The sequence below is a fragment of the Emydura macquarii genome, unplaced genomic scaffold (assembly GCF_026122565.2).
Source record: "Emydura macquarii macquarii isolate MOO-44397 ecotype Brisbane River unplaced genomic scaffold, CSIRO-AGI_Emac_v2 contig_1790, whole genome shotgun sequence".
In the NCBI taxonomy this organism is placed as follows: domain Eukaryota; kingdom Metazoa; phylum Chordata; order Testudines; family Chelidae; genus Emydura; species Emydura macquarii.
In genome coordinates this window covers 1,224,113-1,368,291 of record NW_027131927.1, presented here as the reverse complement: position 1 = coordinate 1,368,291, position 144,179 = coordinate 1,224,113, and positions in this window count along the sequence as shown.

Sequence of the window (144,179 nt, the reverse complement as noted above, 5' to 3'; positions counted from 1 at the left end):
AGTGGCGGTAGCGCTGTCCACACCAGTGCTTTGGTTGGTGAAACTTATATTGGTCAGGGGTGTGGTTTTTTCACATCCTGGACTGACAAAATTTTTGCTGACAAAAGCACTAGTGTAGACAAAGCCTAAGGTACAGGGAGATTAATTGACCACTCCCCGTTCACACCGCAGTTCAGTGGTAGAACAAGGAACAAAGCACAGATCTCCTGACTCCCAGATCACCACCAGTAGCACTTATGCTGGCAAAACTTTTGTTGCTCAGGGGTGTGAAAAGAACACTCCCTTGAGCGACATAAGTTTTGCTGGCATAAGCGCTTGTGTGGACAACGCTATGTTGGTGGGAGATACTCTCCCGCTGACATAGCTACCACTGCTCCTTTAGGTGGTTTTATTATGTCGGCAGGAGAGCTCTCTCCCATCCACATGATATGACTACACAAGTGCTTATGCCGGCAAAACTGATGTAGCCAGGGGGGTGTTTTTTCACACCCCTGAGCGACAAAAGTTTTGCTGGCATAAGTGCCAGTGTAAACAAGGCCTTTTTCACTAGACCGCATTGCCTCCACCCAGATAGCTTGTTTTTGTAGGGTGACTTGCAAGCCCTGGACCGCTTTATCTATTGTAAGTTTTCTCAGGGACACTAATGGCTATGCACGCTGGTTTGCTATTATAGGATTTCTGAAGAGGAACCGGACTGTGCCCCAGTTTGTTAGTGCGTTGGGTCAGGCACTTAGTTATTGAAGAACTGCTCTTGACTGCAGGCATTGATTGAAGATAATTGCAAGGGGCCTTGTAAAGAAAACAGTAGGTCAGATTTGAGCCTTCCAACCTTGATAGCCTCCCTTTAAACTTGGAAACATAATTGCTCTCAGAACAATATAGAATGATAACAGCAGACTACAAACAAAAATAATGTTAATATTTTATCTGGCTATCAATTATGCATAAAGAAAAAAAAACACTTCAAAGATGGGACCTTAGTAACAGAAAACTAGAAGCAGTTACATCAAAAGGAGGAAATGCGGAAATATTTTCCTGTTCAGCATAAGACATTTTAGATTAGTCCTTATCGTTATAAACCTGAGCCTAACATCAGAGAGAGAGAGAGAGGTTTTCATCATCCCATGCCTATGCGAAGTTTGCTGAACTTGGGATAATATCCCAGTGTATTTCTGTAACGTCTCCAGTGTTAATCACTATTTGAAATGAACACACATCGTGTTCTATTATTAGATCATGCATTTTAATATTCTGTAAGTACAGGTTTGAACAAGGCTTATAGAGGAGAGTACAGGGATTCACATGCCATGCATTTACCACGGCCCCCTGCAGAATTGGGAGTGTGGGCAATGGGCAGGAAAGGAACTCAGGAGAGGAAGGGAACCCACAGAGCAGAAAGCGCTGGAGGCACTGAGCAGCCAGTAGCTGAACCAATCTAGCAGAGGGCCTGAGGGCGAACTGTCCTTCTGTACAGAGCTCTAGCTTCTCTGGGAATCAAATTAAGGTTCACCCTTTCTCACAGTGCAAGGACCACACAGGGGATTTTTCTGGATTCTGAGGTTTAATGTTTTCTCTGCTGCTCCATCTTTTTCTTCCTCCTTTGTTTTACTATGTTATGGCAAGAGTCACCATGGCCTAGTTACACATAATCTTCCAAGTTCTTTTTCTTAGCATGCAAGCAAATGTTTAGTCTTGTGAAGACATGCACAAGCAGCGTGCTGTTTGGTTTTGGTTATGCAAGGTTCGGTGTAGAGGCAGTGGTCATTGGTGAGGAAGCTATGCTAGTGGTAGGAGAGTTTGCTCTCAGCTTAAAGCCAATTCTTGAAGCAGAGTTGCTACCTTGGAACCAGGTGTTGGCATGAGGCTGAGGTTCCTGAAAAAAGGAATTGCTCTGCAGGCTCTTTGTCCACTTCTGTTCTAGGACTGGTGTATATGTGTAAATAAAACAAGTCACACTTAGAATATATGAAGACTCTGCGTCATTGATTTTTCCTCCACGGCAAGCAGGTTTGCAAGGCCCCCGATATTTGCTAACGCTTGGCAGAGAGGCAACATTATTGTTTAATTTTATAGCTTGCAAGAATCTTCTTCTGGGTCACATGGTCTTAAACTTTTCCTGGTCACTTCCCACCCGGTTAAATTAAAGGGGAGGGGGAAAAAACTTATTTAAAACTGTGTTCTGAAAGAAAAAACCCACAACAAAACCAGGATGTAAATATGAAAGTAACCGTCAATGACTAATACCCAGCTGTCTTATTGCATCATTAATGTGTTATCAGTAATGAAGCAGCATCTACATCTTCTTCTGTAACTACCTGATATATACTAGTTCTCCCCAGGATGGGTAGCCCTCTTATAAGAATGTTTTCCCCCTGGTATGTCTATCTGACTCTTTACATTTGGCAGAACCAAGCAGCTATAGCCCTAAAGTAGCTGTTTTGAAAACCAGCTGCTGTTGGCTCCATCACCAACAAATGATGGATGTCAGACTGACACACCTGGAGGCCTAGAGTCACTTGTCTGCAACGTATCTGAAAAGCAGCCACTTTTGTTGGTACTAGATTATACTGAATTAATATTCAGGGCACAGGTGCCATACAGGTAATGCAGTCTTCCCTCAGACAGTTCTGGCTTGGAGTGGTCCCCACCCATCAGAGGTTTAAATAAGGGCTGTCAACCTCAGCAGCCTTGTCCCGCTGCTGACATTGCCGAGGCGGGTGCCAGTCTAGTTGTGGGTTTTGGAAATTTCATTAATTTCTGCAACTACTAAGAAAGGTGCTTTAGGCGCCTTTCTTATAACTCAAGTACCCTCCGGGCAACAAGCCAGGCAAGTTAACTAAATGCTCGCCCCAATCCAATGATTCGCCACAGTTTTCAAAAGCCTGGGAGCAAAAATTAGCTCTGCAGTGTGGATACTTGTTCAGTAGGTCACTCACTGAGACCCCTCCATGCACTTTACTTGTATAGGCCACCAAAGAACCAGCAAGTGGTCATGACTTTCCACGTCTACATGCCACGGTCTGATTTCACTTGCAGGCTAGAGGAAAAAGGCTGCAAAAGGCCCCTTACAAGTCACCCGATCTCTCCAAACACCTTTGAAAAGACTATTCGCGGTGCATTATCCAGGCACTATATACCTCTGGGCAATTTAAACTGCCGAGGAAGATGGCCCAGTGGTTAGGGTGGGAGATCCAGGTTTAATTCCTTGCTCCACCACAGAACTGCTGTGTTGCCTTAGGTAAGTCACTAAGGCCATGTCTGCTCTACCACTTATGCAGGCAAAACTCATGTCACTCAGGGGTATGAAAAAAAGTGGCAATGTGCACTGCGCTAAGTTGGTGGGAGAGCTTCTCCCATTGACATAGCTACTGCCACTTGTTGAGGTGGTTTTATTATGTCCACGGGAGAGCTCTCCCCTGTTGGCATAGAGCAGCCACACAAGTGGTCTTACAGCAGCGCAGCTGCATCGGTACAGATGTGCTGCTCCAAGCTCGCTAGTGTACACGTGGCCTTAATCTCTCTGAGCCTCAAATCTGGTACAGATGGGGATAATAGCACTTGACAATGAATAAATCCATTAAAGACTAGGAGGCACTCAGGTACTGGAAGCTACATAATGATCTAAAATAACTTCACGGAGCCTTTCAGATACTCTAAATTTTGAGCATAAAAAAAATCTCTCTTTGCTTTTCAGGGCATTTAAATACAAGCTTTGATGGGACAAGTCTCATCAGACATCCACAGCAATGTTTTATTCAAACTCTTAAGTGTAGCTTTGCTGCCAGAAATATATCCTAGGTTTTCTTACTGATGAAAATCAAATTCAAGAGCGAGATGGAACAGCAATCACTCTCCAGTTTTATAGAAACAGGTTAAAAAAAATCCCATTGCCTTTAAACTAGTGCAAAAATTCTGATAAAAATCTTTATATCTGCAGGAAAATAAATTCCTACTTAAGCGCCTGGCAAATCAATTTGGAGGATCCCTTTGCTGCAGGCATTGCAATACAGAAAATCACTGGTCTAATTCAGCTCAAGAGGAAGTTTGGGATAAGTCAAGTGGAAGGTAGCAAAGCTCAGATTTCTGCAGTTGTTAAGAGGGTGGTTACATCAGCTGATTTTAATTATCCTGGGGAAAATCAAATTAGCTCATAATAAATGGGACCATATGGTCTTTCCCTGTCCTGTAAATATTCTTAATTAAATCCTATTAAAGTTTATCAACAATAAGCATGACTCTTACTGGGTGTAAGTTTTACTGCACTTTTGCAAATTGACACAAACTCATGTTTCCTCATATAAAGTCAAGGCAGAAGGGCAGAGTCTCATGTACACTTTATGCTTCTCTTGTAATGTAAAATGGCCTGAAATTGATAACATATTGCACCCACTTTAAGGCCCCTCTGCACAGCTAGCATGGTCCCGTTAGCCTCGCCTTAATATTTTATTATTATTTAGTCTCAGTTCAGATGACCTTGGCAACTACAAACTTTCCCAAATTGCTTTACAAATTTATGACCCCGGTATACAGTACAAACTCTGCACAGAAACCAGTCTATCATTGAACTGCAGCCACTGCTGGAGTAAACTATGCCCTCGAGGCAATCTCTCTACCAAGCGGTGGTCCATATGGAAAAGTTTGGGAACCCATAGGTTAAGGTATAAAGAACAAAGCCTCTCTGACCTCATGCCAGAAAAGAGTCTTTGAACAAGAAGTTTTAGAATGAGGCAGGTCTTTATCCATATTTGCTACTTGGCTCAGTGTAGGATGTAGGCATTCCTGAACCTCTATAAGCCGAAAGTGATTACAACTGTTGGTTTGCTTGTACGCTGATGCCTTACTTACTCATTCTGCAGAATGCCGCTGATTACCTGCCGGCTTCAGATTTGCAATTGACTGTAGGGTTTAAGTCTTGTTAATGTTCTGGTCTTAATTCAGTTGTTTGTAAATCTTCTTCCTCGAAATAAAATGGAAGCAAAGGAGCTCTTTTTTAATACATAATGTAATTTTTTCTTTTTATTGCCTGTTACTGCTTCTTGCGCGCATAATAGATAGTGCTAAGGATGGCTTTTATGATGTAAACAGAGATTAAAATTGTTCAGGACCCCATTTCTGCTCATTGTTTCGTGCAGGAGTCTAAACTACATCATATTCCAACAACACCACATAATAAGCAAGGGAAAACTCAAAGTGAAATATCTCCAAGGTAAAACAGTTATGGGTAAAACAAACAGGAGAGTGTTAATAAAAAAAAAGACTACTAGGTTTTCATCTGTCATTCAAAGGGCTTTTGATCTGTGGTAAACAATTTGTCTGATAAATAAGGCCCTAGCACTCACTGGCCTGTACGGTGTGAAGGTTTCTTGGCCGAGGTTAAAGGAGGGGTCTCTCTCTGAATAAACGTTGCCCTTCGCCCAAATATTTGCTGTTTGAAAGAATGAATTGTGTCCAACCTTGCTTTCGAGCGAGAACTGAAATATATTCCTTTGCTTGCTCTTTTATTCTTGCTTTCATAGTGAGGTGCCACCTTTATTTATTACTATTGATTGGATTTCCATGGCAAAAGCTTAGCAGTAACCTGAGTCCAATCTCCAAGAAGGCTCAGCTCAGTGTCAGTAAGAGTAGAAGAGGGCTTGCTGTTCCAGCAGTGACTGTGGGCCTCCGAACTGTGAAATAGATGAATAGGGTTTGAAGCAATGGCCCCTGCTGCTACAGGGTGCTAGTCCAGCGAGAGCACCAAGGTGACAGGTCACAGCCGAGAATGCAGCATGGACGGAGATAAGGAGGAGTGAGGAGCACAGCGTGAATTGGGAGGGGAGTGTAACAAGAAGCTCACTGTCACTGTAGTTCGTCTTCATGTCAGAGCTCTTCTTGATTGGCCGCTGACCCAAGGGACCCATTTTGAGGTGAGAGCACTGGCTAGTGGTTAAAGCAGAGAACTGGGAATCAGGACTGCTGGGTTCAAGTCCACGCTCTGCCGTAGAGTCTCTTTTTGATCTTGCACAACTCTCTGTGCTTTCTGTGTAATTAACCTGTGCAAAGAGCATTAAGATCCTTAATTGAAAGGCGCTATATCAGCAGGGCCTGTATGTTCTCCACGGCAATGTTGTAGCAGTCTGGAAATGCCGTGGCAGAGCGATTCAGTGAATAACACAATCAGGACTTCAGCCCCTGCAGTAGTTATTTTGAGATTAAGCTCAGAGCATTTTACACGGCTCCCACATTTTCAACAGGACCCTATCTTTTGCACTAACAATGTGTAACTGGAGCAGATGTTTTGGGATGAACTCTCAAGATTTTTGGCATCTGGTTCAGAGACAGCTGGTGCTTTTCCAACCTGGGGAGGTATGAGAGGAACACTGGGATCAGCGCATTAAGCTGGGAACTTCTACTAAACATTAAACTGTCATCTGTAGCATCCAGCGTTAACAGCTCTTTGAGAGGCAGGGGACGGTTTTCTTAGAGCTGTGGTTCTAGGCTTTAGGTCAACTCAGGGGAGACACGGCCGCATCAGCTGTCTTTGCTCATGTTTTCAAGGTTTTCTTCTGTCACAGATCCAGATGGGCTCCCAGCAGGCTGCCCTGATGTTCCCAAGGTGGTTTAAGCTTCCCTGCCTCTCAGCAGGCTGTAACACTGTTTTCTCCCTTGGCCTCTCTGGAACGTTTCCTGGTCACAGACTTTCAGTCCCTTACTGGAAATGGGGCCTTGCAGCCCTCCTGCCCTAGTCCCCCAGGACCAGAGCTGACCTCAAGATACCCCAATAGCTCAATCACCACCCCCTCCCGGAACTCCACCGTAGGTCTGAGTCTTCTGGGTTGCAGTTTAACTCTCTGAGGCGGTTTGTGGTAGGTGTAGCATCTCTCATTTGCTCTCTCTCTCTCTCTCTCACACACACACACACTTTGCACAGGAATCTACAGCACTGTTGCTCTTTACTTACTCCCTTGAGACACACACAGATCTATACAAAAATAAGAAACCCTACAATTATTTCCCTTCTCTCTAGCTCACACTTCCAAGGGGAGCCCTTGAAAAACCATCTGACCTCAGGAAGCAGGATTCCCCCATCTCATCAGGCTCCTGCAGCAGCTTCCCTCATCTTGAACCAATGGAACTGGCCAAAGACACACACACACCTGCCCAAGGAAAGCCCCTACTGTCCTTTCTATAACTTTGCAGTCTCTTCTGTGAGGTGACTCCCCCCTGACAAACCAGTTCTCCAGGTAGAAGCCAGTCTAAAAGTCCATTTTTCTTTCAGTGGAGGACTGCCTAGATTTAATGGGCCTCTATTGTCAGCCCTACACCACTAACCCATTGAAATTTCAGTTGAACATGGCAGTAAAAAGGCAATAGAGAAGGTAAAGAACCCCACATCCAAAATGGAGTCTACAGTCTGACACAGATATATATAAAGAGCCTCCAATATCAAACAGAATTCATAAACTGTACAGATTCCTCAAATCATCACAGCCATAAGGGCTGTAAAAAACATTAAAATGAAATTTAAGATTCAAGAGCATAATTCTGGAGCAGTTGGTAGATGCCAAGGTTATAGAATACACACGGTTCCATGGAAGTATTATTTTTAGAGCAGGTCAACAATTTTCTGTAGAAATGCATTTGGTGGGGAAAAAGGTTTCGGAAACAACCGAAAAGTTCACAGAAAAATGTCCAGTCTTGTAAAAAATGTTAATGTTTTTGTCAAAAAAAAAAAAAAAGAAAAAGAAAAAGAAAACCAAAAATTGTAAGCAGAGCCATTTTTTTTTTTGAACTTGAAAAGATCAAAAATAAACTTGTAGCTGAAAAAACGTTTTGATTTCAAAACAAAAACAAAAAAAGTGGTTTTCAGTTGTTGGGGAAATTTTAAAAAAAAACCCTGAAAACCTGAAAAATTTCAAAGAAAAATTGTGACCTCAAAAAGTGTTTCCACCAAAGATTTTGCATGAATATTTTCCCCTCCAAGCAGCGGTAACTTTTATTATCATTTGTGACAACGCTCTGTATATTTTAAAGCTCCGTCAGCACCAGGTAACAACTGGGCATTGGCTCTAATATCACAGATAAATTACTGTCGATTGTGTGACTATGTTCTGATGCAGATGGAATCTTGGTGCCTGTCTGGAAGATTTCCCTATTTCCATTTGGCATGAATATTCATGGAATAGCTGATTTTGGCTGATGGAAAACATCAGCACTTATAATTACTTCAGAAACTTTGCATATGATGAAAAATTAATTAAATTTGCTACAAGTTCATTTATTTGATGTTTTCACATTTAAAAAAATGCTTTGATAAGAAAAATATTCTTTAAATTCATGTCATGTGGGGAAATGTCATAATTATTCACAGCTACTGTGCATTGTTCAATCTGTGCTCGCAACAAAATTGCGTTTTGAGTTTCCTATGAATGATTGAAGTTAAATCATAGCTCTTCTGAGCTGCTTGGTAGCACGTATATGGCTGGCTCCAATCCTCCCCTTCAGATTGGTCCTGAGGATGCCATCAAGGAGAAACTTGCATCATTTTCTCTCATTCTGAAATGCAATGGTTTAATTTCACCATGTTGCAAAAAGTGCTTAGAAACGGTGCCAGTTCAGAGGTGCTTATGGGATACCCCCAGGGACACATGGGATTTTCCCACAGGTTTATGTGAGTTTGATCATTCCTTCTACGTATCGCCTGAGCACCTGCAAAGTAGCCCACTAAACGTTTCAAAATCACCTAGACTGCGCTGCTGCTTGGACACTGATACCCAAGATGCTGATCAGAGTGCTGATGTAGCTATGGGGCAGAGCTTGATTATGCATGCCTAGTGTATACATGCACTGAATCAAGTGTGCAACGAAAGATGCACCACAGCTGATCTGACCACCACAGCTGATCTGACCACAAACGATGCAAATGCCTCACCTCCCTCCAACTGCTCTTGTCTCTGCCAGCCACACCACTTGCAATACTAAACACTGCTCATCTCTCTTACTGCAGTGGTACCTTTGTGCGAGTGGCTCTTCATTTAGCAAATGGGATTCTGATTCCAAAAAGGAACTTGGATCTCTCTCTCACTCATACACATGCACACATTACAGGCCAGACAAGCCTGGAGCATTACACATAAAGAGAGCCCAGTTCTCCACTTATCAGCTCACCTCTCTCCTGAGCCACTCTGCCAAGGGACAGACAGGGAAGGCACCTAAACCCTGTAACAGTATGTTTACTTGCAGTCCATTATCCAGCCACTAGAATTCCAAGAAAGGTGGGTACTGTTGCAAACAAGGATGACAAAGCTGGAACTCAAGTTGGGTGGAAGGTTTGTTTGGGACTATTGTATTACAGATGTTTTGCTTACTAAATACTTCCTGTTTGAGACAGACTGTGATTCCACATATCAAAGCAAGCTGGGAGCCCTATACATACATTTGGAATTTGCTCCCCTTCTCCATAATAGCCCAGGTTTGTAAACCTTCTTGCATGCTGTCGGCCCCATCCTTTCTCCCTGGTTTATAGGAAGCGGGTAGCAGGTGGGGTGAGATCTGATAGGCTAAGAGCAGGACTGTGCTGGGGAGATTAGTTTTCTGTTATATCTTTGCTGTTAACAAGGTACTAGGTTCTGGGAGTAATTGAAGGGCATCTGTTTAGTTAAGTGTACATTGTGTATTTCTAAAGAGCCTGTCAAGAGTACACAGAGTCTGGTTTGTGTGCTTTTCTTTTTAGTTGTAATATACATTTAAGTAAATAAAATAAATTCTCCTCCTGATGCCTTTAGTCCAGTGAAGTCCTCCTCACGTATATTCAATATTAGTGGAGATCAGTTCATGTGTTAGCAAGGAGTGGCCAGAGAATACAGGACTCCTGCTTTGGGCCTTTCTGCCCCCTGCTTATCAGAGCATACTTTTAAAATGCATATTTAAATCACAAGACAAGTGCTTCAAGGTGGCAGCGACGTGACTACATGGGAATCCAGGCAGGAACAATTGATCCTTCTGATATAACTCCTGCTTCTTTGACTCATGCACCTCTCCAGGGTGGGATGATGGGTTTACCATGTGCACACGCTTGACAGGGGTTAATGAGGAGAAAAAGCAAGCAATCTATTCATTTCTTTGGAGCGTTAGCTTGTGTTTTTGCAAGTAAAATCAGAGGAAAAGTCAGCATCACTATTTCATGAGGAAGAGCCTCGAGCTTTTAAACGTTGACAGCACGAGTTTAGAAATAAAATTAAAAATTTATTTCTCAAAAGCCATTATTGAGGGGGGAAAAACAAAGATAAATGGTTCTGAGTCCTTTCTGCTTGTGAATATAGGAAGAAGCTGGGTTTTTTTTTTAAATGTTGTATTGCCAATTTGCAGTGTTTTTGGAAGTTTTACAAAAGCATCAGTGAGTCCAAGTTCCAAATATCAATGATGTGACAGAAAAGTGACAACCTTTATTAAACAAAGAAATTGCATTTGAGGACGCTCTACCTATCCTGACTACCGTATCTCCCCATGTATAAGATGCTCCCCTGTATAAGACGCACCTTAATTTTGGGGCCCGAAATTTGAAAAAAAATGTATTACGGTAAAAAAATCTAAAACCACTGTATAAGACGCACCCAGTTTTTAGACCCCAAATTTTTTGAAAAATGGTGCATCTTATACATGGGGAAATACGGTAAATACTGGCATGAACTTAAGGGCTAACATGGGCGCTCGTACATGTTATTGTATAATCACAGGTTTAAGGCTAGAAGCGATCATTAGGATCATCTGGTAGTTACTTCTATGTCACCTTCTCTCCCTCTGCTGCCACCACCTGGGACAGGACTGAGTCTCTCTTGCATCTGAGGATCACCAGGATGTCAGAAGAGCCTCCCTAGGCTTTTAACAGCCAGTGAAACGTCAAGCCATCTCTCAAGACCACGAACACACTAGAAAACCCAGCAGACAAAATGGCATGTGAACACAAGGAGCAGTGTCAGCCGGACAGATGCCATAGCAGGGAAGAATAATTCCTTGTGCTGCTGGAACTAATGGGTTAATGGTAAGGCCTGTGCTGTGCATGGCAAACGAGATGATTATAATCGTCCTTTTTGGCCCTTAAAATAAAATTTTAAAAATCTATGGGATAGATTTTCAGCTGGTGTCAAGTTAACAAAGCCCTGCTAAAGCCAATACACCTTCATGGAATTGCAGCAGGTGAGAAACTGGCCCTCCATTGGTGAGGGGAGATGTGGGCAGGTAGGGGACCATCAGAAAACTGAAGAGGTAATAATTAATCATTGCTGGAACCTCATGAACCCGGATGGTGCACGGAATAGCTGATCTCGGCATTCATGTATTTGTAGGGGAACCTTCCCGCAGCTGTTAATGGAGGGACAGATCAGAATCCCAGGGTTGCCGCCCGGCAGCAGTCCTTCCGTTCTTCTGCACCGTAAGCAGTTCAAATCCATCTCTTGCCTAATTACAACTCTCCTGCTGCCGTGCTTTTGAATCGGAGTCAGATTTGACATTAAAGCATCCAATTTCCACAGCTTTTACATCACCAAAGACAGTGAACACATCCTGAAAGCTATCCTGCCAGGGAAAAGCTAAACGCTTGACAAGCTGCAGCGTTCGGTCCCCAGAGCTCATACTCCCTCTCCTCTTGAGTACTTCGCTACAGCTTCAGGCCTCTTGTATTTGATGCCATGTTGGCGTTTCGGCTCAGGAACTACCCCGCCCCTCTTTCCCCCTTGCTTCCCCCAGCACTGGAACTAGCAGAGAGGAGATGACTGACAGCTGCTGTGATTAGCTATGCCAGCAAAGCACCTCATTAAAACTAGGAAAATGATGCTAATGAGCGTCTCTCTTTCTTCCACCAGATGTACCATCAGGCAGGAGCTTACTGATATCCGTCTGCATTACAGCCCCACGCTGATAGGCCGTGCACCCATTGGCAAGCCTCTTGATGTTCACAAAGTCACACAGAACACCCCATTAGAAATGGTCATTGGTACAGCAGATGGGGGGGAACAACTGTCCGTCTATACAGAGCCAAATGTTTGACATAAAAGTCATGGTGCATAAACCTCGCCAAGGACTAGAGCCTGATCCTGCAGACACAACCACAAGCAAGTCTCATGAAGCCGCATGAGAGGAAGGATCGTCTTGTGGTTAAGGCATTGGGCTGTGACTCAGGAGATTGGAGTTCTATTGGGCAAATCACTAAATCTCTCTGGGCCAAGGTCCCCACCATGCAACAAGCAGATAATAATCCTTACTTGGGCTGATTTGTTTTTTAAATTGTAAGGGGAAGGGACTGTCTCCTGCTCCCTGTTTGTACAACTCTCAGCACAAGAGGGTTGTGTAATCTTGGTTGGGTAGCCATAATGTTAACTATTATGGGCCAAGACGGATGGAGCTAATTAATTAGAGCTGAGCAAATAATTGATTTTTCAGTTCAGTGGCCAAACTGAAAAGTTTGAAAAAAATTCAGTTCATTTCAAACCGAAACGGAATTTATTTGGCTTTTTCGTGGTGAAATTAACTCCCCCAAAAAAGTGTCATTCAGGTGGAATGAAACATTTAAAATATGACACTTCAAAACAAAATATCAAAATGGCTTCTTTCAACATTTCCGAAACGAACCGTTTTGACATTTCCAACATTTTTCTTTTCGGCTGAACTATTTGCCAAATGTGACCTGAATTTGTGAACAGTTTCGGCCCCCCCCCCCATGAATTTTTTAAGTGAATTTACTATTTGCCCCCCAAAAAATTGCCCAGTTTTACCAATAATACTGTGTTTTGCTTCCCCTTTGCTAAGGACCGAAGAGCATTTTTGTGCACTGTACTCTAAATACCAGATGCAATCTTCTTCCGTATGGCTTGGGTAAGTAGTAACGATTACAGATTGATGTCTAGATTTGATAGCCAGCACATAGCTGCAGCAGTGAGCTGGTGAATGTCCCTCAGGCCCCCGGCGAAAGAACGAAGGAGACACTCAGATATGACGCACTCCATCTTTTGTGACTGGTGACCACAGTCACATACAGGTATTTGCCTCATTTTCCATTTAAAGAGGGTTTGTCCACCTCTCTCATGAGATGTCCTGATGTGATTCAATCTGCACCAGTCTTTCTGACATAAATCAAAACCCAGTTCCTCGGCAGGGTCAACGACGAGCTGTTTGTTTTGAGTGGTCCATGGAGCCTCAGTGTCAAAGTTGAGTGTAAGGGTCTTGATGCGGTTCCATAGAGGGTTGCGGGATTTTAATATTGTCTTTGGTGGATTCTGCAGGTCTTTGTGCAACGGGATCCTCGTGTTTGCATTGACATGGTTAAGAAAGTGAGATGTCTGGGCAGCTCTTTTAATCTGTGGAGGCTGGATGTACAATAGGACTGGGAGCCAGTCAACTGGGGTTGATTTGAGCGTCCCTGACACTATGTGCATGGCGTTATTGAGTTGAGTATCAACCAGATGCAATGACTGGGTGCCTCTACCCCCTCCTTGGAATCAACAGGAGCTGAGGAGAGGAGCAAATTCATCCCAGGGGAGAGGCACCCGTATACTTTTGCAAGGAAGCAGCTTTAGAATCCCCTAGTAATGCCACAACAGGGCCTATATTCTTATTTAATATCACACATTGGGCCCATGGTTTTTATTACTTGGGATTTAAATCCAATAAATAGGTAGTTACAATATTCAAGGTGGTAATATTCAGATAATACATATGGGGAAGTGTTCCCATTACCACTTTTAATTCTAGCAATAAATCCACTGCTGCCTATTCCCTTTGGATGGACACATCAGTGTGTGCTGCCATGGAGCATAAAGCAAGCTGTCCCCATATTTAATTAATGCTGGTTTGGTATAAATATATCTTATTAACTTACATAATAAACCGGCAATAGTTGCATTATTAATGGGAAATTGCCTCTTAAGAATGCCTTTTTTTAAAAAAATAAGCAGCAGAATTTATTTAGGCCTTCAGCTCCCATTGGAATTAAATTGCTTTATGCAAACAAAGAGGCTTTGCCTTCGAGTTAGGTGCTCTGGCCACATTAGTGCAGCTTGCTGAGTGAGCGTTTTTAGGCTGCTGCGCGTGAGAACGCAGACTCCTTCTTTGCAAACACTATCTGTCTCCTGCTAATAACCGACTCGTCTTTAATTTAGGACATTTTTAATGAACCTATTCGCATCCAAATGTCCAGATCACAAAGAATGCCGTTCGCTGAATTTGGGGTGGAGCTTGAAGGTGCAATGAGAAAAAATCCTCTACTTAGCATGCAGTATATACTCTGTAAAGGCGGAGGGAAAGGCCTTTCTATATTGTGATCTAGTTACTTTTGAAGGTTTAGGCCACTATCCTGTTCTTACTGAAATAAACTCGGTGCCAAAACAAAGATGGGGATCTGGGCTGTAGGTGGCCACCTCTCTGTCCCATTTCACAGCTGTAGGTTAAGTGCCCAACACCTGAAATAAAATAAATTGAACTAAGAGAACCTGGTTTTAGGCTGTGCCTACACTATATCAGCATAGCTATGTCAGCATAACCCCATGGACGGTTTTTCCCCGTCCATGTAGGAACACCATCTCCCCATTCAAAGTTAACTACATCGAAAGAAGCATTCTTCCATATGCATAGCTGCATCTACACAGTAGGTTTTGTTGGCATAGCTATCTTAGTCAGAGATGTGGTTTATTTCACACCCCTGATTGGCCTAACTTTTAAGTGTAGACCAAGCCTTAGTTTCTCTTTAAGGATTTATACGTTCCTTTCCCTTACAAACATTAATACATTTATCACCACACTGCCACATGAAGTAGGAAGGTATTGTTATCCCCCTTTTACAGATCGATAACTGAGGCCCTGAGAGATTCAGTGACATGGCCAAGGTCAAAGATAAAGTCAGTATCAGATAGAGAAATAAAAGCAAATCTCCTGCATGCCTTAGCCACCGGACCAGCCTTCCTTCCTCCTCTCTCACTGCAACTTCCAAAGAATTTCAGCGGAGTGTCTTGCAGGTGACCCTGCAGAAATGAGATTTGAAGAGAGACATGATTTTCCTCTTGGTTTCAAATGAAGAAATCCCCCAGAAGTCTGGCTTGTGACGAGGTGGGCTTACCCTGCACTGAAAGAGTTAAGTCGACTCGATGGGCGGCAGAAGTCCCGCCCCCCAGACTCTGCTGAGCATGCTCCAACTGCTGTCCTAGCATAAAAAGGAGCAGCCCAGCTTATTCTGGGCTGACCACCAAGGAGGGAGGAGGCGTGCAGGAGGCTCTGAGCCAGGCCCTGACGGTAGGAACCAGGAACCCGGGAGACCTCACCAGAGATCAGCCACCCTTTGTCAGCTGCCCGGCGCCAGACGCCCAAGGAGACGCCTTCGCCAGGAGGCCCACAACACGGGAGAGGTGGGTGGCGGCTATGCAGAAGGGGAAACTCGGACGACCCGGAGGCCCGAGGGATGACCCTCATCGATGACTGGGTCGGAAGTAGCCCAGGGGGCTTGCATGGTGTAAAAGAGGGTGGAGAGAGGCACCGGTCAGCGTGTTTTGAGAGGATGCCCGGTGACAGGCTACCCTGACACCAATAGGGCCCTGGGCTGGGGCTCAGAGGAGCAGGGAGGGCCTGAGCCCCCCATCCCAGGTGCCACCCCCTAAAGGGGGCACCCCACTACCCGAACAGACTGCCAGAGCATACTGCCCTGACCCCGGGCGCCTACTGCCTCTGGCTGCTAGGCCTTGCTGCCCTGATCCACGGGTGACCATAGACCCTGGCCACTAGGCCGGGCTGCCCTGACCTGAGGGCACCTACTGATCCTGGCTGCTAGATCAAGCTGCCCTGACCAGAGGGCGACTATTAACGCTGGCCACTAGGCTGCACTGCCTGTCGCTGGAGGCAGCTGATAGGCCTCGGATCTGCTGGACTCTGGGCTGAGGGGATCCAGTCTGGTAGACTGCACCCACCGGGGTGCCCCATCCCCCTCATTACCCCCTTGAACTTCCCCACCAGTGGTGACTGGGAGGGCTTACCCTGAGACATGGCTGTTTATGCAAAGCTTATTCCATCCCCACAAGCCTCCATGTTCTGGGAGGCTTTCTGTAGGGTTTGTTTTGAGGTTTCCAAGGTTAGCATTGTTTTTTTTTCATGCTATCACAGGTGCTTTTTCCTGCTGGCACCAAGGCTGAGTCTCCTCAAGGTTTTCATGCAAGGTTTCTGAATTTCGCCATAGATTCCACGGGGAAAAAATAGATATTAAAGCACTCTTTAATTTAGTGGAGAAAGGCGGGACAAGAAGTTGAAGTGAGACAAATTTGATTAGAAATGAGGCACAATTCTTTAAGCGTGTGGACGATTAACCATTGGAACAAACTACCAAGGGAAATAGTGGATTCTCCATCTCTTGATGTCATCAGATAAACGCTTGATAACTTTCTGGATGATATAATTAAGCCAAAACTCAAGTTATACTTTAGAGAGAGGCAAGGTGGGAGAGAGAATATTTTTTTGGGGGCCAACTTCTGTTGGTGAAAAAGACAAGCTTTCAAGCCGAGCTCTGTGTCAGCTTGAAAGTTTGTCTCTTTCATCAACAGAAGTTGGTCCAATAAAAGATATTACCTCATTCATGTTGTCTCTCTAATATCCTTGGACCAACATGGCTACAACAACACTGCAAACGAGTTATACTTTAGTTAAAAACAAGTTATTGGTCTCAATACAAGGGTAACTGGATGAAATTTAATGGCCTGTGCCATACAGGAAGCCAGACTAGAGACAGTCTGATGGGATCCCTTCTGTCCTTAAACTCTATGAATTCATTTCTGTTTGGGGTTGCAAATCTGAGCAGCTCTTATCCAACCTGCTTTACCCTTATGCGTAGTCCCAATCACTATCCAAACAGATGTGTTTGCAAAAGGGTTTTTATAGGGTTAATCACACCAATCAATCAAACAGGCAGGCTCTAGCAATTACCCTTGAATTCCTCAAGAATGCTAGTCATGAGTCCATTTCAGTTATTCAGGCGCCTCTTGAGTGCCTGCCACCTCCGAAATTTAGAATCAGGAGCTATGACTTATTTCAGATCGTATTCCGTGCTGTCCCTGGAAATCAAGTGTTTACTTTGTACGAAAACATTCCTTTATTACATAGTGTAAATAACCTTTTCTATTTGCAATGAGTGTTGCCAAAAAATAGTCTGTTTAAGGAAAGGATGTCATTGTAAATTCGCTCCCACCCTTGACATCTCTAAAGTGCTCTGAGCCTCGGTAGTCTCTTGCCATCCAGGCAGCCTGTTTTTATTGTAGATTTCAACCCTGCTATTTCTACTTTATGAAGTTTCCAGAAAGTTGAAGAGAATATAAAACAAAAACCACTGTCTTAGCCTGTCCCAGGATTGGCACTTCTGAGCAGCTAATTCCTTGCACCAGTTTCCAACTCGAGTCATAAAATGACTGTGAAATTACTTCTCCAAAATATAACATTGTCAGACTGAGTCCAGGTGAACTTTCTCTTTGTACTGATTAAAAAACATAAGTCTTTTGAGACTGTGCTATAGATACATATCAGATCTCCCACTTGCATCCTGACGGGGCCCAGAACACTTTGCAAACAAAGACGTTCTTGCACTCAGCACCAAAATGCAGCTGCCTCTGAAGTGAAACTCAGCTGCCGTTCAGCAGTTCACAGCAGTTTAGGTACACAGGGTAAGAAAACTCCAGGACTAGATCCCCAGAAGAGCCTGGGTGACTTGGCCAAAATCTTCAAGCAAGTCAGGGGCAATCTCAGTAATGGAAGCCAGAGGGTTCAAAGCCCTGTGTCCTAAGCACTAAAGCATGTGGCTGAAGTTTAATGTGAAACGGAAGCATAACCTAAGACGGAGTCATACTCTGCCATGTATAGGGAATACTGATCTAATCCACCAGTGGTGTCATAACCTCCAGGGCTACAGCTAATTCACACTGGATGATGTTCATTCCCGTGCAGGCAGCCAGCACATATGCACCATTTAATTCTTTATGAAGTGGGACTTAAGTGATGCATAGGCCTTGCGCTACCTCTTCTGCTCTAGGTGAATTTCACCCACAGCTCCTAGCACGGAGCAGCAGGTGGATTAGTCCAGAAAACTCTCCACTGCAGCCTCAGGTTTCCATACGAATACATTGGTTCCTCAAAGGCCACATGAAGACAAAGTCTAGAAATAAGTTGCAAACACAGTGTAGGGCACTTACAGTGAAATAGTTTTGGCAATGAGATGATGCACTTTGTGGGTGTGAAAGGTCATTACTGCAAACCGAAATAGGTGTTAATGATGAGGCCTTGAGCTGCAGATGCCCTTAAAATTACTTATTTGACCAAATAAAGCCAAGCCTGGGGTATTCCACTACACTTATCAAACAGTTTCTTCCATCAATTTTTTAAATTTAAAATATTTTGTACTTTACCCGAGTTTATCTTTTATCACTATGAAGAAATACACAGCAGAAGGATGTTAAAAATAGAATAATCTTCAACCTCAGAGTGGATGCTTTGTGCATACAAATTGAGTCACCATACACCGAGATTTAAACAAATGGATACAGACTTTGTGTGTAACTTGTTTATTGAGAATTCTTCTCTCTCTGTCCCTCCCCCTTTTTTTAAAAAAACTGATGGCCTGTGCAACTTCTGTAAGATTTTTTTTTCCAGCCTGTTTCTTCAGATAATAGTTTGATGTTTGCATCCCAAAGAAAAACATTGGCCATTATTTTTCATCACACTGATTGTATGTGAGCAATTACTCTCTTGGATAAGAAAATACTTACTATTCTGTCACGTTATTCGGACATCTGTTAAGATTGAGATAGGGCATCAAAAGTGTTCCTTGCCTTCTTTGTGTTACATAGCATGCACATTTCAATTCAGAAGAATTATAGCTGTGCTTCTGGTTCATTTCACTTAAAATATTATTTATTTGTGCTCTTATTTTAGGAACCCAGGAATTGCCAGACTCCTTCAAGCCTATGGTCCATCTAGCCCAATATTGTGTCTCCAGAAGTGGCCAGTACCAGCGGCTTCAAAAGGAGGTGCAAGAAACTTTGTAGTAGACAGATATGGAATAATTTATTCACAGGAAGAGTTTCTTCCTAAAGCCTATTAGGTATACCCTGTAGCATGAAAGTTTACATTCCCTTCCAGACCCTTTCAGTTTTTTAAATCTTAATTCTTGTAGCTCTGTATTTTCTTGTTTTTCAGACAACAGGAAACTGTTTTACTTTTCAGTTCTGCTAAGCTTTTGGCCTTGGTATCGAATAGCAATGAGTTACACAGGCTAATTGTATGAGGCAAGTGTTTCCTTGGAGCAGTTTTTAATTTTGGCTGTCTTATAATGTCATAGTTTGTTTCAGTTATGTTTAAAACTTTCTAAACTCATCTTGGTACCAGATCTATCTTTTCTCAAATCTCCTTAATCTTTCTCAAACTCTCTAGAGCATGTTTTTCCACACAGATTTTTGCAAGTCTTTTTCTGCTCCAGACTTTTCTCTGATCTCAGTAAGAGGTGAAGGTTCTCATAAAAACTTGCATTTACAAAGCACCTTTCATCCCATACATAGGCACTTATTGACTTTCAACTGTATTAGTTCATCCTAAATTCTTCACCCAAGGGGAAATGTCCATGGATATTAATCTCTGAATTTGCCTACATCCTGAGTATCCAGAAGATAATTAGGCAACATTTCAAATACTCTTTCTTTTAGATTAAACCATTGGATGTCTCTTCCTGTTCTATATTTATTCATATTAATATTATAGGGCTAAGAAATGCTAACTGGAACTACAACTCTGGACGTCACTGTCCTACCGCCTTTGAACACGCAACGTACCTGGGCATAAAACAGTGAACCCTTAGGAAACTCCAGTTAGTGAAGCACATCTTTTCAGCAACACTGGAAACATATCATACCTGCCTTCCACACACTACTCTGACTTCCCCTAGAATACAGAGTTAAATATGGGGTCTCAACCCTTGTCTTCAGGGTGCTCAATGGCCTGGGCACAGCATATCTAAAGTGCTAAGATGAGGACAGAACTTTTACCATTAGCGTGCAACAGACAGAGGTTTGTTTTTGTTTGTTTGTTTCTTTCTTTCTTTTTTTGGGGGGGAGAGGGGAGCTATTCCTAGATGGTGGAACAAACTCCCAAAGGAACAAAGAATTACCACAAACTCACCACTCACACTCCAAGTACAAAGCACACTTCTGGGACTTTGCCTTCTCCATAATAAACACAGACCAGAGTGGACATATTAAACAGCATCAGAGCAAAACATTCACTGCACACACAATTCTCCCCTTCAGGAGAGGAAGAATGAGCCGCACATCACGGATGTTAGTCACATCACTTACCACATGACAGGAAGACACTCCGACACTACAGTGATAAAGGCGCTGTGAGAGCTTAAATAGAATCAAACAGAACTGCAAATGGTCACTTAGACAGGAGCTTGAGTTGCATTCTCCAGCCAACAATCATTGTGCAGCGTTCCACAGGTCAGGAGGGACCACTGTGAACATCTAGTCTGACCTCCTGTATAACACAGGCCATACAACTTCCTCCAAATAATTCCTAGAGCAGATCTTTCAGAAAAACACCCAATAAGAACATAAGAATGTCCATACTGGATCAGACCAATGGTCCATCTAGCCCACTATCCTGCCTTCTGACAGTGGCCAATGCCAGGTACTTCAGAGGGAATGAACAGAACAGGCAATCACATGACCCATTCCAGGTCATCCAGTCCCAGCTTCTTGATTTAAAAATTGTCAGTGATGTAGAATCCACCATGATCTTTGGTTAATTGTTCCTATGATTAATCACTGTCCCTAAACTGTCATAGGATAAGGGAGAATATCTTCTCAAGGATCAGTAACTGATTTTAAAAGAGTAGGAATAAACGATCAGTTTTCAGAATGGGGAGAGGTAAATAGTGGTGTCCCCGAGGGATCTGTTCTGGGTCCAGTGCTGTTCAACATATTCATAAATGATCCGGAAAGAGTGGTGGGTACACAATGAAGTGGAAAAGTTTGGAAATGATACAAAATTACTCAAAATAGTTAAATCCAAAGCAGACTGCAAAGAGGTACGAAAGGATCTCACAAAACTGGGGGACTGGACAACAAAATGGCAGATGAAATTCAATGGTGATAAATGCAAAGTAATGCACATTGGAAAACATAGTCCCAACTATACATACAAAATGATAAAGAGTCTATATTAGCTGTTGCCACTCAAGGAAGAGATCTGGGAGTCATTGTGGCTATTTCTCTGAAAATATCCACTCAATGTGCAGCAGCAGTCAAAAAAGCTAACAGACTGTTAGGAACCATTAGGAAAGGGATAGATGATAAGACAGAAAATATCATACTACTACTATATAAATCAATGGTACACCCACACCTTGAATACTGTGTGCAGTTCTGGTTGCCCTGTCTCAAAATAAATATATTAGAAATGGAAAAGTTACAGAGAAGGACAACAAAAATGATTAAGGGTATGGAACAACTTTTATATGAGGAGAGATTAGAAAGACTGGAACTGTTCATCTTGGAAAAGAGATGACTAAGAGGTGATATGATACTGGTCTATAAAACCGTAAAGGTGTGGAGAAAGTGAATAGGGAAATGTTATTGACCCTTTCACATAACACAAGAACCAGGGGTCACCCACTGAAATTAATAAGCAGCAGGTTTAAAAACAAACAAAAGGAAGTACTTTCTCAGACAATGCAAAGTCAACTTATGGAACTCATTGCTAGGGGATGTTGTGAAGGTCAAAAATATAACTGGGTTCAAAAAAGAATTAGATACATCCATGGAGGATAGGTCCATCAATAGTGATTAGCCAAGATGGTCAGGGATGCAACTCCATGTTCTGGATGTCCCTAACCTCTGACTGCCAGATGCTGGGACTGGATGACAGGGAATGGATCACTCAGAATTGCCCTGTTCTGTTCATTCCCTTTAAAGCATCTGGCATTGGCCACTGTCAGAAGACAGGATACTAGGCTAGATGGACCGTTCGTCTGACCCAGTATGGCTGTTCCTGTGTTAAAAAGTTATGCCTTATTTCCATGGACCCGGTATTCCAGCAGCAGTCGCACCAGTGCCAAATACAAAGGTAAAATAACCAATAATAAAATAATAAATAATAATAATATCAGTATGATATTTTAACACCCCAGCTCCTAGTCATATAATTATGGAGAATGTCAATGTTCATTTTTTAAAATAAGTAAATTCCTAGCCCGTGTGGTTGCACAGAATAGTTGGGAAACATGGCAGACCCTATACACACTAAAAGGTTTAGAAACTAGAAGGCAAAAGAAAAGATTCCAAAAAATATTTTTTCATATTTTATTTATCTGACTCATGATTTACATGCGTGGGTTTGGCAATGCTGAAAGTTTCTCTCTTGATAGTTATAAAGACAAGCAGTGTGGCTAGAACTAGGGTGCTGGCACCCCCTGACTTGAGATAGTAATAACAAACACTAAATACACTGTTTCTCTCATCAGCACCCCCACTATAAAAATTGTTCCAGCACCCCTGAAGTCAGGCCCTGATCCTATAATTGAATCCAAAGCTCTGCATCCATGAAGAATCCCAATAGCTCTCTAAGTACTGGGACCACTAATGCACACTCAAGAGATTTTTTTTTAAAACTACTGCTAATAAAAGCACATTTCCTCCTAAATTTGTGGTTGTGAGGTTAAATTTTGAGACTGAGTCTGAAGTGGTTTTCCTTCTGCTTCTCACAGAATGAGAACAAATACATTACGTTTGCATTATGGCACAGACGTTTCACCCCTCCCCCCCCCCAACATCAAAGGAAGTGACCTTGTAGCCCTGATATAATCCAGCGATAGGGCTGACATATAAATGAGATGTTCTGCAGTCAAGGAGAATTTGCTCAGTAACTGCTGTTGCTTGCTATTTTGTAGTGGTGGAGTGAGGGGAGGACAAAATTGGAGATGGGTGTTAATCCTCTTGACAACTCAGTGATGAGATGAGCTTGGGAAAGGCGCTCCTGAAGATTTTGTATTAACAAACCAGCCTGGAATCCCAGCTGTCTTGTCCACATTTCTTTGATCCTTCCCTAGAATTGACCTACAATGATATCTGATGCCAGGTGTGTGTGTGTGTGTGAGAGGGGGGTAGGAGGGAGTCATGAGAGACAAGAAGAGCTAAAACTATTTGCCCAACACCTCAGTCAAAACAATACTTCACTGTGCAAGGCCACCGGGATTCAGTTCTCATTGTGTATCGAAGCCTATCTCGTAAAATCCTCCACCGCCCTTGCGGGCTCACCTACCAGAGGATTTGTTAAGTTTTGCCAGGTGAAGTTCACCCCCAAGGAGAGGGACAACAGAAGGCCAAGGCCACAACTAAGTGGGACTTCGCTCCTTTGTGAAACCTAGCTGTAACTCCCTTAGCAGCCTTTGAAAATCCCAGTCTAAGTGAGTACCTCTTCACTGCAGAATTAGCTCAGGTGTTGCCCCTAAGCCCCTTTAGTCTATTTAGAAAAACTCCTAACCCAGGCTTGAGGGTTTAGTCCAGATTAGCAGTCACAGCTGAGTGGCTTGCGCTCAGATTTCACTTCAGCCCCGGCTGGGAACTTCCCTACTTAGCAGTGAGAATAAAGGCTAATCAAGCCCACCAATCTTGTTCCACCTGGGCTGCATTTTCTTGTCTAACTCCTCCCTTTTTCTACACTGGAAGTCACCTGGCTCAGTGTTTTAACCCCCCGCTTGCCTGCTCCATTTCTGCTGCACTTTGCAGCACTTGAACAGAGGCTGTCCAATAAATCCTCCTGCCAGCATGCGGATAGCTGGCAAAAAACTGACACCAGCCTTCCAATAAAGTTGTGCTGTGCTATCAGTAAGACCTATAATTTGAGGAAATAGACCCCAAATCAACAGTTCTATGGCTGTATCTCTGAGAAGCTGGCAACAGACGGGCTTGAACAGTTGGTATCTTGGATCCATGGGATATCCTGCTAGAAATCCAGCCCAGCACGGTTGCTCAGATAGCACTATTGTGGATACAATCACACAGGTAGGGATTTGCAGTGGGAATGCTCCACCTGGATTAGTCAAGCCCAGGCAGTTAACTCTGAAGTGAAGACATACCCATTGAGACCGCAATGATGATCGGTCTAGTGCTGGCCCCTCTGTATAATGGGGGATTTCACCTCATGTGACTAAACCCTGGTAAATCAATAACTAGAACTCAGGGCCTGATTCTCTGTTACCCTGCAGCTTGTGTATCATTGACACCAGTGCAAAGTCTATGCAAAATGGATGTAAAACTGCTTCCATTCCAGTTTGCACAAGTCTTACAAACATGTCATGCCCTTTATTCTCTCTGTGTAATCGCTAAAAATGATGGGGGATTTGATATTTGCCATTATTCCACTGCCCACCACACAAGGTTTTATTTTGTGTATATAAAATATATCTGGTGCTATAGTGGTTCATTCCAGCTGAGGATCTGTCTCTTTTCATTTTATGTAAAGAGCAAAATGAATCCCGGATTTCATTTTCTGGTACCAGGTCAAGAGAGATTGTCATAGAATCATAGAAATGTAGGCCTGGAAAGGACGTGAGAGGTCATCATCAAGCCAAGCCAAGTCCAGCCCTCTGCGCTGAGGCAGGACCAAGTAAACCTACATCATCCCTGACAGATGTTTGTCCAACCTGTTCTTAAAAACTTCCAGGGGTGGGGATTCTACAACTTCCCTTGGAAGCCTGTTCCAGAGCTTAGCTACCTTTATAGCTGGAAAGTGTTTCTAATATCTAACTTCAATCTCCCATGCTGCTGCAGATGAAGCCCATTACTTCTTGTCCTACCATCAGTGAACAAGGAAAACAATTGACCACAGTTTTCTTTGTAACAGCCTTTGTAACATTGAAGACTGTTGTCAGGTTTCCCCTCAGTCTTCTTTTCTCAAGACTAAACATGCCCAGTTTTGTAAACCTTTTCTCATAGGGCAGCTTTTCTAAACCTTTTATAAAATGTGTTGCTTTCCTTTGGACTCTCTCCTATTTGTCTACATTTCTCTTAAAGTATGGTGCCCAGAACTGGACACACTACTGCAGCTGAGGCCTCACCAGTGCCACGTGGAATGGGACAATTTCTCCCATGTCTTGCAGCTTTTTGTTGATTCGGATTCAATTTGTGATCCTCTATAACCCCCAGATCCTTTTCAGCAGTGCTACCGTTTAGCCAGTTATTAAAACTATTTCCTTGAACGGCAGTTGCTGGCATCATGCTTGTTTTCAGAGTGAAATTCACTCCAGAGCAGATGGCCTATCCATCCAACAGATCATGTCCAGCCAGCAGTATTTGTTCTGAGTACAATGTGTTGGAGCAGTTTCCACCAGGTGGTATTTCCAGGAAAGAAGAATATAAGTGGTGTCATCAGAGTAGCTTGGTCTAGGAACACCCTAAGTCACCTGAACTTTGCCAAACCAGTTTGGCTTGTGTCTTTTTCCTATAGCTCCTTGCATTCTATAATTCCATGCATTCTGCCAGCATCACACTCAGTCCTTGGCTCTTCACACAGTACTGATTTGCACAGCAGTGCCATTCCAAACACCTACATACTCAGTTTCCACTCACGACTCCATCTCTATAAACTAAACACTTCACCTGTTTTATGCGCTCACTAGCAGGGTTAGATTCTGAGCTTCTTTTGGAGTGAATCTGGAATGCTCCTTAAAAAGTTGCTCTTCTTCCACATGAGCCTTTCTTGACCACGGCAATTTGCCTTAGACTCTTTTTGAGACTGCAGAGACATACGTATTTGCATGTGTTAACAGGCAGAGCACAGAAGTGACTGAGTTCTTGTATGGCTGGCACACTCCCATTCTGATGAGACATGCTCTTGCAAACACGGCATGCCCTTTATTCTCTCCACATACGCTATAAAAATCACTGGGGATTTGAAATGTGCCATTATTTCATTGTTTGCTACACGAGGCTTTATATATATCATTCAAATTAATTGGCTAATTGTAATAATTGAAAAGCAGCTTGTATTTTTAAGCCTAAAGCAGATTCCCCAGACAGATTCAATAAGATAGCCGAGTTACCTTCTGGTAGTCAGAAAAGGAGGCAGACACTCAGATGCCATGGTGATAGACAACAATATAAGAACCTAAAGTAACAGAATAGCAATGTGCAACCTTGAAGATTCTTCTTGACCTAGAGTCAGCTCCTCATATCAGTGTAACCCATGGTACTAGAAAGTGCATCCCTTGTAATCTCTTTGGCTGTGGTACTTGTCATGTATTTGTTACACTGGAAAGCAGATTACATAGTCATATCGCCACTAGAGGTAGGCAGAAAATTCTCACCAGCAGTGAAATCTGCAAACAAAACACATTTCTGGATCTTAAATGAGCGAAATGTTTTTTTTCCCCTTCTCAGCCTGCATTTTTTTAAAATCAAGTGTCACCGTTTTCATTTGCACAAATCTATCAAGTGAAAAATGGATTCCTTGGTTTGCACACTGGCCCAAAAGGATGAACTGACACAAAGGATGTTCTTCCCTTTTCTAATTAGTCCTGCACAGACAGGCTGGTCCTGTGGCTACCAGCACACGGCTATCAGCAGCCTTCAGCCCTCCTCTTCACACTGACTGCTATGCAGCCCATTCTGCCTTCATTCTGACCTGGTTCACAATTCTGCCAACATCTCCCTCAGCGTAGCATCCCCCTTCCGGGATGTGTCAGCCCCTGCCGAATTAATGAAACTGTCAAGATGGGTGGAAGCCTCAGCCCTCACTCGCTCTGCTTTCTGCTGCATCCTTCCCTGTGCGTTTTATCTGTGCATTCAACTAGGGCTGAGTTCTTTCACCCATCCTCAAGCTAAGTGGCCTCTTGCTCTACCCACCCTTACTTGTTAATCGGGCCCTTTGAGGCAGGGGCTAGGGGCTGAATGCAGAAGGCAGCCAAAGAGAGTTTCCACTGGTGTAAGGGACACCTCTGAGCCCCCTCAGTCTCACAACCACTTACTGAAGTGAGCTTGAACCCACTCATACACTGACTCTGAATGGGACTCAGGGCTTGGCTAGGCAGCAAGTTACTGCTGTCAAGTAGCATCCTGTGTGGACACTGCTACAGTGCACTGAAAGCTCAGGAGCGTGGCTTGACGTTCAGCATGCTGTAGGAGTATCCAGATGGGACGTTACTGTGTGGCAAACTTGCGTGCTGTACATTGAAACCCCGGCTTGCTGCACAGTAACTTGTCATGTAGACAAGCCCCCGGAATCTCTGGGCGGTATTTACAAGAGTACTTAATTACCTAAAGACGCACATAGGTGTCTCGTGTGGTTTACGAAAGCACCCGGGGAAATTGGGAATTAGACACCTAACCTGCTTAGGCACCTTTGTGAATCCCACTATGAACCTATCTGCATCTTTCAGTGCCTAAACCCTTTTTAAAATCTGCCCCTGCGATCCAGATTCGTGTAATGTACATGCAGTAAAATCAGTTAACAAGATGTGTGGGAGAAGACGTGAGTTTAAAAAAAAAGTCGCCTCCTACTTTAAGTTAAACCTGGTTCCTCTGAGTTGGTTACACATTTAGACTCCGTCATCTTATTGATGAGTAGCTTACAGCGCTTCGTACATCATGTCTGCTTAGGACCCCTTGCCGTCACACCTGTCTGCAAAGCACCTACCATGCTGTTGGTACTATGCTGATAATGATCCCGATTTTCCTGTTGATTCTTTCTGCATAGCATGTACTGGGTTGCAGGAGGAGGCACCCAATGCACGTTTCTGAGTAAGAGGAATCCGCGCTCACTGCATTGATATGTTTAGTGGTGTTTTAAGCTTATGAGGCTAATCCTATTTCCATTTCTCTGAACTAGCAGACACCGGCATTATCGTTTGTTAATAACTTGAGGGGTTCATTATACATTAATGGAAACTTAGCAGCAGCTACTGGATTCAGTTGGATTTTTACTGCAATTTATTCTTATTGTTTCATCCCAACTGGTTAGGTAGGTAGTGATGCTCTAACACGGCCTGTCAAGGGGACTCGGCTGCACCCTTCTAACAGAGCCCACACTGCTGTAATGGGATGAGGCCACACCCCAGTAGAACATCCCAGTGGGGATGGTTGAGGCTGTGTGCTTCAAGCAGGCCTTGATGAGGAATGCTAGCGGCATGCCACTAAAGGGGTCCAACAGGGATATTTTTTTCTTTCAGTTTAGGTTTTCAGTTTAAGTTCCTCAGTCCAAGAGCATGGCCTTCTCTGAAAACTGGCTGCTGAATCACCTTCCTGAGAGACCTGAAAGCCCAGAACTTCATCTGAAAGCACAGCAGAGCAGGTGCTGGATGACAGCGGTTCTACCCCTTGAGATAAACACCAGCTAGTCTGGCTGGAGGGGAAGATTTCTCCCCTATCATCACGTTATCAGGGTTACCAAGGAAAGGGGTCTGTCTCTTCTAGCCCCCAGGTCCTACATTTCACAGCATCTTGGGTCAATGTTAGCTGTTCTGTAGAAAGCTCGCAGGCACCTCAACCTTTACCATTAGCTCTGCTATGTGGCAGTTGCCGAATTATTTTGTGTGTGACAAAGAGCCACCCCTTTTTGACAGGGCTGCATCTGCCGGAATGCAGCCTGCGCTATCGGGTTTTTCAATCCCACCCTCGATACAGAGGTTAGCTGTCTGTCTTCTCTTCCCCCGAGCCTAGTTGGTTTTTTGGAGGTGTGGGGGGTTGTAAACAGGTGCCGTGTATTCTCAATATAACTCTGAATCCTGCTTCTGCTTTACATAAATTGCTATTACCAAACTTTACACAAATGACTTAACCTGCAGCTATTAAACTGAAATGTGAGATGATTCTCGCTGTAACAATACAAGAGCAAAGAAAAGATATCTCCGGGGCATCAGTCCCGTGAAAGTAAAGCTTTACAAGTCTTTATTTTCCATCAGTCTGCTAACTAGTGCCCATAATTAGGCTGAAGGGGGGGGGGGGGAAAAACCCTCTTCTCCTTGCACAGTGCTCTCGCCCTCTCTCCCACTCAGTATTAGATGATTTCCTTGATCAAGTTGCTTTCAAAGTCTAACTACAACGAACAGCCTTCTCTAGAAAAACCTGTGGTCCATTAACAGTCTGTGTGTTAACTGCACTGACACACCAATCAATTGTCTCTTATCAACTGAAAAAGCAGCATAAAACTGTTCTAGGTCAAATTGTACATGTGTTTACATAAACCTGCTGTGAGCTCACAGTTAAGGACGTGGCATTGATTAATACCAGGGGAAGCAAGGACAGGTGAACCTGCCTAAGAAAAATAAGAGGCAGCCTTTGTGTTTATACCAAAGACCTTGGATGCCATTCTGGCAGTGTAAAAGGGCCTTAATGTGGGCATACATTACATTTATACCCTCTTTAAGGCCAGAGCAGTATAAGTGTCCTTATTGTATGTGAGAATCAGATCCATAGTCCCTAAACTCCGTTCGGTTCAGAACTCAACACAGACCTTTTACTCAAGGTTCTGAAATGTTCTGACGCATTTCTCTCCCCCCCACTTCCAGTTTTCAGCTGACACTGTTCTGACAAACACGCTGTAAATGACAGAGACAGCTGGTACCTGAAGTAGAAACAGTTATTCATATTTCCAGATAAGACGGGAAGCAGGAGGTCTGGAGTTCTCACAGGGATGTTTGGATTCACAAGGGGCTAGATTCTCTGTTGCTCTGTGCCTTGGCCAGCTTCTTACAATGGTGCAAAATGAGTGGGAAGTAAATGTACAATACTACTAAATTAGAATGAAGAGTTTTAGTCCTTCTTTGCAGGAGTGTAAAGGACAATCACACTGTGCAAGGGCAATAGAGAATCAGGCCCAAGGTTTCCACTGCAATTTCACACACTCTAGAAGTTCAGAAAAGTACCAAAGTCCAAACCAATTCAGGTTTCCCCAAATAGCTGGAGCTGGGTAATTCTGGCAAACTCCTCTGGACAAACAAACACATTCATCCCACTGTCAGCTCAGCCCAGATAGCAGAGGCCAGTTCACTGCACCAGCATGTTCTACTCTATCTGCCATGGACGCCCGCACACCAACACAATTGAGATACATCTCTTGCAGAGTAAGGTCTCACATCTGTCCACTGAAATGCACGGTCCTCCACCCATTGAAACTGATGCCAGACAATCCAACTTAGGGACTCCAAGCGGCAGATCTTCAGCCCATCTTAGCTGTTAGGGAGAGAAAGGCAAGAAGCCAGGACTTCAGCAAAACACCTCGAACTGGACCTAGTAGAATCTGAATTGCAGACCAATGCAAACTACAGGCCGTATAATGACTGATACCCACCAGCTTTGCCACGATGCCTACAAAATACTTGACTGGTTAGGTTGCTGGTCTGAGGAGCCCACTGCCTATCACGCTGATCCATGCTGTCTCATTGTTTTCTTGTACTCCAGCCTCGGCCTGTCTGTATCCATCTGTTGTCTTTTGTTGTATACTTAGATTGTAAGCTCTCTAGGGCAGGAACTGTCTTTTTGTTCTGGACTTGTGTAGTGCCTAGCACAGCGAGGTCCGGGTTCATGACTTTGGCTGGTAGGCAAAACGGTAATAAAAATAATGGTAGCTTCATCCTGCACCAGCTGCAACTCCCAAGTGGCTTTCAGTGGCAGGAACATAGGAATTTCCATACGGGGTCAGAAAATGGCCCATCTAGTCCACTATCCTGTTCCTAAAGGTGACCCATGGCAGATGCACCAGAAGGAGGTGTAAGAAACCCAGAATGGACAATTAGAGAATACACTACCGTGGAAGGAGTTTCTTCTAAACCCTTTGGTTGGGATTGTCCCAGACCCTGCAGCAGCAGCGTTCTTTCTCCTCCTAAACCTCGGGATTTTTTTAACATCCTCTCTAATGTAAGTATGCCTGTTCTCCTTGGGCCTGAGGAAATACCCAGTGATGTAAATGGAAGCTTTCTTTCTGCTGACTCCAACTGACTTCGGATCAAACCCATTTTCTTTATAAATTAGATGGGGCCTATCTATCTCTATCAATGACTAGATAGGAATTGTCATCCTGGATCCGAACATACCCTATGCTCCTACCCCTGAAGATCATTTGGGAGTTGCAGTGGGATCTAGTGTGGCAGTCTTACACAGCCCAAATCCCCAAATCCTTCACTGGCTTGCCATTCAAATTCAAATTCTAGGGTTACGGCTACACTGACGGCGGCAAAGTCGCCGCCGTCAGATCGATTTCTCTGGATCGACTGAGCGGTCAGTGAAGACCCGCTCAGTCGATCCAGAAATCGACGTACTAAGACCACCTTCACAAGTGGCGTAGTGCTGCGGCGACGGGAACGCGGTTCCCATCGGCGCAGTGCAGTGAAGACGGCGCGCAGAAGAGAAGCAGAGAAATCGACGGGAGTTATGCAAGTTTCTTGCGTAGCTTGCGTAACTCCGGTCGACTGCTGCCGAATCTTGGAAATAAGTGTAGACAGGATCTAGGTCCCTGCAGCTCAACAAGACAGCAATTCAGTCTAGAGATAAGGGTTTGGTCAGAGCATAAGAACACTCTGAAGATGGAAATATAGGGAACTAATGGTCACAGTTTTACCCAGCACCAACTCATCATGCACCTAAAAACTTGTCAGTGGCTTTAAAAGTGATATGTTTCTATTTCCCTTTCTAGATTGATTTTTGCACCAACTGGTGAAGACAAATCCAGCCCGGTTTGTTCTGCTCCATTAACGAACATTTCTATAGAACTGGGAATTGCAAGAGGCAGAATTTCTATTTCTCTCCTCAGAGTGATTACTACACATGCCTTTAAACAAAGAAGTTATTTACAAGTCAGGGTTGCTTAGTAACACCACCCTGAGCTGCCTCCTTTCTGAGAAACATACCTTTGGAGATGCAGGGGACACTCTTCACTGTTATTTTAACCCTGTGGGCTAGCCTAGGTTAAAAAAAAATCACTTTTGGGGAGCGGGGAGCAGTGTAGCTATACCCTCAGGCCCTGCTAGCCTGGGTGCCACAGATTGCAAGGGTAGCCCTTAAAGTGAAAGCTCTGTGGAGCAGGGACTATGTTTTCATAAAATGCCTTAAAATCCTCAACTCATTGTAGCTAGTTTGTCAAAAGAGCTCAGCTCACAGTTCTCAAAGGGGCGGGGGAGTGGGAAAGTCTCCACTGTTCTCCAGGGTACACGGATGCTGAGATCTTTTGCGTTATCTGGCCCATGGTCTCTGAAGGCCTGACACTCCCCTGCCCCACACTTTGCAGAGCCATTTGCTGCAGGTGTGAAATACAAACAGCTAGTGCTTTACACTCACAATGCCCTGGTGTAAACAGCACACAAGGTGCCAGGCAGCAGAGAATCTCAGACCCTGTCCCTTTCGTCCTGCTCACTTTAGAGAACACTCTAAAAGTCAGGTTTATGCTCTGCTCCATCACTGACCTCAGAGGCCCCTTCTCCTCCCCCATTTGCTATTGCTAAAACATCAAGGCTTTGGAAGGCTTGTCTCTGGAATCCAGTTCCTAGGATGAAATCTCATTTCTGTTCAAAACCCCTCCCTTTCTTTATTTAAGTAAATCATGACTAATACTAGAAGCAAAATTTTCAGAAGCACCTGTCTTCCCCATTTGTGCTCTGAACCACTGGCAGCAGTGGCTGGGAAAAATCTAGCTTAGATAAGACCTTTGTTATGTTCAGATCTACTTATTTCTGCAGAAGAAAAGGCTCTGCTCAGCTTCTTTTGGTACCAGTTACATCTGGAAATGCACAAGGTACAAATCAGCATTACGGCTAAAGACCAGGGCTCTTCACCCCCTTGAACAAGTGCATTACAGTAAATCCACAGCTGAATATTAGTGTGAGAAAGGCCTTATCTGGATCATTTACAAGGACTGAACCCACAGCCTCTGGGTCTAATACAATAAGCAGTTATTGGATGAACTAAAGTATTAGGCTCATTAGCACTAAGGCAGTGGCAAGCACATAAGCCTATGTAAGTGATCTCGCCACTAACCAGGCAAAAGATGCTACACTGTATTAGGGGGGAGGTTACACTAAGCTTTTGCCAGATTCATAAGCAAGGGACTGTGAAACTTTGTTCATATTTTGGGTTTTCAGAAATCTCCAGAATACATATTTTTTAAAGCAATAGATTAATAGATTCTTAGACCAGAAAGGCCCATTGTGACCATCTAGTCTGACCTCCTGTATGGCATTGGTCATAGAACTTCCCCCAAATAGTTTCTAGAGCAGATCTTTTAGAAAAAATCCTTTCTTGATTTAAATGGAGGGTTGAAATATTTTTCATGATTTGCAGAATGCTTCCTCCTTTGGCTTACACCCTTGTTTACAAGGGAAGCATTTAATTTTAAAAGTGTGTTTCTAATTAAACAGAAGACAGCATTACACAAACCATAAGAGGTGCCTTGTTCCAAAGTCATCATTTTGCAGACACTTGTGAAGCTTGCAGTGTACTAGGAAAATAATATTCTACATTAATGCACAGCACCCAGAAGATATGCTTTGCCAGGGACAAACAGAAATCAGACAGGCGTCTTAATTTAGAACCTGCTATTCTCAAACAGGCCCTGAATTTCTCCAAAGCCCTTTCACACTGAAGTCTGAGACTGCATCTTCTCTGGAATGCTTCTGTGTTCACCCTCTTACCAACAGAGCTGAACTGAATTTTGGATGAGAAATTCAGCCTCAGGGCGTGTCTGCACTGCCCCACAATTTGGACTGCAGCTGTGCGAATAGCGAGAGCCCTGCAAATCTGCGGATATCTGCTTTATATCTGTGTAATGGGGTGCCACTCATTGCTCTGGCACCTCCTGCTGGTCAGTCTGGGGAATCAGCTCTGCAGGTCCCAGAGCCCCCTCACAATCATGTCTCGCCCGCCATTACGTCTCCGCCTTATGACCCACGTCTCTCCAAAGCTCACGGCGTCGGCTTCACGACACAGCCCTCTGGCCGTGCCGTTATCTATGCTCTCCCCACTTCCAGGGGATCCTGGAGTCCCAGCCTAGCCACTTCCTCCAGTGGCAGCTGCAGTCCACTGTCCATCCCATACCTCAAGGCTCTCAGCTGCTCCTTCCCTGGAGATAACCACTGCTCTGTCCGAGGTGCTGACCTTCCTTGGTCTGCAGGGCCTCCAGCCTTCCCTTCCTGAGCTCCTGGGAGTGACTGCCCTTTCTGCTCTCTGCTGGCTGCCTATACAGGGCTTCTTCCTAGTGCAGCCTCCCTAGGGCTTTATTAACCCTTCCCAGGCTAGTGTGGGGCAGCTGCCCCACCACAATCTGCTGATCATTTTTGCGGATTGGATGCAGATACAAATGTTATATCCGCGCAGGGTTCTGCGAATAGCAGTGCCTACCAAAAGCGCTGTGCTGTAACTGGCTGGTGTGAAGTTGGATTTCACTCCTTCACTCCTTCAGGTGTGCAGGAGTGACTTACAATATGGTGGTATTCTAAATATCCTTGTACTGGTGTGCAAGTCTAGTGCACACATTCATTGAAGATAGTGGAAGGATTCCTACTGACTTCAATGGGCGTTGGATTAGATCCTAAATGGGGTCAGAAGGTGCGTTGTATTAATTTAGATGGACTATTTGGCCCAATGAGTCACACGTGAGCGTTTATAAACTTTCCACTCACTTTTTACAGTTGATCTCACAAATTAGGATATATTTGCAGACCCAGTTATCACAACTGGTGCACAGTAGTGTGAATCAGGTCACTGAGTTTCCAAATGAAAAGTTCAAAGACAGGAACAACAGTCTTGTGGTTAAAGTCCTGGAATAGGATTCAGGTTCAATTCCCAGCTCACAGACTCCCAGTACGACCTTGGGCAAGAATCCCTGTCCCATAGAAAACAATGGCAAAACTTCCATTGACTTCAATAGAACCAGGATTCCATTCTGAATCTTTTATTCCCCGCTCTGTAAAATGAGAGAGAACAAATGCTCCCTCAAATTCCTCTGCTGCAACTCCATCCAGGATCCCTCCTTCCCTTTTCTGCTCCAGCAAATCCACTCTCACAGAGATTTCTATTTTATGAACCTTCCTTCTGCATTTTGGTGTCTTGTTTCTTCTGTATGTAAGCTCTTTGGGGCAGGACTGTCTCTTACTAGGGGTCTGGGTAGCATGCACCACAACAAGGCCTCTGTCTCAGGTGGGGACCATAACCACAATAGTTAATAGTAACAGAATTCCCAAATGTTTGAATGATTTCTGCTCTCGTTTCTCCCAGACTTCATTTCATTGCACCCTGTCATGGCATCCTGTCACCTTTAAGCTGTGCAGCAGGACTTCAGGGCACAAAACACTCAAGAATGGTAGAAACCGAACTTTGTTTTCATCAAGGGAGTAGCTGGTGCACAAATATCTCTCAGCTTTGTGAAGAAAGAGAGAAAAGAACAACCTCCCCTCCTTCCAGACTGGTATGGAAGGAATAGCTGCACACTCTTCAAAGACAAATATCTTCAGTAATAGCTAAGGGCTAAGAAGAAAAAGCAACCTAGGATTATGGGTTGTGCAAATATTCTTTATTTTCAAGCATGCTCGGTAACGGTCTGTGGTCATCCCACCCCGTCAAGCTTGGGGGGAGGCCCCGCTGCCTCGCTATGTCCCACAAGAGTCAATTATTAGGTTACGACTCTGGCCCCGTGGGTGGGGCCGAGCACCATCCAGTCTATAGCCCAAGCCTCCTGGTGGGGCAGACAGTAATTTACATAGAGGTGGGGTTGGTGGCAGCAGGTAGGAGGACCCAGGCCCACCCTACTCCATGGGGTTGGAGCCCAGGACCCTAACAGTGGCGGGTAGTCCTGCCACTTGGTCAGCAAGGATCCTCCAGAAATACGCTGACTCGAATTGCAACAGCCCAACCAGACGAATGTCCCTGGTCTATTTCCTACCACAGTCCATTGGCAGGGCTCTGTCGTCTGTGAGTCCTCCATCTCTTCTGGGTAAACAGCGGATAGCAGTCCCAGCAGCTCCTCTCCGCATTCAGTCTCCTCCATGGGCAGGACACGCCATGGCTCAGGATCTGGTCCTGCAGCAGGTGTGAGACATCTGCCTCTTTCCCAGGCTCCCGCCCAACTGAGCTGAAGGGCCCGCCTCTTAAACTTCCTGTCCCAGCCCTCTGCTTCCGGCAGGGGGGCGTGGCTGGCTTGGCTCTGCCCACCAAGGGCATGTATTGGCCTGTCCCCATCAAGCTCAGTGGGAGGCCACTCTGCCTCATTACAATGCTCCATGGTGAAAGTCCCTCTTTAGGATATTACTTAGCATCTCATGGATGAGAGCGATAGGTCTTTTCTACCTCTGCACACGGGCTTGATAGAATCCATTATTAAATGATACTGTGTTATAAAGTACTGAAATTGGACTAGTTGAACATGTTATTCTCCTGTCCTGGATCTCAACTTTGAGCATCTGCCTGCCTGTCATTTACATTCATATCAAGCTTTTGAATGGTTTTAATAATTGAAAAAAACTAGAGGAAAGTCAGTCCTACAGCACTTTTGTTATATTTTAATATTTGAAGGCCAGTATTGAGGCTGGCAGCATGAAAAAAAATGGATAAAAGGAAATATCTAACCAGCCTGACAAAAAAGCAGAAGTAGGAGAAGAATGGAGGAATGGAAGTTAATGGAACCACACACCAAGAAAGAATGAAAGATGAAATAAGCTTAACAAATGGTCCCATGATTTCACTTGATAGTGTCTCTAAATGAGGGAAAACGAACTGATCTTTGAAACATTAACAAAACATAAACTGACACCACAGAGCAGCACCTTCTCATAACATGAACTGCTCAGTCACCTACAACCAAAGGCTTCATGTGTGTTGGTGAATTTATTCTCTTAATGTCTGAGAGCAGGAGAAATATAACCCCTGTTTTATAGACGGAGAACTGAGGCACAGAGAGATTAGCGTGCCGATTTAACAGAGAACTCAAGCACGTGCTGAAATTCTGTTGATTTCAATAGAATTTACTCACATGCTTAAATGATGCATCTGCTTAAGTGATGTGCTGAATAAAGATTAGACTACTCACTTGGCTGAAGTTAATGCTTAAGTGCCTTGCTGAATCAGAACCAAAGTGACACATGACATAGACACAAGCTGAGTGTAGGCCTAAACCATATAATGCCTTACACCTTAGCTTTTAAATTGCTCTCCCTCTTCTGAGGTCATGTCTGTTTCATCACTGCCGTAAGAGGTTTTCCACAGAGATGTTCAACCTGCTGTCACACCTCCCTAGATCAGATTCTTCAAACACGACCGAGATGGGATAAATGCACTTCCTCCGATTCATTTTTACCCTCTTACTCAGTCTAAGATGTTCATTTTAAACAGTAACACAAAACATGTGGCAATAACACTTATTCTAGTTCAGTGTCCTTGGCACAAATGGTATTTTAATTTCTTTGCATGATGTGTTAATTAAAATACAGAGGGGAAGTGAAGCTCCAGCTACACTGAGCCCCAAATCCTTGCTTTCTGCAGAAAAAACCGAAAGTTGAAATGGACAATTATGGTCCCAAAATCCTACTTAAAGCTGATTTTCCTCTTTTGTTTTATTCAAGCCTGATGTGCAAGCTTATGAACCCTTTCTGCCCCCTCAGGGCATAGTTTCTAATGGAAAACTCCAATGCAAAATCCAGGACGTTCTGGTCACTACATTTAATAATTCAAACAGACATTTTAGATGTCTCAAACAAAAATCACAGGGTTCAATTCTCTGGCCTTTGTGATGCAGGAGGTCAGACTGGATCATCATAATGGTCCCTCCCAGCCTTAAAATCTCTGACTCTATGAAACAGTTGAATAGGAAGCCGCCATTTTGAAAGTCTGGTGATGTAAGGTAGGACACAGGAAATGCAATTACCATTTGAATGCAGGGAAAAGCAGATTCTTTTCCAATTCATAAGGCAAGTTCAATTTGAAAAAAAAATGCTTAATTTAATTGTGTTCAGACTAAATTGATATTTCAACAAATAAAAGCTTATAATTTTTTCACAGCATTCCTACAAGGCAGGGAAATACTAACTGAAGACCAGAGGGATGATGTGAATTTCTCTAGGTCAGACAGTGGTAGAGTCAGGAATTGAACCCAGATCCCCAGCCCAGCACCTGAATCACAAGGCATCTTTCCTCTGAGTGCTAGAGTGACATAAACCATAATGAAGTCATTCATAGAGAAAGCATTTGACTGAGCTAATCCCGGCTCCTTTGAACTTTCCCAAATGCACTAGAGGGTTTGAAGCCCCTGATGGATTTGTCTGCTGGTACACATCATCTGGATTTAAGCCCCTGATGGATTTGTCTTCTGGTACATATCATCATGCCCGACCAGCCTGATTGTTTTCTATGATAAGATAACTGGCTCTGTGGATGTGAGGAAAGCGGTGGACGTGATGTACCTTGACTTCAGTAAAGCTTCAGATATGATCTTCCACAGTATTCTCGCCAGCAAGTTAAAAAAGTATGGGTTGGATGAATGGCTATAAGATGGATAGAAAGCTGGCTAGATCATCAGACTCAATGGGTAGTGATCAATGACTCAGTGTCTACCTGGCAGCCAGTATCAAGCGGAGTGCCCCAGGAGTCGGTCCTGAGGCTGGTTTTGTCCAACATCTTCAGTAATGATTTGGAGAATAGGGTGGATTGCACCCTCAGCAAGTTTGCAGATAACACTAAGCTGTGGGGAGTGGTAGATATTCTGGAGGGAAGGGATAGGATACAGAGTGACTTAGATAAATTAGAGGATTGGGCCAAAAAAAATCTGATGAGGTTCAACAAGGACAAGTGCAGAGTCCCATGCACTGCTACAGACTGTGGACTGACTGGCTAGGCAGCAGTTCTGCAGAAAAGGACCTGGGGATTACAGTGGACAAGAAACTGGTTATGAGTCAACAGAGTGCCCTTGTTCCAAGAAGGCTAATGGCATACTGGGCTGCATTAGTAGGAGCATTGCCAGCAGATCGAGGGAAGTGATTATTCCCCTCTATTGACACTGGTGAGGCCACATTTGGAGTATTGTCTCCAGGTTTGGGCCCCCCACTACAGGAAGGATGAGGACAAATTGGAGAGTGTCCAGTAGAGGACAACAAAAATGATTAGGGGGCTGGGGCACAAGACTTATGAGGAGCAGCTGAGGGAATTGGGCTTATTTATTCTGCAGAAGAGAAGAGTGAGAGGGGATTTGATAGCAGCCTTCAACTATCTGAAGGGGAGTTCCAGGGAGGATGGAGCTAGGCTGTTCTCAGTGGTGGCAGATGACAGAACAAGGAGTGATGGTCTCAAGTTGCAGTGGGGGACGTCTAGGTTGGATATTAGGAAAAAGGTTTTCACTAGGAGGGTGGTGAAGCACTGGAATGGGTTACCTAGGGAGGTGGTGGAATCTCCATCTTTAGAGGTTTTTAAGGCCCGGCTTGACAAAGCCCTGGCAGGGATGATTTAGTTGAGATAGGTCCTGTTTGGAGCAGGGAGTTGGATTAGATGACCTCCTGGGGACCCTTCCAACCTTAATCTTCTATGATTCTATGTTGACAGCAGGGGACTCTTAAATGGACACAGTCTACTCCAGCTCCTCATCCATCACTGCTCATTACTCCAAAACCTGGCAGAGAGTCCCATTAACAAGGTATTTAATATTTCAGCTCATTATACTGCTCACACAACTCCGCCATCAACTGTCTTCAACCAATACAGTGTTCAATATAATTACTGTTCTGCGCACTTGAAGAGTTCAGAATTGCCAGAATCCATATCACTCTTAAAGGGAATATTCTACTGCAACAAAATAGAACTTGGGGACATCATGCAAAGCAGGTGTCCCTTCCTTTCAGTTTGTGCTGCAAGCAGGGATATGCTAACTTAACCATCCCTTCCGAGGATAGTACAACAATCAAGTGTATTGGCCTGACTTATATTTACCATATACACCATGTTCAAAAGTTATCTCCAATACATAAGCACCTTCAGGTTTGGAGACTCTCCAATAATGGGCAAAATAGCAATCATCAGGTATAGCACTTAATACTTTTCATCCATGGGCCCCAGAACACTTTACAAAAGGAGAATCAGTATAATTATCCTCATTTTCAGAGCAGGAACTGAAGCACGGAGAAGAGAAGTGATTTGCTCATGGTTGCAGGGTTGGGATACAACCCAGCTCTCCTGGCTTCCAGACACTACTCCCCCTAAACTTCCCAATGGCACAGAAAAATGACTAATACTGTTCAGCAAGCGTACAAAACCTCACCTATGGGGCAGATTAAATAAATGAGTCCATATGAAGCATCATGTTGTTACATTGGAAGACACGACAGCGAATATATAACTAATTGGCAGTTTTTGCTACTTAGACCTATAATTAACCACAGCCCTCAGTCTGATTTAATACTGGGGTTTATTTTTGCTGGTTTGTTTTCCATTTTTCCTCTGTTGTCTTCAGGCACTGAACTCTGCCACTTGTGCTGGGGTCAGTGCCAATCCATCTAACTTTACGTTTGTTATCCATAGTGGAAAGTCATTAGGAAGGAAGCTCTCCCATGTGGCCTCATTGCATAAAGGAGATTTTTAAAATCCCCAACAATAATACTTAGCACTTTACTGCTTCAAAGTGCTTTACCAACATTAAGTACTTTAAAGAAGCTCTCCCATTGGACCAATCCAGTTGTTTGCACGTCTCTTTGTTTTATAGTTTGCCATCACTTCTTTACATTGCTTACTGACGATGAGGGTCCACTCAGTGTCTGACTGAGGGTTCACTTAAGCAGGTATCTTTTTGCTGCTCTCTTGGGGCATAAGGGAACTGTGAAAGTCTTTTAGAGGCTCCCCATCACCATAGTATCTGAGCACTTCACAATCATTAGTCAGTTCATATACAGTTGGTTGAGAAAGGTCCCATTTGTGCCACAGTTTTTCATTGAAGTTTTTTGGGTTTGCATTGAAAACCCAAAAGTTTTTCAGGTTTTGGTGACTATAATCCAAAAGCAGACTTTTTAGTGAAAACCTGAAAAATTTAATCCAAAAAGGACATTTCCCAGAGAAATGTCTTTTTAGACAAAAAGGCCATTTTCTGTTAAAAAAAAAAAAAAAAAAAAAAAAACGATGAATTTTTTTTGACCTGTTCTAAACACCCCTGTGCGGTGCAGAAGTATCAATATTCCCATTTTACAGATGGGGAATTGAGGCACAGTGGATAAGTGACTTGCCAAGTATCATACAGGACATCTGTTGGCTATGCCAAGAACCGAACTTAGAACTACTTGGTCCGATTCGCCATTGCCCTGCACGATGTATAATCAGTTACACAAGTGCAAATGGTGTGAAAAGCTGCTAAATGAGAAGGCCTCTTTCTCATTCACATGAAGGCCCCTTTACACTGCTCCAGCTGTGGAATGGACCCTAAATATACAACGCTAGAATGGTGCAAAGGGATCTTAGTGTCAAAGAGAACCAGCTTACAAAGTTTCTGACACATGTTGTAGCTGACTACACAATACGGAAACAAAAGAGAAACAGACCCCTTATGCTGAAGTCCAGTGCCTCAATCACATCCCATAATCCACTGGGCTCAGTCACGTGACTTGTGGTGCGAGATTTGGGGAGGATCAGAGAAACCCATTTGCTTTAAGAGAAGGACAATTGGTTACTATTCAGGAAGTCCATGTTAACACTGACACCGCACACTAATTATCTTTGATCCAATTCTAACGGTTATTCATATTTGCTGGAAAAAAAATCTTTGCCACAGAGTAAACAACTTCACCGTATTATTCCCTCTATCATATAAACCTGTTTCTCTCAACTGCTGCTTCTACGAGCTATTCTGTGATATGGGAAATCCATTCTTCAGAGGGATTCTCTATCTGGCAGCCTGTGGCAGTAACACTGTACTGCTCGCTGCTTCACATTTCTAATAAAGCATGAGATTTTAACACTCATCCCTTCATCAATGAGTCTAGAGATGGGCCGGTTATCATGGTTTTTCTGTTTGCATAAGACAGGTTGATGGCAACTTCCACCGAGGTTTTAGGCAGCTAGGGGCATGCCAGATGTGTCTGAGGAGTGTAAGAGAGAGAAACAAATTCCCTGGTATGGGGGGTCTGGAACAGGGATTTCAATCCTTGTGCTTCATGAAGGACATGTCAAGAGAGGTGTTTAGACTAGGGAAAGCTCTGCACAAGTTGGAGAATTTTCTGCCTTGGGAAGGGCTCCCCAAATCACAGGAGACATGTATGTAACTGTCATGGGGTCTGCCCACTGCTAGTGGGCCTCCTCCTGCTTGCTCTGGGGATTTGCTAATTCCAGGTCTGACGCCTCCTTTCTACCTCTCACCGCACAACCTGCCTTCTCTTCCTGGCTTTTGACAAGACAAGATGCTCTGTGTTCATGGCTCAGCCCTCTGGCCAAGTCACATACGTCCTCCCCTTCTGGGGTAGTAAAGTCTCTGCTTACAAATGGGCTCTGGCAGCCTTCCCATTCACTACCCAGCCGGTGTCACTTCGCCAGGAGTGGAACCCGGGCCTGCCCTCTACTGCGGGTTTCAGCTCAGGGACCCTCTAATCAGCAGCCAAGGTCTGTTCTCTCCTGAGCCTTCCTGCCTTTCCCTGAGTCCTTTCCTTACCTTCTGGCTCCCCCCATGCTCTGGGTTTGCCAACCCCAAAACATCCTCCTCCCAGGGCGTGACTGCAGACTACTTCCCTGCAGCTCCTCTCACTGGTGGCAGTCTCCTGCCTGTATAAACCCAGCCCAGCTCCTTCCTCCTCAGCTGGGATCCCTCATTATTCAGTCAGGGGGTTACTTAACCCCTTCAGGGTAAGTGTGGGGTGAGGACCCTATCACACTAACTCACACAGGTGCACTATCTTTTTCAGGAGTTTGTACAGCATTGCAATAGAATCATAGAAGATGAGGGTTGGAAGGGACCTCAGGAGGTATCTAGTCCAACTCCCTGCTCAAAGCAGGCCCAACCCCAACTAAACCATCCCAGCCAGGGTTTTGTCAAGCCGGGCCTTAAAATCCTCTAAAGATGGAGATTCCACCACCTCCCTAGGTTCCCATTCCAGTGCTTCACCACCCTTCTAGTAAAAATGTTTTTCCTAATATCCAACCTAGACCTCCCCCACTGCAACTTGAGACTGTTGCTCCTTGTTCTGTCATCTGCCCCCACTGAGAACAGCCTAGCTCCATCCTCTCTGGAACCTCCTTTCAGGTAGTTGAAGGCTGCTACCAAATCTTCAATTCTTCTCTTCTGAAGACTAAAGAAGTCTAGTTCCCTCAGCCTCTCCTCCTAAGTCATATGCTCCAGTCCCCTAATCATTTTAATAGTATCTGAGCACCTCACAATCATTCATGTATTGATCCTAACACCCCTGTGAGGCAAGGCAGTGTAATCGTCCCCGCTTTACAGATGGGGAACTGGGACAGAGAGAGGCCAAGTGATTTCGCTCAAGGTTACAGTGGAAGTCAGTGGCAGAGCAGGCAATCACACCAAAGTCTCCCAGGTGCCAGGCTAGCCCCCTAACCACTGACACATCCTTCCATTGACCCTCCACCCCAGGTCTGGTCCACATTAAAGGGCATGCAGTGTATTTCTTCAAGCACTGGAAGCGCCAGTTCAAACTCTCTGACAGCTCAGTGAGAGGGTCATTTGCCCAGGAATAGCACAGTTGTCTCTGATGACCCAAGTGCTGAAGTCTGTGGGGCCGCATCCAAGCCACGCTCCAGATGAAACATTTCTATGAATCAGTATTAGCCTCACTGAATCAGTGATAAGTGGATGTTTCTGTCAATGTTCTTTAAATATTTAAACACCCTCTGACTAATCCAGTTATTATTAAAAGCCTTGTCGTGTCCAATATCGAAGGCCTGGGTTTGTATTTTGCCTACTGGTAATGTCTCCCAGAATTATTTCCCACATAGTATGAGGGTGTTTTTAAGACCTGCCTCTGCAGGTAGTGGAACTGTCTGGCTGTGGTTTGGCATCTGGAAGGGAAATCGACACCCATGCAACCTCACCAACATAGTTACACTGATGCAAAATGCTAGTGGAGATAGGCTGCACCAGTATAAAAGTGGAGCTTCATCTTCACTGTGCATGAGGAAAAAAAGTGGCGTCTTTACAGGGAGACAGCTCTTTCCATGTGAAGTCCTTGGGGAGAGAAAGCACAAATAATGTTTAATGCAGTGTAGTTGGTTGAGGTAAACCCCAGAAGGGTGTGTAGGCTTGATCTCGACAAGCTACACAGAGGTAAAAAGTAAAAGGGCCTACTACTTCTTACAATGAAGACACGGCCCAGCTGGTTACAACATAATCTGGTTACAGACTCCCAATCTGCACTCACTGTTAATGTAGACAGAACCTGGGTGAACTCAGCCTTTTTTCATCTCCAAATGCCTCCTGGCTCATTTCTCTTTTGTCCTTTTTTTAAAATTAAGCTTGTCAGAAAGGTTTAGACTTATCACAACATTTCCCTGTTTCAAGTGTCAGATTATGGGGAGGAGGCCAGGAAACCAGTGAGGTTTTAGCTTTAACTGCATGAAGCTAAACTGCTTTGAGTCCGGTTTCAAAGGATTCCAAAATGTCCCCACCAGGGTTGGCACCAGTTGAATTAAATCTGTTTTTTTAAAAAGCCACAAAGCTTTAGCTGAATGAGTGCAAGTTTGGCCCTGGTAATCAGCACAGACAGAACACAGCCTGCCAGGGGAGAGCAGTGTGGACTCGGTTCTCTTTAATTTACCTGGGAATTTGATGGTGCAGAGCACCACCAAACAATGAACAAGAGAGGCAGTGGAGGCAGGAACAGTTTTGCCAAAAGCCACATTCAGGCCCCAGCAAATGCCTGAAGGGTGTCACAGCATGTGCCCCACCTTCAGAGAGTCAATCAGCCCCCAGCCTGGTACTTCTATAGGCAGACTCTAAGGATTCACTGCACAGAAACAGCAGCAGTTCTTGGACCAGTTAACTGTGAAAAGCAGCAGATCTACGCCTTAAGCTTCCATCTAAATAAATTCACTCATTGACTAAATGGAATTCAATTCTCCATGTAACTTCGCTCTCACAAAGGTTTGTAAAAGAGCTGACACAAGAGGGGGTGTGGACCAGGCTAATTGAAATCCACTTTCCAATTCACTGAAAAGTTCCTGAATAATTTCCTCCCCCCTACCCCCCTGCATTCAGTCAGCTCTAGTCCTCACACAAAGCACTGAGATAGCAGGTTAATATTCAAGTGAGCAATGTGTTAAGATAACAGGTCCGATCTTCAGCAAGCATAAATCAGCTCCATAGAAGCTAATGGAGCCGTGACAGCTCACACTAGTTAAGGATCTGGCCCAGTATTTCTGAGAACTGCCTTTGTTCAAGTTTCTTGTCTTCTTATTTTACTGACAATAACTTTCATCCCCCCTCTCCCAATCTCTGTCATCCAAAGGAACAGCTCATTCTTCATGGCAGCTTTTTAGTCAAATGGTGAAATTGATACTGATTTAATATGTTCATGAAATCTTCCTCTTTGGATATTCACACTGTACGATTGCACTGCATCCCAAAACCCTTACTAGCACACTGAACATTTTGTTACCCAACCAGCCAGTGGCCAGAAAGCTGGAAAAGGTTTTATTATCCTTGGCCAAGGTTGAGCACACTCCTTCTTTTCAATGTTTCATACGTAAGGCGTTGTGCCTTAGGCTTTGTGGCCTAACCTTGTTTCACTTGATTAATGTTACCAATGCAAATACTTTCCGCAGAACACAGCCTCTACTCAGCTATTTCTTGCCAGAGGAGGAGTCTGCCTTCCCAGAAAGAAGAGGAGATACTCAAAGAAATGCTTAGAATCTATATTTTTAAATAGGGAGGAAAAACATTTGCAGCTTCTCCAACCACATCACTTAGTAGGACAGGGAAACTCACTTTTCCACCCAGGTCCCCAGGATCACAGAAAGGACCGTACAAGTTCTTGAACAACTGATCTCTTCCTTCGTCGCAGCATTTTTTTCTGTACTGAAAAGGCGTCTTGCAAAGTGAGAGCTGCCCCCCTTTCTCAGGGTGAGTAGTGCCTTACTCTGCAAGCAGCAGCATTACATTCAAAGGAGTCCGGTAGCTCTCAGTGTGAGCAGGAATGGCCCTGAGTGAGCATGGCATGGCATATTTATTGTATTATTTCATAGATGCAGAGTTAAATGCCAGAAGGGACCATTAAATCATCTAGTCTGACCTCCTGTATATCGCAGGCTACTCATTTTCACCCATATACCCCTATATTGAGACCAGCAACTTGAGATAGATTATAGTATTTCAGCCCCCACTCAGCTGTTAGGTGCCACAGGCAGAGAACAGGAGAGACCGAGTTGCCACCAGTACCCAAGCCCCTGTAATGGCAGGAAACTGATTAGATGAGATATGATGGTCTGTCTCTAGAATCACTGCACTGCTATCACTGTTAAAAATGCCCTTGCCTGCAATTATATCAGGTAGGACTATATGTAGTCACAGTATTAAAGAAAGATAAATATTAAGGCTCACGCTGACTCTAAAGCCCCGGCACTACCAGACTGAGAATACTGTGAGGAATTGCTCTTTTCCCTGAACCCAATGCAATATTTCAGGCTCCCATCACTGCGTCCCTCAATCCCCCTAATCCAGCAAGATCTCACAGAAAAACAACCCTAAAAGCTTGAGTCTGGCAGGTAAGTAGCAGCAGCCGCCTGCAGATTCAAAGAATGCAGCTGTCCTGGCCTTGTACGAGTGAATTGAGCTCTCTCCTGTCTCCCTATATCTCTTCCCTCTCCATCTCAAATTGTGCCGTAACCCACACAGCCAGAAAACCCACACAGTTCAGGAAAGCTAGAACTGGAATAAGCAAAGGGCTCGGATAGTCCGGGGCAAGAGAAGGCACCAAAAGAGGAATGGGTTTTAAGGGTGCTTTATGGGAGTCTCAAAGCAGCCCGGTGCACAGATACCATCTGGGACATGAACTGCTTTCGGGAGCAATCACATTCCCCATAGAGACAGGCCAAATCCCGTACTTGGAAGAGGGTGGGATGGGGTGCACTGGAGTACAAGATTAAAGCTCACAAGACAGGCATTGGTTATAAAAATGGCTTGCAGGTGCCACTTTTTGGGGGGATTTATTTTTAATCTATGATATTAGCAGTTTCAGGCAAATTCTTTATCTTCAATGGGACTTCAGAACCTAAATCACTTCAAATTTTTAACTCATAGGAGCAGCCAGATTGGTTCAGAGCAGGGCTCCACCTAGTCCAGTCTCCCAGCTTCAAGAGTGGTCAGTACAAGTTGCTTCAAGGAAGTGCAGAAACTCTGCAATAGCAGTGATGGGATGCTTGGTGCTTAGAAGAAGATCCTTGCAAATTGGAGGTCAGCTCGTGCCCTGGAAACAGCAGGATTTAAATATAGCCCATCCAAAACTCTTGTTTTGTTTTTAATTCCCTACTATCATAACGTTATAGCTATTTTACCAGTAAGGGTAATTACAACTGGAACAATTTAGCTAGGTACATAGTAGAATTTCCATCATTCGCAGTGTCAAGGCTGGATATCCTCCTAAGATATCTGCTATTGCTCAAACAGAAATTAATGGGTTTCATGGAGAAGTCATTGAATAGGTTCTCTGGCTTGCGTTATGCAGGAGCCCAGACTGGATCCTCCTGTCCTTGTAATCCATGAATCTGCGAGTCTACGAATCACTCTGGATAGTCTCATGGCTCTTAAAAATGCCCATTCCTCAGAAGCATCTTGGATGATTCTGGTGAGAACAGAGCATTACGTTAGTAAGGGTTTTAAAAGTAAGTTGGGCAAGAAGCTAATCCCTGCTACAGGGCATGAGCCAAACACTAATGGGGTATAGTGGGGGAAGGTTCCCTGGGGGCAGGTTATCCCATCACTGCAAGGTTTCTTGCAACTTCCTCTGAAGTAGTCGGTTCTGCACCATCAGAGACAGGAGAAGGGGCTAGAGATCCCCACTGCTCTCATCTAGTATGGCTGTTTTTATGTTCCTAGAAAGTCTATGTTTATCTCTGGTTTGCTCCAGCTTTCTGTATCCATACCGACTTAGTCCTTGGTTTCTCTGCTGATGCCGCACATTTCATTTACAGAGAATTCCTGTGCCGATAGAACAAAAGAGAACATGACGGGAAGTGACATGATCGAGGGTTGAATAGAGATGGCTCTGCCCGACAATTAGCACAGGTTGACAGCCTTTTGGGGAGAGAGTTATTACTTTGCTTTTGTGTGCCAGGCTGTGAACATGCTTCATAAATAAATGGCAATTGGCCCCATGTAATCGGCTTAATAATGGACAAGATACTGTAAATAAAACAAATGAGTGTGTGGCAGGGAAAGCACGCAGCGTCCTTTCAATAGCTTAAACAGGAGCAATTGTCAAACAGCAGAGAGGAATGAATAGCCAACTCCCTTCATATTAATGGGCTTTATCAAAAACACACAATAGGGACTCGGCAGGCTGTGGCTGGATTTTTCCCAGACAACACACGGCAGAGAAATATTCTAAGAATCCCTCCCTAAATTACTTTAGGAAAGATATGTATGCAGGAAGTCCCCAGTGGCAGAGGGAAATGAACAAAGAGACAGGAGTATTACAGTAGCATTCAACCAGGGCTTGGGAGGACCTAGGTTCTGCTCCGTGGCTTTCTCATTCTAGCACGTAAAGCCTAGTTGCTCAGTGTTTTAAGCCTGTTGAGTTGGTCAAGAGAAGCGGTTTCAGGAGCGCTGGAAGAGGCAGCTAGCGACGCAAAGCGAAATTCACTCGATGGCCTCCGTACTACTCACAACCAGTGAGGTGGCCCCAGACAAAGTGGTAATACGTGGACACAGGCATACCCTCTCCAGGTGCTAGGGGAGGTATCTGCCCATCTGCTCTTGCCAATCATTCAAAGATATGGGTCAGGGCAGCCCAAGGCTCAAGGTTGTAAGCTACAGACCTAACTGATTTCTTTTATCTGTAGCCTCTCTGACATCCAACCACAGGCAGCGTACCTGGATATTTCTGCTAAAATTATCCCCTTCAAATTAGTCAACAACGTTAGGATTCAGAAGGCCACCCTTGGGCACCCAAAGAGATGAATGAGGGGCAGTGTTTCAGGCCATCCCTCTGTGGACTCAGGAGGACTGTGCCATATCTATGGGCGGGTCTACACTACCGTTTAAGTCCATCTAGTTTACGACACTCAGCAGCATGAAAAAGACATCACCCCCCCAAGCGATACAAGTTACAGCGACCTAAGTGCTGTACACACCGGTGCTATGTCGGAAGGAAAGCGCCTCCCGCCAGCACAGCTTCCGCCTCTCACAGAGGTGGAGCAATTATGCTGACAGGAGGGTGCTCTCCCAACGGCATCTAGCGTCTTCACCAGACGCGCTGCAGCGGTGCAGCTGTAGCGCTTCTCATGTAGCTCTGCCCTATGTCACATTTGGAGAGTTTTCTTTGCAGCCATCAGGGTGAGAAACTTCGGGGAAGGGGGGAGAGGAAAGCAGTTTAAGTTCTGCAAAGCCAGAGGGGCTGTTGGCGGCAAGTCTTGGATGCGCAAGGCTGTGTGCAGCACGCAGGACTAAGGTAGCACTGCCCGGCTTTAGTGTCGGTGCAGAATGCCAGAACAGCAGGGCATAACTTTTCACCCTTCAGTCATGAAAAATGGTCTTGCTGCCTCTGTTTACCACAGCCCAATCAATACAGAGGCTTGGTGAAGGCAGGAGGGCCATCCATCTTAATGCCGAGCTGAAGCTGAATCCTCATCTCAAATTCCACAGGGATTGCCTCTTTAACCCTCCAAAGGCAGGTGTGTGAGCACTGAGAGCAAAAAGGAGACGTGTCTCTTTGGTCTTACACAGGGATCAGGGCTGCTGCACTCTACACTGGCAGCGGGTGGGTGTGAGCACGCGCTGTCTCTTAGTGACCAGAAGTCACCGCAGTCAGTTCTTAGCCTTGGAGAAGCATCTGGTTGCTGCAGTCCTGCCTGATTCATCATTACTCGGTCTGGATTCAAATGAAAATCCACTTCAAACAAAAGGAAATCCATACATGAGGGGCAAATCACAACGATGACGGAATCACTTATTCAGTGCTGTCGAAGGCAAGTGAAAAGAGAGACCAAGAACGGAACCGTGGCTGCAACTTGAAACACAGCCCTACAAACAGTACTGATAAAAAAATTTAAAAAAAGCTGTGCTTCATCTCTGCTCATACAATAGCACCCGCACTTACACAGCAGAGACCACGCTTTCATGCCCTAACTGATGTTTCACAAATCAATTACTAGCACAGAATATAAAATGGAGGAAGGAAACAAACAGACAGTATGTCCACATGCTGGGCTTCAGTTTCACTTCTGAGACCTAGGTGAAACAGAAATGTTAGATAGATGTTCCATGAAACATTAATAATAGCTGGCGCTGAGTTCATGTTACCCAGTCCTTTATGGGCCGAAACCTCTGCTGTTAACCTCATAACTGATTATAAACTTTCTGTAGCACATGCTCCTGCTAAAACTCCTGTGGTGTTTCATGGCTTCAGGTGGGACCCAGGCCAAATTATTCTCTTTCGCCTCCTCTATAGACTCTATCATAATGCACAAAGGGGGAGAATTAAGGTTAAGATTGCACAGGCTATCTTAATTCTGGATTTCCTTAATTTTTGTGTGCTTCCTTTTGCAACTTTAGTGTCCTTTTAGAATAGTTTTTAACTATGGAAATTATATGTTAAGTCTGAATCCATAATACTACTTTTACATGTATGTGTACATTAAATATTTTCACTTGATAATTTCCTTTTAGAGAAACTAAAAATAACTCTTGGCCCTTCTGAATGAAGCTGATTTCTCCTGCAATAAATCATAGAATCATAGAAGATTAAAGTTGGAAGGGACCTCAGGAGGTCATCTAGTCCAACCCCCTGCTCAAAGCAGGATTAACCTCAGCTAAATCATCCCAGCCAAGGTTTTGTCAAGCCGCAGCTTAAAAACCTCTAAGGATGGAGATTCCACCACCTCCCTAGGTTCCCATTCCAGTGCTTCACCACCCTCCTAGTGAAAAACATTTTCCTAATGTCCAACCTAGACCTCTCCCACTGCAACTTGAGATTGTTGCTCCTTGTTCTGTCATCTACTACCATTGAGAACAGCCTAGCTCCATCCTCCCTGGAACCCCCTTTCAAGTAGTTGAAGGCTGCTATCAAATCCCCTTCATTCTTCTCTTTTACAGACTAAACAAGCCTAATTCCCTCAGCCTCTCCTCATAAGTCTTGTGCTCCAATGCCCTAATCATTTTTGTTGCCCTCCACTGGACTCTCTCCAACTTGTCCACATCCTTTTTGTAGTGCGGGACCCAAAACTGGACACAATACTCCAAATGCGGCCTCATCAATGCCGAATAGAGGGTAATAATCATTCCCTCGATCTGCTGGCAATGCTCCTACTAATGCAGCCCAATATGCTATTAGCCTTCTTGGCAACCAGGGCACACTGCTGACTCGTATCCAGCTTCTTATCCACTGTAACCCACAGGTCCTTTTCTGCAGAACTGCTGCCTAACCTGTCAGTTCCCAGTCTGTAGTTTTGCATGGGATTCTTCCATCCTAAGTGCAGGACTCTGTACTTGTCCTTGTTGAACCTCATCTGGTTTCTTTTGGCCCAATTCTCCAATTTGTCTAGGTCACTCTGTAGCCTATCCCTACCTTCCAGGGTATCTACCACTCCCCCTAGCTTAGTGTCATCTGTAAACTCACTGAGGGTGCAATCTAACCCATCCTCCACATCATTAATGAAGATGTTGAACAAAACCGGCCCCAGGACCGACCCCTGGGGCACTCCGCTTGTTACCGGCTGCCAGCTAGACATCGAGCCATTGATCACTACCTGTTGAGCCCAATGATCTAGCCAGCTCTCTATCCATTTTATAGTCCATTCATCCAACCCATACTTCTTTAATTTGCCTATAAGAATACTGTGGGCAAAGGTGGAAGAAATACCCAGCCACACCCATATGATTGAAATAAGAGAGAGCATTTTTTTTATTAAGCCCTTTATTGACTTTGATGTAGAAGGTCACGGCATTTAGTCCCACTGCATACTAAGAGGTATTTATCATAGACAGGCTTTATTCATCTCTGAGAAGTAATTATGCTTGGCTATAAATAATAATACAAGCATTAATCTCAGTGTTGTCTGTACTACTGGAAATAATTGGGTTGGAGGGTTCTAGCAATGAGTGGGGAGAAGTTAAGCGAGATCTGTTATTGAACCATTCCATTAATTTAAAAAGATAGGTAACTGGCAACATTCTGGCTGTGAAATGAGAAACCCCAGTTACATTATCAGTGTGATAATTTCAGATAAATATGTTGGTCTTGTTCCCTATAAAACTATTTAGGCGTTGCAACAGCAGTATATAGGTTGTCTAGCCAAAGAGGACATCTGCCAAGCCATTCTAAAACCTGCTCATCAGACCCTTCCCCCAAAATGTAACTTCTGGCTGAAATTGCTATCTGAGTACATCTACGGTCCCATCAACATAACATCCAAATGCCACCTATAATTCATGAGTTTATCCTCACAACAACCAGTGTTATACGGAGAAGTATTATGCTCATTTTACCAATGGGGAACCCAGAAGGCACAGAGAGAGACTCAGGGACTTGCCCATGGTCACACAGAGAGTCTGTGGCAGAGCCAAGAATTGAATGCATCTCTCCTGAGCCCCAGCCCAGTGGGAAACACACATCAGAGGATAACACTAGCCACAGGAGAGTAAAGCTGCTTCGCAAATAGACAGATTGAAGCTCATTTCTCTGGCCATGAAGAGAGAGATTCTTAAAGAGACTTTTTGGATCAGCAGAAAAGGATGCTCTGCATGTTGCTGTTGCTGAAGCCCCTTGTTATCAAACACAGATTAAATATGTGATGACTGAAAAGATTAAACTAATTAAGAACGCTACATACAAATATTAATTGTTCTTGAGTGAAAGAGGATTCACTACAACATGAAAGAAAGCTCATTCCGTGCTTTGCTGCCTGAACTTGAATTCTGTTTTTTCCATAAGGACAATGAATAAATATCAATAAAAGAAAATCCCCACCTTCTGATGAGAGTCAGGAGGAAACTTAACCTGTGTGGTCCGTGGCAACTTCTGACAGGGACGAGACACTGACCTAGACAGACACTTGGATTCATTCAAGCAGGAAGTTCTTATGCCCCTGAATAGCTTTTAGAAAGAAACTGTTATTGAAGCGCATTGGTCACCTAAACGCTAAACCATTGAATCTATGGATCATAGATTTTATGGCACGTACCGTGAAATGCTATGCAACTTAAAATTGCCTGGGATTTCTATTGACTGGTAGTGCCTAGCCTTCAGCTAAGATGTTGCCTCTAGATAGATTCTCAGGAGAGGATGTTGGTAAACCAAGCAGAGCTTTCAGCTCATCATCACTATTTGCTTTTTCATCCAGGCTGAATCTATACTTCCTCACTTTCTGCCCTAAACATTTATGTGGTGGTGGTGTGCAGTGTTAAGCAGCATTTCTTTGTAAGTGTGATTCTAAAGAGCCTTGGAATCCTTTGAGATAAATAGTGCTATAAATACCTACCTGATTAATGGTTCCTAAGCAATGGAGAGCTCTTCTGACTGTCTGGGGGTCCTGAATTCAGTACCGATCACTGTGCCTATGCCATCTTGAAGTGTATAAATGATGGGCTGGAAAGAAAGGGAGCTCCCTTTGTATGACTCCCTGTATTACCACACGAAGACAGAGTCACTGGGCTCAATTCTCCATTCTGATTCGATAGCATTTTTACAACCACTTTGCACAAGTTGAAGTGGAACACAAGCTGGAGAACAACGGAGAATCAGGTCCACTGAGTTTAAAGAGATGACTTGCTTGGAGTAATAAGCCTTCACTTTGCTTCCTGCTATTCACTCAGGTACAAAGTGCATCTTTGGAAGTAACTGGAGTTCAGATAGTCAGGGGAAAGATGGTCTCTGAAGTAGGCGTTCTGTTGCAAGGATGGTCCCACTTATTCAGAAATCACTTTCCCTAGCGTCTTTGGGAACCATTCCTTTTCTGCAGTTATTTTAACTTAGCAAGGCCGTTTCTTTCAGTGTCCTGGACCCCTGGCACAGCTGCCACACAGCCTGAATTCGTGGCCAGCCAAGGGTGAAGAACTGTCTGTTTTGAATTCTTACAGACTGACAAATATGAAGAGCATCTTGTCCAGATGAGTGACAACAATACAAGTGTGAGGGCAATTTTATGCTTCCCCTCGCTTTGGTTATGAAGAGAAGAGCCATAATGATGGTCCCTTCTGCACAGGAAGCCTCCAAGGACAAGCCAAAGGTTGTCAAAAAGCAGGAGCAGCAGCAACCTAACGAAACTCCAGAGGTGGGGCAGTTCACATATTGCCCTAGGAGTCATGTATCTATGTGGTTTTGCATCATGTTTCCTTAATAGTCCGCATCAGAGAATGCCAGCACGTTCCCACTGTGTAACTAGGTGCAAACATGGACATTTCAGAGTCCCAGGAATTCAGGGAATGTTGCTCTAGTCACAGTTAATTCTATTATTAATAATATTGATTAGGTGTATTGTGATATTAGCACCTAGAAGCCCCAGTCATTGATCCCAGACCCCATTGTGCAAGGTGCTGTACAAAAATAGAAGAAAGATATGGTCCCTGCCTGAAAGAGCATACAATTTTAGCACAGAAACTCACATTATTCAAGTTGCCATTAATTCTAGTACAGAAACTACACTGTATAAGTTACATTTGTTTAAATACAACTACTGACAACATGAATAGATAAATTTAGATGATTTAAAAAAAATCAAAATCTGATTTTAAATTTTAAAATTTAAATCAAATACATTTATTTTCAAAAACTATTTAAAATGAAATTTGAAGCCATGGCAGCCTATATTAAGGCCTAAATTTACTATAATCTATTTAAATCATTTATATAAATTATTTTTTAAAAAGGAGTACGCAAACAGTACATGTTTGCTGCTGCAGTTTTAAAGAAAATCGAACACCAAACTGCTAGAAGTCACTGATAAGCACCTGGAACCAGAGTTTGAGAGAACTAAGATTTGTTGAAATACTAAACCAGCTGTTTACAGCAGTTTCAGATAGAGTATTTTCTTCATTTCAATTTATTCAACTAATTTAGTTCCATGACTAACTCATTCCAAGTTGAGAAACTGATTGGGAGTTGAAAAATGCAGAAACGCTTATTTTCCTTTTCCAATCTATGAATAAAAACTAGATGTGAGGAGATGTACTTGTTTTAAAATCTCAAAGGGAATGTTGTTGACCAGAAACAATCACTTCAATTCCCTAACTGCAGACAATACTTCCTTTGCTTAATAAATCAGTTAGTTTTAAATGCAAACCGTATTTTGACAAACTTACTTTCTTTTCCCTTATGTATCTAGCACTTTAAGGTAATTTTATCAAACTAATGAAAAACAATTTTAAAATGCTGTTTTTGAGAATTTTTAATTGAATTCCTTCAATTTCCATCCAAATGCCTTTTGACACAAATCATAAGAAAAAAAATTAATCAGCTAGTAAATAAGAAAGGTGTCATTCACGATTTTACAACATAATTAAAACCACATAAAAATTAAGAATCTGAATAAATGTATTTTTCATTGTAGCTATACACATTTAGTTAAGCAAAGATACAGCTTATCATCCCGATTAGCAAAAGGAAGGTATTTGAAAGGAAGTTTTTGAAAGAGACAATGGAAAATTGAAGAGCTCTATTCTGCTGCTGAAACTTCCCTTTAATGAGCAATTCCAGTATTTCACAGCAAGGACATACTATTGACTCTTTGTATTATTTGATGCCAGCTGAGGTTAGGACTCCGTTGTATTAGGCACCATACACACACATAATAAGAAAAAATTCCTGTTCTAAAGAACTTATAATCTAAGTGGACAAAACAGAAAAAAAGGTGGGAGGGGAAACAGAGACGTTTACCCAGCATCACACATGGAGTGTGTAACAAAGCCCAGAACAGATCCCATGTTTCCTGATTCCTAGACCTGTGTTCTATCCATTAGCCAACACTGCCTTGCAAAGCAGAAGTGCATACTGCAACAGTAAAAAGATCTCAAGGCTGGAAAGGGGAGAGTAATTTAAGGAAAGGAAGCAGTTCTGTGGAAACCCACAATACTTTCAATGGATAATAAAAGAGAGAGCCGCCAATAAGAGAGACCGGAATCCAAGAACTGATAAAGAAAACTAAAGAGCAAATGCAATAGAGGTAGTTTGAGATATAAATATAAACTACAGAAAAATCCTTAAGTATCTGAAAACTCAAAAGCCGGGTAGAGAGCTGGTGCTTAAAGGAGCAGAGTGGAAAGCTAGTAGCTAGCAGTAAGATCGATACCACTCATAGCCTGGATGATTCCTTTGCCATTTAGTCCCAATAGATTCTGAAGGTCACGTCTTTCCTGGCAAAGGAAAGTTACAAAATGCTTAAATTGCATTAAGATCATTGTAGAGTGTTGGAGGCACAATACAATTTGAGTTGCGTGACCACCGTCCTACAGGCCTAGCATAGCTATTCTGGCCCCTGTAGCATGACATCTTCCAGTTGGCAGAGATAAATAGGACTACTGAGTAACCTTGTAGATGTCTCAGTTTCTGCAAACCACGGCACATAACAAGACAAAATACAGATACTGTATGCTTGCAGCTGCACATAGATGACGGTGATGGGAACAACAAGTTATCCTTGAATGTCTGGGGGTACACTTTTTCATTGCCAAGGGGCATATTTTTACACCGCCCCTCCTATAACCAGATGTTGTTTTGATGACCCCAATTATACTGGTGAGAATGGAATGTAGTTAAGGGTGGAAACCCAATGTAGGTAATTAGCAGCTATGATAATGAGTAGAGAGGTAATTAGGTGAAAGTTGTTTATGGACGGGTATAAGAAGTCACGCTCCATCAACACCTGACTCCACAGGAGGTGCTGCCAGTTGGACCAGAGGATCCACTGACTCCCTGACGGGGCCCCTGAAGAAAGCCGTTCCTGTATACAGCCTTCTGAGTAATTGCTTACCTCTCCAGGCTTAGTGAGTATGATATATTGTAGTTAATTTTAGGCTTTGTATTTAACTAGTGTATTTATAGAAAACCTTTCACATTAAACCTTATTGATCTTCAGATCGGGCGTACTGTGTCTCATTGGTATTCACACTGATCACTAAGTGTCCAGTATCAACACAGAGCAGATAATGAGGAAATTAAAACAATTAACGCTTGAGAGAGCAGCAAGTCCTGGAGTAACAAGGAATTAAAGGAGATTCTGGTATCTGGAATTTGAAACTTCTTCACAAGCAGCAATATCTCCTCTGCTTCTTGGATACATCTCCTGTCTGGGGTCTGTGTTCTGGCCCTTGCAGGGGGAAAGCATTTAGAGATGGAAAAGACCTGTTTAAGAAGAGTCAATCTATGATCCTAACTGACCCCACTTCTCAACGATCAGACCACTGAACAGTGGCTAAATGCATTTCCTACAGCATTTAAAAGAAAGTTATCAAGTGAAGAACAACTGATTCAACGTTGGTTGCAAGGAAAGTCCCAGCCACAGTAAAACACGATGATATTATGTGAAATGGAGAGATGTGTACCGCTTGGAAAGGGGTAGCTAACAGAGATTTAACACAGGGAAACCCCTGACACAGCTGTCTGAGCATAATTGACAAAGGAGGAGCAATGGCTGCACAGCTCTTTGTCTAGCTTTCTGAAAAGCTTTGTTGTATTGTTCCAGACCAAGTGCAATATCATGGACAGCTAGACACTCAAATTAGAAACAGCCTGAGACATGACGACGAGGAGGTGCTGATAAAAAGCGATGAGATGAAGGGACACCAAAGGAGTCAAATATCAGTGTGCTATCGATAAAGTCATTGCCATTTTCAAAAGTGGCTGCCTTTGCATGTGTCACATACAAAACGGTGCAAACACCCTCTGCAGTGCAGGGGTGAATAAGACCTTAAAACTAGGGGGAGGAATTATTTAGGATGGTACATGGGGAAGTGTGTGGGGGAGGAGGCTAACAGTATTGCTAACTGTAAGAATTCAAAAATCATTAGACCCTCAAAAATCATGAAATTGGTTTAAAATTCTGAGATTTTTTAAAAGTTGGATGTTTAGGGCTCTTTTAATTTGCCTTCTGGGTTTTGAACCTCTATGATACACCCAGGGCTAGAAATTTAGTTTTTGTTTTAAATTTAAAGCCGAGATTCTCATATAATCTCGCTTGGCTTCAGGAGTGGGAGCTTTGCAAAGAACACCACCAAATACCATGAGATTCGTGATAAAATCATGGAAGCCGGTAGGAGTAATGAGATTAAATTAAGGGAAATACAGGCTGAATACCGTTAAGCACCAACAAAAGCTTCCTTATCATGGGACCCACTTGGCAGTTGAATCACCTCCCAGGGAAGCTGGTGGGAGCTGCCAGAACTTGGGAGATTTCAAACTAGACTGGATCGTGAACTTGACTAGCAAGGAACACCCCTTTGTTGGCTAATAGGTCTTTTCCATCTCTAAAGTCTGTGTTCCTTGTTCTCGTGTTTCTGTTTGCTTGCATGATAATAAACGGCTTGGTTCACATAGTTATAATAAAAACCAAACACAGTGTGTTTAACTTGTGCTTACACATACTGCTCGACAAAGTATTGAAACTGGAAAGGATAATTAAATTGAGTTCAGAAACATAATGTTAACAAAGAAAATCAACAAAGATACGTTTTACTACTCCAGCAACATTGCAAAGCATGGCTACTTGGCATTAAGAATAATACAGAAAAATGCAAAGTGTGGCACCTGGGATGCTGGAATGTAGAACTGGAAGGGATCTCCTGGATCATGAAGTCCAGTCTGCTGCTGTCACAGGCAACCCCATCATATAATCCCATTCATAAATTTGTCAAACTCCACCTTAAAACTAGTTTGGTTGTTTGCCCACTCTTCTCCTATTGGAAAGCTGAATCTCACTCCTCTGAAAACAACTTCTAATTTCAAACCTAAATTTATGCATGGAACGTCTATACCCACTTGTTCTTCTGCCAGCATTTACCTTAAATAACTTTTCTCTCTCCCTGGTATTCCTCGACTGATATATTTAGAGGAGTTCAATCAGAGCCTCTCTCAGTCCTTGTTTTGCTAGACTAAACAAGCTAAGCTCTGCTATGTCTTCACTGTGTAGTTACCATTGTTAATGGGCTTCAGTCAGTCCCCTTCAGTTTTGCAATACCCTTCCTTTGCCAGTTATTCTATTCTACTCTTTTCTACACTGCACCTTCTACCAGATTATCTGATGTCTGCATAGTGCCAAGATCTGAATTATTTGGACTTTTCTTACAGAAGAAAGTGCCTCTCTCCACCTGTATTACTGCCCCAGTTGCAATCCAGGGAGGTACTCAAGAGACATGGGCTGTATCCCCAGCTCTGCCACTGACCTACTGTGTGACCTTGGGCAAGTCACTTCCCCTCTCTGTGCCTCTGTTTCCCCTCCCATCCTTTGTCTGTTTAGACTGTAAGCTCAAGGCAGGGATGGTCTCTCATCATGTGCCTGTGCAACACCTACCACAACAATCTTCCTGTAACACAAAAGATAAATAATATGTATTGGTAGAGCCCTGTGAGGCTACAAAATTTGAATTCGCATCCAATTTGCTATCTGCAAACATTATGTGTGGCTATAAAATGGATATCTGCAGGTTTGTTGGGCTCTAGATATAATATTTGTATCCACATCCATCAGTGATCCACAAACATGGTCCGCGGATATCCGCTTCTGCGAATGCAGCTATCCACAGACATAAAGCAGAGATCCACAGATTTGCAGGGCTCTATGTACTGGCGCCCTTTCACTCTCCCTTTAAACAAGAGGAGGCAGCTAGCAGGATGTTTCTGTCCAGGGCCACTCTACACCTTGATCCAAAATACCTGCATGCATTGATCTTAGGGGAATATTGCAAGACACATTCTATGTTCTTGGGTGTTGGGAAAGGGCAAGAGGCAGGGGAGGCTCCTTGGGAAAGAGGGAGCATCCATTTTATATTTTCTGGCATGGCAGGTTAGTTGTGTTTGTTCTGTGACCCAAATCTGTTTCACGCAGGGTTTGATATATATATTTTTGTATTGATTGTGTACTAAATTATGTAAAATCTCTTAACACCTTTGGGATAGGCATCAAGCTTTTTTTATTTTATTTTAAATCAAAGTCCTTATTACACTTTAGCCTCACGGTGAAGCCTCATGGGGATGTGATGATTAGCTCTCTTTTCCATAAAGCTAAATGCTAGGGCCTAAATTTTCAGAAGTAATGAGTGATTTTGGGTGCCCGGCTTCAGACACCTTAAAGAGGGCTACATTTCAGAATCAGACCCCTCTAAGAATACTCAGGTTTGGCAACCCAAGTCACTAACATTTTTGAAAATTTAGGCCTGGATTTTTTTTTTTCCTCAAGTGCCTTGCCTGCAGTTAAGAGTCAGAGAATGTTTTCTCCAATGACTAAAGGAAAGGATTCCTGTCTGTGCCTCAGTTTCCCCCTGTAAAATGGATGTGATCAGAATAGTTATCAGTGCTATTCTGGAGTTGTGTATTAGTGTCTCTCTACTAGCGTAAGTGCTTTAAAGGGCTTAACTCGTTCATATTTATAAAATGTTTTATAATCCTTGGTTGAAGGGTTCTACAAAAGTATTACAATTTAAATGCTCTTCTTTTAGTCATTACTATTCTCCATACTATTTACATTCTAGCCCAGACCTCTGGCTTAGTAAAGCTCCAATTCACAACAGCTACTGATGATAGTTTTAAATATTACAAAAAAATAATTCCAAGCTTCTGTTTACAGAACCTTCATACTCTGAAATAATTTAGAGAGGCAATTGGGATGATAATGTGTGTTCACGTGTCTGCAGGGAAGACTTTTTACAGGACCTAAACAGCACGTGAATTAACTCAGCACTCCATTGGGCCTCACCGCATGCATTTCCCCTAATTGGCCACTCTCCCATCCAAGTAGTTAAATTACACCATCAGCAGCAACGTACCCCCCAAATTATTATCCTGAAAGCTCTCAAGCCTGTAATTGTGTTTGACAATAACATAAATGCTGCCATGGGCAGGTGCTTTCTGTGATGGACTTCGCAAAGGTTTTTGAGCCAAGCAATTACACAGGGTTTTCAACTGGATTAGGGAGATTAAGCTTCCCGGGCGGCTGCCCTGGAATGGGAGATGGGGCATGTCGGAATGCTTCAACATGTGTTAAACCTCACATTCTCTGGCTGTCACAAGCCCAGCCTATATAGAATTCAGGGCAGTGTGAATAAAGCATATGCATCATGGCAAACTGTTAGCGTCATGTCAGAAGAAACTGTAAAAAGGGATTGGTTTTACAAACTTTCAGGAGCAACAGACATCCCAATACTGTTCCAGTCTCTGTGCAGGACATAATTTGGGGCTTCAGGTCAAAACTGGGATCCTCACTTCTGGACTTTCATTGTTTGTTTACCTACAGATTTGTCCTGAACTTTGCACTTTCCTAGAGAAAGGCAACCCGGGTTCCTCTGTGGGTTTTGCCAACCGACATCAGAGCAAACGCTGAAATCTTATGCAGTGGAAGGAAATGGGATCATTTGGGATGTGAAATTCTCAGACAGATTGTCTTTAAAATTGCAATGAGAACCAAAGTTGATGGACAGAAAGGAAGAACGGTGCTTTCTTTGAAATGAACTCCATCAAATCTCATCCTCTTTTCATTAAAAAGTGAGACTTTGATGCATCCGTTTTCTTGCGATAGCTGAGAAGAGGGGGTTAGAGGGTTGTTTTGGAAATGTCAGCACATCGTTCAGATAAGCAGAAGGCTGCTAAGACAAGACAGCCTCAAACCATATGGTCCAATCCACAAAATACTATACAGATCATGTCTCACAGTCTTCTTGTAATTTACAAAAAGAATGCAAAGGACTCTGGGGCCGGTAGACTAGCATTTAGAGCAGGGCTGGGGCTGCTGGGTCCTGTTCCTAGCTCTGGGAGGGAATACATGCTAGTGGGTACAGCGTGGACTAGGAATCAGATCTCCCGGATTTTGTTCCAAGATCCATGATGAACATGTCATCTAGTGCCAAGAGGCTGGGGGGGGAGGAGGGGGGAGTGGGGTCAGGAGACCTGGATTGTATTCCCAGCTCTGTCAGTAACTCGATATGGTTGATCAAGTCACTTAACCCCTCTGATACCTCATTTTATCACCCAGATCTGTGTATAATACTTAGCTGTCTCACACAGGTCAATTACTTAGAAATGTCTGAGAAGCACACTTTGAACAAAAAGGTGCGATTAAGTGTTGCTACAGTTTTTTCCTCAAAATTTAAATATTTTGGGATACATTGATTCAAAGATGGGCTGTACGAGGGGAACCCAGCACTCCACCACCCCACAAATCAGAAAATTCTGTTACCTTGTATTGCATTCACTATGGAAGTTCCCCCCTTCCTGATAGGGATGTTCCTCAGAGTGTTCCTTGCTATGGTATAAGGAGATGTTAAGGCACTGGACTGGACTTCAGGAGAGCTGGGTTCAAGTCCCTCAAAACATCCTGTGATATAGGGATAGTGGTACACCTCGGTCTCACTGGGGTGCTATGGTGGTAAATGTAATATTTGTGAGGTGCACCCATGGAGCATTTCTACTATTGAGAGCGTTCCTATAAGTGATACCCACCCCTCCACCTGTGAATTGGTGCCCCCAGGTTATATGCAAGCAGCTGTTTGAAAACCCATATTGGGGGCAGTTTCCTTTCATGAGGTTTCCTTTCATGAGGTTTCCTTTCTCTCTCAGCACTGGTTACTTCTGCTCCATAAAGAGATAGTACAGCACCCCACGGCAGAGGAAGAGAGAGCATAATTACAGCCCAAGCGTGGGATACAGAAAATAATCATTAGCAGTACAGTATATTTACAGGAAGAAGCGGGCCTACATTACTGAAGAAGTGGAGTAGCAAATGAGATCAGTGGGTTTTTATGTGCCTTTCAGGATGAATGCATTCTTAGTTACCATGTCAATCCTTCCACAATGGGGTCCAATTGGTACTTCAGGGAGGCGGAACCTCTTCTTAGGTGAACACACACTGCACTCTACCTGGCAGGCCCATCACCCCCAAGCAATGGCTCCAAACAACAGAGTGACATTAACTGGGAAGGTTCTGACATTTGATTTATTTTTGAAAAACACCAAAACTAATATCTGGACTTCACGGCAATGATCTCATATTGCAAAGTGTCAGAAGGCAACAGAAAACATCATGTTTAAACCAGAGGAATGGAAAGCGTATAAAATCTGAATATGGGAGAATCCAGAGATTTATGACATATAAGAAACTAAAAAGAGAGAAAAGTAATAAAGAAGAAAAATGAGCAGCAAACTCCAAAGGGGTGGGGGAAGGGTCATATGTTGGTCACAGAGCTGACAGGAAAACAAAACCATAGAGAAAATGCTGAATTCTTGAGAAAGATATTGGGACTCCAGAAAGAGACTCTGCTGACTCAAGGACCTAGTAACAATGCTCTCTGCTGCTATGCAGGAGACTTTGGGCTAGTTCCCAGAGCGGAGCTTTTACTTCCCAAAAGCTACTTGTGTTTACCTGGCAAAGATTGTGACTCAAGGCTGCATAGATGCCTCTGCTGAAATTCAGGAGATGGTAGAAATGCACAGAAAAACTGAAAACGTTTTTAGTAGCATCACTCAACCTTGACAACATTGGCTGTTGATCCCATCTCCACCTCCCCTCCATTGCCTGACTGCAACCCCCACCCTTGCCCTTAGCAATCTGCTTTCCTTCTAAGACCTTTGTCTAGACACAGAAGTTGTACTGGTTTAACTTAAATCTGTTTTTAAACATGTGCAAAGCCCTCTGTGGATGCTCTTATTTCAGTTTCGCTCAAGCCAGTTCTCTGAAGTTATTCAAGTAGGGAAGATGGACGAAGAGCTGTTGCTTTGAAGTTTCAGGAGAGAAGCTGAAGCAAAAGAAAGCATTGGCGTATTTGGGAAGTACACTTAGTGTCATTGGAGAGAGAGCTGGAGAACTGAAAAGATGAGTCCACCGTGCATGGGTGACAGTGAAAAGGGTGGCAGGAGTTCTGTGAGACCTGCAATAAAGTAACAAACTAAAAAGAAAAGGGTGTGCTGCCAGTGTTTCTTCCTGCCTGGAAACGCTGGGTCTTATAGAGATAGAAGAAAAGAAGATAGCAGTAGTAGAAAATAATATATTCAGGAGAATGGAAGGCAAGTGGAAAGTAGACAGAGTGTGTATGGAAGAAATTAGGGGGAAGATGAACTGGGGACTCTCAGTGATTGGATGGATGGATGGATAGATTGGAGCGCACACATTTGAGGTGGGCTGGACATGTGACAAGAAAGGGAGAAGAACAATCAGCAAAGAAAGTATGGGAGGAAGAGGACAGCCAGAAAGGACATGGAAGTCCAAGGATATGATGCAAAGATTCTGCCAAGAGAAGTTTGAACAGAAAAAGACTGGAACTCCAAGATCTGTGAACCTGTGCCATGGTGGTGAAGGAGTGGCGAAGAATCATCGACACTTCCAACCGTGTGTAAATGAGAAAAGGAGTTGAGAAGTGAGGCATGCCAACCGCTGTGTGGATGCTTTTGTTTCAGTTTAGTACAAACCGGTTCCCAGTCAAGTTAACCTAAACTGGACTAAGCCACTGTGACACCGAAATAAGAGTGTTCACACAGGGGTCTCCGTCCAGTTAACTAAATTGGTTTTAAAATCACACTTTTAGTTAAACTGGAGCATGCAGCAGCAGCTACCTTGCATGTAGACAAGCCCTGAGTAATGACATGGTCATGCTGCTGTTAAAAGCCCACTCTTTACCAACGAATCTTATGCTGCTATTTTTAAATTCATTTATTATATCTGAGCTTTGCAGGGCAGGGATGGTGAACCTTATATGGATAGTGCTAAGAACATATATAAACAAAAGCACTGGATGGAATCCAAAGACACTTCAACTAGGATGTCCTAATTTATCATTGGCTTGTTTCTTCTACAGGAAATCTTCAAAGAATGGATGCTGGCCAATACTATGTCACTGCTTAGCAAAGAGCCCAGGGATACAGTTAGTTTAACTTCAGTTAGTTTAGCTTCAGTTGTGGGGAAAGTCTCCAAAATGATTCTGACAAGTCAAACAGGGGAACACTTTGAAAGAAAATACCCTAGTGTGACTGGAACAGCTCATGTGATTTCAGGAATGGCACATCCTGCTTCAGTGACTCCTGGGGACCCACTGAGAATTATTTGTGTGAACTCAAAAATGGAAGTAATACAGTTAAATGTATAGACAGTTCTACATCAGAAGCTAATTTCAAGGGAACTGAATCACTGAAGAGAAAAAAAAACAGATTCATGAGATTGAAAATGAGGAATAAAGGGCTTAGTGCAAGACATGTATTCAGTGGCAACTACTCTAAAGTTTAAAGCCGTTACAGTTCTAGTGCCACAGGCATACCTATCATATCTTTCTCTGTAGTCCAAACTAGTAGCCAATGCTGCTATGAATAAGCTTCAGATTGTATCCTGCATGATTTGCCCCCTCCATAGCATAATTCATATAGTTTACATGCAGAACATGGCAAATGCCATCTCTAGTGGCTAACGAAAGGGACTGGGAGTGAGGTCTTCTGGATTCTAGTCCCAGCTCTCAGAGGCAGTCAGGTCTAGCTGTTAGAGCAAGAGAGGTTGACGGTCAGGACTCTTGGTTTCTAGTCCTAGGTCTGCTGCTGAGTCTCTATTTGGCAAGTCACTTCCCATCTCTGAGCCTCAGTTTCCCCCCTCTTCAAAATATTGGGGAGAATACCAACTTGCCTCGGTGTGGGAGCTGCAAGGGTTCATTAGCTAATTGCCTGCAAAGCAGTCTGGGATCCTTGGAGAAGGCGTCACAGCAGTGCCACGTAGCACTGGTTTGAATGCAGATCTGGCGCTCATCTTTAATAAGGATTTGGGTAGCAATATCTCTTCCAGGGCTACACCTTCCTTCTTTGGGGAGGATGCCTAGCATCCCATCAAAAGGAGAAGGGCCACAGCTCACTTAAACCCATAACAGGAGGCCTAGCATAACCCTCTCCAGAGCAACACACATTCTCTGGAGTGGGGCTACCAGTGGAGAAGGGTCATTGGCTTCAGGCGTCTGTGATGAGAAGCGTAGCTAGGACTGGGATGGGGAGGGCCCTCTGGGCTAGGAAAATGGCTGAGAAAGAGGAAGGACTGTAAACTACTATTGTAAAGTCAGTCTGCTAGGTGAAATGGAGAATGAGGCTGTAAAAGTGAAGGCACACACATCTAGTGAGTCGCTCGGGAGAGTTTCAGCCCTGATCAACTGCAAGCACAATGACTCCAGCCCCAGCAGCAGAAGAGAAACACGAGGGGCAGCAGAGAAGTCACATTACTAGCACGCATCACAGAGCAAAACAAGTTTAACCCACGTGGCGTTGAAGGACCAGTGTTAGCAAGTCCTGAGTATCTTCAGACATGGCTGAGATGTGGCACTAAGTGGAAAAGGAGGCAGCAAGGAATGTAAATGTTCTTACCAACAGAGCAGGCAGTGGAGTGGAGGCAAGCAGCTGAGAACACCGGACAATAAGCTCTGTTAAAGCCTTTCCATCCTGATACTGCTGAAGCATGATAAAGAGCCCAGGGATCAATTTAGCAAGGATTAGCCACCGATGATGTGGGTTAGGTTCAAGGGTAGAAAACACACAAGATTAGCATGCGGGTGAGTGTCAGAGAAAACCCGCCGAAGTTCTTAATATGGCAGAACGTGCGTGAGCAGAGAGTGACATTGACAGGATGAGTCTAAACAGAGACTCCACGAAGGTGCTCAGATACGATGGTGCTGAGGGCCCTTTAAGAACATAGCTTGAAAGATAGATACCAAATCCCTCTCTACAGAAACGTCATAATGCATCATTTCCAAGCCATTTTCTAAGTTCTTTGTTAGCCCAAAGGGATGGTTGCGGGTGCGTGATGACAACAAAGAGTTATCAACAAAGAATTCAACAAAGAGTTGTTCCATCTGCTCTTTATAAAATCATTAGGAAGGGTTACAAAATTACAAAACTATTCATTATTCCAGCAAGCTGGGTGCACAGCAATAGCTGTAGAGACCAGATAAACCTATTATTTAGACCCTGGCTACCAAGTCTGAATTTGAACTAGTCAGATGACATTAAATATGTGCTGTGCAGAGCCAATGATCATTTTTATTATCTCAGCCATGCAGCCAGAATTCCCCTTGTGAGGTTTGGGTAAGATGTGTTATCCCTGGAAATGAATTTAAATGGCCAGACAATTCCCTTAGCTTTATTTTCTGGACACGGAGTATGGTTTAAAGCAGCCTGTTAGGTACTATGCTGAGTGTTCAATCCTGAGGATTAGATGCATGTGTATATTTCTATTGTGCTACTTCTGAACTGTGTCTCCGAAGGTCAGATACAACCAGCTATTGAATATAAGACATCTGAGAAATGGAAAGATTTACACCTACTCAGAAACCTTGAGGGAAGCTGACTGTCTTTATTGTATGTAATCTAGTGACTGGAATATTCCCTTTCATTTTGCAAACTGTGATGTGCTTTTCTGTCTCTGTGGAAGTTTGTTCAGACCATTAGAGTGAGAACACTTTGCATAGTCATTATCCCTAGTCCATTCAGAATGTAGTGAGGAACATTAGGATGATTTGGGTTTTTTAACCAGCAAGTCAGATTTCGGCCTTTTCATGTTATTCACAATTTAACCCTGAGGTGCTTGTGAAGTCAGATTATGAGAATTTGAGTTTCTAACCTTCTTTCTGTCAAACAGAGGTTTAGGATTAGCTGGAATATTTTGGAGTGGAGAACAGCAGAAGCCCTGTGTTTGTACCCTGTCAAAAACATTTAAAAGCTTTTAAAAAAAAAAGTTACTCCTGTCACACCCTGAACTCAGATTTCTTTGAGTCTCTTCCACTGTCACCTTGATATAATGTTCCTAAATGGAGGGTGTGGTACATTTGTGATTCCAGTACTGTTTCCTCTTTCATTATATTGTTTAAATCGCCACTGATTGCAGGAGTGGTTGCAGGTTGTACCCTCCCAGCCCTCAGTATGAGGAAATATAGACTCGCCTTCAGATTTGCAGTATTTCCAGCCTACATAGACAGACCTGCTGCAGGTTTTCTACATCCTTGATTTTATAATGGGACACAGGGCTTGGTTTGAGAGGAGGAAAAAGAAGTATAGTGCTCGGCTTGGGTTGCATCCATAAAGCCTAACTCTGATCACAGCAGGCCCAGAGCAGCTGGATATTTGGGCTAAAATGACCACCAGTATAATACCTAGGAAAAAGTTTTCACAAATGTCTAAGGCCCAGATTTTTAAAGGTATTTAGGCAGTGTGGCCTTCAGACGCAGGAAGACAATTTCATTGATTCCAATTCTGAAGGTTCTCTTCTCAGACTGGAAGAGCTAAAAAAAGAGGATCAAATTTTCAAGTTTAAATGGCCACAAATTTTGGGGGTCCACATGAGGCTCTTAAAATTGGTTTTTCAGAGATGCTGATCATCCACCACTCTGGTTGACAGGAGTGGGAACTGCAGGTGCTTAGCACCTCTGAAAATTGGGCCCAAGGTGTCTCAAGGTGGGGACCCAAAAATGGAAGCACTCTATTGAAAATGTTGCTTTCTATTTTTTTTTTTAAATAGAAGCTTAAACTCTGTCCAATTTGATGGGATCAACAAAGAGGTGCCGAGTAGGTGTGTGATGTGATGTATAAGTGTACTTGGCCGGTACTGCCCCACCCCAACACCTGAGTGACCGTTTCTGACATTTTTATATTGAACAAAGTATCCACACACCATTTCAGTTTTCCTCCTGAGGCCTTTTCCCCACTTGGAAGCTTATCCTACAGAAGGATATTTGTGCTGCTTGGTCCCTGGATGGGAGTAGCTTGGCACAAACATTTGCTTTCATCTCACAATATGCTGTGGACAAGCTGTAATTGACTGGCAAAGTGTTCTCTGGTAAGTTCTTACAAGCACTTTGTAGGCTGATAAAAGCAGGATCTGGGCCCCATAGCATCAATAATACAGAATAAAGCCTTCCAATACTCTTTGGAAATCAGATTAGAGGTCCCCTCCCTTCCACTGCAATTCTAACTACATGGCCCTGAGAGGATCCTCCTGAGATGAAATCCCCTCATGAAAAGAACAAGGCCCATGAGTGCAATCTGCCGTGGCTGAGAATGCAGAGCAGAGGGATGTTTGCTACACTAAGTGAAGTACTAAAGGAAGTCAAGATGCAAGGGTTGTTCCCAGCGAATCTTAGGAGTTCAGTGACCTTCATGAAATATTTAGAGACGACTGGTTACATGGCTTCTTAAATACATAATTACATTATAAATAAGGTGCTTAATGCCTATTTTGCTGCAGTCATCGCTAAAAAAAGTTAATTGTGATCAGATGCTTAACACAATTGATAGTAACAACTAGGGGGAAGGAACACAAGCCAGAACAGGGAAACAACAGGTTAAAGAATATTTAGATAAATTAGATGTATTCAACTCAGCAGGGTCTGACAAAATTCACCCTAGGGTACTGACGGTACTAGCTGAAGTAGTCTCTGAACCATTAGCGAGAATCTTTGAGAACTCATGGAGGATGTGTGAGGTCCCTGAGGACTGAAGGGCAAACACACTACCTATTTGCAAAAAGGGGAATAAAAAGGACTCAGGAATTATAGACCAGTCAGCCTGACTTCGATACCTGGAAAGATACCAGAACATATTATTAAACCATCAATTTGCAAGCACCTAGAGCATCATAGGGTCATAAGGATAGCCAACATGGTTTGTCAAGAACAATTCATGCCAAGCTCTTACAACAGTCCCACGTGGCATTTTCATGAGCAAACTAGGGAAATGTGGTCTTGATGAACTTACTGTACAGTTGGTTTTTCAACCAGTTGTGCACCCTACTCAGAGGGGAGTTCTCAGTGGTTTGCAGTCAAACTGGGAGGACTCAGCTAATGGGGTCCCCCAGGGGTCTGTTTTGGGTCTGGTACTATTCAACACTTTAACTGATGACTTGGATAATGGAGTGGAGAGTATGCTTCTAAAATCTGTGGATGGCACCAAGCTGGGAGAAACTGTAAGCACTTTGGAGGATAGGATTATAATTCAAAGTGATTTGATAAAGTGGAGATTCAACAGGGACAAGTGCAAAGTACTAAACTTAGGAAGGCAGAAATCAAATGCTCAACTACAAAATGAGAAAATAACTGGCTAGACATTAGTACTACAGAAAACAGGTTATAATGGATCGCAAACTGAATATGAGTCAACAGAGTGATGCATTTGTGAGAAAAGCTAATATTCTGGGATGTAAAACACAGGAAGTAAGTGTTCCTCTCTACTTGACATTGGTGAGGACCCAGCTGGAATCCTATGTCTAGCTTTGGGAGCCACACTTTAAGAAAGATGTAGACAAATTGGAGAGAGAGTTCAGAGAGCAACAAAAGTTGTAAGAGGTTTAGAAAATCTGACCTATGAGAAAAGGTTTAAAAAAAAAAAACCGGGCATGTTCCATCTTGAGAAAAGACAACTGAGGGGGGAACTGATCACAGTCTTCAGATATAATAAGGGCTGACAAAGAGGACAGAGATCCATTGTCCTACCTTCAATGGACATGGAGAACAAGAAGTAATGGGTTTAATCTACAACAAGGGAGATTTAGGTTAGCTCTTATGAAAAACTTTCTAACTGTAAGGAGAGTTGAGCAGTGCAATAAGCGTCCAAGGGAGATTGTGGAATCGCCATCCTTTGGAGGTTTTTAAAGAACATGTTGGTAAACACCTGTCAGGGATAATCCAGGCAGACTTAGTCCTGCCTCAGCATGGGGGCTGGACTAGACGACCTCTCGAAGTTCCTTCCACCCCTAGATGTCTATGATTGCTTACACCACATCTCCATCCTTGAGTGAGGTGGATTCTTGTTCCAATACGAGCAGCTGCCACTGGGCTCCGGCCTAGTGCAGCCTCTAAATCCACGGGGGCTGGGGGGGATCAGGTCGTTGGCTGTAACAGATTCTCTACCTGCTGGTCAGGCTCCCTGCCTTGTGGAGACATCCCTGCTGCATGGACCGGTTTGACTTTGAGCTCAGGGCTGAAGCAGCCGTGGTTCTGCTCCCAAGACTTTTGCCACACCATGCTCCCTCGGCCCTTGGCACCAAATGCGCTCACCGCCCCCACACCCAAGCTCACGAGGCCCCATCCCCAGCCACCCTTCATCCTGATCAGGCTCCCAGCCATCTGCATCCTTCCAACACAGCTCATGCTCACCCGCCACCTGCAAAACACACTCCAAGCTTGCCACAAACTTGCCAGGCATGCCCAACACCCCAAGCACCCACTCACCAGGCCCCTGGCCGCACCATTCCCCCAACACTTCAAGCTTTCTAGGCCCTGCCCTGATAGCAACCCTGCATTTGCCAGCCCCCAGCACACGCTATGTTCACCAGGCCCAGAGCCCCAATATGCCCTTCGCTCACTAGAGGTCCCCAGAACTCTCTGCCCTGATCAGGGCCAACCCTAACACAGAACTTGTCTTAGAGAGGAAGTGGAATCAACTATAAAATAAAAAAACATATTTAACAGATAGAAAAAAGGGGAAGCTGATAGTAATGAATATAAATCAGAAGCTAAGAACTGTAGAAAATTGATAGGGGAAGCAAAATGACAAAGGAGAAATCTATAGCCACCAGAGTGTAAGAACAATAAGAAAGAGGGTTGTTGTTTTAAAGTATATTAGGAACAAAAGGAATCCTAACAATGATAGTGTTCCATTACGTGATGGAAATTGTAGAATTATAAATAATAATGTAGAAGAAGCAAAAGTGTTAAATAAATATTTCTGATGTGCATTTGGGCGGGGGGAAAGTCAGATGATTCAGTCATATCACACGATGAGGAAAGAATGACTTAAAATATTAAAATAGTAACTAAGGAGTATGTTAAGCAGCAGGTTCTAAAGTTAGATATTTTAAAATCAGCAGGTTCAGATAACTTGCAAGCAAGAGTATTTAAAAGAGCTGGCTGAGAAGCTGACTGGACCTTTTATGTTGATTTTCAGTAAGTCATGGAACACTGGGGAAGTTCCAGAGGGCTGGAAGAATGTTGATGTTGTGCCAATATTGCAAAAAGTTAAATGAGATGACCCAGGTAATTAAGGGCATGTCAGCCTGACACCAATCCAGGGCAAAAAAAATGGAATGACTATTCGGGACTTAAAGAATTAAAGGAGGTTAATGTAATTAATACCAATCAACATGAGTTTATGGAAACTAGAACTTGTCAAACAAATTTGATTTTTTTAAATTAGATTATAATTTTGTCTGATAAAGGTAATACACCTAGATCTCTGCAAAGCATGTGACTTGATACTGCACAACATTTTGATGAATAAACTAGATATAAAAATCACAATACAAAATCAACATGGTACATATTAAATGGATTCAATCATTGGCAATGGCGCCATTGCTCTTTGCAGAGCATGTGCCAATGAGTTCTCTGATGGCTGCTGAGTCCAATGTGCGAGTGACAGGTCTCAAATGTGCCAAAAATGGGTTAAATGACAGGTCTCCAAATGGAATTGTAAACAGGGAACCATCCTCAAAGCAAATGTGCTTCTCAGAGAGTCCCACGAGGATTAGTTCTTCTCTTTGTAATATTTAACATTTTTAATGAATGATGTGGACGAAAACATAAAATCCTCCCTGGTGAGCTCTGCAGATGACACGAAGATTGGGTGCAATGGATGCTGGTGTCCACGGTTCAAGAAGGATGTCGATAAATTGGAGAGGGGTGAAAGAAGGGCCAGGAGAGTGATTAAAGGACTGGAAAACCTGCCTTTTAATGAGACACTCAAGGAACTCAAGACATTTAGTTTAACAAACAGAATGTTAAGGGTGACTTGGTTTGTCTAAAAGTATGCACGTGGGAAACAGCAATTTTATGACAGGGGCTTCTCAAAGTAGCAGATGGTAAGGGTTCTCCACCGCTGCCCCTCCGCTTCAGCCACCCTCTTTGTCACAAATGACTCCAAGAGCCTCTTGCTCAGCAATCCAGTGCAGTTTATTTATGGTGTGCAGTCCCACCACCTTTTTATCACATACACCTTGGCCAGCTGCCTCAGGCACTTCTGTAGCCAGCCAGCCAGCGCCTCTGCTCCCCTTCCACCCCCTTGGCTTCTCCTTCCCTCTTCTTCCTTCACCTGGGCCTGTTTATATCCCCTGGCTAATTAGGTGGACAGCTGTTTCCCCTGCACCAATCAGGTGCCGGCATCCCTAGCCAGCTCCAATTTACCCCTCCCAGTTGGGGCTGGCGTGACAGAGGGCTGGCTAAGGGATTGCTGCCCAGCGCTCTGTCACACAGACAAAGACTGCATGAGATCCAAAGGCTAGAAGCTGAGGCTTGACAAATTCAGACCAGAACAGAGAGTAATTAACCACTGGAACCATTTACCAATGACAGTGGTGGATTCTCCATGCTTGGCCATTTTAAAATGAAGACTGGATGTTTTTTTCTAAAATATATGCTCTAGTTCATATCAGGGAAGTCCTATGACACGTGTTATACAGGAGGTCAGGTGATCACAATAGTCCCATCTGGCCTTATAACCTTTGAGCACCCTGTGCTCACTAGGCCCACAGCCTTCTCCACTCCCCACAACACCCAACGTCTCTGACCCCCCATGTTTCTTAGATACAGCATAGGGATGGCCAAACCAGATAAGACCTAGGATCTAGCTGTCCCAGTCTCCAGCAGTGGCCAGTACAAGAAACTTCAGTGCTGTTCATTTGTTGGTCCCTAACCTTATCCACTGAAGCTTGGGATGTTCTTCTTATCCATAAAAATGTCCAGTTGCTTCTCCAAATTCTCCTGAGTTCTTGGCCTCAGTGATACCTTGTTGCAGTGAGGTCTGCTGGCTAATTCCTGACTTTTTTTTTTAATTATTATTTTGTCTCATCAGGTTTAAGCCTGATGTCTTCACTATGAAATTCACATCAGTATATTGGAAGGGTTTATTAAAATTTAATGAATTAACAGTGTCAGCGTCATTAAGAAATTCAATTTCTCAAGTGTCTTGTGATTTGTAACATACTAAACACATTAGGTGTCATTTATATTTAGCAACAGTGGATTTAGGAGGTATTTGTGGTGCCAAACTCAACTATTTGAACTTCTGACCCAGTCTGTCTCTTCCTCCTCCCCCATACCCTGCTGCCCCTCACTCAGACACACTTCATTTCCCCCTCCGTGCAGTCTCAGCTCTCCCACCCTTTCCTGGCAGCACCCAGCTGCCTGTGGCAATAGTGCTCTGGCTCAAACAGGAATTATTTTGGGGAAGTTGTATGGCCTATTTCACACAGGGGGTCAGACTGGATGATTGGAGCCGTCTCTTCTGGCCTCCTAGTGTATGAATAGCTGGGAAATGAAAGCTCCTTGGACATAGGTGAATTAAACTTCCAAAGGTGGGGTGGGGAGGAGAAGAGATGGCAGCAATGCACTTTTCTTGGGTTATAAGAGAACTGGACCTGTTCACAGCACCCTTGGCAGGCCCTCCACGCGGCAGGAAGGCAGGACAGATTTCCCATGAGAGAGTGAACGTGCAGGGGAGGGAGAGGATGGCAGGCGGAGGAAGGCCAAGGATAAGGCTTTCTCAGATTATGACGTTAAAAGCTCCCCAGCAAAGTGACCGCTCCACCTGAGGCTGCATCTCCCATCTCTCCACCTGGCTGTGCTGGGGCCTGCTCGTAAACAAGCCAACCATGACACTACCCTTCCTCTCACAGCATCACATCCCTGGTGTTCCACGCAGATCCCCTGGGCTTACCTGGCCTTGAGGCCTTGCCACGGTCTCTCTGCACAGGGGCGAACGAGTCTCACCCCACAGCCTCATCTGAAGTCTGCAGCGTGGGCCCGCCTCTCTCAAATCACAGCTCACCTACCAGCTGCGGTTGGACACCAGTGAGTGTGCAGGGCACAGGCATCAGCCAGGGAAGGCAAGACAGAACCTCAGACCAGTTCAATCCAAGTCCCTTTCCTCAGGGCTGGATTTAAGATTCAAAGACGATTCCAAACAGGAATAAAGCAATGCAGGGCGCGTGGGAGCGGCCATGACAGCAGCTCCCCCTTTGCTTTCATAGCCCCATCCCAGATCCGCCACGCAGGGAAGCAGGGTTACACTGGGAGTCAAGGGGAAAACAGTGGTTTTATACTTCCCCTGTACAATACATTTGTCCCCGGGGCAGGCAGGGGACAAATCAGTCCTCAGTGCAGGTCAGAGCAGCCTCAGGATTGATGTAACCTGGGCTGTCTGCTAACTTGCCCCAAGGGGCGGTCACAGCTGTCAGGGATTGCCAGAGCACACTGCAGTCTTCCACTCACCCCCAACATGCCAGCTAAGCCAGGGCAGATGCCACAGCTTGGGGCCTATGCACAGTGTCCTCCATAATCCATATGGAAGGGTGGTGGCCAGTACTCCAACCCACAGGCTGTGAGTGCAGCCTGGCACCTCAGCCCTACTTTGGGCTAGACAAGTTTAATTTTTCCAGACTGGTCTCTATTCTGAACACTCAGTGTATATAGGGTGGGCTGTGAACCCAGTCGAGGACCAGCTATGTCATCAAGCGCACGGAGCATTGGAAAGGGTTAACGCTTGCCTCTGGGACCCTGTGCAATTCAGGGGTCTTGCTTTACTTTAGCAGAAGCTTGTCTCCTTCTCTGCCCAACCTTGAGGGAAAGCATGAAACGTGTGAAAATCCTTGGCCTCCAGTGTTGGCTCTTTGAGACTCTGCTGTCTTGGGATGCCTTGCTAAAGAACTGCAAACAGAAAGCTATCGGAAAAGAAGCCCTCAGCTTTACCAGGGGAGTGGGGGAGGAGGCTCAGCAAACAGGATCTAACCAAACTAGCCAGAAAAAGTTAAATTCACACACCCAGCAACCAAGACAAAATATCCCAAGCTCCAGGTCTCCTGGACTATTTCCCTTCATGCAGATCACGTCTCTTCTGCATCATTAATGAGGCCTTTTTATTTCATTAAATTTTAAGAAATGCCACATTACACACGCAGGCAAATGCAAAGATTAGCAAAGGGGAAAATCTGTTTCTGGTCAGTAACTACAATGCAGTGCCATCTGCTGGGAGCTGCAAGCCAGCTGCCTGCAGTTGCGGCTCAAGCAAAGTCCAAGTCCCACGCTCGAGCACCCTTTGTGTTTGGCAACGCTTCCTCCCTGTTCTCTATTTTTGTACAGTGGTTTGCAGGCAAGGGAACACTGTGAACTATCTGACTGGAGTAACCATGGGCTTGGATAAGAGAAGCCTCTGTATTGCATTGATGCAGCAAACGAATTGCGGACACCTACGAACGCTACAAATTCCCTGAAATGCAAACAGAAAGTGTCAGCCTCACATCAGGGAGTGATGAACTACAGACGCACGTAAGAATGCATGCATGCACACATCACACACACAGCTGCTATCCACATGTTACAAAGATAAGACCTCCTTCGTCAACTGAAAGAGTTTATCTGACATTCATTTGTGCTCATGTGTCATGATATGCTCTAAGGACTAACTTTTAAACCAGCCTGGCAGAATCTGATTTTGCAGAAGCGATTGTAGCTTGGACCTTCAGAAGAACTCAATGTATTTGTCTCAGAAGCTCTTTCAAGGAGCAGCAGAACAAACAAAAATAGCATGCAGTAGCACAGGGCCCTTCCAATCTCTCTGTTCCTTTACCTGAGGACTTTGTTGTTACCTGTGTGGAGTTTGATTTCATCCTTGTCACAAATGTGCGTTTATCCACAGTCAGAAAACCTTGGCCTTTTCTGCTACAAAAATGCTCAGAACTGGGACAGCAAGGAGCTGGGAGTGAGGGACAATGGTAGAGTGGATGGGTTAGGGGGAAGCCCAGGGCTGAGATAGCTAGGAGGCTGCAGGTCAGGATTGAGCTTTGCCAACGCCCAAGTGGGCATGGGGACCCCAGGACTGAAATATCAGGTGTGGGGCTGTAGTTTGGGATTGAGCGGCATCAGCGGAGCTGTGTGAGGGAAACTGCACAATGCCTGCCTTTAAACAGAGAAATTAGTCTCAGTTTCATATGAATTGTTATTTGTAAGTGTTGTGATTCGTTACCATGCCTGTTCCACTGAACTCATGTAATAACACCAAAACAGCATCCAAATGGAATAAGCTCAACATGGAGTCTCTTTCCCTGGCCATGGGGAGGTTACTAATTAGCTCACCTGGTACAGATCCTGCTTGCAACTGAAAGAGTCTTGGTTTGCATCTCAGTTTTAAGTGTGCATCCTGCCACAGGCGGGCTTTGATTGGCAGTGGCATCCATAACAATTAGCAAGCTGACAAAACAGGGCTGGAATGGCCCCAGCTTTAGCCATGTGGAAAATTCCTGCTTCTCTTCTATTTTTAATATGAAATATACAGGATAGCAACATCTTTTTTTCAAAAAAGGGTGAAATTCAGCCCTGTAAAGAGGGCCCAGCACCAGGCCTAGACAGTTCTTAAGTCCCATTCATGCCATTAATTTAACACAAAACGTAAAGCTGAGACATGGCAGCCTATTGTTAGGAGAGAGGCTTTTCCTCTTGGTAACAGCATCCTGGACTCAGAGAGATGGGTGCTTTATAAATGTGTGAAAGAATAATTACTATTCAGCATGGTGTGTTAACATGAAAACAGGCGATTGTCTGAAGTTGCCTACATTTAAAATATTCCATAAAACATTTGAAATACATCTATTTTCACTTGAACCACGTGTGGCCCTTTAACTAGCGTTCCTGTTGTTATGGACTGTCTTCCTGTCATTTTCTCTTCTTGCATCAGTCCCCCTGCAGTCTCAAACATGGCAGGTTTCCTTTTCCTTCCATGTGGTTCAGAGTCCTGATCAGAGATGCACTGTGTTTTTCCACACACTCTTCAGGTCTACTCAGAATTGGTCCCCAAGTGTTTTCAGAACAGCAATCCAGTCCTGCTGTAAGTTGTCACATGTGTCTAGTTAAACAGGAATTTGTCACTTCTTCCTCATGTCCATGGCAGCCCTGGGGATCACTTTTTTGCATTGCTTACCTCTTAAATTTCCATTATCTTGGGATCAAACATCAGTGATTTCCCAGAGAAAATTCATGGCAGTGGAAAGCCTGTTCCAAGTTCTTTATTTAGAAAATCAGGATAAAAGGCAGGTGCTAAAACAAAACAAAAACAGACAAGTGCTTTGTGTTTGTTTTCTTAAGGCTAGGTCACACAACCATGCCCTTTGCGATGAGATAGCTCATCGTTATTGATTTTACCATTGCTGCATGAGAACTCCTTGGACACCAATCAGAGGATGTGTCACTAGCCATGAACATCAGCAACAAGATGATAAAAAAATGATTAAAAAACCCACACCTTTTTTTGGAGTCAGCTCAAAATGTGGGTCTTGGTTGCTGTACTCCCCCACTTAAATGGTAATTGGTATTACAGCATTTCATGTTCCTACAGCTAAACTATTAATGTAAGTATAAATAGGTTGTCAGTATTGCAAAGGGGCAGTTAAACAAAAAACACACTACACAGGAGCTTATAAACAGGTTGAGACAATGCCACTGAACTCTGTTTGGCATTGTTTCTTTGAACACTGCACAGGAAGATACTCCAGTTGCCTGGAGCAGTAAATGACTGCTATTTAATGATGCCCCCTGCACATTACACTCTTCAGGCTTAGCCACCTGATAAAAGGATGTATAATACAACGGGATCTGGAGAAAGGCAATCAGGTTCCAGGATGGATTTAGTTGGGTGTGACACCAGGGATCCACGGTCGTGGTCCTGGCAGCTATTAGACAAAACACAGGCCTTTCCGAATGTGGCACTCAACTCTATGCACACTCAACACAGATCTCTTTCCTGTATCACTTATTGCTACCAAAACAAAGCTCCCCCCAGCAGGGAGAATTCCCAAGCGGCTCAGAGAGTCACTGTCATCCTGGTGCGGTGGGCACAACCAAGAGAAATGGGGTGTGGCCTGTGCATCTCTGCACCCCGGAAATTCCCAGCTGCTAGAATGACCCCTCGATGCGTGTGCAGCCAGTGTATTTTAAAGCAGCTCAGTTTGGAACTGGCCCCAAAACTCACAGGAAGGGGATGCCAACTTTGTCTTCCCTGCCTGAGCGATGCCTAGCCCAGAAGGCCCAAGCATCAGGCCTTTTGATTCCCAATCTTGGAAGCTGATCCCTTCTCATTGATTTTTGCCAGTGAAACGGGTTTTTGCTGCTGCTCAGCAGGTAGCGTAATAATTTTCTGTGGCATCTGAATTTGTTACCCAAGTTAACATCATTCAGTTTGTCAGGTCCTGTGGAGAGTGACAGAACCAATGGAAATTACGCTGGCATTAATTACACGCTACATCCTCCGCAGCAGTTATTCCTGATGATGAGATGCCTCCCTAATGCAGCAGATGCATTGTTAATGCAATAACACCAACATTTAAAACTAGACCAGGGGGTTGCAAACAAAGGACAAACTGGCACATTCATCACAGCCATGCTGCGGCTGCCGCCAGAGTCCAAATGTTTAAAGTTGCATTGAAAGAATGAGAGCGATTCCAGATTTGCAAGAGCCTCACGTACAGGGCTGTGCTTCCATCCACCACTCCAGGAAGTACCATCACAGGGAGAAGCAGCGTCATGTTGCACACCTGCTTCTGAAAGGCCTCTTTTGATACTATTTTGAAAGGACCAGTGCCCCAGAAATCACCTAAGCCTGAACAGTCTCCTCTAGATCCACCTGGGATGGGTTTGAAGCTGCCCTGTAATAATTTATTAATACTGTATGTTGGCTTGCCTATTGGGATGTTACTACATGAATATATGGGTTTAGTTTAATGGGAGGCTGTTGGGAAAAAACAAGCAGGAAGGGCTCAAGATAAGCCACTTCTCAGGATATACTTGAGAGTCATTAAGAGACAATCCCAGGATAGGAAAAGGTTTGAGAATTCAGAAGACCAGAAGACCTCTGGCAGTTTAAAAAGGAACTCTCTCTCTCTCTCTCTCTCTCTCAAGAAAGGGGGTAGTTCTTCAAGGGAACCAGACAGACACAGGAATTTGATGAGGAGGAGGGTGACAGGTCTGAAGAAATTAGGCCTGCCATCAGGGGATGGTAAAACTATAGGTAAGATGTACATGGATTGTTTTAAAATCCTTTTTCTCTAAATGCTTTGTTCCTGTTGTTAAGATTAAACAATACTTTGGTTTAAGAAGACTGTCTGATCACTGTATGCCACCTGCCACATTCCCAAAGGGAAAAACTGCAAGTGACAGAACCCAGTCGGGCCTGCTGGGTAAGTATAGTTGGTACAGAGCATCCTGCTACCCAAGGCTAGGTCGAAGAGGGAGAGAATTGTGGAGTGCCGCCCCAGGATACGTGAAGGCATGAAGCCAGATATTTGAGGGGGTGCACTCAACAAAACCAGAAAGGGGACAGAGGTGCAGCTAATCCTGTAACTGGGCACTTTGCATGAAAAGGGCCATGCACAAGCCATCACTACTTTACCACACAGACTGGGGGCTTGAGCCATCTCCCACACCAAAACTCCCAGTACGTCCTCCATGTGCAGGGTGGATTGATTCAATTTTAATTTTGTTTTGCATTTGCACTTTTAGTTATTTTGCTAAAGAAAGGTGGATTCACCTTACTTAGTATTATTTGGTACTTTTTAGTTAACGAGGATAGACGATATCTATACCCATAGATCTTTATTTAAACAATTATATAGCTTAGCACACAATTATTCAGATTCTTAATTTTTATACCTTTATTTCATTAGAAAATGATGAATAACTCATTTCTTATTTACTAGATATGATTAATTTTTCACTTGTGATTTGTGTCAAACTGCATTTGGATGGAAATTAGAGTAATTAAATTACAAATGCACAAACAGCATTTTAAAAGTTTTTATTAGTTAAATACAATTAGCTTATGGTGCTGACTACATAGGAAAAAATAAGTATCAAAACATGTTTTGCATTTAAAACTGATTTATTAAACAAAAGGAAATGTTAGCTGCATTTAGTGAATTGAACTTCTTGTTTCTAGTCACCACATCCTTCAAGATTTTCAAACTAGTAGATCTCATTCTCTTACACCTCGTTGTATTCATAGACTGGAAGAGGAAAACAAGCTTTCCTGCGTTTTCAACTTCCAAGCCGTTTGTCAACTTTGAATGACCTAGTCATTGAACTGAACTAGTAGAATAAACTGAAATGAAGATAATATTCTCTCTGCCTCTTCAGAAGAAGCTACTGCTGTCAACAGCTGGTTTAACCCTTCAACAAATTCCGAGTGCTTACCAGTGACTTCCACCAATTCAGTGGTTTGATTTTCTTTAAAAGTTTGGTTGCAAACGTGTACTGTTTAGTATTTTTTTAGTTCATTTAACTTATTTGAACAGATTATATTAAGTCTAGACCTTAACATGGGTTGTCAATTTCCAAATTTAAATTTAAATAGGTTTTTTAAAAGAAAAATATATGTAAGTAAAAAATCTATTTAAAAAAACTTGTTAAATCCACCCTGACTCCATGGCAGAAGAAAGAGGTGGAGACAGACAGCCAGGCTAGAGCCAGCAGATCTTGTACATATCCCCTGTCCAGCCCCACAGATATTCCCCAGGAAAAATAATACAGCCTGGGACCATGTGATCTTCTCCACACCCTTTCCCTGGGACAAACAAAGACAGAGAGAGCTCATAGGACCAGGCTACCGGGGGAGCCCTGTTCAGAGCTGCGTACGAAAAGCCGCTTGCGGAGCACAAGAAGGTGTTGTATTGGTGCTACAAAACCCAGATACAAAGTTGTGTATACTTGTATCCACTGGTGCCTTACCTAGTAACCAGCTCATCACAGTGATACAGACATCTCCTTTTTGTAGACTGCCCTCGTAACCAGCCCCACGATCAGCCACCAGACCATGGGAAGCAGAGGAGAGGCACCAGGGTAGAATCCTATGACTTTTCCACCAAGTGACGGCACCCCCACGCAAGGCAACGTGAGCTTTTGGGGAGACTTTCATAGGAAGGGGATCCTTACAGAGACACAGACTCCCTCCTCCCTAGATCTCCCTCCGGTGTGTTTTACCATTGCAGAAAGTGACCTGGCCCCCAGGGCCCTGTCCAAACAACTCTGGATGCCACAGCTCCTGGATAGGCAGGTCTCGAGAGAAGATGTCATGTAGCTATGGGCAGACTGGGGAGGCCTCGGTCCCCACAGCAGGTTTAGCACATCAGCAAAACCAGAATCGCTAATTCTCAAAGAGGAGCTTGAGCCACAAGGTTCAGATCTGGGGTTTTTTTTTCACAGAGAGTATCATAGCCATGGCTGTGGCTCAGCCTAGGGGTCGAAGTGCAGAGTTCCAATTGTGTGCACACCTTCGCGAAAGTCTGGTGCAGATCTATCTTGATTCATTACCCCTTTACAGAGGGGGGATTCATCCGCCTTATGAGTAGCGTGCCTTGAATTTAAATCCCCAATCTAATTTTGCCTTTTCTTAAAGCTTTTGGCTACCCCACGGCGAAGTGTGACAGACTTTACACAGAACTAAGCAGAGATGCTTCTCATCAGAAGCTGCATCCGTTTTCTTTTTCACTGTGGGGCACAATATATCTGTTTCCTAGCGAAAAATCGCAGCTGACTGAAATAACAGGGGTTTGCCTTCCAAAGAATGCTGCAGCCCTGAGGGGCAAAGGTAGCACGGTGACAAACCCACAGCATTGTGGGATGGGGGGGGAGATGGGGAGAGGTCAATACAGATTTGGGGTTTAAATTGCTTTTATAAATGGATGCATATGAGACTGGTGGAGGGACTGCAGCTGCCTGGTATTGTCCAGCATAGCTAATAAGCAGTAGGAATAGTCTTCTCCAATGCTCATGACATGATATTCCGAGTCAAGGTTACTTTGCTGATTAGAAAAACCTTAGCAGAATGCTCTCCAGATGCCAGAGAAAGGCACTTTGTTGCTACTGGTGTCATTCTTAGGAAAGCGGTGCTCCTTTCCTCCAGCAAGGCAGCCTTTGTCTAGCTATAATGCACCAATCACCCCGGTATCCAAATATAGTATGTATCAATAAGGTGCTTAATGAATATTTAAATTCAGTTCCAGCTGAACTGGTATCCAGTTATGGTAAGAGTGGCGGGGCCCAGCACAAAGCCTATACCATTTAAATCCTGCTTTGAGAGCTTAAGTGGCATGTAGAAATTGTGCAGACCCCACAGTGTGGGGTAAATATCACCCAAGAGGTCTTTAACAATTATAACTTTACATAGCTCTGCTAATTACTAGGAGACCTATTGCCAATGACTTAATTTTGCAAATTAGCGAATGAACACACACAACTGAAAAATAAGAGCAAGAACAAGGCATCAAAGACGCACTTTGTTCATTTACTTGACAAATGCAGTTTAGTTTTAATTATGCATGACAGTGCTTCTGAGTACACGGGTAAGCGTTCTGCAAGAAATTTTGTAGGAGTTAGTAACATGAGACCTCACTAAAATCTTTGCTGGGAAGCAGGGAGATGCCTGGTTTTGGCATGTGAAATTAATCAGGTTCTGCTGTATTTTGCATTTATTCAGCACCTGATATTCAAAGAACTCAAAGTTCTTTATGAGAATAAAGAAATATGTAGAATCTCCTCTGCAAAACACACACACATACACAGGCATGGTGTGGCTCCCAGTTTTCTTCTCTAACCAGTAGCTCATATTCCTCTTCTAAGACACTGCACAACTAAAAGGGCCAAAGGATAAATCTTTTGCCGTTGTCGATGGGAATAATGAAACCATCCTTAGCTTATTTGCATGAATACTCTGATGCTCCTTCCATTGTGCCCTTTCCTAGTAAAACTATTGCTAGACAACCTGGGGTTAAAATAGAGCACCAGTAGTTGACTTTCTGAAGTGTTACCCTCTGAAGTTACAAGCCATTTCACCAACAGGATAGCACTGAATCGGGACTCTTTTCAGTACTGATAAGCAATAGAGGCTTAAAACCCCTGTGCCAATATAGTACCAAGGCCTGGTGTGCTGCCTTCGTGCCATTCCCAGTCCCTAATGAATTAGGAATGGATCAGCATCACTAAGGGTTTAAACGGGACTTAAGTGATGCACAGGCCTCCAGCTGGCCTTCTGTATTAGTGAATTCCACGCCAGAAGAGTAACTCCATCTAAATTCCATTTCCCAACCTTGTAGGATTAGGGGAAATGAGAGGCTGGGAAATCCACTACTCATTATTTAGGCTTGTAAGAATTTGATTTTCGTTTGTTTTTAATTTTTGTTTTTAATTTTTGTTTTTAATATCAACTATTTTAAAGGATTTTTTCAATTTTTTTTCAATTTTTTTTCAATTTTTTTTCGATTTTTTTTCAATTTTTCGATTTTTTCGATTTTTCAATTTTTTCGATTTTGGGGAATCCACTACTCATTATTTAGGCTTGAAAGAATTTGATTTTCGTTTGTTTTTAATTTTTGTTTTTAATTTTTGTTTTTAATATCAATTATTTTAAAGGTTTTTTCAATTTTGAAATTTTCACAGTTTTGCAAAGTAACAGGTTTTAAGCATTTTCTCAATGTTTAGCTATTTACATTTTCACAGTTGCAGGAAATTGGGGGAGGGGGTCAGACAATAATTATTTAGTAACAATAGACACAGACTCAAAAAGTTAAAAGTTTATAACCATTAAAACACAATGTGTCAACCTCACATGTCAAAATGTACAAAGTATATATTGTTAAATCAAACAAACAAGTTCTTAATCATCATTTTCTTGGTTTGCCTATCTGTAAATTTCGATGATCAAAGGCAATATTTTGTTGTCAGTTTGTGTATATATGGTGAAATCAATGTTTACAGATAAAAATCTAAGTCTTCCAACCTTATTATTAATCAGCTGCATGGCAGGGCATGGTCAGTGGGATAACATTTGTGCTGCTGATTCTGCTATCTGTGGGGCACAGAAAGTCATAAATATTCAAGCAATTGTGAGATGAAGAATCCTGAGATACCAGGTGCTGTGGCAGGTTAAAATCTCAGGGAGTCACGAGAGAAATCACTTAGCTCTGGAAGAATGGATAATAAATCTTTACCCACAACAGTGTGAACTGATTGCCCTAAAAATAGAAATCGTATTACACACGCATTCAACTTATTCTCTGGCCAAGCACACAAGAACCCAGCAGAGCTGGCTAATTTCCCACGCAGAAGGTGCCCTGCTGGAATGAAATATCCTCCCCTTGGAAACACATTCATGTCCAAAACGATCTGCAAAGTTGATACACATCTAAGAGAAAACATACTTCTCAGTTCAAATTGAATAGATTTCTGAGTCAGGTAGAGAGGTTTTTCCCAAGTGAAAGCTCCAGAGTCAATAAGTGTTACCTGACTCATGCAAACTCCTTTAAAAGAAAGAGTGGAAAATGTTCCCTCAGGAACAGAGATAAAGGTGATGGGGCCATAGACTGGATGGACAGAGAATGTGAAAAGCTGTAGTTTGGAAGTAAGTTTATGAGCTGTGTCCTTCCCTCCTGGGGGGCCGGGGAGGGGGCACAAGGGTCTCTTATTTTACTTTCAAGTGCAGCCACAGAATTGTCAACATTTGTAGTGACGTAGGTAAGTAATGGTTGTGCGAGTAAATAAGCCCAAATTTGTAAATCAAAAAGAGCTGGAAGAGGAAAAATACCAGTGCCTGCCCTCATACTATTTAAATCAATTTCTCTCCATAATCATTCGTTGCCTGTAAACCTCTAACTGGGCCATAACTGTCATTGCAAAAACCTTAGGTGCTTTGTGGAGACTGAATGCCTCACCCAAGAGTTTGTCAGCCAACTCCAGACTAACTTTGCTTGTAACCAAGGTATATCTAGCAGGGTTCCATAAACCTAATCCCAGTTCTACCCCATATGTATCCTGTCAAACTTTTGAGTAAAATATTAGAGTTTAACTAATGTTTATGCCACTACATAACAGGCACCTTAGATGAACGAGTGGTTGAAAGCAGCACATTTTAGCATAACACTGAACTCTGGGTAAGATGTGAGCAGCAAGAGATTAGTATTTACAGTATACACACTTCAGAGACATTAAACAAGTCTCAGCAGAGGGTGCGTATCTTATTTAGAGTACTTCAGTTTTTACTTCCTTTTATTAAACAAATGGAAAGGATCGTAAAATCAGAATTTTGCAGAAGTCTGCGGTGCCTACAGGTCTCTATCTATTTGTGATGTGGAAAAAATGAAGCCAATCTGAATCCTTCATCTAGATGCAACACAACCAAATTGTGTAATTTAGGCTGTTTTTCTTGAAACTTTCCAAATTATTTCTTCAGAAATTATAAGTAGTAGAGGCCCTTCTAAAACAATGGGATGGCGCTATCATCACAGCCCAAGGCACATGCAGAAAGGCAGCTGAAAAATGTTAAATGTAGATTTTTGTCTGTCTTGCAAGTCCTCCTTTTGGAGTTAATACCAGATGTCAAACTCAAACAGCCTTATTAGGCTTCCCATTGACTGTTTCCTCATATGTAATACAAATGCTAAGCTCCAGAAGGTAATGCACAACAGAATATTATAATTATTTATTTATATTGCAGTAGCGACTGCTACCCAGTCACGGACCAGGCACCACTGTTTTAGACACTGTACAGACACAATAAAAATATGGTCCCTGCCCCACAAAGTTTACAGTCTAATTATAAGACAAGATAAAACAGGTAGATAAAGACAAGCAGGCAGGGGAGCACAAAAAGAAATGAGCATATGATTGCTGGAAAATGGAAAATTAGAAAAAACTGACAAGGGCACTATTTCTGGCTTTTTTTCAGTTCACAGTAACCATAACCTGAAGAGCCATGAATTCTGAATAGGCATTCTGCAACATAATGCTGTGAGTTTCCAAAGAAAAATCTCTTTTGTGCTCCACACTGTAGAATACTGGATATAGAAACTAGAAAATGACTTGTAACAACACTTTAATCAGACACCACAAATATTCTCAAACTTTATTCATAGATTCCAAGGCCAGCAGGGACCATTGGGATGATCTAGTCTGGCCTCCTGAATAGCACAGGCCAGAGATCTTTCCGAAAATAACCCCTAGTGCAGATCTTTTAGACAAACACCCAATCTTGATTTTAAAATGGTCAGTGATGGAGAATCCACCATGAGCCTTGGTAAATTACTCTCCCTATTACAAATGTACACCTTATTTCCAGTCTAAATTGGTCTAGCTTCAACTTTCAGCCACTGGATCATATTACACCTTTCTCTGCTAGATTGAAGTTCCCATTATTAAATGTACGGTCCCCCTCTGGATACTTCTAGACTGTGATCAAGTCATCCCTTAAACTTATTTTTGTTAAGCTGAATTGATGGAGCTATCTGAGTCTGTCATTATAAGGCAAGTTTTCTAACCGTCATTTTCTAATCATTCCCATGGCTCTTTTCTGAACCCTCTCCAATGTATCAACATCCTTCTTGAACTGTGGGCACCAGAACTGGACACAGTATTCCAGCAGCATTAAACACCTCTCTACTCCTACTCAACATTCCCTGTTTATGCATCCCAGTATCGCATTAGCTCTTCTTCAGATGGAAGAAGCCTCTCAGATCCAATTTTCCACCACACCTGTCTGGGACCTTCTCAGCTCAGCCTAAATCCATATTCACTATACAAGTATTTAACATCATGCAAACACAACAGAATTAGAGTCATTAGCACAGAGGTCCCCAAACTGTTGACTGCGCCCCTCTAGAGGAACAATTGGGGGGGCACAGCAAAGCCCAGATCAGCCCCCATGAGGGGGCGGGGAGGGAGCACCACCCAGCCCCACTCTGCCCCAGACTCAGCCCTTAGTTCGGCCTCCAGCCCCGACCGCAGCTCAGCTGTGGTTCTGCTTCTGGCCCTGCTCCCAGCCCCAGACCTGCCCCCAGCCACAGCCCCTGACTCCCAGACCAGCTTCAGTTCCAGCCCCAGCCATGGCCCCAACCACACTCCCGCTCTCAGTTGCGGCCCCGCTCCTGGCTCCCAGACCCAGCCCCATCCCCAGACTTGGTCCTGACTGTGGCCCCACTCCCAGCCCTGGCTCCCGAGGGGCACAGACAGGGATAAGGGGGAGCACGAGGTAAAAAGTTTGGGGACCACTGTTTTAGCATTTCTACATGGAAGATGTCCCCCTCAACTGGGATGTGCCAGCACATGGCTATTTCTGATTATGGGTGGGAGGGAGTTATCAGGCGTAAAACCCACCTTGTTTCAGCCTGCTCAGAGATGTGAATGACATTCCTAGCTATTTACTGTCGTTGATATTATTTGACTGTGTTTCAGTGGGTAGCAATAAAGCAGCAACATCTCACCTCTCACAGCCCAGATTAACAGTCTAAAAATTAATCTGGCAGCTGTTCAGGGGTGCCTATATAAATTGGTGTGTCTCAATCCATTTCTTAACAGACAGGTGTCTACATCACTAAACCCAACATCATAAAATGACCCCTTGTTTTGCAGTCCAAGCATAGAGGCTAAAGTTTATGTAAGCCATGAGGAATTAAATATGGGTTTTTTTAAACTGATGGTTCCTCCTATGCAGATTGAAGGAATTTTGCACTGCTTCTCTCTGCGTTATTCTGGAGGTCGAGACACATTAGGTAGCCAGTCCTGGAATTGATTTCTATGAGCGGGTGGTGGTTACTCACTATAGGGTCAGGGTGTAGAAATTTAGCAAAAAAACCAGAAACCAAACCCCAGCAATCTTTGGTCTGCAGGTCTATTCAGTATCGTGCCTTTCCTCTAGTCACACTGCACTGTCACAGAATGACTGAGAATGTCATTGTGCCACATTTGTATTCCTCAACGTACATAAAAATGAATTTAAAAAATTAAGTGACTTTGGCATAAAAATGGAAGGAAGAGGGGAATGTAATAATTCACCCAGAGTGTGAATGCAACTGAAAGCATTAAAGGTGCAATCCTGACATTGGGAAAACGAAGCAAATTAATATTACAGCTAGGAAACAATCAAAAAAGCACAACAGAAATACACCAACATGTATAAGAATAACTAAATGAAGAGAAAAATCTGCAGCCAAAATGGGTATCACAGTCAATATAAAGAAAAAGACTCCACTGATTCACAAAGGAGATGGATGGGACCCTGACAAAGAAACCTTTATATCACTATGGAAGAAATGCATAGGATGTAAAAGGAACATAAATAAACCACTGCAGTATTGCTAGCCCCCAGCATTCAGAAATCAATGTCTTGGAGTCAGCATGAACATAGCCTATATTTTTTGAGTAAAAAAGTGTTTTATTTTACAATGAATTGGTTTGAATAATGCCAGGATTGCATATCCCAGCTCCATCTCTTCAAACCTTGGTTTCAACAGAGAGGTCAGCAGCAAACAGCTCTCTGGTGAGCAGGGCGTGGTCACAGCATAGGTTTGATCTCTCTGCGGCCAACTCTTTGTTCTCCAAGTTTTAAAAAAAAATATTTAATTAAATTAGTGTTCCAGCACCACTTGGATCTGTGACTGTAACATGCACACATTGCCCACTCGTAGTGTGGGCAAGTCTTGTCACTTCATCCACGAGTCTTGGAATATTTACAGTTTTTCTTAAAGCCCCAACTCCTGGAGTCAGGTTGTTAGTTTTTAAAATTAAAGCTGGCCTTCTCACCTGAGTGTCTAATCCTTGTGGTGGTGGGGAAAAGCTTGAAAACATGACCCGAGTGAACCCTACAGCTTCAAATGCCAGAAGGGAAATAAAAAGAACCCAAAGTGTATTTTTAAGACTCATGACATTGGGAGAGCCTGATGGGATTTTTGAGTACTCGGGGTTGGCAATATTGCAGCGGTTTACATATGTAAGGTGCTCAACTCCTTGAGAGCTCAGGCTCTTTGGAAAAGGGAGCAGTAGGACCTGGTCAGTGTGGTGGGTGCACCTCAGTGTGTTGTGTGGTTCCCAAATGCCTCCAAGCCACATGCCCAAGAGGGTTAGAGCCCCACCCGCTTCTTGCTAGGACCCATGCACTCGGTTGCCTTCTACGAGTTTTGGGGAGGCAGGAATTTACCAAATAAATTAGTGCTGCATGCAGATATACTACCAGCAACTTTACCCGGGCCAGGACAAAACCCTTAAGGCCTATTACAGGTACCTCCTGCCTCCTGCGGCGATCCCTGGTGCTTGGGTGCAACGGGAGCAGCCATTCCCTGCTGCATCACAGGCCTCCGTTGCCATGGCTACCATTCCAGTCCAGACTCCCAGGCAGGGCCTAGGCCACTTTCCCAGCCTGGCTACAGTCACCTCCCCGCCTTCTCCCTAGGCCATTCCCTAGCCCTAAGCCCAGGCTACATGGGGGCCAGCTTGCCCCAGCCTCAGCCCCGTGGTGCCTCTTTCCAGTCCTACTTCTGTGCCCACAGGCTGATAAGGTGGCCAACGGCCAATTTCTTCTCCCCACTTCAAAAGCTCCCACTCTGGAAGGGCATTCCCCTACTCCAACCAGAAGCAGGCTGGGAGCAGGGACTGAGGGGTGGGATTTTCCTCCCATCCTCTAGCCAATAGTTATGTAGGGCCAGCTTTATTTGCTTACCCCCTAATTAATTATCAGGGCTTTCGGGGGGGTGGTAGAGGGCTGGCCTGTTCAGACCACTGCTTTGTGCACGTGAAGGGAGGCAGTGCTCAGTCAGGAAGAGGCTATGGCCCTTGTGCACTATGGCTAAAACTCTTAGATGTGGGGCTGGGGCTAGCGTCAGCAACCCTGTTCACACAAGCCCTGCCTTCCTCCCACGTAGGGCTGGTATCGCCACTCACCCCCCTACCCCCTGAATGTTCCTCCACACCCCACTTTTTTTGACAAAAGTGAGCATTTGTCCTGTTTGCTCTTGCCAACTTAATGGGACAAATACCCACTTTTGCCAAAACAGTTGGGACAGGGCTTAAAAAAGGGACTGTCCCGGCCAAATCAGGGCATATGCTTCCCCTGCTTAGATGTAGCTAGTGAATTGGGGCACTGCAGTTTCTGGGTGACCCACTTGAGGCAGGGGCCTGATTTTTAGCAGTCCAGAGCAGCCATAACTCTGGCTGAATTTGCTGGGCCTCTGGAAAAAACTGGCACCTTTCAAGCATCCCAATGTGAGCCCCCAGAAACTGGGGCACCCCAAATAATAGCCATGTCTGAATATTTGGGCCCACAATAATAGGAACAGGTGTGCAGGTGCCTTGACTTGTGCCGCAATGGGCAGGACTAACCAGTCGTATCCTGTACGCCACAAATTGCATTGAGCAAAGGCAGCAGAGGGCTCTGAGGTTCTGCAGGAATGGGGGACATAAATGTAAACTAGACTAATCATGCTGTAGCTTTAACCCCTCCTAGACTCACACGCTCCCCGGCCCTGTGCTCTCCAGATAGGAGTTTGGGAATTGCCATAATGGACTGGACACATGGACCATCCACCCCTCTCTCTCCTGTCTCTGTCCAGCAGGAGAAGTTTCCAAGGACAGTGCAAGAAACCCCACCTTATGTAGATGGGAAGCAATAAAAACCTCCCCATGATGGTCCCATTGTAACCTCTAATAGAGATTGCCTTTACAACTGAAAAATGAGATTTTCTCTCCTGTCCTACACTCTGTTAGCATTAGCTATTATAACTCTGGAGATTCCTGTTAACCCCATCAATGTCTCCTCCCTCTTTGAACTTTGCTAAATTCCTGGCCAGAAGCAGGCCATCCTGCGAGGAAGTGCGTTCCACAGGCGAATCCGGCCTTGCGTGAAAAAGTATTTCCCTCTGTCGGTTTTGAATTGGCCATTTTTCCAGCGCAATTAAATCCAGCCCCCTTCTTCTTGAGCACTTGGGAGATGCTGAGGTTAGAAGCATCCTGCTCTCTCCCTTCTGGACTAGACCAGTGGTTTACCGACCTGTGGCCCCCAGACTATGCCTAGGATTTCCAAAGGGGGCTCACCCCTCCATTCAAAAAAAACTGTAGGGGGTCTGCAAATGAAAAAAAGGTTGAACGCCCTGCTCGTTATTTCCTATGCCATGGAGCCATCCCTCCGCTATGCCTCAACCCCTCCCTGCTCCTCGATTTACTGCTTCTCCCCGAGATCCCCTCTCGAATCGTCTCCCGTCCTGCCCTCCCCCTTTTCCTCTCCTCCCGGGGCGCCCTGAGCAGTGCAGCACGAGCAGCATCCACGCTCCCCTCCCCGCCCCTAATGGACCAGTGTGGGGCGGGGGGGAAGTCCGCAGCTGCAGAGCCCGGCCGCTAACGCGCTTGCTCGGCTCCTCCAGGCACGAGGGCGCGTCCGCCCCTTCTCCAGCCTCCCTGAGCCAGCCGGGGCTGCGCTCCCTTCCCAGCCCGCGGCCGATCGCCCGTTCCGGGGCTTGCCGAGCCGGGGGGGGGCGGTCGGCCCCCCCTCCCCAGCACCCGCCGCTGCCACCTCCTGGCCGCCGGAGGAGGGAGAGAGCCGGGAGGGGAGGGAAGCCGGCGCGCCCGTGTTGCGCGCGGGATGGAGACGCCGCCCCGTGCGCCCTGCCCGGACTGAGCCCAGCGGGAGGCGCAGGCAGCCGGCCAGCGGGCCCTGCAGCCGCCGCGGTGCGTGACCGTGGGGGGCGGGAAGCGGCCCGGCTCCGGGAGCCTGAGCCGGCCCTTAGCCGCTGGGGGCTTTTGCAGCAGCCTGGCCGGCTGCGGTGCTGCCGCCGCCGCCGCCTTCCCCGCCCTCGCCTCTCCATGGAGCAGCCGCCTCCGAGCCTGAGCCTGCCTTAGCCAGCCGCCGGGAAGGGGGCCCCGGAGAGAGGCCAGCAGCCGGCTGGCGCCGCGCCGGGAGAGGGGCGCATGGGGAAGAGCCCCTCTTTCCAGCCGGCTCCTTCGCCAGCCAGCCTGAGCCCTGGGGAGGGCGCGTCCTGGAGACCCGCCCGCTAGACTTGGCCAGGGATGCCGGCCGAGTAACCCGGGGAGCCCGCACTGCCCGGGGCCGAATTAGGGCGGAGGGGGCCGGCGGCTGGCTCGTAAGGGGCTGGGCGGATTGAACCCGGGCTCTGGATTTCCTTTGCGGGGGGAAAAAACCTGGATGTGATTGGGGTATTTTTTTTTTTTGTAAATTCCTACTCCCGGGCAGCCAGCCCCCACCCTGCTACTCGCGGATAAACTGGCTGGACTTAGCCGCTGGGCTCCCCCACCCCCGACCCTAGGGGTCCCTGGACAGCTGCAACACGTCCCGCTGGGTGGCTCGGCCGGGAAAGCTGCCCACTCAGGATCACGGCAAGCCGAGCGCCTCCACCTCTTCCAAGGTAATTCTCTCTCTTTTCCAGACCTGCTTGTGTTATTGAGACGTTCCCTGGTGTGGTTGGAGGGTTGGATGATAAGTGACAGAGGGGGGCTTTGACAGGGCTGCTGCTCAACTCTGCAAGGTGGTGTTATCCCCTGGGAATGGTGCAGCAGTAGTCCTGCTCTTGGACGAGTCAATGCCTCGTATTGTGGTTCGAATCTAGCCCTCGATCTGGAAAGGGAATACGTACAGGGTGGCTAGTGAAAGTCACAGCTAGAGAAGGGAGGGGTCAGGAGCCCTGGCATACACTTCCCTTTAGAAAAATATCTGGATGTCTTGGCCATTTGTTCATCTAGAAGGTTAATTCATTTTTAAAAAGTTGTAGACAGCGCTGGTTGCTGGTGCTATGAAAGAAGCTCTTACTCAGATGGGTTTTAATATTTGTTGTTTCCTTGGTGCCCCTGATTTTCATGCTATTAGAAAAAAAATGCATGGGAGTGAAACTTGAGAAAACAGATGATGGAGAGAGAAATCTTGCCTTTGTATGTATTCTATCTAGGAGATATAGTGCCTGCTCTAAATAGAGATATAGACTCCGCTGATAAGGAGACAAACCGCATCTATTTTTTAAATTATGTTTGCATTAGTGGCTGATTGCCTCAGCTTCTTAGCATTCTCTCAGCATCGTCCAGAAGATAAATAATATGGGATGAACAGAGATTAACAAGAGTTTCATGATTCCCCCCCCCCCCCAGTACTTGATAAATTGCATTGTCATTGTCAGATGTGTCTTGTGTTGCTGTGCCAGTGTTTTAACACTCTCTCCCTCCTTCTCTCTGAGGAGAAATGAGAACCAACCTTAACATTGCAAACACCTGCTGATACGTGAGAATGCTTCTAATTCAGGGAGTCATTTTACAGACCAACTCAGAGTTGATTTTACACTGAATAAGGTTCTTTGTAATTGGTAACCTGATCATCTGTGATGGCTAAAATAAAACTCCCTTAACAGAATTCTTTCAGGCATTTTCATTTCCCCTTTGGTACAATTCCTGGTTTAAATTATTGGGGCCTCATAAGTGAAAATGTTGGGGGTTTTTTTAAATGGCATCCGGAAACCAAAATCAAAGCCTGATAAGAATTGAGCTTGGTTTTTTGTGTGTGTCTGTTAATAGCTTAATTTTGGCCTATAATTCATGCAAAAAGTTTCTAACATTCCATCACATACACGTTTTTAAGGGTTACGCATGATGTGCCACAACTAGCTGAAGAGAAGGAGTCATTCTAAGCCTTAGATTGCTGTTGTCTATGTAAGGCTTGTGTTTTGTGTGGTGATAAAATGATGTGGAGCTATCCAAATGGATCATAGTTGATTTCTTTAAATATCTGTTGTATTCACATTCAGTCAGAACCTCCTTCCAGGTTTGTTTGCTGTCTGACACTGGGTAAATGACCCTGCAACTACAGGATACTGCAGTTTTCACGTAGGAGATTATGGTATTGTCATTGAGACCTGCTAAGGTGATGCACATAATAATAAAAAAATAATAATGAAATGACTGAACAGATTGTAGGTTTGAACTGGGTTTGCTCAGACAGGAAGCAGCCTCCCAAGGCTATTCACTGGGGAGCATCATTTCCAAAAGAACCAGACATAAATCTGAGGGCAATGGGCTTCTTTATCTAATATGAGTTTGAAACGTCACAATATCATAGCTGCCTAAGAAAGTTTGATTTAAGGATGCAGGATGCTTTTCCCTTCTTTAAGGTTATTTTGGTGAATGTTTTCCTTCTATACCCGGCAGCTGGGAGCACAGGCATCTAAAGACTTCTATGAAGCATGTATGCCATTTAATCCCTCATTAAACCTTGAAGATGTCTTCCACCTTCTTAAATAAAATTTTAGCAGGAGTTAGAATTGATTCGCCCCTCTCCCCCCTTTTCTGATCAGAATAAAGATGACGTGCTTTTTCTAATATGCCATGATATGCATTAAAATATTGCTTGTAGGTGCCAGATAGCTTTCAGATAAAAGCAGTTATGCTGCTCAGGGACCAGGCTGAAATACAGCTTTGACTAGACTGATAGAAAATCATTCTGAACTGGTGAGGCACAAATAGATTCTTCAGTAAAAGGTGAGTGGATGTCAAAACCACTTCTGTCCATGAAAGCTACTACCAAATATGCTGGCTTTGCTTTTTACTTCTAAGAAGCCAGTTGAACCTAATTATTTTGGGAGAATAAGGAAGCCTCATTGTAGAATTAAATGAGGCTGTTTTATAGACTCATAAGGATATTAGATTGCGTTGACACTTGATTATCTCATGACTCCTAAATATCATAGTTCAAAGGCAACAGTGCTCAGATTATGGTTAACTTTCTGTGTGAATTCAGCATCACTGAGAGGTGCTAGACTGGCAGGCTGTCTGAGGACCTCTCCACAGGACTGGTTACAGCACAGCCTCTCATTCCCGTGAGGGAAGAGAATTCTCCAGCCAGTTCAGCACTTGCTGAAATTACCACAAGATGGCACATTCTATGGTCTGTTCATATGTCCACTTGAAATGGTCTGAGACTTTTTTTTAAACCAGGGAAATTGGAGAGCCAATGACAGAACCTGGTTGTGAACTAATAACCTGTAGTGGAAAGGGTCTGTAGTCCATTACCAATTCCCAAAGGCATCTGATCACCTTATGCAGTGTGTGTGTGCTTTAGTTTAGACAGTACTGTGGTTTTTATACCTGTAACATGAGAGAATATATGATGTAATTTATACGTGATCCAGGCACATATAGCCAGGAGAGCACTGGCTAAAGTGGAGTTTAAAATCAGAATCCTTTGGTGTGTCAGAAATAAATGGAGGCGGGGGGATAGGATGATTGCCAGCTGCCACTACGAAGTGGTGTTTGTTCTAACTAGAAATGGGCTGCATGTGGTATCTGAGAAGCAATTCACAGATGCCCTTTACGAATGCATTTCTGCCAGCAGATTGGCTCCAAATATGTGTGTTTCAAGTCTGTACATCAAAGCTCACAGTTAAATTCCTTCATCCCGGTTTTTTCAGAGTGAGGCATTTAACAGGGATTCATAGTTGTTGTTTTTTTAAGACTAGAAGGGGCCCTAATGACCATCTAGTCTGATCTCCCGCGTCACTACGGCTAGGGAATTTCATGCAGAAAAAGGTCCTGCATTGAGCCTGTAACTTCTGGTTGAGTGTATATTTTACAGTGTTGTAGCCAAGTTGGTCCCAGGATATTAGAGACACCAGGTGGATGAGGTAACATCTTTTCATTAGAAGTTGGTCCACCATGTCTCTGTATTTTTTAGAGAGACATTCAATCTTTATTAAAAGTGTCCAAATGACAGAGAATCCGTCCTGGCTTTCAGCTCTTGCCAAGTTTCTGCTCATCGGTCTAGCAAAGGGGCCCAGGTGATTGAAACATGAGGGCCTTGAGAGCCACTTTATTCTAGAAGTTCAGAACTTGGCAGCTTGGATTGGCTTGTGTGAAGTTTTAATTGGCAAGTTTACAAATTGGAGCTTCACTGATGTGCTGGGTAGAACTGATCAGCTGCGCTCCAATTGGCCTCAACAATTCATGTTCCTGCTCAGGGAAGGCAGTTCTTACCGTTTCGGGGAGAGGGTAGCATTTAACAGACAGAACTTGACTGAGAACACAAAGACCCTCTTCCACGCCAGACTGAATAAGCTGGCAAAGGCTCGGACATCAAATGTCTCATCCATCCTTTAAAATAATTTGCTGGTGAAAGGTGCCAGAGTCTCCTGGAGACAGATGTTCTCTCCATCCACACAACAATACAGCATGGGACCGGAAGTGACTGTGTATGTTCCCCCTTCCCTGTGTGCCCAAAGAGACATTCTTGGGCAATTTCCACCTCCACGGCTCTTTCAGTCAATCCGTTGTCCTTCTGCTGAGATGGCTAATAGAAATGTTTTTTTGTGAGAAGGAATGTTGGGTTTTCACCAGAAATAAAAGCTGTGTTGTTTGTTTTTAGGTAAAAACATGCTGAATTTGTTTAGTAAACATTTTCAGCTTTTGGTTTGAAAGTTGGTTTTCATGTGTTTGTTAAAATTGAAAGCAGTTGGGTTTTTTGTTTTACAGAAAATTGTATTAAAAAAACAATCTCTCCACCCCCAATGGGAAATTTCAACAAAAACACTCCCACTCCTCCCCCAAAAACATTTCCCATGGAAAATAATTGGCCTTTTTTTTACTAGCAGTAGCTGGCTGTTCTGGTGGTGGGTGTTGATGTGAGTTTTACCGGAGGTTGTTAATGAAATGGCAGGGTGATAATTACTTGGCACATCAGTGTGAACAGGCTGATTAGATCATGTCTCCTCTTTTTACAAATCTGAATAAAGCTAAAAACACACAGGCCTAAATTTTCAAAAGTGACTAGGGATTCTGGGAGTCCAAGTTAGCACCTTAAAGATGCCTGATGTTCTGTACTTTCTGGAGTCAGTATGTCCATATGGATAGTGCCCTCAACTGGGACTCGGGAGACTTGTGTTCTGTTCCCAGCTTGGCTACTGGTCTGCTGAGTGACCTTGGGCAAGCTACTTCCCCTCTCTGTGCCTCAGTTTCCCATCTGTAAAATGGGGATAATGAGACTTACCTCCTTTATAAAGTGCTTTCAGATCTACTGAGGGAAAAGCACTATATAAAACCTAAGGATTATTATTATTACCTCAAATCACTGGTTATGTCTGAGCATTTAGGCCATGGCAACTATGTGATGCAGGGTCAACTGGATATCAGCAGTAAGGCCAAATCCCAATATATTAGCCACAAGAGTTCCCCATAGCTCCAGACAGGGTTCCTGGCTTTTTTTGCTGTGTGTGCAGGTCTTTCAATCACTACAGACTCCTTCTGGTGACTTACCGGGCCTGCCTACTCAGCAAAGGGTAGAACCCTATCACAAAGTAGCCAGCTGTTGGATTGTGATGATCTGAACATCTGTCCATGGGTTTGCGCATCAGCAAACTCCAACCAGGTAGGCTGTCCACTAGCCAAGAACTTTAATGCTTCCAAGTGCCTCGGACCATTTGTCTCTGGCCTCCTCAAAGGTTATCTGGAGTGGAGAGGCTATGAATTTACATCAGACACGTCTCATCATATTCTTTTCAGAAAATGGAAAGGTCCTTATCATCTGCATGAATGTTCCAGAGGGGTTTGCATTCATCTAATCGGGGAAATATTTCTATGGATATAATAAGTGAAATTCTGCTGCGCTGGACAAAAGAGAGCTCTTGAGCATAATTTCAAAAGAGGAGCAGCATTGATTTTCGTAACTAAGAGAAACTACACTCCTCTGATCCAATGCTTGGTTTTATGTCCTTTTCTAGAAGAACAATTAGTCTGGGAAAATTGGCAGCGCTCAGCCCAATTGTGACAGGAGTTCACTACAGAAGAGAATTCCTTTGAAATATGTGCATATTCTCGTCTAATCAGTCACAATCACATTTCCAGACAAATTTCGAGGATCACTGAACCTCTGCTGAGCCCAGTCATGTGTATTCCATACAATCCTGTGCAAGGCCAAATAACTCCGCCTTTCGCCAAAGCCAGTGGTTCCCCGTATCCAAACTAATTATTTATATCCGCGTTGCAGCTCTTTGGCACCCAACAGTTTCTGACAAGGATTGTGAAGCACAAAGCGAAATTTTGGGGAAAAAAGAAAGCCAAAAAATCCAACCTAGTCTTTGCAGCTTTTTATTGCCTTGGGTGCTTTCAAGTTTACCGTTTTCTGGAGAATAACATGTCCTCCTGACTTGATCCCCACCCCCATCCCTCACCGCCCTGTTCCTGATTATTTGGTTGCCAAGAGTGAGGATACTTTCTTTTTCCAGGAAAACATTCAGTCTGCAGTGTTGTGGTGGGGTCTACTATCCCTTTTAAGGAACAGTCTGGAGCTTCCACTAAAAGATCCTGTGGGCAGTCAAGGAGCACCCGGTCCCCTCCTTGAGCCTGGGTTATATAAACAGGAAAAGGAAACCTTGCAGGAGTGACAGAGAGAGGATTGGGAGTCATGCTGGCCAGACTCTAGAAACTTTGTTTTTCTGACCATATGTTTAACTGCTCTGATTCAAGCTTCTTAGATAAGGACCTTATCGGCACTAGCTTTACATATTCTGCTGCCCTAGGCAAAATACAAACGTGTGCCCCCTCCCCTCAAGCAGAAATGTTCCAGTATTTGCAGTGGTGTAGGGGTTGTCATTCTCGTCAATTTCACTGGTCCACTGGAGCGGTGAAATTGACAAGAAAGCCAGGGGCAGCTGGAGCCTGTCTTTGGGAGGGGGCTGCTGCTGCTGCCCGCTACCAGCGGGGACACGGGAGGCTGACAGCTGCTTCCTGAGATGCCAGCGGCTGCCACCGGGCTACTGGCTGTGCACTGGGACTGGGTAGGAGGCAGGCAGCTGCAGCTCGCCTCCCGGCTAGGTGCCTGGGCTGGGTGGGAGGCAGCCGCCCTTTGGGTTTTGCCGCCCTAGGCTATTGCCTACCTCGCCTATGGCTAAAGCCGGGCCTGGGCCTTATGAACTGGGCTAAGCAGCTCCTCTCCTGACCTGAGACCTAAAGGAAAAGGAGGGATCCTGTCTGCCTCCAATACCAACAAGAGAACTGGGAACTCTCTCAGCCAGGGTTGGTTTGGAGGCCTTCTTAAAGGGGGCACTCTTTTTTTTTTTTTTTGGTTAGTTTGGTTTTGGCCTCCCCCATCTTGAATCCTGTTGATGGAATCTACCGTCAATGATGATGAATGAGTTATAATCAGCAACTCTTTGTGACTGAGTTTATTTGTGTGTTCAGTTATGCAAAATAAGGCCAATCCTTGGTCTGCAGATGCGGCCACAGGTACTGCAGGTTTTGATGGAATTTCTGGGATGGTCTTTCTCTCTTTTCCTCCCTTACGTTCACCTGTTTGGTTGCAAAGTTTTTGTTGGCTAAGTGATAGTGCTGCCTCCAACTGGCCCAGTTGAAGGCCAACTCCTCCCAGCTGTTGGTATCAATGTCATAGGCCTTGAGATTTTGTTTCAAGGTGTCCTTGTATTTCAAATGTGGCCTTCTCTGTGATCTTTGTCTGTTTTTCAATTGGCTGTAAAATTTCTGGTGTCCTCCATCCTCCTGACATGTCCAGCCCATCTAAACTGGGCTTTCAGCCCCACGCCTTCCATACTTGAGATTTGGCACCTTTCAAGGACCTCTGTGCTGGAGATTCTGTCATGCCATCGAATGTTACAGATGGATCTCAGGGAGTGCTGGTGGGACTGCTCAAGTTGCTTGAGGTGTCTGCAAGAAAGCGTTCGTGATTCGCATCCGTACGACAATGTGGACAGCACCACTGCCTTGATCTCAGTCTGAGCCCTCTCTCATTCCACAGACGAAGACGAATCCAGTGTATCTACCTAAAAGTAGTTAAGCTTGTGCAAACTTGGGTTGTTTTCTCTTGGAAGTTCTTTTCCTGAAGGGAGATTTAGAAAACCAAAGTGGCCTATTTGTACTGTAGTCCTCACCCAGACACAATCCCCATTATAGTTTTGTCTGAGTAAGGACAATAGTAATGTGACACAGTAATGTAATGTGACACAGAATGGGAGTGGCAGGAAGTTGCTTACCAAGTGCTAATACTTACCGGGTCTTATTGACGGTATTTATAGGGCCAGCAATAGGATATAAAGACACATGTTCTTTCCCCTTGCCAATTCACATTAAAAAGGGATGTTAGTAACCATTAACTGTATTAGACCTCTTGTTAAGCTTCCTGAATTGAAAAAGCTTCCTACAGGAAGAACAATGGAAGGGACAGTTTCCCATATCTCTGCCCACTGCTCCTTCATCGCCTGTCTGGAGGTGCAGCTTCTAAGCTGTGAGAAGACAGTTCGGTTGGCTTGTGTAATTGGATTTCTGACAAGAGGGTTAAATCTCAATATGTGGACAACTGAACACTAGGTGATGAACTGATCCCACCCCTTACAAGGGCTGTAGATAAAATGCTGCCATTTAAAGGCTTTTCAAGTTGGACTTGCCTAAATAAAAGATGAAAGCCAAATAGTTAATCTAGTCTCACCGGCTGGTAAATTCTGAGGGACCCAAACTATGATGCAATTCACCCTGCTGCATTTCTATCTGCGGTTTTGATTGTTTTGTATTTATACTTCACACCTGTTTCATGAATGGCTTTTTTTATGATCTTTGTGAGGCGGTATTTTGAGAATCTGATCTTGGAAATTCTTTGTGATAAAAGAGTGACTTAGTTTGTGGGGGTCCGGAACATCCAGAATGTGAGAAATGTGTCCCACCTTTGCTCTTGTGAAGTTTTTTTTTCTGGCTAAAATTCCACCTGCACCTAATTTTTATTACTCTCATCCTTTTGATGTATTAAGCACAATTCCTTGGCCCTCTGAACATTTTTATTCTGGAGGATCAATTGCTCATGAATGTGAGGGATGCTATTCGAACACCTTCAGTGAGAGCGGGAGGTAGGGGTAAGATAGGAAGAAAAGTGAAGCTAGATAGGACCAGGGCCACACTTGGATAGGAAAACCATCCTCTTTCCCCAGCCCACCAAGGGAAACCCAGGATTCTACCGGAAGTGCTTTTGCTGCATACCTGCCAACACTGTGAGATTTCAGACCAGCCTACCAGTGTATGGGGAATTCTGCCTCCGATTGGCTACTTTCTTGATTCCCCCGCCTCCTCGGGAAGGCATCCCAATCAAAGGAGGTGGTTAACCCCCCTCTCCAAACCTCATTCATGCACTCAAGAGCTGGACGGAGTCTTTGGATAGGAGAAGGGGTAGATGGAGCAGCTGACCCTATTTGTTCAAGAGAGGAGGAGGTACAGAAGAGCTTAGGATGGCTTTGTTCTCCCACTTGCTTTCTAATGAAAACTGGGTTTCGTTCTTCTCCCCTCTGTGACACTCCAAGCCTGGGAGAAGAAGGGTGAAGAGACCCTGGAGCCATGCCCCCTTGGACTTGGCAGTGTCTGTAAAGGAATTTCACAGCTGTAGGAGCAACCAGAGGTGCGGCAGAGGAGATGTGGAGCGGACACGGCGCTGGGGACGGGGGTAGGTGGGAGAGTGGCGGGGGAGCATTAAAAGTTTGGGGTTGGGGGGTGACAAAAATAGTTGACATGAGGGGCCAGATTTAACTGATGTGTGGCTGGGAGACATAATTAATTGATATGAGGCTGAGGGACAGACAGATAAAAGGCTGGAGAGGTGTGGAAGGAATGAATTAGGGCTTGGGGAGAAGTTGGTGTCCTTTGTGCCATCAGGCAGTACTTTATGCAGAGTTGTGTAACTTCATGCAAGTTTGTCACAAAGTGGTGGCAGGTGTGAGCGGCAGGCTTTCCTCACACTTGATACGAAATCAGTGCTTCCAGGTTTTAAGGATTGCTATGTGGTCCGAGTCACCCTCTTTTAAGAGAATGATTAAAGCAAGGCTCTGAATACTTGGGGTCCTTGCAAGTGTCGGCGTGTGGACATGAATGCCGGTGTCCTGACTAAACTCCAGTCCAGGTGGCTGCATTTCAACTCTCCAAAGTTCCACCTGCAGATCCAATTGGATACCCCTATGGTTCATTTCCTGCCCTACAAGCTGTTGCTGCATCCAATTTAAACAGCTGCTGCATTTTGTTCCAGAGGTGGCAGCATTTCATTGATGGAGGAAGTGATTGCTGAGTATATAAAGTGCATTGGGATGAAAGGCACAATACAAATGAAAAATGGTGCCGTTTATTAGCACTGTTTTTATTGTGCTGCCCAATGGCAGGCTGCAGATCCAGCTTTTAGCGGTATAGCAATCAAGGCAGTTAGTGCTTCTCCTTGTCCTTGCTCTGAAGCTGTAGGCAGGGGTGACATTAGAGTTTGGTTCCCTGTGCTCTGGAGAACTGTGAGACTATAATTTACTGTGACATCGGGAATAATTTTCTGGGAGCCATGTGTAAGGGTGCTGGCTTGTGTGTGTGTCACTGGTGCCCTCTGGTGAATGGAGTGAGACCTGTGTAAGTATTTTTAGAGGTTACCACCAAGAGGTCCACATAGCAAGTTCTAGGTCTAGGGTCCAGCTCATCTAGGTAGACTGGATCTCATGGAACAAGAAGCCAAAAGCTGTGAGTTCTATCCCCTAAGACAGCTCTTTGCCTCATATATTACTATCCTCTGTCTGTAGACCTAGGAGACTGGAGTTTGCGGTTTGCAAGCTAGGAGTCCTGAGGAAAAGGGCAAACTTACCCCCTCCTGAAACCATCTCTCACCATCTTGGCTGTGCAGAGGAACTCCTGCATCAGCTGTGGGACCTGCAGAAACCCCAAACACTTAGTAATGGGGAAGGTTGATGGGTCCAATGCAGTGGTCTGAGGTTTGATTCAAGGCAGGTGTACACTTTACTAGGGAGTTAATTGGGGAGCAGGTGAACATGGAGGACATTGGGCCCATAGCAGGGGAGGAAGTAACGTTGTGAAGGCCAGTTTAACTTTCCTTCTCTGTGCTACTATCTTTGATGCCCACTTCTCGACCTACGATGTCATGTCCCATTCACAGAACATCTATTGTTCCTAAACATAGGCGTGTGCAGCACATTTCATTAGGGTGTGCTCCCAGGGATTTTTTTTTTTTTTCTTCAACACGAACATTGATTAAATGCCTTACTCTCCACCGAAAAATCTCCCTGCCTCGTCTGTTTCGGCGGCAGCTCGCAATGTCTTCGCCACCGCCAAAAAAAACTCCAGGGTCCTTGTTTTCGGCGGCAACTCGCATCGGGCGCCATGGCAACTGGGGTTTGTCGAGCCCTGCATTGGGGTGTGTCTGGGCACACCCGGCACACCCCCATGCACACGCCTGTGTTCCTAAACTCTACAGTAGCTGGCCTAAGGCTGCAGTTCCTTGCAGGATATGCACTGGGTAGTGTGTCAGAGCATGCTGGTAACCGTGAGCTAGAGGACTGTACACACACAGAGCTCTCAAGAGGTTCTGCTGACATCACCCTGCCCTGCAGAAGGAATAAATGGTCAGCACTTCCAGACCTGGGGACATAAAGTCAGGTTCCCAACTAAAAAATGCCCTGCTTTGACAGAAGCGTGAGACACCCCCGAGCCCCACTGTAGTGAAGAGGAGCTGCTGGTTCTCAGCACCCTTAAACAAAATTGACCTGCTTTTCAAGAGCCTACCTGAAGGCACCCAGATAGACACTATATATGGATTTTTTAGAGTACAGCAGTTGGATTTCGAGACATTTCTGAACAGTTCACTGGGAAGAAGACTGCACATCTGCATCCTGGAATTCTAGTGGATAAAATACCTTACAAACGTCTTGCATTTTTTTTAAGGATGCCCTATATCTTTTACATAACCAAGCCAGTAAACTTAGCTGCCTGCTAGTGATATAGAATCAAAGAAGATGAGGGTTGGAAGGGACCTAGTCAGGAGGTATCTAGTCCAACCCTCTGCTCAAAGCAGGATCAACCCCAACTAAATCATCCCAGCCAGGGCTTTGTCAAGCCACACCCTAAAAATCTCTAAGGATGGCGATTCCACCACCTCCCTAGGTAACTCATTCCAGTGCTTCACCACCCTCCTAGTGAAAAACCTTTTCTTAATATCCAACCTAGACCTCCCCCACTGCAACTTGAGAGCATTGTTCCTAGTTCTGTCCTCTGCCAGCACTGAGAATAGCCTAGCTCCATCCTCCCTGGACCCTCCCCACCTTCAGAGAGGCTGCTATCAAATCCCCCCTCACTCTTTTCTTCTGCAGACTAAACAAGCCTAGTTCCCCTCCACCTCTCCTCATAAGCCAGACGCTGCAGCCCCCTAATCATTTTTGTTGCTCTCTACTAGACTCTTTCCAATTTGTTCACATCCTCTATGTCGCAGGGGGGCGGGGAGGCTGTGACAGTGGAGGGTGGTAAACCCTCCAACTGCCTCTATCGCCCCTAACCCTGTGGGCTGGGCTGAGGCAGCGCAGGTCAGTGGAGCCAAGAACTAACAGGTGACTGCACTGATTAGGCTAAGCCAGAGCCCTGACTAATGAGGCAAAGGGGGAACAGCTGCTACCTTGCCAGGGAGGGTATATAGACCAGCTCAGGCAACTAGGAAGAGGGAGAGGCAAGACCAAGCAGGATGCCAAGAACCATAAGTCAGTCTGCTGGGTGGCCAGGAGGGCAAGCAATCCTGAGCCCCTAGAGTGCCTGGGGCAGGGATTGGGGAACTGACTGCGTGCAGCACAAACAAATAAGCACAGGCCACTGCAATGCAGATGGTTGAGAGCCCTTTGTTAAAGGGGGGGTGTACTGAGGGCCTGGCCACGTGGCATGCTAGAGAGGCCCAAATGGGATGCAGTGCTTGAAATGAGGCCTCAGCAGTGCTGAATAGAGGGGAATAATCACTTCCTTCGATCTGTTGGCAATGCTCCTACTCATGCAGCCCAATATGCTGTTCGCCTTCTTGGCAATAAGGGCCCACTGTTGACTCATGTCCAGCTTCATATAACCAGGGAACACCCTTTCAGAGCAAAAGGTTGACAACTGTCCTCTTTGAAGTAGGATACACCGATAAGACTGTAGGGGGCTTTCTGCCGGGTAGCAATTTCTGGAGGCATTTTCCAGCAGACAGAACCTCAGCACTGATTTTAATTGGTACGTTAAATGTGTTTGTATGGTACAGTTTGATTTTTTTAGGTGTCATTGCAAATGGCAATTATATTAATTCATAGGAGCCAAAACACATGGATCTAGATCTTACCATCAGACCAGCCAAGTTACACATAGGCTGATCATGATATAAAAAGCATTGATTTGTTACTGATAGGAAGCTGTGAATAGCACTCTGGCCAGCCCTCCACCTCCCAACAGCTGCTTCCTCCTCTTACCCTGTTAAGAAGTATCTGTTTCTATGGCCTGTATGATGCATGTCTGAAACACAGATATTTGTGTGAACATAAAACTCATGCAAGGATTCACCTTTTCTCCTAGTCCATTTGCTAACACTGCTACATGCCAGAAATTCCCCGACTCTAACTTAGCTGGGTGAAAGCTGTTGTGGCAGAATTACCAAGGCTTAGCGATGTAGGAAGATAATTCCTGGGAATAATCTCTTGGGTGTGCCGTGAGAAGAGGTTTGTTCTGTATGGCTGGGATTGATTCTCCAGGACTGTGATGTCTCTCATAAGATAAACTTGAGAGCCCCAGGTGTTCATCGTGATAGGGGTGGAACTGTAACAAGTCATGGGGCCTTGCTCGGGGGATTCAAATAAGGCAAACGTTACAGTGAGAGAGAGCATGTGCGTGCGTGTGTGTGTGTGTGTGTGCAAAATACTGAGTCTTTGCTTATTAATTGGAAGGAGAAATTGTTAGATCTCTCAACAGCATGTCAAGTTCTTGGTAGAAATAAAATGTGTGTGTGTGTGTGTGTGTGTGATGTGCTTGAACTCATTCTTCAAAGCCTCTGTTGTAAGATTCACTGGCTCCTTATTGGGCTTATTTAAAATTCAGTTTATTTGTTAAGTTCTGTTAGGGTTAGGAGGGGGAACACAGGGTGAGAAGCTGCAAGAATGGCCATCTCCTGGTGCTGCAGAATGAGTTCAAAGTCCCTTTCAATAAGATAACATTTCCATATGGGGTAATGCTCATGAAACCCAGGCAAACCCCCATCATTAGACCAGCTCCTGTTGTTCTCAGTTGGGAAAGCAGGTTTGCCACTGTACTAAGAAGCCTGGTGCTTAACTTGGTTGTGTGAAGTGCATGTTGTGTTTTGCATTTGCAACGTAAAGTGGGAGGAATGAGCTTTGAGGCAGATAAGATCTCACTTACACTCCTTCAAAATACAAAGATATATGTATTTGCCACTCTGCTTTCCGGGGCAGACGGTAGGAGCCATTGCTGTGGCCATCGTTGGCCTAAATAATACAAATGTGTGTTCCCATAAAGGAAGGAGCTAGTGCCTTGCTGTACCTTTCTGTTTTGAGATCGGAAAATCAGGCCTGTGAGCAGAACTGGCAGGCTTGTGGGGCCTGTTGTTTGAATTTGCAGGTCTCCATCTTTGGCTGTTGATACATAAGTGCCAAGATTATAAATCTCTCTCTTTTTTAAAAGGCCCATAAAAATAAATGCTCCATACATCCTGTCTTGTATGACACCCGGCCCTCCCTTTCTGTGACTGGCGAGGCCAAGCAGAGCTCCCTTTGTGCCTGTATTTGGACTCTTACTTACGGGGTTTATTTGTAACACAGTCTGTTTGTTACCCTCCTGGGCTTTTACAGAATCTCATGAATTCTTTAAGATTTGCCTGACACAGTGTTTTGCTTTTGTTTATACAAAAATTAAATCAAGACCATGGGCCAAACCTTGGTTTTAGGCCACATATCGGCCTCAAATCCCACAGGCAGGAGAGAAACTGCGAGGGTTGCCACCCACACACTGATGGGGTTCGAACTCTTCTGGTAGGGCATGCATTGAGCCACAGACCAGCATTCTGCAGCCACGTTTAAGGGGTATTTTAGCTTATGTCTCACTGTCCAGTGAATTTTAAGCAGCCCCTTTGAATCTTCTGCTGCAGTTAAATTGTGCTCCTGACAGGAATAATCTATATGGGCAGCTGCCTGAGCCTAAGGGAGCAGACATAAGTCTATGTCTTCACTGATGGCGGCAAATTCGCCACCATCAGATTAACTTCTCTGGATCGACTGAGCAGTCAGTGAAGACCCGCTCAGTCGATCCAGAAATCGACATATTAAGACCGCCTCCTCAAGTGGCGCAGTGCAGTGAAGACGGCGTGCAGAACAGAAGCAGAGAAGTCAATGGGAGTTACGCAAGTTTTTTGCGTAGCTTGCGTAACTCTGGTCGATTGCCGCCAAATCTCCGAGGTAAATGAAGACAAGCCCTTAGTTGAGCTAGAGTACAGGTGCAAACTAACACCATCTTGACGTGTATTAGGATGTGCTATTTTGCGAAGTAACTGGCAGTCAAAAGGATGCAGCATGCACAGGATGTTTATACCTCTTTAGTGGTTGGGCCAAGTGAAAAATAAAAGCCTACTACTGCTGCTAGATAATGAAATTACTCCTTTAGTACATGTGGTAGAAGCCTGAGGTGTGGTATGGAATTTGTTGGTTTCAAACCAAGCAGATAACTCATGGTGGGGGTCATTGTACTGATGATGCATGCAAATCCCCAAACTCTCAGAATCTGGTTTTTATAGGATGTTTATATTCACCTATCAGAAGTCTGAAACAAAAATCTTTCCTTCCCTAGTTTCTTTTATTGTTTTGGTTAGACATAAACCACTTTTTTTTCATGTTTTTCATTTTGGCCACCAAACCAAAAATCATTCCCTCAGTGCTACTCACATGGGTGGTCCCAGAGAATTCAGTAGCTTATGTGTTTGCAGGATTGGGACCATGATAAACCTTCTGACTACACCCTTACCCAGAAGTAAATGCAAAAAAAAGAAAAAAAAAGTGGGGGGGGAGGGGTAGTGGAGCAAACAGGTCATATGTTCTGCAGATGTCTTTAAACTGCAAAACTAGTGAGCATTCAAGGGACAAATGGAGAGAAGCGGTCACTGACCATGGTGCTGATTGTGGTTCTCAAACCGCAGCGACCTTGACTTGTTAATGCTGGAACAAGAGACTTTTTTTTAGTAGATTTAGTTTCTCCTAAACCGAGCACAGGAGAGGGGTAGTATTCATGAGCCTCTTTCACTCTCTGGTATGTGCTTTGTTCAAAGAGTCCAGTTTTGCTGAGGGGAATGTTAAAATTAGCTAGAAGTCTGAAGATTAAATTGAAACCTACATAATTTATAGCAAACTAGTATATGTGAAATAGAACTGCAGTATGCCGCCTGGGTTTTGCAGTGAAAGAAAAGGGAGCCTTCTACATTTGTAACTGTTAATAAAAAGGGAAGCTCTCAGTTGATGTTGCTTGCCTTTTTTTGACCCCCCAGATAACCTCTTTTTTCAGAAAGGGCTCCTGTCACATTTCAGTCTTTGAAAGAAATGTGGATCTACCCAAACACTTAAACATCTAGCTCAAATCAATACAGCTCCTAATTCTAGGACTTTGAGAATAAGAAAGTAGGTTACTGCTAAATGTGAATTCTGAACAGCTGTTGAAACTACAGGAGCCATTTCTGGGTGCCTGCTGAATGCCTGGCCACTTGCTCTTCTTGTTATCTTGTGGTATTAAAGAGTGACTTAGCCATGTTGTGTGGAAATCCAAGTGTATTATAGAATTAAATCACTTCTATGTAAAGGGGCCTTTTAAGCCCCTCTGCTTGTCTTCTGCATGGGGTGAATGTCACCTTCTGTGACAAACACCGCTTAGCAAGCTGTCAGTCACATTCTATACCAGCCGATGTTTCACAATGGTCACGTGATGTGCTCCCTCGTAGAGGTTGCTTGGAGGTTGTTGTCAGCTGGTGACAACCGCGCACCTGGGATCCTAAGTTCTTTGTCCAGCTTCATACACCATAAAGCAGCCTGATTTTCAGAAAGCGCTGATCACCTGCTCTCTGCAAACCAGGCCCCTTTAAGATGTCTCACGTGAGGCCCCTGACATCACTAATCGCCTCTGAAAATCTTAGCCCACATTCTTCTTATCTGACATGTGACAGTTGGATTTTAGGAGCCAAGAAATGAGGGGAAACCAATTTAGACATGTCCCTTTTAAAGCACCTGGCAACATGTTGTCTCTAAGAGATGAACAGAGCTTCCTTGCACTTACAAAATAAGCCAAAATATTTAGCTCTTACTGTTCCACAGCTATTCCTTCATCCGCTATAATTAGAAGCCATTTGTGGATTTTGAAATTACAGACTTTTAGAGTCTATTCTCAGATGAACTTTTCTCTGAATCCCTTGGTGTTCTGTCATCAGCACCGGAGAGAATCCTAGAATGTATTTTCTACCCAGTGTTATTGCTGGGAACTGTGCACTCTGCAGTTATTATAGTGCTAAAGATTCTGCTGTGATCATACATTTTCTTCTGTGCCTATTTTCCTATAATAAACATAATACACATAAGAGCTATTAAGCCAACACACTCAGATCAAGAATACCCTAAACATTTCACATGTGCCCGTTTGTTGCTGGTTCTCGGTCTCATGTTTAGCCCGCTATACGTATTTTCAGCTTTGAGTGTTTTCTTTGTGCGCGTCAAGAAGGAGCTTGTGTATTGACAAAAATGAACATTTAAGATCCGTTTAATTACATTTCCCTTTTGAGCAGCCTGATTGATATTTACAGCTTTTCCCATGGCCCATCTTAAATGTTACAGGACTGGGATACTGCAAGATATAGTGTAGGCCAGATTAACTCAAGGGCAAAACTCCCACTGACCTTCAGTTCGGCCAAAATCTGGCAGAGTTCTTATAATTTGTTTCCTGGGGCCAGTCCTGCCCTCAGATACACACACACTGAAATCAATGGGAGTTGTATCTGTGTGATGCCACATAGAAACGAGCCCCGTTTAAGTGTTTAGTAGTCCTTTTGCCAGCCTTCCATACCTGGGTGCATTTTACACCAATGCGTTAAAAAAACTTGTTTAATATAAAATCCTGTGTAGCTAGCTAAGGCACAAATAGATCAAAATGGACTATTTTCATCAGACTATAAAGCAGTGATACCTCTTGACAGGAATTCAGGAAATAGCATGCTAGCTATATATTGGCATTTTCCAGCCAAAGGTTACTTGGGGGCTTTAATTACCAAATCCAGGTCCTTGGGGCATCTAGACTAATAAGAAAGTTGCATTTTTCTTGGCCTGTTTTTTTCCAGATGCCAGATAAAAAAGTTTCTTTATTTTGCTGGTGCATTCGGTGAATTTAGCTGCAACACCCTCACTCTGTTTTGGCTCATACTTTTCAGCTTTCTTACCAAGGTCACAAAGAGTTCAGATAGAAAGATCAAGTGAAATTTTGCATCTGGAATATGTCTCGCTCTTCATTAAATAAAGAGGGTGGGGTTTTGGGTTTTTGTTTTTTTGGGGGGTTTTGCTTAATCCAGCTCCTGTCTTTTTTTCCCCTAAAAGAGCGATTTCCTAGAGAGAGACAAATAAGATGCATTGAATGATTTGTCAGGGCCACTTTACCCTCCATGCACTCACTGACCCTGCTGGTGTGAGGTCTTGCAGTCCTGGGCCATTGTTCCTCTGATTCATTGTTCTTCTGGTTCATCCCAGCCTGCCTGGCATAGGGATGGGGTCAGATTGCAGGGGAAAATGCAGATAATGCAGATTTCAGTCAGCTGTGGGGCTAATAATAGTTTACTTCCTTCCCTTTGTGTGAATTGCTGCTTTTAATATAAACAGGCTGGTTCCCTGCAGAGCTCATTACCTCAGAGATAAACCACTTAGATCACAGCAGATGATTAGGAAGGACCTTTGGCTATAAAGTCGCATGGTGCAGGGACTGGGAGGGCTCTCTTTCATTTAGGCTTTGTGATCTGCGTGATCTTGTTTGTATTAGTTGGATGGAAAGTGTCGGGCCAGACCCTGCTTCAGTCTCGGAATGCCCCAGCCATTCAGCAGCTGAGAGAACTAGAAGGGATTTAATGGCCTTTCACAAACTCAACGCTCTGGGCAGGAATCTTGCTGCGGTAGTCAGTGATCCATGTTAAAGGAGCATTGTAAGATCAAGATTCCGCAGCCCTCGGCATTACCAGCTCTCAGTCCTGTCATCACAAGAATCTTACCTTTCATCTTAAAAAAAATAAGCAAGCTTCTAGCCCTCATGCTTGCGTAAAAGCTCAAAAACCAGAAGACAAGGACCCGAAATACGTTTTCTGAAAATCCTGAGGGTTTTTTTTTTTAAAATAATCTCATTATTTGGGTGGGCTAGACTCTCAAGATTTGAACACATAGGGTGGGCTTTACTGCGGAGTAGCACCTCGCTCTTGGACTGATGACAATCCCCAGGGGTAAAGAGCAGGCTTCTGCACTGGTTATTACTACAGGATGTTTGCATGAAAACAGGGGGGAACCAGAATGACCACACTGGAGCAGGGCTTTGTACATGCAAAAGACGGTATCAAAAGCATTTACTAAGCACAGGATTGCTAGCAGGGAAGTCAAAGAGAGACTGCTGCTTTGTGAGGCGAAACATTGTTCTTTCGCTGTTCGACATATCCACCAAGCCTGTTTGTTTACTGAATCCACCAGTTGCTTCTGATCATATGCTAAGATTATAAGGTCTTTGGTATCTAGTACAATTGGGGCTTGGTCCTTGCTTGGCCCTCTAGTTGGAGGCAAGACACCACATGGGGATTCAGGAGAGCTAGGTTCTATTTGCAGCTCTGCCCCTGGCCTGCTGGGTGACCTTGAGCAAATTGCTTTGCCACTCAGGGCCTCCGTTTCCACTCCCACCTTCTACCTGTCTTGTCTTTTCTGGTTAAGTTTTTCAGCGCTGCGGCTGTCTCTTACTAGATGTCTGTACAGCACCTAGCACAAAGGGATCCCAGTTGTGGCAGGGGCTGCTGAGTGCTGCTGTTACGTAAGTAACTGCTGAACTTAAAAGCGCCAGAATCTGTTTGATGCTGTTTGCAAGATGCTTGTTTCCATTGTGACATCTCTAACACAGGCGCAGGCCTGTGCTCATCTAACCCGTCCTGTCAGCTCCGCATACGATGGGTGTGAGTGTTAAATTTGTCTCAGTCACTGCTTTTACTTTTGAAATACTTCTCAGGATCACACGGTGGCTGCTGTATTGCTGAATCTCGCCCTTTTGCTGTGCACCTGTCCAGGTCAAAAGACCTCACGGAGGGTCAGATCCGATGTTAGTAGTACACGGCTTATAACTGTCCTGCCTACGTCTCCTCTGTCAAGATGCTGTCCTGATTTCACATATTTACTTCACTAAAGTTGCTGCAAAAGGTCTCAGCAGCCTGCAGTTTGTAATGTACACAGGTGTGGGTTTTGTTTTTAAAGAATTTAGTTCATTTTCATTCTGACGCCTTAAGTTTGTTTCACTGCCTCAAACTCCATGCCTCCCTATCAGAATGCTCACTTGACTTATGATCGCTGGGATCTGAATTGCATTATATATTTTATCAGAGAACTATTATCATGGAAAATTGACTACTTTTACTAGTTCTGGTCACAGAGCTGCATTAAAAATGTCTGTCCCATTGTCCCCAGGAGAGAGATGGAATTATATTTACCTTAAGGTGCATGTGATATTTTACAGTATCTGCATAAATGTGCATTTGTTGTTCATTTTTTTTTCCTAACAAATTATCTTCAAAGCCTGACTGGCTCCTCTAATAGGGTTACTGGGAAAACCAAATGGAAATGGTTTCTCTTCCTACATTAATGTAACAGAAGAACAATGCTTAGCTTGCCAGTTTCCTTCTGAAATAGAGATGCTAAGTCCTTATTAATGTTTTATAGTCACATTAGGTCTGTCTGCAGCCTCCAAACTAAAATCCCTGCCCCACCACCTTCTCCCTAAAGCCATCACAAACCTGACAGAGAAAGTTGCTATTTACTAAATGTCCACTGAGAATTTCAAATAGTGCATTGTGCAGCGGGGACATGATGGGCAATCCCTGGATGCCCCCACTCTAACCTGTCTGAATAACTTCTCAGCCAGGGAGGGCATTTGATCCTCTTCCTCCTTTGTTTTTTTCTGTGAATTATTAGAACGTGAGAATGGCCATACTGAGTCAATGGTCTATCTAGCCCAGTATCCCGTCTTCAGCAGTGGCCAATGCCAGGTGTTTCAGAGGGAATGAACAGAACAGGCAGTCATCGAGTGTTGTCCAATCCCAGCTTCTGGCAAATGGAGGATAGGGACACAGAGCATGGGGCTGCGTCCCTGACCATCCTGGCTAACAGTGTGTTCTTTAAGGGCAAAATTCACCTTGTGCAGAGGGCTGGTACAAGGCCTATGCACTTACCTAGGGCTAGCATAGAGGCTGTCTCCCCCACTGGGATCTGGTCCACTGGAGGATAATAACCTACAATTTTTGCAGGCTAATGCAGTTACTTCTGTAGCTCAGATGGTAGAGGTCTGTGCTGTGGTGCTAAAGATCTCTGGTTCAAACCCTGCTAGCAACCTATGTAAACCTGGGTGCTGGCTCTCTTTCACTGGAGATTTTTGCCTTTTAATAATCATATTGCAGTGATGAGTCTTTGCCCCTGAATAGTATCTTTGGGGGCTTTATAGCATGTAGTTTCCCGCATCATGGGATTCTACCAATAAACTCCTGAGATGTTTAAAGGGGGGGGGAACCTTATTCTATAGCAAGATAAAAATCTCTAAGAACAAGCTAGAAATAACAATTAACAGCCTCTCTCTTAAAGCATTTGATGCACAGAAGCAGCCTCTGTAGGCAGCCAGGAGCAAGGAATAGTTGCAGTCGTGATTAGAGGAAGAGAGAGCTTATTGTCAGTCCCTGGAAGGATCAGTAGCTGAAGCTGTTTGACCTTAGTTTTCTCTTTAATATATAGACTGGGCTGGCCCAGCTCCTCTTTGGGGAATTTCTCTCCCTTGTGCTTGATAAAGATTGTGAGCTGCAGTCCTAGGGTTGCTCGTGTTAGCTGCTTTGTCCCCGCATTTTACCTCGGGCTGCTCTTCATAGCTGGTTGGTTTGCCACCTTCACACCCAAATATTGGGCCAGATCTTCCAGTGCAGGTGGTTGCAAACTGCATGCGTTGCCCCACACAGGGATGCTGCCTCATTGCTCTGTCTGGGGTGGAAAGGGCCCATGTCTGGGTTCTGCAATTCACGAACTACCCAAGATCCAAGTCCCAGCCTTTGTTTGCTTCTGTCCTGCCTCCGATGGGGCCCCACCTTCATTGTAACATGTGAGCGCCTCATGAACATTAATGTAATGAGACGGTGCCTTACGACCCCCTCCTTCCCCGGTAGGAAAGGGTCATTGTCCCCCTTGTACAGATGGGGAGAGGGGAACTCTCTCAAGGTCACTTGGGGAATCTTTGGATGTGCCAACAATTGAACCCCATCCACCTGGCTTCTAGCTCGGTGCCTTGTTCACAAGGCCACCCTGCCAGTGCACTCCAAGTCCTCCCCCAGACTGGACACAGCAGATGTTGGTCAGCAAGACAAACTCAGCGGTAACTTCTGCTGGGAAATCCTGGGGCTTTGAAGGGAGATGGTGGGTGAGGGCACAATGCTACTGAGAACAGCTGTCCTCCCAGCCTCGGACCATGTTATCCTAGCAGGCAGGGAGCCCACAGTGTGTCAGCCCTGGGCCCCACGCTGGTTGGAATTGCTTTGTGCTCCTATACACCCCAGCAGAAACAGAGGCGAGCATTTGGCTCATTGTTTGGGATCTGATTTCGGGATATCTTGAAGGGGTGTTCCTGGATACCTGCGATCCCTGGATCCTGGTGTTTCTGTGAGCAGTATTGACGCGGCTGGGGTTGGATTCACAGGTACATATGTAGGGTCTTGCAAACTTATTCAGGCTTTGGGCAAGTTCTCCATTTGTTCTGGCTGGTCTGGCATCCCTGAGGATAGTAGAACACATCATGTAGAGCATCCAACTTCAGGCCTGGAGCCTCTATCCATGGCTCCCCTGCCCAGGCAGTGTCTGTATTTAGCAGAAGCACTCCATTGTCTTCTGGCCATCTTATTCATCAGGGCAGTGGAGGACCCAAGCTGGCCCACTGGCAGTGCTCCAACAGGGAGGAGAGAAAGCGTGTGCCATATGGGACTGGCCTCGGCTGCTGGAAGGTTAAATGAAGGAGATGGAAATAAATAGTCAGGGCTAGAAAGGCGCACGGTGAACATACTCAGACCTGTTCAATGGAAGCAGAGCACGGCCTTTAAATTACTTTGCCAATTTATTCTCTGGTCTGCAAGGATGCCGGTCGTAAATGAAATATCCTCACATTTCATTTTCCCAGCAAAGTTACACGCCGAAAGCAGCACTTGGTCAGTGCAGTCAAAGACCCCATTAAATATGCGCAATTTGAAACGAACAGATTGGGCAACCCGATAGCACACCACAGGAGGAAATAACAGGCGTCAGCAGACGTGCTCCGTTGGCGGCTAGGTACAGTAAACAGTGAGCACTCTGGAAGGAAGTCCAATTGAAATATTTCCATGCAGCAGGCATTTCACTCATGGCTGTTTGTAGCGTGTGTCCATGTCTCATGCGTGGTGCACAGGAAAGCTTGAATTCCAAGGGGAAAAGGAAGATGATAGTCACTTACGTTATCGCAGCGCCTGGAGGGTCTAGCTGAGACCCTGGATGCTGTGCAAAGGCATAGTAAGAGACCGTTCTTGCTCCCCCTCCCCCCCCCACACAAAGCAGAGTTGGAATAGATCAAGGGAGGCAGAGAGAGAGAGAGAGAGGAAGGACTTGCCCGTTGTCACATAAGAGGCCAGTGGGGCGGCTGGGAACAGAGTCGAAGGCCAGAAGGGATCCCTAGATCATCTCGCCTGACTTCCCGTATAGCACAGGCCACCGCACACCAGTCCAATGACCGAACGGAGACCAGAATATTACCAGCCACAGGAGACGACGCTGCTGTGTGCCACAGGCAGAGAATAGAAGGGACTGAGGTGCACCAGTGCCCAAAGCCCCTGCAGGCCCACTGACGGGGACAAGGGGGACAATTTCCCAGAGGCCCAGCGATTTAAAAGGGCCGGTCGGATGGGAGGTTAGAGGCGTAACCTTCTCTCCTCAATGTACCCTCTTCTCCTGAGGCTCCCCCTCCACTTGTGCTCTCCACCCCTCCCCTGTGTCGAGCTTATTTATTATGCACCGTGCAGGTTCCCGGGTAGCAGAGGAGGTGGCATCTGCTACTCCGCTTCCCAGGTTCAACAGTAATCTCCCTGGGGAGTCCCAAGGGACCTGGGAAGCTGAGCAGCAGATCCACCTCCTCAGCCGCCCGGGACCCTGCACCGCACATACGTAAAAACTTCCAGTGGAAGCCCACTTGGACCTCAGCCATCCCTTTCTAGTGGGGTCATTGAGTGTTCTGCCCTGAGGCCCGGTATTGCTGACAGTGGGGCAATGGCAGGGAAATGATGGAGCTCTACCGAGCCAATCGTGGCAAATGATCCGTCCCCTCATACTGCCGAGGAAGGTGGAATCCTCCCTGGTCACTGCCAATCTAACCCGAGAGGGAGAAATTCCTTTCTGACCCCACGTAGGGCGATCAGTGAGGCTGAGCATAGGAGCAAGAACTGGTCAGCCCAGCCTCTGAGAGAGAGAAAGCTCAGGGCCACGTCAGAGCCCTCCCTCCCTTACGCCCGTGCCAAGGTCATGTCTCCAGCCTGATTACCAGGCCAGTATCCCAGTCACTGCTTAGGAATTATCTCCAAGCTGAAATTTTTCTGAATTTGGTCGAGGATCCAGGGAAAAGGATTTTCTCCAGGCTGGCAGCATGTGAGGTACCGATATAACTTTTGCGTGACTGAGGAAAAATCGCCCAAATGCTATTAAGGTGATAGCCCTCCTAAGCCCGTAGGTTTCAGCACTTACGGGAAGAGGTCAGTGTCTTCATCCAAAGGCCCTTTAATGTTTTCAGCCTACATGCTTTTCTGCTGTGCATATCAGAGAGGTGCAGAATTACCTGCCGCGACCTATGGCATCCAGCAATTGACAGACACCACAGGTGATAAGTTACAGAATCTATTAATTACCTGAAATGTAAAACTTCTTGTATGATGGTGGGTTTTTTTAATCAACTTGATACATGAAGAATAAATTTTTTTTCTAAACTAGGAAAGAGATTACATCAGATGGAATGATAGGCAAGAGCTGTGTTTTTCTACAGCGAGGGCTGTGAAACCCCTACAGCTTTCCCAGGTAATTAAAGGAGAACATGGCAAGACTTTACAATAGGGGAAACGGCTGGAATGCTAACAGCTCCTCTTCTTGGCAATCTCTAGCTGGTTTTCTTAACAACCACCCTGCATGTAGTGCGTTTTATCCGAGCCACATCTTTAACTGTCTGGGCATGATTGCTCTGCTGGGATGGTGCACGCCACCTGCTTAGATTGGCGTCTTCGCCATTCCAGTAGTGTTTGCCAGGCCAGCAGAAATGGGCACGGCTCATCCTGATAATGTGTGACACCCAAGAAGTTCCAAAGGAAGGGGATCTGCTCTGAATTGTGCTTCATAAAGTTTTTCACTGTATTTGAACCACAAGCTTTCCGCTGCTTGGATTTAAACTTACATAAGCAAAGAAATTTGGACCATGGGATAACTTCACCCTGGTGCAAGATAGCCTTTTGTGCACCATGTAAAGCGCATGTGAATCCTGTTTTGAGGCCTTAGGTGGTGCCTATACTGGCTCTTTTGCACAGGGGTGAATTTCATCTGCAAAAGATATTAAAGTTTTCTTTTTAACATATACATGAAACTTCCGAGGAACTCAACTTCTGGCCTTTTGACTTGAGTAACAGTGACTGGTTTTTTTATTAGTACTTCTTTAGATCCAAAAAATCATCCCTTGATTTTTCATCCTCTTGAAGGGCTCACTGATGGCACAGACTTAACATCTTCATTCTTCAAGTTCTGGGAGAGATTGTAGACAGAGTGGAAACTTCTCTTTAGACAAGCTGTAATCTGGTCCATGATTAATACTTGTCTGAGATTTGAGTCATATTCGGTAAGAATTAAGAAGTGGGAGCTAATTTGTTCCCTGACATGACCACACTAATCCTTGGTCTATTTATGTCAAAAGACAATCATTGGTATCTTACTAAATCTTGGAGAGGCAAGAGGATTATCCATGGTGCAATGGTTCATTAATTCCAAGATCTTTGACTGCTGCATATTGGGTTGTAAGGAGAGGCCACCTGCTGGGGGCATGTGACGGTAAATAGTGCAATGCTGATTGTATGTAATAAGTGATGTGAAGTGGAAAATTGCTATTTAGGTTAACTGCCAATCTCAATACATAAATGTATTTGAGATGAAGCATCCGTAAAAGAGACATGCGGGAGGTGTACAGCAAATCTAAGTTTCAGGGTGAAAAGCTCCACTAGACATGACTCAATGTTCTGGGTGCTTGCAGGATAGAATCCTGCCTCCTTTTACAAACAGGAGAGGGGAGGGCAGGAATAAACAATTGGGCAAGGGGCTGTGAATAGTTTCACCCACATCTACCTTTCTGATCTCAGAATGCCATCTGCTGTCTGATACGGGCAGCCTTGTTCTATGACGTGATACATGGAAGCAATTGATTGAAATCTATATTCATTTTGCCAATCTTGTCTGATTTCCTACAGAGCACAGGCCATAAAACTTTCTCAAAGTAATTCCTAGAGCATATCTGGGGTGTCTTGCCAAGATTAGGGTGAAGAACAGTTTTATGGGAAATAACTTTTTTTTTTTTTTTTGGTAATTGAGGAGTTTTGTTATCCAGATTTGTAGATTTTAAAGTCATAAGGGTGCATTATGATCATCTAGTCTGAATTCCTGCATTACACAGGCCACAGAATTTCACCCAGTAATTCCTGCATCAAACTCAGTAACTTCTGGTTGGGTTAGAGCATATTTTTAGAAAGAGCTCCAGGAAGTAGGATATTCCTTGAAAATATGAGTCCAAAGGTAATCCAGGAAAGCATAAGCAAAGAACTTTTGGAAGATGACTCCACCTGGTAATGAAGAAAATGGAGTTTCAGAACTGAATGTGAATTTGTTTAAGCAACTCCTGTTTTCTGTACAACACTGAGAAGTGACCTAGAAAAACAGTTTAAACAAGGAAACTGGAGGCTGGTCAACACATTGGGCGTTTGCTGGGAAGGAAGTAAAAATTTATAGAATAGCACAGAACAACATATTGGCTCCCTTGAGATGCCTGAGGCTATCCCATGTCACTGGCCGAGGGATGCAGTTTTCACACTGTGAGGATGATCCAGTTTAAACCCTATTCAAGAGAAACTTTAGCTTGGAAAACTCATGAAGAAGGGAAGCAGGTGAGTTAGTGTAAAGTCACAAAAAATAAAATGGCTACTTTTCCACACGAACCAGAGTAATATTTACAGCCCCCAAAATAAAATCCTACGCCAAGGAGAGCTTCCATAAACTGAGAAGAGCCAAAGCAAAACAGACCTCCCAGTCTGGGAGGTGCTTGGATATTATGGTCATGGATACCAGAACAAAACCCTAAGACTGATGAAGTGTTTCAGAGGATGGCTTCAGCAATCTGGGGCTAGGCTTATTGGCAAAGCAGGATTTTCCAAATGTGTGGTGTGGGGAGATGCAAAGGAAGGTCAAGGCAACAAGACAACAGTTAGAATTCATTTATTTTACCCTCTGAGTTACACTGAGCCATAGTGTGTTACTGAATGACTCTGCCCAAATGGCCAGTCATAAATAAATACCCCTAAATGCTGCACAATTTTCCTCTGTTTCTTTAGGCTAGATACAGGGCTGACTAATTACAGATTGGGGGAAATCATCTCTTCACGAATGAAGTCAGTTCTGAAGGAATCTGATGAAGCTTTGACTGAAGTTTATTAAATCAGACATTCCAGCCCTGAGGTAGCATGGAGCTTTTGTTCCAGTGCTGTAAATCTTAGTGTCATGGTTTCATTACCTTTCCTCCCTAAAAATGAATTCTCCCCTAATATATTCCAACACGTTAGATCGTTCTAGATTTTTGGGTCTATATTTTTTACATTTCCATTTTGTCCATGGCTCATACTTTATCAGGAATCAGTGGTTTTATCTCTCTCCCAGTGCTTTTGGGCAGAGACTTTCTGCATTCTGAAGGCAGATTTGAATTTACTTAACAAGAAAATGTCCTGCTATATAGTGCATCATTTAAAATATTATATTGCTTCTAATAAACTGGCCTGCATTATTTCTGTATTTTTATTCTTCATTTTCAGCTGTTGAGAAAGCTTTTCTGCAAAATCTGATTTACCTCTCACTGCTATATAATGCAGCAGTTATAGCCTTTTAAAAGTGTTAAAATGGACCTTTTAAAGTGGTGGCTTTAAAGCACTAATTTATCAAATCCTTCTGCAAAAGGGACTGTCAAAGCAACTTTTTAACTCTATTTCTTGTGGCATATTAGAAGCTTGAAAAATATATAAATACATACACACATCCATGCTTTGTATAGAGGTTATGTGCATTTGACAGATTTTATTTAAACACAGTAATCCGTTCCTGTTAGTTTTGGTCCTTTTCCTTTTAAAACATTGATTATTTTTCTAGTGTATTCGCTTTCAGCTGAAATTTACATAGCTATTGCTGCTGAACAAAAATCCATTACCAAAGTTCCATTCTAGGTTCTGTGATATTCAGTATATTTATTAATGATCTGGAAAGAGGATGCATAATGAGGTAACAGTTTAGATTTGTCAAGACCAGAGAGGAGCTTCAGAGAGACGCAACCAAGTGAGGGAGGTTGGCAACACAATGGCAAATGAAACTCAATGTCTATAAAAGCAAACCAGCTCCCCATAGACCAGGACACACACACACACTCAAAGCAACATGAGACCCTGCCAGAACAACAGTTGCAAAGCTTGCAGATATATCTCCAGTGCTGCAATGATCAATACACCCCCCACAACATACCTTTCAAGATAGCTGGGTCATATGCAGGACTATCACAACATGTGGTATACTTCATCTAGTGCACAAAATACTCCAACTACTACTATGTGGGTGAAACCAGACAATCACTACAGTGTCAAATGAATTCCCACAGGAAAAGGATGACGAAAATGTCTTATCACCTGTGGGCAAACACGTTTGACAAAGCAATCACTCTGTATCTGGCCTGTTTTCCTTCATCCTAAAGGGAAACCTGTACAACACCTTCAAAAGATGATCCTGGGCATTTAAATTCATAACACTGCTGGACACTAAAATCCATGGACTTAACAGAGACGCTGGTTTTATGGATCACTACAACAATTAGTAACACATCCTACTGTTTGCTAACCCTTAATTGCCCACTTCATTCTAAGCAGGCTTCTATGGCATTTGTGAACTCCCTATGCTTCACAATCTGTCCCACCTTGTATTTAGCTTGGATGCTCTGGTTACCTTCTCCAGACCTGAGGAAAAGCTCTGTGAAGCTCGAAAGCTTTCCCTTTCCTCCAGCGGAAGTTGATCCAATAAAAGATATTACTTCATCTACTTTGACTTTCTCTGTAAACTGGCCATCAGGAGAGTTAGACTTGAAATTAGATGAAGGTTTCTAACCATCAGAGGAGTGAAGTTCTGGAACAGCCTTCCCAGGAGAGCAGTGAGGGCAAAAAACCTGACTGGCTTCAAGACTGATAAGTTTATGGAGGGGATGGTATGATGGGACAGCCTAATCTGGCAATCAACAGGTCTTTGACTACTAGTGGTAAATATGCCCAATGGTCTGTGATGGGATGGGCTCTGAGTTACTACAGAGAATTCTCTCCCAAGTGTCTGACTGGTGAGTCTTGCCCACATGCTCAGTGTTTAGCTGACCGCCATATTTGGGTTCGGGAAGGAATTTTCTCCCATGGCAAATTGGCAGAGACCCTGGATGGTTTTCACCTTCCCTCTGCAGCATGGGGCCCGGGTCACTTGCGGGAGGATTCTCTGTACCTTGAAGTCTTTAAACCATGATGTGAGGACTTCAGTAACTCAGTCATAGGTTAGGGGTCTATTACAGGAGTGGGTGGGTGAGGTTCTGTGGCCTGCATTGTGCAGAAGATGTCATAATGGTCCCTTCTGACCTTAAACTCTATGAGTCTATAAGGCATATTGAAAGGAAACATTTAACCTATTGCTACACCTTACAAAGTTCTAAATTAACTGTATCAGATCAAAAAAGGGACCTGGATGTGATATTAGACAGCTAAGTGAAACCCTCTGCTCCGTGGGCAGCAGGTGGTGGTGATGTTTTTTAAAGGCTAATAGGGTGTTAGGATGCATAAGAAAAGTGATGGTGAAAAACGATACAAAGAAATATTAAAATGTCTTTATATACATTTATTGATGCAGCCTGACCTAGGAACTGCATGCGGCATTAATCATCCCATCGTAAAAAGGATATTGCAGAACTAGAGGGGATCCAGAAAAGAGCGTAGAGAAGGATGAACAATCTGAAGGAACTCTCCTATGAAGAGAAATTAAAAATTGGTATTGTATACCTTTTAGAAAGGAGACAAATAAGAGAGGCGTAATAAGTCTATAAAATAACATATGGGTATAGGAGAAAGTAGAAGGGGGACTTCTGTTCTCCATGTCTCATAACACGAGAACAGGGTGATGTGCAAGGAAGTTAAAAGGTGGGCAAATTCAAAACCAATAGAAGGAAATACTTTTTCACACTGTGTGTAATTAAGCTGTGGAACTCATTAATTACCACAGGAAGTTGTTGTGGCCAAGAACTTAGCAGGATTCAAAAAGAGATGACATTATATGGATATCAAGACTATCTAGAGTTAACATAGTTGATAATGATAAATTTTGGTAGGGATATTAACATTATGCTTTTCTATATTGTTCCTCACCCTGCCGGAAATAATTTATTAGTACACCCACACGGCATTGCTAATCTTAGCACAGTTTTTTGGTTAATATTGATTTGTCTTGCAGGAAAAAAATCAATGACCCTTGTGAAGTGCTCAGATATTATGGTGATGGAAGCCACATAAGAACCTATTATTCTTTATTTGTATCGTGGTAGCACCTTGGAGCCTCAGTCATGGACCAAGTTACTACTGTGCTTGGAGGTGCACATGCAAAACGAATAGATGACTGTGACGAGGTGTACTGGGCCCTTTGAGGCCCCCTGCTGGAGGCCTTGGGGTCCTACTGTGCCCCACCCCAGAAAAGGAGCAGTGAAAGTGGGTCCTCCAGGCCAGCCTAGAGAGACTGTAAAGAAGCAGCCAATCAGAGCATGGTAGGCCCAGTTAAAAGGAGCTGCAGGGCCTGAGCAGGTCAATTGCTGGCTGGTATCATGAGGGTAAGGAAGGGGAGGAGTTGAGATTTTCAGCTCTGAGGTCAGGGTGCAGAGGAAGGGGCTATGTGGGAAGTGGACCAGGGAATAGCAGCAGCTATCACAGGAAGTAGCACGTGGCTGCTCTTTTTAGGGTCCATGGCTCGGGATGCAGAGTAGTGGGTAGGTCCGGGAGGCCTCAGCATCAAGAAGGGGATAGGGCCTGTTTAGAGGCCCAAGTGAAGGGCAAGACTTAAAGAGGCTCCAGGGAGGAAACCTGGGGGCACTGCTCTATGCCAGGGCAGGCATGGACTTAAAGCTATCCCAGAAAGGGCTGAAGACTGAGCCCAGAGACAGGGTAAAGATGGTAACATGGGCACAGTGGCAGGCCCTGTTGGACCTTTTACCCAGGAAGGGGTCCCTTCATGTGTTTAGACTGTGTGTGACCTGGCCGGAGGGCTGAGCCACTGAAGACCTGCCCAAATAGGGCAACAGCTGACAGAGCGCAGGTTCGCACCCAGCCAACAGGAGGCACTCACGAGAGGTGAGTGCATGCCATCACAATGACCCAGAGAGCTTGTGGCGAGCTGAAACTAAACAGACAGGAGTTAATTTATTAGCAATGAGTGCATGCCATCACAATGACAAGGGCAGAGGGCGGCAGGAGAGTATACGAAGGGAGGTATATCAGCCCCAGGATGATCAGAGCCTAACTGGAGCTTGAGGCCAATTAGGGATCAGCCAGGTGCTCCATAAAAGGGCTCTGCCCCAAACACAGGGCACAAGGTGGAGGAAGCAACTAAACAGACAGGAGTTAATTTATTGAGCAGAAGAACTGGATGTCCAGTGCGAGCCAGCAGTATACGCACACTGGAGTGTTTTAAGTTTACGTATTTAAAACCTAGAGGTTCCCGGTGAGAAATCAAATTTGTGGGTCTAAAATACTCAACCGTGCTCCTGTAAACCAAACATCTTATCTTGTTGCGCCGCCTTTGTCGCTGTAGAATGAATCATGCTGCGCCTTAGAGGCGGAAGGGGAGGCGTGGTGTTAACCAGCAAATGTTAGAAAGGAAGGGGGCAACTAGACTGTTGCCTGAAGTCTTTGCACATCACATCTAAAGAGTCAACCTGGTGTCCGCTGGGGGTGGTAACAGAATGGCAGCCCTATCCCAGCTCGTCTACTGAGAGGGAAAACCAGGCCCAAATGGCTACCAATGATCCTAAATCTTTCCTTAGTTGTCATCCTGAATCTCAAGCACAATAACTGCATCTGCCCAGTGCCACTGCCCCATGGCCTCCCCTTGGTGCCATTCAGGTACCACCCATGGAGTGCAGAAGAAGGTGACAGCCACTCCCCTAGGCATGCTGGAAGTTTTGTGCACAACATTAAACTACTAGGTTGCATGGGCCATTGCCTGTGTCATTGTTGTTCCTCTATAAACTGTAATGAGAGGACTTTCACCATGGGCATGTTATATAGGAACCTAGGATTTGCCACACCAGATCATACCTCTGGTCAATCAAAGCCAGTATCCTACCCTCCGCCCCCAGCCACGGCTCGTGATAGATGAAGATGAGGATGATGATACCGTGCACGTCTGCACTGGCTTTCATCTCAGGGTATTGGAGTCCTCCATGCATGTAAATTCAGCTTTGCAGAACCCCTCCGAGGCAGGAGATTATCACCCCCAGTTTACGTTTGTGAAACCTGTGGCACAGAGCGGGGACGTGAATGGCTCAAGATCACCCAGCAAGTCACTAACAGAGTTAGGAATAGAACCTGGGAGGCCCAGCTCACAGCCCCTCTCTGTGCTAATCTGCTCGACCCCAGCCAGAGCCGGGAACAGAACCCAGGACTCCTGCTTCTCAGCTTCTCTCAAAAAGGGAAGGAGAAAGTAGGAGAGCAGCAGCAGCAGAGTAAGGAGGGGAGATGGGCGGCTCTGGCCCTACAAGTCACCACTCCCATTGACTGACACTGCTCTGGAGAATGCATGGGACATGTTCTGCTTAGTGCTGAGAGGAAATAATCACTCCTGGTATTGCTCACCAGCAAGCGGGGATGAGGGAGAAACTACTTGACTCACTCTCCTTTGGGACAAAGTGCACAGTCCACGGGAAGTGCACAGAACAGGACAGCTACAAGAGAGAGGTTTTTTGCCCTTATAAAAGTCTGGTTAGTCACTGGACTTGCTGCTTTCCCAGCTGTCCATCTCTGCTGCTTCCAGGATTCTGTACAGCGTGTAGTGTGGGGAAAAAAAACAGGTGACTCATGAGCAAAGTGCTCTGATGGCAGCGACTCGTGCGCGTTTGGTGCAAGTCTTGTCAGATCTCTCAGCTCTTCTCTCACTGGGCTGCTTAACAAGCAAAATAATGATCGGTAATGAAACTGGCAAGCCTTCAGACCTTTCGCTTTCCTGCCATTTGTGGGAAAGGATGTTTTACAATAGATGTGCAGGGTGAAATACAAAAAAAAAAGTTTAAAAACTGTTTAAAGCACTTTTTTTTAGAAAGGTCCCCTGTAACTCAGAAATGGCTGAAGAGATTTTATTCAATTACATGTGTACATGAAGGGCCAAATCTGAAAATATTTGGCCTGGGGTTTTTCAAAGGAGCTGAAAGGAAGGAAGTGCCAAATTCCCATTGAATTTGGGAGCCTCACGTTTGGGGACTTTTGTCCATCCCCAAATGGTAAATCCAAGCCTTGGTGTTGTACTATTGTCTTGCACATTCTTTCCGTTCCTTCCCCAGAGGAAGGATGAATTGAAGGGGGGTGTAAGTCACAGACAAGCCAGGTTCATTCCCCAGGAGCTTTAAGTCTTTGTATTATTACTTTCCTTTAGCTTATGTTTTGAGATATGGGTTTAATTCATATTCCACAATGTCTCCCCCCCATAAACACTGAAATTATAAATAAGACTGTTAACATGTTAGATAATCTAATATTCAGTCTTGGTAAAATAGAAAATTACCCCCAAAAAAGGTATTTATTTGTTCTGCATAATAGAAATTGTAATATTATTCAATAATGGCGCATTACTCACCCCCACAGATGCTGAAGGGAGCTCTAAATTGCATGTGTTCTGGGACTGAATGTGGAGAGAATCGTTAAAGAACCCTTCGGTTTGTTCTTTCGAGATTCTAGCTATTAAGGCCTCCTACTCTGTCCTTCTGGCTGGTGGGATGTGTCCTGGCAGCCGCCAGAAACCAGTGACAAATGGAAGCGTTTGCTTCTATAAATAACTTAAGGCAGTGCTTCTCAACCTTTTCACTCCTGGGGCTCCCTGGCCCCCCCACCAGCTGTGATCTAGCTAGGGTCCCTCTCCCATTTCTCTATATGGGAAGGGCATGGTAGTGACGATACACTGACACCCAGGTTGAGAGCCCTTCTTAACTTAGTGTACTACTAGCTCTGAGGCGTGTTTTGCTAAATACCCCACATTGCCTTTTCTTTAGCCTCTAGTAAGATTATGTGCTGGTTTTACAGGTTCTGGGGCTTCAGCCAAAGATAAAACGGGTCAGTCATATAAGCATGTGGGAGAGTGCAGCTTGGAGAACACTCCTTAGCTTGCCAGAGTTCTTGCTTTCATCAGAACGCCAGTCAGTGCCATTTTGAAGCTGTTCTTCCATGCCTTTCCCCAGGGTTTTTTAATCTGGTGATCTGGCTAAAATACCCGGCCCCTTTTATGGAGATCTCGGAAACTCTCTTCTCCAGGCTTCTCCAGTTAGGGAGTGTGTGACATTTTCAAGTCAGCAGATTTAAAACCTTGGCAAGTATCCTGAGATGAGAGATGGTTCCTGCCTAAGAATCCACTTAAATGCAGCCCACATGCATCTGTCTGCATAATTCTGTGTGGTTTCCGTTGCAGTGGCGGACATGCTGCTGGATCATAGCCCGTCCCGATGGGCAGAACAGCAACACACACACAAATTACCGGAGGGAGGAAGAGGCACAATCAGTCTGTAGCTGTGAGCTTTAGCGCTGCACCTTTTCCCTCCCTACTGATTGAAATGGCTTTCAACCTTGTTCTGAAATGTTAAAAGCTCTCCAAGACACCTCGGTCAGCTGCATCTGGGAGGTGATTGTTCTCAGCTGATGGGGAGGGCAGGGCAAAGAAGGTTAGAGAAATGAAAGGTGGGAGTAGAGTAGAGAGAAGAAAAGAATAAAATGTACAGCAAAGGGAGGGGGGGGGGGAAACGAAGAGAAATGAGCAGGCGAGCCGGAAGGAGGGAAGCTAAAATCTGTCTTTCAGATCCCTGTGTTCCCTTTGGTCAAGTTTTCTGAGTACCTTGCAGTATGTTCAGCACCTAGCACTTGGTCACCATCCTAGTCCAGATAATAAAGGATGGTCCTGCCCTGTCCTCTGCATGGGACGTGCACAGGGAAGCCTGCTCAGGTTCTGACGTGGTCCCAGTAATGAGTTACCTCTCCCTCCTGTTCCATTATAATGTGGACACGCAGTGACTCCGCGCTGCATCACGGAGGTCAGGGTAAATTTTGCCACTGACTTCGGTGGGTGCAGAATTGAGCCCTCCCTGAAAAGCAAATCAATGACCCAGCAGACTAGGATTGGTATAAATCCCACAACTCACATTTTCCATTTTATTGGGCGCAGGGAAGGGGTCACAGACGGGATTATCCTTTTTCTTTCTCCTGTTTGGAGCTGATGTCACTACACTGACTTCAGTTACAGAGTGAAGAATCAAGCCCCATGCGTGGTTTGTGCCAAGCTAAGTTCTCTTTTTTTGACAGCCTGTGGAGTCCTTTGAACGAAGGATAGAAATAAAATTCCAAATAGAATTGTCAGAACTGCTTGGAGAAGCGGTCAGTGTGCAGGCAGAAAATGGCCCTAAGAGAATGTGTCTCACTGAGCTGCTGCCGTAGGTCAGTGGCATGTGTCTCAGGATGGTGTTGTGGGGCAGGAGACGGAGTGAGACGTGTGCAGCACGTTGTCCTCTTCATAGTATTTGTGCCTCCCGCTTCAGTCCTGAGGACAACTTACTAGAGACTTGACCTGTGAATATCTGGTTTTGATTTGACGAGTAAAAACGCTGGGAATTTTTCCTTGTGTTCCCGGACTGAGAGGTCAGAATTAGAGATCAAAGCAAGCAGAATTGGAAGATTCCCTTTGATGCAGCTGGGCGAGCCTGAAATGATCATAACAGCACCAATGTCTCCTCCCTTGGCTAGGAGGATTTTGAAGGATCGGGTCAATTAAGGACACCTTGATTCTACCGGCACCTACGCACGTGAGGTAACTTCATTTACCTGTTAGCTCCATTTTACTTCGGTCGGATACCTCTCGGTTGTCTTATTTGTACTGTGGTGGCACCTGGAGGCGGTGGCTCTGTTGCAGTAGACACACTACAAAGAGAGATTCCCTACCCTGAAAATCGTACAGTGCACGGGTAAGGCCGCATACCATGGGGAAACAAGAGTCAGATGGGGGAGCACAATTAAATGGTACTGATCAGCTGTGCAGCAGGATGGCTGCCTAACCACTGCCAATCAGGCAGAAAAGAGTTCAGAGGAGGACGGTGAGATAGCTTTACAGATATTTACTCTTGTGAGTATGGTTATCTATGTGCTTCACTGTCCGCAGGATATTTTGGGACCTTGGTCTTTCTCTCTGACTCTTCTCCACCCCCATAGGAGAAGAAATTAAAAAGATTAGCACTATTCATCTTAGAAAAGAGACAACTAAGCAGGGATGTGATAGAGCTCTATAAAATCATGAGTGGTGTGGAGAAAGTGAATAGGGAAGTGTTATTTACCCCTTCACATAGCACAAGAATGAGGGGTCACCCAATGAAATTAATAAGCAGCAGGTTTAAAGCAAACATAAGGGGGTGGTACTTCACACAATGCATAGTCAACCTGTGGAACTCCTTGCCAGGAGATGTTGTGAAGTCCAAAAGTATAACTGGGTTTAAAAAAAAAGAATTAGATAAGTTCATAGAGGATAGCTCCATTAATGGTTATTAGCCAAGATAGTCAGGGGGACAACCCCATGCTCCGAGTGTCCCTAAACCTCTGACTGCCAGAAGCTGGGACTGGACAACAAGGGATGAATCACTCACTAATTGCCCTGTTCTGTTCATTCCCTCTGAAGCCTCTGGCACCAGCCACTGTCAGAAGACAGGATATTGGGCTAGATGGACCATTGGTCTGACCCAGTCTGGTCATCCTTGTTTTCTGTCCTAAGATTTTTTTTAATGTATGTTCTATCCATTTCCCCCACCTTGCGTCTCTATCTCTTGAGTGGTTGATTTGCTGTAATAGCATCTCAGGGTAAATGTTACCTATATTTTGAAATAAGCGTTTTGTTTTACACAAACTGAATAAAATGCCAAAACTTGATCTGCCCCCCAACCGCCCACCACCTCTTTAGACGTAGGACTCCATCACATCTCTGGGGAGTGAAAAGTGACTTGCTGCAGAGATTTGAGCGCTCTGTAATACTTGCTGAGTCTGTCTTGAATTGGCAGGTACCATAATCCTTTAGTTTAACAGAGCATTATTTGTAGAGAGAAATTTAAACAGCTGTCAGAGAAGCCAGTTGCAGATGATGACTTTGTGAAGCTGTGCATGGTTCTTTGCCTTTGCAAAAAACTGCAAAGAGGGAAACATGGCTGCTAAGAAGGACCCAGTCTGACTGAATTTAGTGCCTGGAAAGATGCTTATTGCCCAAAGCCAATACTGATGCAATATAGGAAACAGTGTTTTATTTAGAACGGAAGTTTGGTAGCACTTTTCTGTTTGAGATAAAAAGTGTCAAAATTTAGGAGCCTGATGTGACTTTTGAAAATGGGACTTCGGTGTTTTTGAAAATTTTACCCTAAATCTGAAGGAGACCTGTTATGACCATCTAAAAACTCTGTTGTGGTCACTGCAGCTGGTGCAAAGAGTATCTGGCTACCCCTAAAGGTGTTTATGTAGGTATTGGAGTTACAAAGCCATGTAAAATATTTTATTTTTTCGAAATAACTGAAGTGATTTGTAAATGTGTTTTGTTATGCAGAGGGCTTTGCCGTGGGCGTCTAAGCTCCCTGCTACACTTTCAGAGAGAGCGGTCTTTGTATTTGCAGCTATATTTTATTAGTGATCTGATTAGGCAAGATCCCAGGTCAGAGAGCATAGGGCATCTGTGGGTTATCATCTTAGATTGTGAGTTCTTTGTACACACAGGAAACCCAGTTCTTTTCCTGAACATTGCCTGAACATTGAACATCCTGAACATTACGCGTGGTCAGCACACCCATAATAGAAGCAATAATGAGAATTCCCTTTGAGGCTTGCCCTGGCGAAGTAGCTTGTATAGCTAATAAAGGAGGATGGTCATGTATTTTAGCAGGGAGGTGTGGGTCTCCCAGGTAGCTCTATCTAGGGGCCGTTTCCCGAGACAGGATCTTCTCTTGGTCTTTGGCTTTAGTGTTTCTGAGCTTCCTGAAGGTTAAACTGAAATGTCTTAACCGAGGTGAATCAGTTGCCATCCATAAGGACAGAATTTATGCAACACAACATCTGGTAGCAGATCCATGCACAGGAACATTGTGGATACTTTCCCACTATCCGAATAGCTACATTGCACATTTATAAAAGGTGGAAATCCTCACTGGCCGGGCTGGAATCTGGGGCCTCATTCAGTGACGAGTGACTGGAGTTCTGCAGGCAAGTAAGAGTTGGAAGCGGTCAGATTGCAGACTATGGCTCTTAACAAATACTTCCATGAAGACGACTTACCTTGGAGAGGTGTGTGGTAGATTTAGTATCTGTGTTACTGACCACAGTGCAGACTTCATCAGATAATAAAGGGTCAGAAGTTTGGGGTTGAGAAGTGAATTGGATAAAGGATTCTTACTCATGCTTTTTACAAGGGGGTTCTGGTCAAATGACATATTAATGATAAAGAAAAGGGTGTTAGCAGTCTATCTTGGGGCACCATATTCTCTGTCTTGGAGAACGACAGGATTGAACATTAAGGCTTTCATTGATACTTCTCCCGAGGTGATATAATCATTGACACAAGAGCAGGAGATCCTGCTAAGCGGTTCTTAATGAGCCATCTCCACTCTTATTCCATATGATTACAGCTTAGCTGGTACTCTTCGTGTATTAAAGCTGCACTTGAATTCCCAAATCAGCACCTGGCTGTGAGCTGAGAGTGGTCATTTTGTCCTGGAGAGGAATAAAAGAACAACCCCTAGCACTTTTCCAGCAGGTGACACAGAATAATTGCCTCTGGCCAGGGCTTATTATGGACTGAGCTGACTAGCCCATGTCATCTTCCTGGTTTCTACTCCCAGTTCCTATCACTGATTCATCATGTAACCTTCATCACATCGCTTCCCCCTTGATGTGCCTCAGTTTCTCCATTTGCAAAACGAGTCAGCAGTATCTCATCCCAGCTGAATTTACTAATGTGTTTTGGGATGGAAAGGGTCTTTGGAAGAATGAAGTAATATTGCTATTTCCTTTTCAGCTGGCTGGCAGGAATTTTGTTCTACTTGCCCTCGGATAATCCGTGTCCTGCTGTAATGGGTATGTTAGATATGTCACAGATTGTAGAACAGACCTCTCCATTTAATTAACCCCCTCCTTCACCTTCTTGCTATACGAAGAATCCAGTCTGCATCCTGAGTCGAACAAAATGAGATGAGGTGGTTTCTGCCCATTGCCTTTTAGCTCTGAACTCCCTGCACCGCTGTCCTCAGCTCTCTGGGTCACAACTGCATTGAAATGCATGGACGTTTCTGATCTGCCCCTTGCACCATGTTGTTGGCTGTAATAGGAGAATGACATTTAATCTGTGGCCCTGTCAGAATTGATGCTTTCCTAAACAACTCTCTCAACCTTTCTGGAGACTCGGACACGGGAGTGAATTGCATGCTTTTCTTGTGTTTGCAACACTGCTACCCACACTTCAGAATCTGCGAGGGCTGACAGCGAAGGGACCAGAATATTCCTTGCCTCCTGCACAATTATTCTCAGCAGAATGGCCCCAGGGCTCTGAAATACAAGTGTAGCAAGTGGGTTGGGAAAGGAATAAGAGAGGAAATTTCCATGCAGGTAATGGTGGGAGGATGATGGTTGTTTATATAGCAACAGATGCACATGGCACTTCCTGTCCCAATGAGCCTACAGTGTAAGGTACTGATCTTGAATTAGGATTGGCTAGTTGCCCTATGTCCATACAGTATCCTATTGAAGTCAATTGGGTGCTGACCTCTCCCTATAGGAGAAGAGCCTAAAGGATTATATCTGTGACGTGCCCTTTAGTGTATGATCTAGGGCTGATGCTAAACTATAAACTGATGCAGGTGGTTGAGATTTCAGTTTCCCTGAACAGACGAGAGTGGGAATTTTCATTCAGTCCAATGAAGGATGAAGACAAGTTGGAAGTCTATGAGGACATGACTAGGTTGCTGGAGGAACTGACTGACAAGACGAGACCAAGGGTCTAGTTCTCAGAAGAGAGGAGCATTCACAGGTTGCACTGACTCCACTTGCGGTTGTGGGTTCTCAGAATCAGATGCTAACTGAGTCGCTGAGCCGTGGGATGCCTGCAATGCTCTGCAGGTATTTACTACCCGATCCTGCAGTTGGATCTGTGTGGCTGGACCCTTTGGCCTGAGTGATCTGATGACAGGACTGGGATCTACTCTAATTGTATAAATACCGACCACAGAGAGGAATTGTTTAGGGTGGCAAGAGTGAAATGGGATGAAATAAAGAGAGGGCAAACTTAGGCTCAATATCAGTTGAAAGCTCCTGAGAATGAGATCTTAGTCTTTGAAATACGGGACATTTTAAACAATCAGGCTGGGGAAAGTGCTAGAAAATTGTTGCATAGGGAGCTTGCTGGGCTGGCTGAGGTGGGTGAACGAGAGAGGCCCTTACAGATCTTTTCTGCCTTTAAATTCTACACTTTAAAGGTCTGTCCCTGGCTGGATGACAGAACCCTTCCCTTCCTATTTTCAGCATTTGCCTTAGTCAACAGAGGGGGATAGGATCAGATGGGGGGCCCCCTTTTTCTGAACTATGTTCACTCCCAGTTTGAATTCAGCAAGGCCAAGATTTTCATAGGCTAATGATTTTTGAGTGCCCAGCATGAGACATCTTAATGGGGCCTAATTTTCACAGGGCAGATGCTCAGAGCTCTCTGAAAATCAGTCACCTTTAAAGTGTCAAGTCAGGCACCTAAATCCCCTGATCACTTGAGACTGTTACCCTAGGTTGACTTCATCAGCAAGTCCATTTAGCAGATCTGGCAGAAGGAGCTGCACACTTCTTCCTTCCATCCCTTTGTGTTTAAGGCAAGAGGAGTGATAGGCAGACATCCGTGAAAAAGAGAGAAAAGCAATCAGGAAACTGAATCTGGCATGGATAGAAAAGAAGCAAATCAGAGGAAACCAACACAGTTGAGCTGAAGAGCACATGAGAATTACTCAGCGAAGAAGGTAACCAGACAAGTGATTCCTCTTTGGTTTGACAGCAATATCACTTACTTTACATTAAGCAGGGGTTGTTGGGTTTGAAAACTGACCTCGGTTCTCCAGGCTCAGAGCAAAGTCTTCTTTCTGAGGAGCCCTGCAACCCTGGATATTGCTCAACCCCGCAGCTGACAGCAGAATATTTGCACTCAAAAATAAGCCTTGTGAGATCACTGATCTGAGCAGGAGGGAGGCTCTGGGCAGACTCTGATGTGTGGGGCCATTTAAATTATGAACAGCAACACCCAGGTAAAAATAATAACAGTGTGCAGGGATTAGGCCCTTTCTGTATTTCTGAATGACTCCCAGGCGTGTGCAGGATAGAATGGGTAAGGAAGAATAGATACAGCTACAGACTTCACATTATTTCAGAACAAAAGCAGCCAAGTGGGGGACCCTCCAAATGTCTGGAGTTTGGATTTTGTTTGGATGTTCCTCTGAACTAGCTGAAGCTGCCGGCACACAGCAAAGCCCATGAGAATAGGTTTTCTAGATGAAATTCATCCCAAGACCTATGCACCCCTACGTCTCATTTATGCCTTTAGGGCCTGGTGCTGACTTTCTGCACAGTGCTGCATTTGGCCTTCTGGCCATATAGGTGTATACGTCTTAGCAAGGCATTATCACAGCTGCCCTGTTAGTTTAATGCTCTACTGAAAGGTGCTCTGAGACATGATGTTGCAGCATGGTTTGAAACACTGAATTAAAGAGGCTGTTGGCAACCTAAGAAAGGCTCCCAAAAGATTGAATACGTTTTAGAGACTGAAGTACCTTATTACCTTAAAGGGCTGTGTGGGGTTGAAACCAATATTCCAGTTGTCCATGTTATACCTGTTTGGTGAATAAACAAAAAAGACTTAAGACCCTGTGGCTGTCAGGAGAGGGCCTTCTACCAGCACTAAATTCACTTTAATGTTTTTAATAGGAGAAAAATCAACTCTGCAAAAAATCTCTAGGGTGTCCTTTCTGTTTATGATTCTTTATTTTTCTTTCTGGACTTCTTTTATCGTTGTTCCCCAGCCACCGGCTGCAGTAGTTTAAGGCTTCTTGGAGACGTTCGAGCCATCTGGCTAAAAATTCCATGGCTTTTTCTTGTTACTACAGAAGTTGGATTGACTGGTTGTTGATTGATTTGGTCCTTTGAATGAAATATCTCCTAGTCACCAAAACTGACATCTTACCTTTCCTCCTCCTCACCGCCAGACACAAGCCCAGTGTCATAATGTCATTCAGTCAGTTTTCAGCACTAGATGATTGCAGAATGCTTGAACTAGGTCAAGGTGTTCCCTTACGATGGAATCCTTTGGGAACGTCAGTGTGGCTTTCATTTCTTTGCCTTCACCTAAGCCAGTCCCCAATTAGAGGATGGCTCCAGTTGCTTTTATGTTTCCACTGATTGCGCCTCTGTAGGTTAAGTATCTGTGGTTAAGAGTGGAGCGGAATTTTTGATGCAGATCCTGGGATGTCCGTTCCTCTTGCTTGTAATCATAGGGAGCTTTTGTCTTGTGCCAGCTTAGAACATATTCAGAGGAAGAATAAAAAAGAATAAGTTATGTTAAGGGGGACATTCAGTACAATTAGAACTACAGCAATAACCTAGTTTTACTGGAGCAGTGCACCCAGTTATTAAGCCTAAAGATTCAGATCCCTATGTTCCCATGAGTTTCATTTTGCCTATTGTGCTATTTTTATTCTATGTATGATCAGAAATGGTCCTGCTGAATTATCTTTTGTTTCTTACAGAAGATAATAAAATCCCCCATAGCTGAGCTTAGATGTCTCAAACAAGAAAAGATGTTGTTCCCGAAGCGAGACAATTCGGTGAAATACCCACTGGCACATGTTCAGAGAGAGCCCAATTTGCGCCTTTAAAGATTCAAACAAAACAAGGCACGAGAAAAGTTTACCGAACTCCGCATTTATCATTTTAAAATGTAGAATGGGGGATATTTTATTTCTTTATTTTTATGCTTGGTTCTTCAAGTTACTTACATGCACATTGCAATCTAAATAAAATGCCGTTGTAGGAGTAGTTGTATTTTAGAAGCACCCACCATGTGCATTCCGCACATAGGGGCCTGCTCCTAGAGCTTAATGTTCTGTATGAATCGTTTCCGTTTTGATCATTTCTCGCTCACTAAAGCCCTTGTAATTTGATGCAGATACAATTCTGCTCTTCTGCCTGTTACCATGATGTGTTTAGGAGATGGTTTGGGTCCGTAGAAGGCCGTGTCTTATATTTGTATTGCAGTATTAAAAAAAGCCCTAATCAAGAGGTGGTCAAAGCACATGCCCAGACAACTAAACACGGCACATGTTGACTAACTGTACGAATTAACTCCAAACGCAACCTGAATGCACCTCTGCAGGCGGCCAAGGAAATAGATGAGCCTGGCACCGTGGCCTGAATACGAACAGATAGCTTTCATTGGCCAGGTATCCTGGGGGGCCGGATTAGCTCTTGAACCGCACACATGCCCATGGGGTCTAAGCGACCTGGGAGCAAGGTGGAGTCAGGACCGCGATCGCCAGTGAAACCACCCTCCACTGGGTACAACCCAGGGAAGAAAGCAGGAGCTGATGTGATGTGCTGGATAGTGTGTAAATCACAACTGCCGCAGCGGATGGAATCAGAGCGTGCGGGACTGAGGCTTGGTCAACCGTTAAAATTTAGGTCGACATAGCTACATTGGGGAGGGCCATGAAAAAAACACACCCCTGACCAATGTAGCTGTCCTGACATAACCCCCCAGTGTAGATGAAGCTGTGTCAATGGAAGAATACTTTGATCGTCGTAGCAACTGTTGTTCGGGGAAGTGGCGTTCCTACACCGACTGAAAAACCCCTTCTGTTGGTGGTAGTCTGCATTTACCATATTTCCCCATGTATAAGACGCACCTTAATTTTGGGGCCCAAAATTTGAAAAAAAATGTTATTCAACTCAAGTTTTATCCATCATAAATACAAGTAAAAAAATCTACAACCACTGCATAAGACGCATCCAGTTTTTAGACCCCAAATTTTTCGAAAAAAGGTGCGTCTTATACATGGGGAAATACTAAAGGATCATGCTAGCAGAACCATGCAGGTACAGTCTCCCTAGCACAGACATAACCTAAGTCACCCTTTTGTGGCTGCAACTCACAGAGAAGCCATAGGGAGATCACTTAATGGGCCAGGAAATGGGCTCCAGGAAGCCAGGGACATGAACAAGAAGAGAAGCAGGAGAAAAGGAGAATTGCCACCTGGAGAGCCAGCTGCTATAAAAGTGGCAGTGTGGCCGGGGACGAAGGAGCATAGTAGCAAAGTGCTTTGAGGCTGTGGTACCTAGCAGGGAGTGGGAGAGACTGGTCAGATGCATCAGTGTGCGGACCCAGGAGGTTTAAAGTCGGGGTCCACCTCCAACCGAGTTTCTAATTCCCTGTTTGTTGTGAAGCCACAGGAGGGCTGGAACACAGGATATTGAGGTTATCATAGCCCAGCAGATTTTGATCTGACTTGCCTGAGCTTTTGTAGGAAAGATAGTAAGTGAAATAATACCCGGCACCATATTAATCCACTTCCATGAAAGGCACAGGATGACAGGGGATGGATCATTCAATAATTGCCCTGTTCTGTTCCTTCCCTCTGAAGCACCTGGCATCAGCTGCTATCGGGAGACAGGATACAGGGCTAGATGGACCATTGGTCTGACCCAGTATGGCTGTTCTTATGAACAGGAAATATTTTTCCAATCAGACTCTGCTGCCCTTTAGGAGTGGCTGAAGAGGTAAACCATTAGGTGCTTCGCTTTTATGTGCTCATGACCGTGCAGATGAAGAATCAAACCGCTGATTCATTCCTACAGTCTTCATAATCTCCCAAGATAGCTGGTCAATTTTATGCATTGCAACAACCCAGAAAGCTACTGCGGGGTGTGCAGTGTGTATCTGAGCATTTATCTGAGCTGACAGTTACTTGGCATTCGTGATCTTCACAGCAAACCAACAGGCTGTGGATGAGAGAGGGAATTGAATCTGATTTCTCTCCTCTTTACTAACCTGTGTTGGTAGTTCTACAGAACTATGAAAGAAAATGGTGCAAGAAATATGTGTAATGCAATCTGTGAGCACAAAAAAAATCCTTCAGGACTCCAGACCTTATGCCTGCTCCTTCTGCAGCAAGAAAAACAGCATGAGAAATGTCAGTGTTGGACGGAAGAATAAAGTTAATACAACCTAATACAAACAGACAGAGCAAAATGAAGTGTCGGTAACGAAAGCACTAAAACAATTTAACTTTATAACAAGCTGGAGCCCGCTGCATCCCTGCCATTCATGCTGTTTCTGATTCTGTTTGCTGCATTGCAATCAGTAGCTCATGCTGTTTTCCTCTTCTTTTCAGTAATGAGGTGGGCATTACACCTCTTCACAGTAAAACAAACTCAAATTCTGCCTGCAAAGACCGTGCTGCTTGCTGTATGGTACCAGCGATATTTGGAAACCCCCGAGTGGTTATCACAGCAATCTTGAAAGAAAAGACAAATTCACTATTGCTGTAAAGAATTAAAGAAGGTGCCGGGGAGTATTCCGTCCCCACTGTTCATGCAGTGTGTATATGCACATATTCAAGAGTTCTCCAAGGAACAGAAAGTAATTGCGTGAAATAATTTCTCTTTGGAGCAGGAGCTGTCTTTTTATTACATGGCTGTGCAGAGACCAGAACAATGAGATTGGAAACTTTAGGTAGTGCTGCAATACAGCTAATTGCGTCATGATAATTTAATAATGTGAAACTGTTTTTATTATTAAGAGGGTATTGTCTGTCTGTCCACATTTTTCTGCTTTATAGGTCTCAAACTAAACACTTGTGTTTTCTGTAATAACATCTCACATTTATATAGTACCTTTCAAGTCACTTGTTCCCAAAGTGCTTTATTAGCTATATACAGCATCAATAAATACCTTGTGGGGCAATGGATGGCAACCAGCTAATACATAGTCCATAGAATAGTGAGAGGGGAGGGTACATTCTGGACAAGCACTTGGTCAAACCTCTGCTTGTTTTTTAAAAAAAGACCCTTCCCACCTTTTTTTTGCGTCTGTAAAGCACAAACAGAACTGTGGTTTTTAGGTTCCTCCACAAAAGATTTGTCTTCATCCAACTGCTTGCAATGTTATTTGTCAACTTTAAAAGAATGAAAGGTAAAATCACTGCTGTTGGGATTTGAACCTGTCATTCTAGGGAGCCTGATGTTTAGCGTATTGAGCCATGCCTCTTTGAGATGCCTAGTCTCTAGTTATACCAGGTTATGGTGGGGTCTCAAAGGCCCCATATAGGTTTTTTTAGTACAATGCATCCAATATACTCTTACATTTATAAATATTAGTAGAACACACACCTTTTCATTCTACAGCTCACTTTGTAAGGTATCTCATGTACTGCTTTCTTTCCCCCAAACACCCATGGTACTCAGTGTGCTTTGGTAGGCATGAAGACTACAGGTGGTCCATAGATCATAATTTCAGAGTTCTTGATTTGTAGTTACACTGACATCAAGGATATGCACGTTCTGACAAGGATCCTTCCTCATAACAGACCATCAGTGCCAAATCCGGTAATGGAACTGGACGAGAATGACATCAGAGGTCCTGAGCCATCAATAATGCTGGGTTGAGTACTTCTAAGAAATTAAAACAGCCACAAAAACAAACCTTTGTGCACCATTTGTATTCGGTAAGACATCATAGAAGCTTAGGGTTGGAAGGGATCCCAGGAGGTCATCTAGTCCAATCCTGTGCTCAAAGCACGACCAACCCCAACAAATTCATCCCAGCCAGGGCTTTGTCAAGCCGGTCCTTCAAAACCTCTAAGGACGGAGTTTCCACCACCTCCCTACGTAACCCATTCCAGTGTTTCAGCACCCTCCTAGTGAAAAAGTTTTTCCTAATGTCCAACCTCGACCTCCCCCACTGCAACTTGAGACCATTGCTCCTTGTTCTGTCACCTGCCCCCACTGAGAACAGCCTATCTCCATCCTCTCTGGAACCTCCCTTCAGGTAGTTAAAGGCTGCTATCAAATCCCCCCTCCCTCTTCTCTTCTGCAGACTAAATAAGCTCAGTTCCCGCAGTCTCTCCTCATAAGTCGTGCTCCAGCCCCCTAATCATTTTCGTTGCCCTCCGCTGGACTCTCCAATTTGTCCCCATCCTTCCTGTAGTGGGGGGATGGGGGGGAGGCCAAAACCAATCACAATACTCCAAATGAGGCCTCACCAGTGCTGAATAGAAGGGAAAAATCACTTCCCTCAATCTGCTGGCAATGACATGATGATTGCCTCTGATCTCCAGACTTCACATTGCTTGCCAGAGTTAGCAGGACCAATACAGCACTTTAGTTTGGGTTATGCCCTCTTTTGAGGACCTAAGTGGTGGATAGGCCGCCTGCACAGGGGTGAATATCATGCATGCATGAAGCAGAGGCTGTGAACTAATGCACCATTATGTATGGTTGCAGATACTAAATGATCAATATGTATCTTGCATTTTTGCATCCATCTACTGTGTTCAAGTAATATTTTTTTTCCAATTTAGAAACAGCTGCTGCTGTTCTGTATCCACGATTAACAGCTATGTTGCAGCTCTCTTCATTTAAAAATATCACCCTTTGAAGCCAGACTTGCTGCAAACTGAGTTCCTGAGACTGGAAATTGGTTACAGTAGTAGCTCAGTCAGTCACCTAGGGGAAAGAATACTGAAGAGTCATCTTCTTGGAGGTTTCCATCTGGATTGCTTTGCTGAGGATAACAGCTGAGGAGGCTTGGCTGAAAGCACGTGCTGGGATCACTTATACAGTACAGTCTTGTTTTCCCCAGCAGAAATTAAATCTTTAAGGAATATAAGAGAAAAGAACTGATAATTAAACTGCTGCTTCTTAGTCTGCATCCATTTTTTAGCTGTGTGTTTTATAAGTTTGCAGCTCTTTGCTCCTCAAACCAGGTATCTGCAGGCCCCAGCATAATTTAGAGCAGTTTCAGAACTTCTCTAAATTGCACTGGAGTATAATTCCTAGTTCCCAAACCCAGAAGAGACCATTATAATCCTCTAATCTGATTTTCTGCTTAACACAGGTCATAGAACTTCCCACAAAATAATTCCTAGAGCAGATCTTTTAGAAAAACATCTGATCTTGGTTTAAAAATTGAGAGTTTGGATCAGGGTCTGGCTAGGATATCATGTTGTGTATTATTATTTGAACAGCCAAAAATGTCAAACGCTTCACAGCACAAAAGAAATACTCACCCCATCCCACATTGCTGACAGTCAAATCAAATAAAAATTAAATTTAAAGTAGCATTTCTCAGCCTTTCCTAGTGGCTCTTTTTGGTTAGAAATGTCAGATCATTTGTGACATAGCCTGTGTTGGAAGAACCCCCAATGCAAATTAGTTTCCATTCAGCTTTGTTAATTAACAATCCGGTGCAGTTGTTTTAATATTTAAATAAAATATGTAATGCTGAAAGAGTACACAGTGAAGTTCTGCTTGAAAATATCAACTCTGAAAATCGTCTTTATTTAAAAAGAGTTCTCTGGGTATACCTGCCTTGCAGAGTGCTACTCCTCATTGGAACCTCGACTGCATGGCTTTTCTTAAAGTCATTTTTTTTCTTAGAGTGAAGAGACAATAAGTAAAAACAATTGTATTTGTTGTTTACCATTTTAATTTCTCATTGTTTATGTTGTCTCTCGTTTCATAGTTGTAGACTCTGCTGTTCAAATTCTGAAGTTTCATAAGCCAATTATCTTTTAGAGTTTGTTCAGTATAATGAAGAGTCTGTTGAGTGAACCTACAGAGCGGTGTGGCATCCATGCGGCTTGCATACTCTTCCATTCAATTGCTCAAAGACTGGAGCTTAATCAAAACACCTCCACTGGGCATTTCAACTAAATATCTGTATCCACCAGAAGTGCTTTCTGCAGCTTATGCCAGCTCTCAAGAACCTGCAATGCCTTGCATAGTAATTCTGTGGTTTTTGAGGTTAGTTAAAGTATTGGTTTAAAACTTTTGAATTCCATGATGTGGGAGATTTGTTTTTGTCCATGCTTTTCATACCGATAAATAGCTAGCATGCAGTTCCACAATTTTCCACCCATACTAGAGGTAATCAGAAAATGAGGGAAAGAGGGGAATGTGTTTCTGCAGAAAATTTAAAGTTTTTCTTGAAAAACCAAAGCTGTTTAGGTTTTCAATAAAAACTCAACATTTTTCCAGAAAGCAGCCATTTTTCACAAACAGTTTTGCTTCTCCAAAACCCCAATTTTCTGTCAAAAAACCTATTTCAACAGAAAAATTTTGACCAGGTCTAATCTTGATATTTGTGTTTCCAGTAGGTGCCATTAAAGCAGCATTCTGCAGACTCCATTTCTGAGCTAACATTGAAAGTGAAAGCACTGGACTGTATCCACTTCTGTAGGGAAGGCCAGTTTTGTCTGTGATGCAGCTCCACTGACATCTTTGGGCACTGTGATGCCAGAGTGCTAATTGCACAAGTGACATGATAGTACAGTAGAACCTTGATTTTTTTACAAGCAACAATTTTCTGAATGACAAATTATATGAACCATTTTTCCCAGTGGGGGGAAAGAATCATAACAAAAGTGATATCAATGAAAAACAAGTCGACATCCCTTCACATTTCAATGCCTTCAGTGCACTGCAAGTCACTTTTTGCAGTGGTTTGAAGGACAAGAAAAAAGTGATGCAGGCACCATGCTTCAATTTACGCACCATAACCACTGTAATTCTGAGAGATTCAATTTTATGAACTCCTCAATCCCCAGTTAGTTTCTAGCATAAGGGTTCTACTGTACAGCGCATAGGAGCTTCTTGGGACAGGCGGGGGAGGGCTGCCTAACTTGTCTGAGTCCTACATCAGGTTCGTTTTCTGCTCTTATCAGTTGAGTTGACTTACTGTTCCAGCTGCCCCCTTTCAGATGTTGCCAGCCTTCGCTGAGTACATTGAGCATTGGCCTTAGGTGTTTTTGTGGAGGGGAATCCTCAAAGCAGGCATCCTGCTTCTTGGACAATATTTTAAGTTTTGAATGTGTGAATAGATATAACTTGACTTTTTAAGGTCCCATTCTCCCTACCTTCCACGTTGTTGGTCTTACGGTTCCTTCTCATTACTTCTCCATTCGTCACCCCTTAGGAAACTGTTGTGGGTGAGATTCTCATTGGGCAGCTAAAAATCCTGTTTGGATTTTGAGTGGATTTAGTGTAATTTAGAAAGCACTGTATTTTTCATATAAGTTATGCAAAACCTAGTGCAGTGTGTGTGCAAACCCTGAATGAGCAAGGTTCA